General features: G+C 54.3%; 6 protein-coding genes across 9 annotated transcripts; 1 reads left to right on the forward strand and 5 right to left on the reverse strand.

The window, feature by feature from the left end:
• Window positions 1-3,858: 3,858 nt before the first annotated feature.
• Window positions 3,859-23,377, reverse strand: CDC42BPG (CDC42 binding protein kinase gamma). Its single transcript, XM_065881644.1, has 37 exons — window positions 23,218-23,377; window positions 20,583-20,674; window positions 20,417-20,500; window positions 19,654-19,749; window positions 19,204-19,352; window positions 18,590-18,683; window positions 18,136-18,336; window positions 17,762-18,010; window positions 17,221-17,300; window positions 16,281-16,378; window positions 16,105-16,185; window positions 15,740-15,831; window positions 15,459-15,638; window positions 14,961-15,053; window positions 14,702-14,826; window positions 14,552-14,624; window positions 14,254-14,360; window positions 14,053-14,167; window positions 13,690-13,838; window positions 13,521-13,609; window positions 13,156-13,208; window positions 12,973-13,071; window positions 12,822-12,881; window positions 11,123-11,228; window positions 10,693-10,826; window positions 10,472-10,611; window positions 10,296-10,377; window positions 9,411-9,627; window positions 8,386-8,448; window positions 7,664-8,263; window positions 6,569-6,666; window positions 6,403-6,487; window positions 6,178-6,298; window positions 5,923-6,040; window positions 5,645-5,768; window positions 5,438-5,523; window positions 3,859-3,915 (listed from the first exon to the last, which is right to left on the reverse strand). Exons 1-37 carry the CDS (start codon window positions 23,375-23,377, stop codon window positions 3,859-3,861), a joined length of 4,650 nt encoding a protein of 1,549 aa, XP_065737716.1.
• A 7,215-nt stretch (window positions 23,378-30,592) lies between these two features.
• On the reverse strand, window positions 30,593-51,619 carry EHD1 (EH domain containing 1). Of its 2 annotated transcripts, XM_065881511.1 has the most exons (6): window positions 51,601-51,619; window positions 50,032-50,458; window positions 46,418-46,515; window positions 34,255-34,667; window positions 31,781-31,945; window positions 30,593-31,342 (listed from the first exon to the last, which is right to left on the reverse strand). In XM_065881511.1, the coding sequence occupies exons 1-6, from the start codon at window positions 51,617-51,619 to the stop codon at window positions 30,818-30,820; spliced, it is 1,647 nt and encodes a 548-aa protein (XP_065737583.1). In that variant the 3' UTR covers window positions 30,593-30,817. The 2 variants fall into 2 exon arrangements, with proteins under 2 accessions (XP_065737583.1, XP_065737584.1); XM_065881512.1 differs by lacking the exon at window positions 51,601-51,619 and having other exon boundaries at window positions 50,032-50,604.
• A 13,749-nt stretch (window positions 51,620-65,368) lies between these two features.
• Window positions 65,369-85,708, reverse strand: ATG2A (autophagy related 2A). 3 transcript variants are annotated; one of them, XM_065881377.1, is made up of 41 exons: window positions 85,538-85,708; window positions 83,291-83,453; window positions 83,013-83,165; window positions 82,770-82,872; window positions 82,237-82,372; window positions 81,990-82,088; window positions 81,606-81,702; window positions 81,353-81,517; window positions 81,108-81,248; window positions 80,333-80,570; window positions 80,104-80,248; window positions 79,913-80,005; window positions 79,320-79,478; window positions 78,961-79,204; window positions 78,515-78,611; window positions 78,233-78,389; window positions 77,414-77,556; window positions 77,194-77,333; window positions 76,951-77,108; window positions 76,337-76,487; window positions 76,014-76,213; window positions 75,829-75,909; window positions 75,525-75,631; window positions 75,346-75,438; window positions 73,612-73,682; window positions 73,312-73,388; window positions 72,617-72,781; window positions 72,357-72,487; window positions 72,059-72,269; window positions 71,101-71,309; window positions 70,699-70,834; window positions 69,052-69,252; window positions 68,726-68,827; window positions 68,174-68,258; window positions 67,945-68,080; window positions 67,786-67,858; window positions 67,529-67,611; window positions 67,171-67,292; window positions 66,874-67,028; window positions 65,697-65,849; window positions 65,369-65,605 (listed from the first exon to the last, which is right to left on the reverse strand). In XM_065881377.1, exons 1-41 carry the CDS (start codon window positions 85,706-85,708, stop codon window positions 65,369-65,371), a joined length of 5,781 nt encoding a protein of 1,926 aa, XP_065737449.1. The 3 variants fall into 3 exon arrangements, with proteins under 3 accessions (XP_065737449.1, XP_065737448.1, XP_065737447.1); XM_065881376.1 differs by having other exon boundaries at window positions 72,611-72,781; XM_065881375.1 differs by having other exon boundaries at window positions 76,951-77,144.
• Window positions 85,709-96,625: 10,917 nt separating this feature from the next.
• Window positions 96,626-105,061, forward strand: PPP2R5B (protein phosphatase 2 regulatory subunit B'beta). Its single transcript, XM_065882731.1, has 14 exons — window positions 96,626-96,709; window positions 97,172-97,628; window positions 98,406-98,602; window positions 99,219-99,320; window positions 99,481-99,573; window positions 99,699-99,829; window positions 101,249-101,308; window positions 101,409-101,517; window positions 102,067-102,120; window positions 102,194-102,244; window positions 102,369-102,488; window positions 103,359-103,486; window positions 103,753-103,854; window positions 104,263-105,061. The coding sequence occupies exons 2-14, from the start codon at window positions 97,430-97,432 to the stop codon at window positions 104,408-104,410; spliced, it is 1,494 nt and encodes a 497-aa protein (XP_065738803.1). The 5' UTR covers window positions 96,626-96,709; window positions 97,172-97,429; the 3' UTR covers window positions 104,411-105,061.
• A 202-nt stretch (window positions 105,062-105,263) lies between these two features.
• Window positions 105,264-105,904, reverse strand: GPHA2 (glycoprotein hormone subunit alpha 2). Its single transcript, XM_065883187.1, has 3 exons — window positions 105,802-105,904; window positions 105,476-105,660; window positions 105,264-105,365 (listed from the first exon to the last, which is right to left on the reverse strand). Exons 1-3 carry the CDS (start codon window positions 105,902-105,904, stop codon window positions 105,264-105,266), a joined length of 390 nt encoding a protein of 129 aa, XP_065739259.1.
• A 3,253-nt stretch (window positions 105,905-109,157) lies between these two features.
• On the reverse strand, window positions 109,158-122,922 carry MAJIN (membrane anchored junction protein). Its single transcript, XM_065883033.1, has 8 exons — window positions 122,822-122,922; window positions 120,310-120,355; window positions 117,490-117,565; window positions 117,185-117,310; window positions 116,328-116,359; window positions 115,934-116,025; window positions 110,402-110,474; window positions 109,158-109,274 (listed from the first exon to the last, which is right to left on the reverse strand). Exons 1-8 carry the CDS (start codon window positions 122,920-122,922, stop codon window positions 109,158-109,160), a joined length of 663 nt encoding a protein of 220 aa, XP_065739105.1.
• Between the last annotated feature and the right edge of the window lie 14,550 nt (window positions 122,923-137,472).

A 137,472-nucleotide genomic window follows, 5' to 3' on the forward strand; every position in this document is an offset into this window, starting at 1 on the left:
CCACAGCTACTGAGCCTGTGCTCTAGAGCCCGCGAGCCACAACTACTGAGCCCGTGCGCCGCAACTGCTGAAGCCCGCGCACCTAGAGCCCGGCTCCACAACAAGAGAAGCCACCACAGTGAGAAGCACGCGCACTGCAACGGACAGTAGCCCCCACTCACCGCAACTAGAGAAAGCCTGCACGCAGCAACGAAGACCCAACGCAGCCAAAAATAAATAAATAAAATAAATAAATTTTTAAAAATATTAAATCTCTTGAGATACTAATAGTGACTTCTGGTGATTCCTTATTCTTTTTTTTCTTTTTTTTTTTGGCCACGCCACACAGCTTGCAGGATCTTAGTTCCCCGACCAGGATTGAACCTGAGCCCTCGGCAGTGAAAGCACAGAGTCCTAACCACTGGACCTGCCAGGTCAAAAAAAATGACATGGACTGCCAGGGAATTCTTGGTGGTTTCTTATACTTTTTTTTAAAAAAAAAATTATTTATTTATTTATGAAGGTGAGAGGGCCCCGAAATATGGGGTGGTTAGTTTTTGTTTGTTTGTTTTAATTTATTTATTTTATTTATTACTTATTTTTCGCTATGTTGGGTCTTCGTTGCTGCGCACGGGCTTTCTCTAGTTGCGGTGAGCAGGTGCTACTCTTCGTTGCGGTGGCTTCTCTTGTTGAGGATCATGGGCTCTAGGCATGTGGGCTTCAGTAGTTGCAGCACGTGGGCTCAGTAGTTGTGGCTCATGGGCTCTAGAGCGCAGGCTCAGTAGTTACGGTGCACGGGCTTAGTTGCTGTACGGCATGATGGTTCCTTATTCTTAAGAGACGGCTGCAAAGTATTTAGGTGCAAGGTTCAGGTTGTCTTCAACTTACTTTCAAATGTTAGCAACATACATGCTATGTATACACGTTTATAGGGGTACAGGAGTAAAGCAAGAGCGGCAAAATGTTAACAATGGTGAATCTAAGGGAAGAGTGTAGGGAGTTCATATTCTTTTTTTTTTTTTAATATTTATTTATTTGGCTGTGCCAGGTCTTAGTTGCGGCACGCGGGGTCTTTTAGTTGCGGCATGCAGGCTCTTAGTTGCGGCATGTGGGATCTAGTTCTCTGACCAGGAATTGAACCCGGGCCCCCTACATTGGGAGCGCAGAGTCTTAACCACTGGACCACTAGGGGAGTCCCAGGGCGTTCATATTCTTTCAATCTTTCTGTAGGTTTGAAATTTGTCAACATAAAACTTTGGGAGAAAAAAAATATTTTAATGTAAAACTGTGAAAATCTTTTGGCTAAATTATTGAGGGGTGCCAGGGAAACAGCCATTTCTCCACTTTGGTGAGGGTGGCTGGAGACCCTAGCTTGCAAGAGGCCTCGGTGTCCCTGCCCTGGGCCCTCTCTTTGGGCTTCTGCATCTCCATAGGCAAACATTTCCTGAGTGAGCTGAAGGCATTTTACACTCATTGTCTCGCCGAAGTCTCACCAGAACCTCCCATGAGATGGATTTTATGATCCCCACTTACAGATGGGGAAACTGAGGCTTAGAGAGGTCAGGTATCTTGCCCATGACAGCAGAACTAGACTGGAATCAAGGCTGCACTCCTAACCAGGCCCTGGAATTTCCCGGGCACCCTCCAATCCGTATCTCTAACCAGGCCCCTTTCCCTAACTTTAGGGCCCTCCACAAGCCTTAGGGCACAGCCTGCCCTGATCCCAGCACTTATCCTCCTGCCTCACCCAGCCCAGCCTCAAGGCCTGGGTCCTGCCCAGTCATGGACACCCCAGATTAGAACAAGTGAGACCCCTCCCAGACCTCCCCTCCCCCTACTCCTCTCAGTAGTCTCACCTGGGTGGGGCAGCAGGATGTGTTGTTCTTCAGATCCACTTCCTCCCGTCTCCACCCTGCTCTGGACCCCAAAGGCTGCCCTCTAGACCTGCAGAAACTCAGCTCTAGGGGCCTCTGGCTGCTGCTTGGGTTTGGACAAAACGAAGCAGGAGATGGGAGGGAGGGAGTAGAGTGAGGTGGAGGAATTAATTTCCTGGGCTGCCTTCCTGCTTGGCCATGGCCAAGTGCTTCTACTGAGAGCCATAGCTCCCGCAGGGTAACACCTGCCTTTTCCTGCCCGGCTGACCTGGGGGTGATAACAGCTCCTCACTGCGGCCGGGGCTCAGGGCACCGCCACTCCTTGGTGGGTTCCCCTGATGCTGCCCACACTTTTGTAAACCGTCCCTTCGCTTTTTTTTTTAATTAATTAATTAATTATTAGGCTGAGCTGGGTCTTCGTTGCTGCACACGGGCTTTCTCTAGTTGTGGCGAGCGGGGGCTACTCTTCGTTGCGGTGCGCGGGCGTCTCATTGCGGTGGCTTCTCTTGTTGTGGAGCACGGGCTCTAGGTGTCTGGGCTTCAGTAGTTGTGGCTCTAGAGCGCCGGCTCAGTAGCTGTGGCGCAGGGGCTTAGTTGCTCCGCGGCATGTGGTATCTTCCTGGACCAGGGCTCGAGCCCGTGTCCCCTGCATTGGCAGGTGGATTCTTAACCACGGTGCCACCAGGGAAGCCCCATCCCTTCGCTTTTAAACTGTCCTCACTTACCCCCATGTGAACATCATCCGATTTTTGAAAATACATAAAGACAACGTGGTCTTCAGCTGTCTCTGATGCCCCCACTCCTCCCTCCATTTTCTAAACCCCAGGAAGACAGATCCAGGTGGGGAGGCCAGCAGCTTACAAAGTTGTCTTTATTGGTTTCTTACTGCCTCACGGAGTGTCAGGGTCTATCCCTCCCGGGAATATGGCATTTGAGGAGATAAATATTTATTTTGCTCCCTACTCATCAGTAGGGGGAGGTTTAATAAAAATAGTAATATAATAACAATAATAATGACTGTGATCAATAATAAAATGCCCCTATGATCCCCTAATACACAGGTGGTTGAAGCTTCGAGAAAAATGACCCCCCGCCTTTCTGCGAAGGGCCAGAGTGTGCCTGGAAACCCGTAGGGTGCCCATCTCCCACCAAGCAGCCCTTATAAATACCCCCCCATCCCATCCCTGGCTCGGAGTTATCTTCCTCCTGGACAGATTAGATGACAATGTCAGTTGGCTCGCAGAGCCCCTCCCTCTTCCCACCCCCACCGACTCCCCCCAGACAGAAGGCGCCTGTGCCTGTGCTCTCCCAGCTCCCTCTCCCTCCACCCCCTCCTCTGGCCTCTCTCTTCTCCATCGCTCCTCCTTTATCCTTCTGTCCTTCTCCTCTGGATGGCTTTCACCTCCTTCCAATCACTCTCCCCTCCTCTTGCACTTCCTTTCCTCCCCTTGCCTCTCTCACCTCCTTCACCAACATCCTCTCCCTCCTTCTCTACCTCTTCCTCTGGATTAGAGCCTGTCTTTCCTGCCCTGACCCTGAGCAGAGACTGGGATATGCCCCAACTCAACCTCCTTGGGGGCTAGACAGTCCACAGTCACGACCCCAGACTGCTCCCAGGAACCCGGCCCCTCTCTGTCCCTCTTCTGGACTCTTGATCACAAGACTCCTGGGGCTTGGCCCTGGAAGTGACAGCTTTGGCAAAATCACCCCTGGACACTGGCGCAGAGGGGCCCCCAGGGCAGAAGGGGGCCATCCTATTCCCCATGGCTAGCACAGGCTGGGGCTGGGAGCAGAGTGAAGGGCGGGATGAGGGCTGGGAGTCAGATCCACCCCCCCCCCCCCCGGCCCTGTCCTAGCAACCCAGGCCATGGCTGCCCAGGCCAGGCCTGCCCTGAGTCCGAATTTCCACACGTTCCGGACCGGCCGGAATATGGTGTTCCTCAAGCTCTTTGCTCTCTCGCATCTCTCGGTCCTGGGATTGGGGGTTGGGCCCCGCCGGAGGGTGTCAAGGGGAGCTCTCAGATTCAGGGGCCAGGGGGAGGCTCCGGGGCCGTTCTGAGACCTGGAGTGGAAACAGAAGGAAGTCAGGGTAGAAGGAGGAAGTCAGGAGACTTCCCTGGTGGCACAGTGGTTACGACTCCGCCTGCCAATGCAGGGGACACGGGTTCGAGCCCTGGTCCGGGAAGATCCTACATGCCGCGGAGCAACTAAGCCCGTGCACCACAACTACTGAGCCCGCGAGCCACAACTACTGAGCCCGTGCGCCACAACTACTGAAGCCAGCTCGCCTAGAGCCCGTGCTCCGCAACAAGGGAAGCCACCGCAGTGAGAAGCCCGCGCACCACAACGAAGAGTAGCCCCTGCTCGCCACAACTAGAGAAAGCCCGCACACAGCAACGAACACCCAACGCAGCCAAAAATAAATAAATAAATAAATAAATTTATAAAAAAACAAAAAAAGAAAGAAAGAAAGAGGAAGCAGGACTCTTCCCTCACCAGGTCAGTGCCTCCCAGAGGCTTCCCCAGGACACATCCCTTGCTGCAGCAGGGCCATCGGAGGAGGTCAGATGTGAGGTGGGGTAGGGGTACGTGAGAAGAGCCTGAGGAAATCCTACTGAACTCCGGAGCCCAAACCAAAGCCCCTTTGTTCATTCACTCCATTCTACATTCAATCAACAAATAGGCTTTACTCCAAGCAGAAGACAAACTTGACCCCCGCAATCAAGGAAGGAACCCAGACGAAAATCACAGCACAGCAGGATCAACAGTTAGGAGGTGGAGGGAGGAGGGCGGCAGTGACCACGTGACCAGGCAGCCAAGTGGTCTCTGGAGAAGCTGACAGTGGTGCAGAGCCTTGAAGACGGCCTGGCCCTTAATCAGGTGGATGACAGGAAAGGGTATTTCAAGAGAAGCAGGGGAGACAGCAGGGGTGAGGGCTTGGAGGTGTGAAAGAACATGGTGGTCCCAGGGCTCTGAGTGGCTTGGTGCGCCTGCAGTGGGGGCGGCAGTTGGATACGTGGCTGGAGGGGGAGTGGGAGCCTTCCCAAGTCCTTAGATCTTCCTGGTCCCCAGCCAGAGTGGACTGCTCCCTCCTCTGACCTCTCTCCCACAGGAGTTCCTAGAGCGGGAAATCCCTAGCAGTCCAGCGGCTAGGACTCTGCACTCTCACTGCTGAGGGCCTGGGTTCAATCTCTGGCCGGGGAACTAAGATCCCGCAAGCCATGCGGCGTGGCCAAAAAAAAAAATCCAAGAGCTCCCCTGCTGTGGTGCTCTCCCCTTGTGCCAGGTACCTCCTACAGGTCTCATAACAATAACCTCATTTTACAGGCGAGACAAGCTCAGGGAGGCTGGGCACCTCGCCCGGGGCCACACTGCTGGTACAGTCAGAGCCAAGACAGTCAGACCTCGGCTGACCTGCCTCCAGGCCCCTGCTGGGACCCACTAAGGGGCGAGACAGGGGAGAGTCAGCATCTCTTAGCATCCAAGGCAGGGATGGGCTCAGCTTGTTCTCTGGCCTCAGGTCCCAGCACGAAACAGAAATGCCTGCCTTTCAACGGGGAAAGGGAGAGCCCCCACTGGCTCACCTGTATCAGGGAGGCCACGGGGCTCAGAGATCCCTGGGGGCAGGACACCGACTCGCTGGACAGAGACGTCCAAGGCTTCCTCTTCACTGCTCCAGGAGCAGGATGAGCAAGGGGACAAAAATCCAGGGTCAGGTTTGAAGGGTCCAAAGGGGATGGAAACACGGGGGAGGGACGCAGAGGTAGTGGAGGCTGTGAGGCTGTCCTTACTGTGGTCCGCGTCTCCAGCGAGGCCGTCACTGACCATGGAAGCTGGGCGCCGCGGGGCCTCGGAGAAGCTGTGGGGCCGCTGCGGGCCAGAGCTGCGGGCACCTTGGCCCTTCTCTTCCGGAGCCTGTTGGGGACAGGGTGGAAGGCTGGAACCAGGTCAAATGAACTGCGTACGGCCTGGACGCCCAGAGGTCCCGGGTCCCAAGTAAGCAGAGGCCGGTGATTGGCTCAGCTTCACCAGGGAGGCTTGGGATTGGCTCCAGAGGACTCACACTCACCGGGGGCAGGTCCCTGGCGCTGGGCCTTCCGTCTGCAGGGCCCACGTGCACCAGGTGGTTGAAGTTGGTGGGCGTTGAGATGAGCTTGGAGCGCACAAAAGGGTCCTTCAGCATCTCCCTACAGGGGGAAGGGGTGAAGGGAGGGAGGCGGCGAAGGTGGCACCTTCCTGCCCTCTCCGGGACGGCGAGGCTCGTGCTTCGTCCCGCCCCCAAGAGTAGGAGGTCCCGCCCAGCCACCGCACCACGCACGCGCACCTGCGCTGCTGCTGCAGCTGCTCCTCCGACACGCGGAAGAAGAAGCGGCGCTTGCTCTTGGTGCGGAACAGCTGGCGCCGGCTGTTGTCGGTGAGGTTGGGGATGTCGAACTCGTCCTTATCTGCAGGAGAAGCAGAGAGCTGGGCGGTGCTCACAAGATGCCACGGCGCCAGTCAACTGGTGCTCAGGGTCACACCCCTTCCTCCCACCCCCACCCTCCCTCACCTGCCAGCAGGTTCCTGAGGTAGGTCAGGCGGACCTTCTCGGTGCCAAAGAGGAACAGGGAGCCCTCTGGGTTCAGGGGTCGCACCTGAGGCAACAGGCACAGAGGTCACGCCATACTACCCGACCACACCCCAGTCCAGCCCCAGGGATCTGAGCGGGCCCTCACCTTCTTGAGTGGCACCGTCTGGACCCATTCTGCTTTCCTCACATCAAACACATCAATGGCGTTCTCGCTCAGCACTGTCAGGTAGGGGGCTGCGTAACCTGTAGAGTGGGAAACTGTGCTGTGCAGCCCCAGGCAAGTGAGGCACCTCTCTGGGCTTGTTTCCCCCTCCCTATCACAGGGAACACCCTGTGTACTGTCACAGCACCCGTAACTTCCACGCCCCACCAAAGGTCCTTCTTCTCCCGGTTGCCCCACCCAACCTCCATAGCAAGTTAGAGATAACGATCAGGGAGCACTCACTCTAGCCACGCCAGGCCTAGTTCTAACCATGTTGCATACTTTTCCTCCTTTAATTCTCAAACAACTCCGGGCAGGTAGTATTATTGCCCCTAACTTAAGATGAGGGAATGGAAACCCCAGAGCTAAGTCTCACTCCGTGGTGAGTGAGAGCTGGGAATTGGCCCCCAGCAGTCTGGACCCAACCCACAGGCCTCACCCCCAGACGGGCGATTGTTCATGAAAGGAGCGCTGTCCCTCTCTTCCAGGCTGTAGCCCATCTCACCAGCTACCTGTGGACATGTGAGACTCCCCCGCTGCCCTGTCCATTCATTCATTCATTCCTCCAAACATTCATAGCCTCTGGGGTGCGCTTGCCTGGGCTGGGTACTGGATGTGATGAAGAACTGCAGGCCCCCCACACACAGAAGGTGCAGAGAGCCAGGGCAGAGGTGTGAACAGAGGTGGGGCAGCAAGAAGGAGCAAAGGACCGATTGTGGGGGGAGGGAGGGAGTGTGAAAGCTGTAACGATAATGACAGCAATCATGGGGGTCATTTCTGGAGGGCCTACCAGCTCTAGGCCCTGAGCTGCCACTGGGGCTGGACTTGGTTAAGGGTTTGCCGGGTACGAAAAGGAGAGTACTTCGGGCAGGGGAAGATGATCCCGTGCAAGCCACCGAGGGTGTGGTCGGGCAGGAGGACACACGCTGGCCTCCAAATCCAAGCTCAGGAGTTTGGGCAGGGCCCTGTCTTCCTCCAACGTGTGGGCTATACCGCAAGTGTCAGGCCCCACCCAGCCTGGCCCTCCAAAGGCCTCACCCCAACCCGTGGGCACTGCTGGCCACAGCAGCTCTTGGATGCGAGACTTGCGGCCGGCGCTGTCCACATAGACCCCGGCGGTGGTGAAGAGCAGCAGGAACTCACTGAGACTGAGCTCCACGGCGCCCAGGGCCTCACCCAGGCCCCCGCGGGATGGGGGCAGCTCCTCAGGCACCAGACCGGCTCCCAGCGCTAAGGGCGCAGCCTCGTTGAGCAGCGGGTAGAGGGTGAAGGCGCCAGCTGCGCCCACGCACAGCCGGTCACCCAGCAGCCCCAGGCTCTGCACAGGTGCTGGTGCCTGCAGCTCGCGGATGCGGCGCTGCCAGGGCCCCGGGCCTGGACCCAGTTGGTAGCAGAGCACCTGGCGCTTAACTGCGACACAGAGCACGGGGGTGCGGGCCTGCAGGATGCGCCCGGCTGCCAGGGCCTGGCAGCCTCGAGACTCGGGGATCTTGGCACCTGATGCCTCCATGTTCTCCAGCTCGGCCAGGGCAAAGAGGCGCACGCTGGGGCCTCGGCCGCACAGCACGACCAGAAGGCCCGCGGCGGGGCTCACGGCCAGCCGCTGCACCCGCCGGCACTCACCCACCTGGAAGATGTCTGTGGGGTTGGCGAGGGAGAGTGTCACCGGCAGGTCGGTGAGGAGCGGGTCGGTGCCCAGCCTCCTCTGTCCCCTGGGGCTGATGCGCACCCACGCCCGCCCTGGCCCAGCCTGGTAGTACCGTTGCCGTGCAGGTGGATCACGAACAGCCCCTCCTCAGTGCCCAGAGCAAGCCGTTTCTGGTCTGGTGGACGGAGGGAGGGAGAGGGTCAGGGGCCCAAAGGCCCATCCAGAGGCAGGAGACTGGGGAGGCTGCCTGCCCTTGCTAAGCTTAGGTTTCTCCTGAGGACACTGTCCCTGCATCACTGGACCCTTCTGTCCCAGAGTCTGGACTGGCTCTAATAGGGAAGGGCCACGGGGACAGGAGTCAGGCTGAGAGGCCCTCCACCCCGAGCTGTGGGATTTGGGGTAAGTCACGTCACCTCTCGGAGCCTTGGTTTCCCCTTATGTAAAACGGGGATAATAGTGGTTAACCTTCCTCACACAGCTGCTGTGAGGCTGTGAAGAGATGAAGGAGTGCAGGGTGAGCATTAAGCTCACAGCAATCCCTGCCGATAAATGCCCTCGTCCCCCGGCTCCAGACTGACACAGGGCACCTGGAGGACGCGGGCAGTGGCTCCTGTAGCTCCCGTCCTGAGGGACTGCAGGGAGAGGTCCCAGCCCGCCGGGGCAGGGCCGCTTCAGGGCCTGGCTGCTGGGGGAGGCCAGGGAGCCTCCTCTCCTGTTCCCCAGCTGTCCGATACGGAGGCCCCACGGTGCACCAGGCTCCTGGCTGAACACAGCAGCCCCAAAGGAGACAGTGTGAGGCTCCCCCATGGTCACCTGGCTGCTGGTAAGAGTCAGGAGCGGAACCCTCCTTTATCTCTTCCTAAAGCCTCTGCTCTTTTCGCTCACTTGAGATTCTTTTAGAAAAAGCAGAAAGGAGGGCGCAGAGAAATGGAGTGGCAGAAGCCAGGTTCCCAACCCTCAGCCCAGGTCCCTCATCACACAGCTGTGCCCAGAGGAGTGGCGAGGAGGACACGTGCAGGAGAGTCCACAGCTCAGGGCTGCAGGGACTGGGCAGTGACAGCGGCCCTAGTGACCGCGGCAGCCCGGGACTCCTCCCCCGAGCCTGCCTGGGCGGCGCCCCCTCTGCGTGAGGCTCACCGATGATGGCGGCACAGAGCGCGTGGGACAGCAGCGGCAGCCCGTTGTCGTAGGCCTCCTTGAGCGTGTACACCGGCCGGGGCCTGGGCCGTGCGTCCAGCAGCAGCTGCTGCAGCTCGCCCAGCACCTGCAGCCAGCGTTCCCGCTCACCCTCGCTCTCCGCCAACAGCAGCACGGTGCACGTGGCGGGCGGCACCGTCAGCTGGGAGGCCGTCACCTGCGGGCGGGGACCCAGGCTGGGGGGCAGAGGGCCAAGGGCCAGCCGTCCTTCCCCCCGTCCCTCTCTCCATGGGCTGATGCTTATTAGCACCGGCATCGGCTTGCCCGGGGCAGTGCTAGGTGCTGTCTTGCAGCAGGTGATAAGCCAGGTGGGCTGGTCAGACAAGCACGGGGACGACTCCAGAGCCCTGGGACCAGTGCCATCGGAGGGGAAGGATGGGGCATCGTGAGACCACAGGGTGGGGCCCCCTCACCCAGGCTAAGCAGTGAAAGACGACTTCCCAGAGGAAGAGACATTTCTGCCGGAGCCTGGGGGATGAGTGGAGTGACCCGGAGTGCTTGAGGTGGGGGAGGGCAGGGAGCTGGTAGGGTCAGAGATGTGGGGCCTCAACGCTACGGTTAGGAGCACGCTGAGGGCGATGGGAAGCCGCAGAAGCGTCCTAAACGCGGCAGGACACAACCAGCTTCATATATGGAAAACTGCACTGCAGGATGAAGTGTAGCTACACGGACCAGAGCGGAAGCCACTGTAGCCATTCATGTGGAGGCGAGGGGGGCGGGAGGAAGGGGGCAGCCATGGAGATGGAGAAAAGTGGCTGGAGTGGGGACAGCACAGAGGCAGACAGAGGTCTGGTCCATCACCCTCCCCCGCCACCCCGAACTCACCCTAAAGATGCGGGGCAGGTCCCTGGATTGGGCGTGGATAACATCCAAGGCCAGGACAGGGGTGGCCGAGAACTGGGGGTCCCTGGGAGGTTCATGGAGCAGGTCAGCGGTCGCACGGCCCTGGCTGCCCCCTTGACCCACACACCCCCTGCCCCAAACTACCGCCTGGCACCCACCTCAGATCCAGTGCCTGCAGGAGGGCCCCGCTGGCCGGGCTGAGCCTCGGGTCTGGGGCATCAAACAGCAGCAGGCGCGAGTCACTGAGGGCGGCAAACACTCGCTGCCAGCCCCGCCGGACACCCGAGGGCCGTGGCACCTGCGGGAGAGCAGGCGTGGGAGGGCCTGCCAGGGCCCAGCCACCCACGCCCGTCTTCCTCCTCCCCCAGTGCTGGCTCACCGACAAGAAGCCCTCGTAGGCGGTGCCCGTGCCCGTTTCAGGGTGCACTCCCAGGGCCGTGTGGAGGAGGTCAGGGGGCACGGGGCAGGGTGGGGCCTGTGGGGCACAAGTCGAGTGACAGAAGTAGCCGCAAGCTGTGGGGAAAGCGGGAGCCGACGGGTGGTGTGAGGTGGGGTGTGGACAGCCCGGACCCGGGACCCTGGGCACTCCCAGCCCCAGCTCCCCTCGGCCTGGCACGGATTCCCCATAAAGTGAGAAAAGAGAAAGAAAGCGGAGCAGTGGGGAATGCTGACCGGGAGGCGCCAGTGGCCTGGGCTGAAACTGCCCGGGTGTGGCAGGCTTGGGGCCACTTCCGTTCCCTCCACCTAGGGGCTGTGGCTGGCGCGTGGGAGGCTGGTGTGCAGGGGGGTGAAGTGGGTGAGGGTCTCACCGTCACAGCCCAGGCCCTGGCGGCCCAGGCCCAGCATCAGCGAGGTGCAGTGGAGACACTTGGTGGGGGATGGGAAGCTCCGGGGGCGCAGCATGTGTGAGCCAGGCTGGGGAGGGGACACGCACATTACCCATGCCTGATCCCGGCCTCCGAGGGCCTCGCACCGCCCCGCGCCCCCGCCACCGTCACCAACCCGGCCACCCTGAGGTTCGCGCGAGACCAGTGCATTTGAGCCAGGTGGCAGTGTGAACTCTGAGCCCCAGCGAGCCTGTGGTCGTACTCAAAACTCATTGCCCATTTTTGGATTGGGTTGTTTGTTTTTTGTTATTGAGCTGCATGAGCTGCTTATAAATTTTGGAGATTAATCCTTTGTCAGTTGCTTCATTTGCAAATATTTTCTCCCATTCTGAGGGTTGTCTTTTGGTCTTGTTGATGGTTTCCTTTGCTGTGCAAAAGCTTTTAAGTTTCATCAGGTCCCATTTGTTTATTTTTGTTTTTATTTCCGTTTCTCTAGGAGGTGGGTCAGAAAGGATCTTGCTGTGATTTATGTCATAGAGTGTTCTGCCTATGTTTTCCTCTAAGAGTTTGATAGAAGACCTAAATAGACATTTCTCCAAAGAAGATATACAGACTGCCAACAAACACATGAAAGAATGCTCAACATCATTAATCATTAGAGAAATGCAAATCAAAACTACAATGAGGTATCATCTCACACTGGTCAGAATGGCCATCATCAAAAAATCTAGAAACAGTAAATGCTGGAGAGGGTGTGGAGAAAAGGGAACCCTCTTGCACTGTTGGTGGGAATGTAAATTGATACAGCCACTGTGGAGAACAGTATGGAGGTTCCTTAAAAAACTACAAACAGAACTACCATATGACCCAGCAATCCCACTACTGGGCATATACCCTGAGAAAACCATAATTCAAAGAGAGTCATGTACCAAAATGTTCATTGCAGGTCTATTTACAATAGCCCGGAGACGGAAACAACCTAAGTGCCCGTCATCGGATGAATGGATAAAGAAGATGTGGCACATATATACAACGGAATATTAGCCATAAAAAGAAACGAAATTGAGCTATTTGTAATGAGGTGGATAGACCTAGAGTCTGTCATACAGAGTGAAGTAAGTCAGAAAGAAGAAGACAAATACCGTATGCTAACATATATATATGGAATTTAAGAAAAAAAAATGTCACGAAGAACCTAGGGGTAAGACAGGAATAAATACACAGACCTACTAGAGAATGGACTTGAGGATATGGGGAGGGGGAAGGGTAAGCTGTGACAAAGTGAGAGAGTGGCATGGACATTATATATACACAACCAAATGTAAGGTAGGTAGCTAGTGGGAAGCAGCCGCATAGCACAGGGAGATCAGCTCGGAGCTTTGTGACCGCCTGGAGGGGTGGGATAGGGTGGGTGGGAGGGAGGGAGACGCAAGAGGGAAGAGATATGGGAACATAAGTATATGTATAACTGATTCACTTTGTTATAAAGCAGAAACTAACACACCATTGTAAAGCAATTATACTCCAATAAAGACGTAAAAAAAAAAAACAAACTCATTGCCACCACCGCCAGCCCCACTGCAGTCTGCCAGCCAGAACGCACGTGGGGGGAACCCAAGCGGGTCCTTGGAAACCTAGCAGAATGGCTTGGTGCCCCCGCTCCGCCCCGCCGGGCACTGACCTTTGCAGGAGGACCTTCTGCAGGGGGTGTAGTAGCAGCAGGCGTTCTGGGGAACACACCCTGCAGGGGAGGGCGAGCAAACAGGTGAGCCATGCACAGGCAGAGGGTGGGGCCCAGGCCCCCCAACTGTGGGTCTCCTGTCAGTCCTCACCCCCAGGCGCAGGCTGTGGCGGCCCTCTGGCCTCAGCTCGGGCTCCAGCCCAGGCTTCAGGGCCTCTCCTGAGACACCGGGGTCCTTGGTGGAATCCTTCTGGGGAATGGGATGGGGGCAGAGTCAAGGTCCCTGTGTCCTCCCCTGGCACTCTGCCCCAGCCAGCCCCACAACCGTTCTTACCTCTGAGCTCCGGAAGGACAGGAAGGGAATCAGGGAGTTTGAGGGCTTGGTGTCTGCAAACAGAGGGCATGGGTCACTGGGACCAGGGACTCCACCCTAACACTTGTCACTGAGGAAACCAGGGGCCAGGGCGGGGATTTCAGTTTCCACCTCAGTAAAATGGGGAAATGACCACAGGCTGGGAAGTGTTGGGGGGCTGGCATACAGCAGGTGCTCAGTAAGTGCTAGCTAACAGATAGTGGGTTAGGCAGCAGAGTCTGGAACAAACTCTTGTCTCCACAGCCCGGCCAGGCTGTTGTGGGACTCCCTTGGTGACCTGGAGCAGAGGACTTGCTCTAGGACAAGGCACGCAGACGGCCACTCACCCCCCGGCCCATGGGCCCGCAGCTCCTCCCGGAGGGTAGCCAGCTCCTGCTGCAGGCCCTGGTTGTGCCTCTCGACCTCCTGCAGACGGCTGGGGAGAACCAGGCAAGAGCTCGCCACAGGCCTCCGCGTGGGTCCTGGGCCCCTCGCAGTGCCTGCCCGTGGTCTCACCTCTCAGCCCGCAGCTGGGCCTCCTGCACCTGCGTCAGCCGCTCCTGCAGGCCCTGCTTGGCCCGTATCTCGGCCTCCAGTGCTGACTGCAGCTCCAGCCTGGCCGACGCCTCCATCTTCTGCAGCCGCCGTGCCTTCCACTGGTGATCCTGGTGGCCAGGGGGAATCAACGTGAGATGCCCTGAGGGCCTGGCTACCTCAGAGGCCCTCTCCCACCACACCACCTGGCCAGGCTCAAAGCCCCAGCTCTGCCCCTGACCCCGGTGTGAGTTTAGGCAAGTCCCTGATCTTCTGTGAGCTAGCGTCCCTACCCGTGGAGGGCGGCTCCTGGCACCCCTCCCCCTGGGTGTCCCCGGGGCTCACCAGCGGCCGGGCAGGAAGAGTCTGGGTGCCCACGTTCCGCAAGGACTCCAGCTCCTCGGCCATCTTGGTAGCCAGCGCCTGCAGGTAGCCTCTTGACACCTTCTCATCGTTCACCCTGATTGGGAAGGGGGCGCAGGGTCAGGGGCTGTGCCCTCAGCCCAGCCTGGGCCCAGCCCCCGCCCTCAGCCCCGGGGCACCCACCAGCTGAGGATGTCGGCAATCTGGGCCTCCCAGTTGCTCTCTGTCTCCCGCTGCGCGCCCTCCAGTCTCTGCTTGCTCTGCTGCTCCCGTTCCAGCTCCTCCACCAGCTGGGGGCCCGGTAGGAAGGAGGGCTCAGCCCCCAGGGGCCCCAGCGCCCCTGAGGCCCACCTGTGTCCATCCTCGCTCACCCACTATGGCTGGCCCGCAGCCCTGGCAGCTCTGCCCACCCGGCCTGCTGGCTACCCCCCTCTGTCCCACCTCCTGCCCGTCTCTCCGGCCCTCTGCCCGCCCTGCTCACCCGCTGCTGCTCCCGGCTCAGCTGCTGGTTCTCCTCCTGCAGCCGGCACAGAGCCTCCTCCTTCCCACACGGCCTGCGGGCGAGGAGGACGACTCCGTGACTCCCAGCTCGGGCCCTCGCCCTGTCCCCTGCCCCAGCTGCCCAGCTCACCCGTGGCCGCGGGCCTGCTCCAGCTGCACACGCAGGGCAGCTACCTCCTGCCTCAGCTGTGCTTCCTGAGGCCTGCTGCCCTCAGGCAATCCTGTGCTGTTGGTCTCAGAGGCGGTGTGGATGGTCTGCAGGACATGGAGAGGGGTCAGGGCAGGGGCCCGAGAAGCCATGGCCCACCCTACCCCTGGGGCCTGGCCCTGAGGACCCTGAGTGGGGCCAGGCCAAGAGAAGTGCTGCTTGGCAGGGGGGAAGGCACCACCTTGATCTGGGGAGGCTCCTTCTCCAGGCTTCGTTCCTGCCGTCTCTGGAGCTGCAGCACCTCCTGGCTCAGGGCGGCCACCTGGGCCTGCAGCTGGGATGGGGTGCAGAAGCAGCCAGTGCTGACCTTGTCCACCCCAACTCTTTTTTTTTTTTTTGGCCGCTCCTCGCGGCATGTGGGCTCTTAGTTCCCCGACCAGGGATCAAACCCGCGCCCCCTGCAGTGGAAGCACGGAGTCTTAACCACTGGACCGCCAGGGAAGTCCCTGTCCACCCCAACTCTTGGCCTTGCTCCAGACTCTCAGGCTCTGCCGACTGCAGCAGGAGTGGAGGCATTGGACCCTTGCCCACCCTACCTGTTCCCTCGCTCAGGCCTCGGCCAAGTGCAAAGGCACTTGGTGTTCCCGGCACCCCGAACCGAGCTCCCCAGCCTTCTTCCAGCCACACCAGAGGTCCTGGGGGCAGGGCCCTGTTGCTGTCCCCGCCCCCCATCACTCACCTCCCTCTGGGCATCCCAGGCTTCCTCCAGCTGGGAGCTCAGGGCCTGGGTCTCGCTGGCCATGGCCACCTCTCTCTCCTGGGCCTCCTGCAGCTTCCGGAGCAGCTCCTCCTGCCACTCCTGGGCCCTGCACAGCTCCTGCTCCTGCGCCCGCAACCCCGCCCGCACCTCGACCAGCTCCTGGGGTCCAGGTGGCGGTGGGGAGGGCAAGGCCTGGAGTCAGAGCACGGACCTCCTTAGCATCGAACTCCGGGCCACTCAGCCACCTCCCCAAGCCCTACCTGGAGGAGCTGGTCTCTCTCCTGCTGCACGTCACTGTCCTGGCCTGGGCTACCAGCTGGGCGTCCGTCCACCTTGCTGTCCCTCAGCGTCTCTGCCAGGAATTGTCACTGAGACCCGCACATGCTGAGAGCCCAGCCTCAGCCAGGAACTCTATGTGCAGTATCTCACGGAACCCTCACCCCAGCTTGGCCCATTTTCTACATGCAGACTCAAGAGAGTTTAAGATACTTCCCTAAGATCACACAACACGTACGTACAGAGCAGGGGCAGGACTGGAACCCAGGTTGGACTCAGGTGTGCTGGGAAAACAGCTCGGCCCCCAAGGTGAGGGTAGAGGGGAAAGAGACGGGGTGCTGGGGGGTACCTGACAGCCTGTCCTGCAGAGTCTGCACTTCCTTCCGTAGCTGCTCCAGTTCCTGAGGGTCTGAGGGGGTCGGCAGAGCCTCTGTGTTGGGGGGCACCCGCAGGCGAGGAGCTCGTTCCGCAGCGGTAGCCCCCGGGGCAGACCCACCCTGCCCAGCCCAGCCGGCTCCCCCGTACCTTGGAGCTTCCGGCTCAGCTCCACCTTCTCCTGCTCCAAACAGCGGAGCTTCCGCTCCAGGGCAGCCAGCTGCTCAGAAGTGCTCTCAGGGCCCAGACTGGGGAGAGCAGGGCAAGAGTTGACAGAGAACCACCCCCCAGCCTCCTCCATTTTTCTGCATCCAAACATTCATTCACCTAAGAAACACCCACTATGCACTAGCTCTGTACCCAAGTCTGGGCTCTGTGCGGGGAATAAAAACAATCAAGACCAGACCCTGCCCTTAGGAGGATCCAGGCTGTTAGTGTGGGCAGCAGCCCAGAGCAGTGGTTCCAGGGTCCCCGGGCCCTGGTTCAAGCCCCAGCCCTGGCCCTTACAAGCTGTGTGACCTTGAACATATCAGAATCTCAGTTTTCTCACAGGAAAATGCAGGTGATGCTAGGGGCTCTTCCAAGGGCTGTCAAGAGGACTCAGTGATAAGGGCCCAGGGGACCCCACGCCCAGCACATAGCGCTCCACGAGTGAGGGTCAGATGCATCCGCGTCTGCTAACACTTTGCAACTCCCACTCCCCCAGGACCTCGCTGCAGTCTCAGACCAGCCCCACAAATGGAACTGGGCTGAGAGCATCCTGTCCATTTTATAGGGGTACAAAGTGAGGCTCGGGGAGTGGTCCTAGGTCTCTGGTTCCGAGTCCATTACTCGCCCAGCCAGCCGTGGAGGGTCCTGTGAGGGCTAGATGCTGGGGCAGGACCCATAGGAGGCATAGCCCCACCAGGACCTTGAGGGCATGGGGGACTGTCCGGCTGAGGGCTCGAGCACACTTCCCGAGCACCTGTCTCATGCGGGTACCAGGTGGGACACTTGGTTACTTTCCCAGGGTCCTGATGGGCTACGCTCCTGGTGTTCTCCAGGCCAGCAGACCCCAGCTTCCCACAAGGTGTGTGAGGACTAGACTCACCTGCCTGAGGTATAGGTGAAACCCACAAATGGCAGGTGGTGGCCTAAGAAGGTCCCGTGGGAGGGTGGCGGCAGGGTCCCCTGCAGAAGGAGGAGAAGAAAAGGTACAGCTCTGTACCTGTAACAGGTACAGCTCCAGGCTGAGGCTCGAGACCCAGGAGACCCCCTGGGACTGAGTGCCGACCTCCTCCTGCTCAGGTGGGAACCTAGAGGGATAACACAGCCCCCCCCACCCGCAAAAAACTACAACTCCCATAAGTCTTTGAGGTTCCGGCCTCCCAGGTGCTGCTGGGAGTTTTCTTTCTTATATGATTTCTGATTAACAGGATGACACTTGTGGTCAAAGGACCTTCACTTGGCACAACCCACCTTAGTGCAGGTGAACCAGCCCAGGTGAACCATAACTCCCACGAGTCTCTGGGGTCTGAAGGCCTCATCCCCAGCCCACCAACTGCTTTGGGAAACTTCGCGGTGCGGGGGAGGGTCCCACAGCCACTGAGATTCAAGGCAGTTTCCCCACTGCTGTGGGCCCCTCCACTCACTGGATGCTTGAGGGTGTCGTCATCCACGTCGAAGTTGGAGGTGTCCATGGGCCCGCGAAGCTCGGGGATGTAGGGGGCAGTGCTAGTCGCCAGCCGCTCCCAGTCTATGCCTTCGAAGAAGGGGTGGTTCCGGAAGTCGTCCAGCCCTCCGTGGCCCAGACGCTCCTCCTGGCGGCACAGCAGCTGGCGGATCAGGTCTTGGGCACTGGCCGGCACATCGGGCACATCTGGGGGGAACTGCAGGTGGTCCTGCAGGCCCGGGGGAGGGGTGCAGGTGAGTATCCAGAATCCCACCCTTGCCTCCGGGCATCTCCAACCTCGCAGACTCAGGAGTCCCGCTGCCTTCCCAGAACCCCAGGGCCTGGTGGCCAGACCTCATGGTTCATGATCTTGCCGTAGGTTTCCACCAGGGATTCAGCGTAGAAGGGCGTCTCCCCAAAGAGCAGCTCGTAGGCACAGACCCCCAGGGACCACCAGTCACACTGTGGGCCGTAGTGGCCCCTGCCCTCCTCCATGGCCTGCAGGATCTCAGGGGAGATGTAGTCGGGCGTCCCCACTGCCACCGACGAATCCACCTGTGGGTGGTGGTGTTAATGACGCCATGACCATGGCCTCAGGCTCGGCCCCTCACCACGGCCTTGGGTCTGGGCCTAGCACCCCAACTCCCTAGGGCTTGGCTGGCACGGTGCCCACACCTGGGCCCCAGGCCTAGCCCCTCCTTCCCCTGGGAGTCTGATGCCACCTGCACTAGGCCTGGTGACTCCCATTCCCCTGGGAGTTCTCCCAGCCAGGTTCTCCTCTGTCCCCATCTAGGGCAGGGTCCCTTACCATGCCACTGTTGTTGAGCCGTAGGCAGGAGCCAAAGTCGGCCAAGCGGATGTGCCCATTCATGTCCAACAGGACATTGTCTGGCTTGACGTCCCTGGGGGAGGACAGGGAGAGTGAGGGGCTTGATCTGTGCATGTGGATGTGCATTTAGGCGCATGTCTGGGTGTGCGAGTGTGTATATGCTCGCACATGTTCCTGCATCCACATGTGAGCAGAGTGCCCACGTGTGGGAGGGGGGAAGGATGGTGGCCAGGCCTTCTGGCTCCCAAGAAGGAAGTTGGTTAAGTTGGGGAGAGGGACCCATAAGGACGACCCTTGGAGGCAGCTGAGTGTACCATGGGGGACACAGGAGTCAGACTCCCCCAGTGCAACCCACGGCTCGGCCACCCATTGGCTGAGTCACCGTGAGCCAGGTGCTTACCTGTGCTAAGCCCTGACTACCTCATCTGGAAAATGGAATGATAGCAGCTCCCATCACACAAGGTTTTGGGTGTGAGAATTCAAAGGTTCTGTGCATACGAAGCACCCAGCACAGCGCTTGGCATTTATGGGTCAGCTGCCCCCAGAGCTGTCAACAGGGACTGAAAGTGCAGCAGGGGCTTTGGGGACCCCACCTGTGGACGTAGCCCAGCTGATGCAACGAGTGGATGGCCAGCACCATCTCGGCCAGGTAGAACTGGGCCAGCTCAGGTGGGAGACGGTCCTCAAAGCGGCTCAGCAGAGTGAGGAGGTCCCCTCCAGCATAGTAGTCCATCACCAGATACTAGAAGGTGGTGGGCAGGGGGCAAGAATCAGATGGCGGGGGGCCCCTGCCCCAGGGACCCATCTCCCACCTGCCTCACAGGGGTTCCACAGGGCTCTGGGAAGGCAAGGCTTAAGCTCTGGGGCAGCCAGCTCCCAGCCAAACCTCAGGCAGGAGGCTCTAGGCCTGAGCTGGTGGGGAGTGGAAGCCTTTTGGTCCCAGTAGGAGGGTCTCTCTCTTCCTGGATCAGTGCTTCTGGCCCCCAAAAGCCTTCTCCTTTGTCCCTAGGTAACCCCCCTCCAGCTTTGCTGAGCATCCTCACCAGGTACTCCTCATCCTGGAAGGCGTAATGCAGAGCGGTCACCCAGCGGCTGTCCCCCTTCACCAGAACGTCCCGCTCCTCCCGGAAACAGGCCGTCTGCAACAGTTTTGGGGCACAGGGGTTAAGGGAGGAGGGTGGGATCGGAGCCCAGGAACCCCACCTTGCCAGCTCAGGGGATGGAGAAAGATTCAGTAAGTCTAGGGATGTGGATCAAGGTCACCTGTGTGAGCCTGAGCCTGTGCTTTATGGCTCTGGGCCTCAGTGTTATCATAAAGAAAATGGGGGGACTTCCCTGGTGGCGCAGTGGCTAAGAATCCGCGTACCTATGCAGGGCATACGGGTTCGAGCCCGGGTCCGGGAAGATCCCACGTGCCGTGGAGCGACTAAGCTCGCGCGTCACAACTGCTGAGCCCGCGAGCCACAACTACTGAAGCCCGCGTGCCTAGAGCCCGTGCTCCACAACAAGAGAAGTCACCGCAACGAGAAGCCCGCGCACTGCAACGAGGAGTAGCCCCTGTTCGCCGCAACTAGAGAAAGCCCACGCACAGCAATGAAGACCCAACTCAGGCAAATAAAAAAAAAAAGGAAGAAGATGGGAACAATTCTGCTTGCTCTAAGAAAGGCTTATTGTGTGGAAGGGATAGGAAGAATATGCGCTGCTGGGGGTGGATCCTCTTCCTGTTCCGCAGCCATGCCCGGCCGCTTCCCCTGCAGGTCTCGGAGGCCTGTAGCCACCCAAAGTTCCCCCAGACGCAACACTGACCTCGGCCCTCTTCAGCATCTCCCACTTGTGCAGCATTTTCATGGCAAAAATCTGGCCACTGTCCCTCTGCCTCACCACAGCGACCTGAGGCCACAGAGAGCACTGGGGTCAGTCCAGCCTGGGTGCAAACGCCCTCCTACCCACTACCCCAAGGCCCTTTGCTCACCTCCCCGAAGGCCCCTCGGCCGATCACCTTCAAGATCTCAAAGTCATCTCTCTGCAGCTGCAGCTCTTTCACCTTTGCTATGAAGGGACTGACTGAAGGCACACAAAGTGGGGCTCAGAGAGCCTGCAGGGAGGCTCTCTCTCACCTGCAGCTCCCACAAGGCCAGGGCAGGAATGACCTCCCCAGGGATGGCCTGTGGCCAAGGGGTTGACAGGAGCTGCAGCCCATTCAGCCACGATCAGGAAGCGTGGAAGGTGGGGTCCTGGCTTGGCTGACTACCTGGCCCCCCGGAATCCATGGTTCCCTGGACCCCTGTCCCCAGATTCCAGGTGGCCTCTATCCCAGGGGCTGATGGGATTTGTAGTTCTCCCCAGCCTGGGGGCTGAGCATGGCTGGCCAGGTCACCCTGGAATGATGGGGATACCATTCCCACCCCCAGCTCACAGTTCTTGGCCCTTTAGCAGGACCAGGCCAGGGCCTGTCTTGGGAAACTGGACCGGCAACATTCCTTGTCCCCAGAGAGGCTTCTCTGCCACTGAGGAGCTGTGGGTCCCTCTGTAGGCACAGAGGTACCTGGCTGGAGTGAGGCCTGGGGCGGCCCCGGAGGACAGGTAGGGCATGGTTCTACAGGGCTCTGGGCAGGCAGGCTCTGTGCTCCCCGTGTGGGGCCTCCTCAGGCCGGAGGCACAGTGAGGTCTGCCCAGGTTCTCACAAGACTCAAAAACGGGCCAAAACACCTTCCCCTGGCGCCCGACGCTGGCACCTGAGGGTGTGAGTGCTCAGGATCTCCTCCAGGCCTGACCAGCCCTACGACTCCGAGCCCTGCCTCGCTCTCTGGACCTGCACCTGGCCACGAACCTCCTCCTTAGAGTCCCTGACACTCCCAGGAGGGACGTGTCCAGCCACTCCCCGGCCCTTCTAGGCCTGGAGGAGCCCCAGGCCTGTGGGAGGGAACTGGGGCCTGGAAACTTAGGGAGGTGAGGGGGCGCAGCAGCGGTTGGGGGCAGCTACAGTCTGGCTCCTTGCCTCAGTTTCCCCTGCCAGCAGGTAAACTCCCTGCCAGCTGGGCAGGTCTGTGGTTGGGACAGAGAGCTGCTCCACAGGTTTATCAGGAAGAACCCCCCAGCATGGGTGGTGTGGAAACCTCATTACAGAAATTAATTGTCTTTTTCCCGGGTCCATGTGTGCAGCTGGGGAGGAGCAGCTGCAGGTCTGCAAGGGGGAACCCGAGGTGAGGGTGGCTACCCATCTGCCAGACAGGGGCCAAAGCCTAGGGCCTATAGCCAGGAGGACCCAGGCCCCCGGGACAGGCTGCCCAGTCCCCTTGCCTTGCTGCATGGATGGGGGCTCTGGGCAGGAGCAGGGACAAGTTGAGGCAGGAGCAGAGTGAGTCACCGCTCTGTGAGTTACCTGGGGAGATGTCAACAGACAGGCCCCCACGCTGGGGTCCAGGGCAGAGGTGCCAGAGGCAGGCAGGGAGGAGCACACGTGTGTGTGGGCATCACAGGGGGTGATGACAACATAGACACACACACATAAGGTGCAGGAGTACCGGGGAGACAGGTGGGCAGCAGAGGCAGGGGCCCTCTGACTGCCCTCACGCTAGAGCAAAGGGCTGGCACTGGGCCCAACTCACTGGCATGTCTCACAGGCCCCTTACCGTGCCAGGTTGGGCCTCGTGCTGGCCCAGATCTCAGGAGTGCCAGGAATGCTAGTCGCCCACTGGGCAAACACTCGCCTCACCCCGCCCTCCAAGCCAGGCCCCCATGTCCTTCCCCCATGGCCTGGCCGGGCGTGACCAGGGAGCCCTTGGGGTGGCACCAGTGTCCACACTGGATTCAGGGTCATCCCAGGCCAGCCACTCCCAGTGACTCAGATGAGTCAATGCCAGGAAGGGGTGCAGACCCACCTCCATCCAGCCCCCTGCCCCAGCCCTGGGGAGTAGCCCTCAGGAGGCCTGGGCAGCCGCCTGCACACAAAGGGTCTGAGGTTGGTTCCTGTGTCCAGTCTTGGGTGGTCTGGTGTGCAGGGAAATGGAAGTGTGGGGTGGGGTGGGCAGGGGATGCCTGCAAGTGTGCACTACCTATGGATCTGTGAGCGGAAGAAGACAAGTGTGTATCAGATGCAGTGTGGGTGCGGGGGTCGGCAGGGTTCCCTGGGTCTCTCCAGGAGCTGCACGTGAGTGTCTCAGTGTGTCTGTGGAATGTGAGAGCCAGAGAAAGCATGTTTGTCAGTGGGTCACATGCACAGGGGTCTCCGTGTGAGAGGCTGTGTTCTCACAGATCATGAGATGACTCTGTGTGGAGCGTGTACTGTGTATATGTGTCTGGGGTCTACACCTGGGGCCAAGTTTCTGTGTGTCCGAGTGAGATGTGTGTGGTGCACACGTGCCAGGTTCTGGGAGTGGGAACAAGTGTGTGTGTGAATCTGAATAAGAGTAAAGTGTGTAGGTGACTGAGAGGGCCGGGGTCTGGTGGCACGTATCAGGGCCAGTGCGGGTCGTCTGGGAGGGGGGGGAAACCTGTGGGAGTGCGGCTCCCCGCGGGAGGGTCTGTGGGCGTGGAGCACGGAGGGAGAGGCTCCTGGAGCGGTGTCCCTCGGGCAACCCCCCCACGGTCCCTCCCGGGCCACTCACCCCAGCTCAGGAACTGCGCCACGTTGCGCTCCCGCCGCAGGGGGGCGCTGCTGAGCTCTTGGTGCAGCCCCAGAAGCAGATCCAGGAGGCCGTCGAGCCCCGGGCCGCCGCCGGCCTCGCCCCGCGCCAGCCGCTCCAACGCGCGCAACCGCCGCTCCATGGCTGCGGCCGGAGTCTAGAGTCGAGCCGCCCGCATGCCTGCCCGTCGGTCCGTCCGTCTGTCGGTCCGCGCGTCCTCCCCCCACCCTCCCGCCCTCCCCGCTGTCACCTTCCTCCGGAGCCGCCTGCGCGCCCTCACCTGGGCGCCGCGCCCCACCCTCCGCCCCGCCCCCCGACGGACGGGCAGGTGTGCGCCGGCCAATGGGAGACGCGGCTGAAGGTGTAGGTGGGAGGGCGGAGGCGCGCGGGGGCGGGCCCAACTCCCGGCCAGGAAGTGGGGGGGCGGGCCCCGAAGAGTAACTCCTGGGCGGGGCGGAGCAAGGAAGGCGGGGTGGGTTAGGGGTAGGGGGGATGGGGGGGGTGGGGTGGGGATGGGGAGAGGGGGCGGGGTGGGGGAGTGGGAGGAGAGGAGGAAGGGGTGTCCCATCGCGGCCCGGACGGCCGCACTTATCCTCTCGCAGCCCCAGGCCCAGGCCCACCATGGCCCTCGCCGGCCCCTATCCTAGGTGGGGGATGCCCAGGACACTGCAGCTTCCCTCGCCCCCTGGAACAGGGGCAGACTCTCCCTCAGCGCGGGGAGAGGGGCTGGGGACTCCCGCGGCCCCGGAGCCGGATGGGAGTTGTAGTCCGCTCCCTCCCCGGGATGCCGGCCTCTCGGCACCCCCTCCAAAAAACTGGCTAGTTTCTGATTTAATGTTGTTTGCATCGTTACAGCCGACCTGGGAGACCGGTAGGTGAGGCAGGGATGGTTACACCCATTTGGCAGATGGACACACTGAGGCTTGGGAAGGACGAAGGTGAATTGAGGCGCTGAGGGTGAGGAAGCCTCGCAGCTACACCCTGGAGTGGGGCGGGGCTGGTAATGTCACCACAGGCTTTTTAAGCCTGGGAGGCCCTCCTGGAACGTGAGGGCCAAGGAGAGGTCGAGGCTGGGTTGGAGGAGGTGGGAGAGGGGAGGGACTGACTTCTGTCCAGCTGTCTTCAGCTGGGCTAGACCAGACGCCATGGGGCTGTGGGGCTGTCTAAGAGGAGGGACCAAAGGGTGGGGCATTTTAGTGGCTTCAGACAACAAATTCTTCCATTAAAAAATCTCTTTGGAGATTTGCCTCCCCCCTCGGATGGGGACCTTCTTGAGTCCGTACAGGGTTAATTTGCCAGGGTTGAGGGGGGCGGCGCTCTATGAAGTTCTGAGGAGCTGAACTGAGCATCCCTAGCAGTACACTGGGGGCTTCCCCCAGGGTCTCCCATTTGATCTCCTCAGAGACTTGCGCTGTGGCAGCGCCCAAGGTCTGTGCAATGGGCTGTCTCACCCAAGTCAGTCAGGTGGGGGAGGGGAGTCAGGATTGAAACCCAAATCTGAGGATGCTGTCATTGCCTCTGTGTCTCCTGGCATGGGGTGAGGGACAAGGGTCGGGATGGTGTGTTGAGCCCTCCCTGCTCTCACCTGAAGCGTTCTAGGCCCTCCTTAAGGGGGCGGGGCGGGGAAAGGGCCCACAGGAAGGGTTCCCACCCTCTGCAGCCACAGGAGGGCGCCAGAGACCAGAGGAGGGCCAGGTGCTCAGGACAGGACCAACTAGTTCCATTTCCTGGGGAGCAAAAGGTAGGGAGAGGGTCCAGAGTGGAAGGTGGGCCATTCCTCCTCCGCCCCTCTTGGACACCCTGATCCCCCGCCTCCACCCTACCATGTCCCCCAGGATCAGCCGTCAAGGGCCACCTGGTGAGGCCTCTGGGTCCCAGCTCACTCCCTGTGTGACCTTTAGCCTCTCTGAATGCCAAGTTGTCAAACAAGTCCATCATCCCCTGGCCTTTCAGACTCTGTCCCCACATAGTACAGCAGAGGGAAAACGGAGCCCCAGACAGCAAAAACTGTGTCCCGCTGGGGTCTTCACGGGGCGGAGCTGGGACTGGCCCTCGGCACTCCACGCCCACCTGCTACGTGATTCTATTTGGTCTTGTACTCGTTTTTTGTCACATCCTTGTTCCAAGCCTCAGTTTCCTTGTCTATAAAAGGGGGTCCCTACCCATTGCTTTGCAGTTGTAAGGCCAGAATGCCTCTCAAGACTCATTCTGTTCCAGCCTCGACAAGCAGCCAGTCCTCCCCCGCTGTCAGAAACAGCTCCGGCACTTGGGCCTGCTTTGCTAAGCAGATCTGTTCTCTGATCCTGTGTGTGGGGCCCTGGACCAGTGGGTGGGTGGGTGCTCCAGGGATGAGTGAGTCTGAGCAGGAGACCTCCACCATCCCCTTCTTCCCGCCACGTCCTTACTCACACTCCTCTGGTCACTGGTCACTGCTTCCTGGAGGGCCACCTCCTCCATAACCTCTCTCCCCTCTGAGCCCCTTTGGCATTGAGGTGCTGGCATTAGCTCTCACCCAGCCCTGAGGGCAGCAGACTTGCATTCCTATGTGCTTCTTAGCATTTCAAAGTGAATGCAGATCTGTTATCTTCACAAGGGCCCTGCCAGAAGGAGGAAGTTATTATTTCCCTCCCTTATTAACAGATTAAATACCTTGAGGATGGGGAGGTGGGAGGTGGGATGTGGGTGGTGGGTAGTGCCGGCCTCAAGCTCCTTACCCAGGTTCCAGGCCTAGGCCAGTGCCTGGCAGCAGAGGGACAGCGTGTGGCATCCAGACTCTGGGGATGGGACAGGGGAAGGCCAGACTGCTGTGGACTCGATTTATGTAGGCTTCCGAGGAAAGTCTTAGACGGTGAGAGAAGGGAACTGTCAGCTTAATGACCCAGGCCTGGCAGAAGGGAAGGACGGTTCAGATGAGGTGGGGACCCCAAAGAGGAGGAAGGTGAGAGCCCAGGGGAAAGCAGGGAACTCAGGTTTTCTGACCCCCATAGCATAGGCCTCTGGGTCTGGGAGGGGCCCAGACACAAGGCAGGCTCCAGGGTCTGTCACATCTGTACCCACATCTTAGGCCTCCAGACCCTGGTCTGTGGCTCCCCTTTCCCCAAGGTCAAGGTTCAGCGCAGGTGGCTGAGGATGAGCCTCTCCCAGTCCTGCCTCCCGAAGCTGCTCTCAGCATATAGCCCCGCAGGGCTAACTAGAATGGCAGGCCGCCCCTGCCCTAGGCCACGACGGAAGTGCAGCGCCCCACTCCTGGCCCAGGAGCCAGAGAACAAGGAGAAGCGGCTGTGGGATCCTACAGCCCTGCCTACTGTTGAGTGGCTTCTGCCTCTCTGGGTCTCTGTCTCAGTACGCAATAGAGAACTGCCCCAGCTCAGGAGTGGGCGGCAAGTGGTACAGGGAGCGGCCTGCAGTAGTGGCTGGAGCTTGTCTCTCTAGGAGGAGCACGTGGGTGGAGGGTCGGGAGCTCATGTAGAGTTGCGCTGCTGCTCAGGCCTCCAGGTTTGGCTGAAATGTGTGTATTCCCTGGCGGTCCAGTGGTTAGGACTCCGCACTTTCGCTGCCGAGGGCATGAGTTTAATCCCTGGTCAGGGAACGAAGATCCCGCAAGCCGCGAAGAGAAGCAAAAAAAAAAAGTGTGTCTGCTGGGGTGGCTTGCGGGGAGGGGCTGATGCAGACGGTGGGGTTGAGGGTCCCCACTCCCCACGCTAGTCCTTCGCAGCCGCCCACGCCCACTCCCTGCCCACCCCAGCACACCAAGGTTGTGTCCTTTGAAAGGTCCACACTCCAGATGGGTGGACATATGGTGATTTCATCATCCTGGCTTTTCTTCCAAAAACAACCTCTGTGCTGCTCTAACACGCCACAGGGGCTCCCAGGCTCCAGGGCCACAGCAGCTGCAGCCCCATGTGGCTTTATAATTATCAACCCCTCTGGGAGCACAGGAAGCCAGGCCCAAGCCCCCTCGGCCCCCACCCCTCTGGCCCTTGGGCGCCGCCAAGTCTGCAAGTTGCTTTAGGGAAGGGTGGGTCCTGCCTGCTTTGTTCTGGGAGTTGCGTGGGGAGCTGGGCTCCCTGCACCGACCCTCACCCGCACCCTGATCGGCCTCCCCGAGGTGCTCAGGAAAGGTGGCCACTCAAGTCGGGTATCCATGGGCCCTGCCTCTGGGAAGCAGGGGTCACTGTCTGCATCGGACATCTGAGGGGAGAGGAGCCGACGGCTGAGCCCCAGCAAGTGGCAGAGCTGGGATTCGAACTCCTGCCTGTCTGCCCTGAGGTGCTGCTTTGAATGCTGAGGGGCAGGACTGATGGGTGGGCTTCCTAACCTTGCCACAGCCTGGTGGCCTTGAGCAAGTCCTCTGACCAGCCCACGTGAGATATTAAGAGGGCACTGGGTGGGAGTCACGATTAACCCTTGGTTTACCAAAGAGCAGAAGAAATGTTTATTGCTCTCACCCGGAACCTCCAGGTGTAAAACAGAGCTGCTGTGTGGCGCCCGGAGGCAGTGGGTGGGCCCCCGTGTCCCCTGGGCCCTGGGCCCTGAGGTCCCTGGGGCTCGCAGACTTGGTGGCGCCCAAGGGCCAGCGGGGTGGGCAGACTGCCCCAAAGGTCTCTGATGCCAGGTGCGCTGGCAGCCAGGTGGAGCCCTGTCCTGACCCCAGACCAGCCTCTGAAGAGGGGGCCTTTCACCCAGGGCCCTGGCCAGCTAGGGAGCTGGGGAGGAGGCAAGGGATGCGGGCTGGTCCCCGGGAGAGTGGTCACACCTTAGTGCACCCCACTGGCCCTCCTGAACCCCCTTATGGCCGGGAGAGGACTCCCCCACAGCCTGTAAAACCCCAACCAGGCCCCAAGCTCCAGGGTTGCACGGGGGGGCAGATGCCTGCCCTCGGCCCCTCTTCCAGCCTCAGACCAGCAGTCACTTTCTGGGGCAGCCTTAGGGGGTTCACCGCCCCCTGCCACCTCATGCTGGGACATGCGGGGGTGGGGGGACCAGAAGCATGGTCCTGTGTTCTCTGTGTTCTAACAGCTTCAACAAGCATCTCCCTGTCTCGGGTGACCCTGGAAATTGACGGGCTGCCCAAAGCTTTCAGGGGCCCAGGCTGGAGTGACGGCATTTAAGCTTCAAGGTGCGTTTCTCAAACCTGAGTCTACAGCTGCAGACTTTGGGGGATGAAGTCAGCCATCAGCTTTGTTTTTCCTTTGAAAGTGTATTTCCCATTAGAAGCACAGCGGAGTGCCCCATCTGGGGTTGAGCTGACCCAGGTTTGAATCTCCTCCCGTGACACTCGCTCTTCAAGCTCACCTGAGTTCTTGGCTGTGACATGGAGAGAACGCTGACCTCCTGGGTCACGAGGATCAGGGTGAACCATGTGAATGGTGCCGGGAGGGTGGGGAGCCTCTGCGGCCGTCAGACTGGACGCCCGCCACCTGGGCTAGAGCACTCAGCCTGGCCCTCAAAACCCGCAGGCAGCTGTTCACGTCCTGCCTTTTGCCACAAGTGTGCCTGGAGCAGTCTCCCCCCTCCGACTGCGCCTCAAATCTGCACCCTTCCACGGCATCGGCTCCCAATTTGTCACCCTCCCCTCTGTGGGTACGAACAGTCCATCTGCCACATCGGCTGGCCCACCCTTTGTAGTTTTGTTGCTGGTGTTACCTGCTTGGTCCGCCTTCAAAGTACTGGCTTCTCTAAACGACCCTGGGGCCAGCACGGAGCCCACGATATACCCTATCTGCCTGACCCCTCCCAGTGCCCTGAGCCCCATGGGCGCCCACCTGTCCGTCCACAGCTAGGGCGGAGCCCAGGTTGAAGGAGAGGCTGTGAAGATCACAGGGTGGGGGGCGCCTGCTCCCCCAACCCCTGGGGGGCACAGCCTAGTCCTTAGTCATCAGAGGCTCTCCCAACTTCTTCACCCCATCCTTCCCTCAAACTATTCCTGCTCAGCCCCCATCTAGCATAAGGAAAGGGGGTCGTCAGCCCCATTTGCAGGCCTCACCCGCCAGGCTTGCCAATCTGTCTCCGCTGGAATCTTGGCCCCCGGAGTGCTCTGCCAGTGCCCCCGCAGGCACTGCGGGGAGCAGGCCCCGGGAAGAGACATCTCAGCACCAGAGGCCAGCTTCAGCACAGTTAAACTTTTATTAATGCAAGAAAAAAAAGTCCGGTCTTCAGTTTGCTTTTCCTTCCCACAGGCAAGTGTGGTTAAGCCACTGCACCGTAAACAGTGAATTCCCATCGAGGACACGGTGTGGGATGGTGGGCCGAGGCTGCAGGTAACATGGCCAGTTCCTGGAGACTCGGGCCCAGCAGAGGCCTAGCAAGCAGCACTAGGAGGGTGGGCCGGGGTCAGAGGTCAGAGTGGAGGAGTCCCTGAGACCCCCGAGGGCGTGCCTGCTGGGAAGCCTGCTCCCCACCCCCCTCCCCGCCACAGTGGCTCTGTGATGACGGCTCCAGGCCCCGGCGGCTGACCACTGGCCGACAGGTATGTCCAGGCCCCCAACAGCCCAGTGGAGGCAAAGCAGAGTGGCCGCTGGCTGGCTCGGGTTTCCAGCTGTTCAGCCTGGGGGCCACTATACTTAGGACATCCACGTGGAGCACCGCCCTCCTTTGCTCAACGGGAGGAAGTCAGGTGGGAGGGGGAAGGGGCTGGGCTGTCCCTGGTCCCTCTGTCTGGCCACCAGGCCCGGGCTGGAGCACCAAGCCACACCAGGTTCGTGAGGACCCACCGCCCACCAAGGGTGGGACAGAGAGGTGTACCAGAATGTCCTAGGAAAGTGAGAGGGTGAAGCAGGAAACACCGCCTCTGGGGTCTCCGGCAGGGTGTGCTCTGCACGCACCCCACATCTAACGGCTCCTGAGTGGAGCTGTCCCCTGGCTGGAGCGTGGGGAAGGAGACAAAAATCACAGCTTCTGAACAAGTGGTTGGGAACTTACTGGAAAATTCAGTCAAGTATGAAAGGTGTCGCTTTAGAGAACAAAAACTAGCTTATGTATTTCTCTGGAAGATGTTCTCTCACACCCACCCGTCCCCCGGACTCCCCGCAAACAGGCAGCTGGGTCGTGTGACTGTTGAGCCAGGGGACACGAGAGCGAAGGCAGGGCCTGTGGACAGGGGGCCGCTGCGAACGGAAGGAGGAAGGCACAAGAAGAACCAACTGAATCTGGGAGCAGAGGCGGGGGCAGGGCCGGGTGGAGAAGGAAGCCACTGGCCGAGCGACTCAGCCTGAAACAGCCGGGACCCGCGTCCGCGTCCCTGTCTACACGCCGGCCGCAGCTGCAGGACGGGCGAGCCAGGCGACTTCCCCGGCAGGAGGTACAGAGGCTGTGCGTGTGTGGGGCTGCTGGCCGGAGGAGGAGGCAAGAAACAACGCTGCCTCTAACGTTATATATTAAAAATATCCATGGTTCTTATGCACAAAATTCCACCGTTGACCTACGAGTATCACCCCTGCCTCCCCAGGAGCAGCCTTAAGATAAAGGTGGTGGTTTTCCTTTGCGAGCTGAGGAAACATCGCCGTCTTTATGGTCTTGGGAACTGCCGGCCACCCCCTCCCCTGCAGCCTCTGCCTGGCCGGCCGCTGGGAGTAGGGGCCGCTCACTCGTGCCTCCGCTTGGAGGGCGGGATCAGGTGCGGAGGCAGGTCGGCGGGCAGCTCGTGACCCTCTAGCTTGACTTTGATGAGGTGGTTGGCCAGGGCGAACTCCTCGTCGTCCAGCAGCCCGTCCCGATCCACGTCGGCCAGCTTCCAGATCTTCCCCAGCACCGTGTTGGGAAGCTTGGACTTCACCATCTCCTTCTTGGCGTTGGCGCCTGTGATCTTGCCATTGACGGGCGACAGTGTGTAGAAGATCTCGTCGTAGGTGGGCTTGTCCTTGCCCACCACCCACTCGACGTCGTCGATGCCCTCGCCGGCCCCCTCGCCGTAGCCGTGCCCGAAGGGCCCGTTCATGGTGCCGTCGAAAGCACCGCCCTTCACGACCTGGGCAGGCATCAGGGACTCCTCCTGGCGTACAATCACCATCAGCCGGGCGATGTCGTTGGCCAGCATGTCGTCCACCGTGTCCAGCAGCTTGGGCTTCAGGGCCTGGAACTTGCTGAAGTCCTGGGTCTGCAGGAGCTCCTGTGGTGGGAGTGGAGGAAGGACAGGGTTGGGTCGGCCCCTCCCGGGCTCCGGCACGGAGGGTGCAGCAAGAGTTCCCGAGCAGAAAGATCTGGCTCCGCGTCACGGCCCCAACCACTTAACATCTTGGCTCCCCCTTCTCTAAGTCGGAGGTAAAAATAGTCCCCTCCGTGCAGGACTGTGGTGAGGATTAACTGGGAGGAGGCTGGGGTGCCTGGCGCAGCCCCGCCCTCCCCCTCCCCCTCCGGGTGAGTCACCACATTCCCCTGTGAGGTGTCACGGACTGGGTCAACTTCTCCGATGATCGGGGTGGGGCGCCGGTGATTAATCGGGCCGCTTTCACGTTGGGAGGCCCCGCCCCATGGAGCCGGGGTTCCCTCCAGAACCACCGCCCCAGTGCCCCAGCCGTACCCACTCCCATCCGAGGGGCAGCCGTACCTGCATCTTGCGGAGGCTGGGGAAGTCGCCGGGGGAGATCTGATGCTCCCGCTCAACCTTCTGGTAGATCTCGCCCAGGTTGTTCACCAGCTCTTTCTTTTTGCTCTCTTTACCGAAGACATTGGGCATCTCCTTCTTGAGGGAGCTGATGATGTAGGCGTGGACCTGTGAAGACAGAGAAGGGGTGGGTGTCGGGTGCTTCCTGGACACCTTGTTGGGAGCGTGGCCTGCACCTGTGCCGCCCTGCAAAGCTGGACTGTAACCCGGGACAGCTAAGCACAGCCGCAGCCCAAAGCCCGTGTTCTTACCATTTCTCGGCACGCACAGCCCTCCCCGATGGCTCCTCTGCACATCAGAGACACCGAGCGCATTCCTACCAAGCCGGGCAGAGCCGTGCCATCCTGCTTATACAAGTCTGTGGATGCGGGTGCCATGAACTCCAACACGGCCTGAGTTAAGCCCCACTTTATCATCTTGACAGCCTCGGGGATGACTAAGGGTTAGGAAAATCCCACAAGGCTTTCCCCAGATGTTTCAGGCTTTACGCAGTACCTTGGGTAGACATCTGCCAATGAAGGGTGGCACATCCTTCCCTTCCCCACAGCGGGCCAGTAACTCTGGCAACCTGGCAAAGGCACAGCCCTCAAATCCCTCTGCCTTGCCAAGCAACGTCCTGCCGAGGAGGGCTGCAGCCAGCCAGCCTCACACCCCCTTCTCCCAGACTGCCAGCTCCACCCCCCAAAAAACCTCTCCGCTGGCCTGACCTTGTCTGCCGTGGGCTGCGACCTGGCTGAGAACTGCCCCAGGGAAGCAGGCTGGTCACAGAGTCACAGTCACAGCTCTGCCCATCACAGGCCAGCAGAGAGAGCGACTCAGTCCAGGAAAAGGAAACAGTCTCAAAACAGCAGGTGCAGGACAAGATTGGAGAGGCTGGGGCTTTCCAGGCAGGGTGACTCAATGTGCCCAAGGGCCACGCGATTATACACCATCTCTGTAAATGAGCAGGCAGGGCCTGAAATCGGCCCTTTGTTCCGTCCTGGAGGGAGGCTGAGCGATGAGAGCACTGGAAGCCCTGCCGGGAGAGGGGCTGGAGGGGAAGGAGGGGAGCTGTGCTGCCCTGAGGCTGAGCAGAGGCTGGACTGGAAAACAGGAGGCCAGTCTCTCCTCCACTCACCACCTCTTCCCCTTCAGCTCAGGACATCGCTTGGCCCTTCGAGGCCAGGAGCCAGGTATGTGGATTTTCTCATGGGCTCCTTTCTCAGAACCAGTTCCACTCATCAGGAAGCTTCCAGAAGTGAGATATCTACAGAAACGTGCAGCCCTGTGCCCTCCAGAGCAGGGTGCGGGCATCTTTACTTTGCACACAGGTCACCAGGGGACTGTGTCCAAATGCAGATTATGGTCCAGTAGGGCAGAGGTGGGGCCTCAGAACCTATGCTTCTAGTGAGTTCCAACCTGCTGGTCCTGGAGCACTTTGGGTAACCACAGAGGAGACACAGCCGGGGGTGAAGGATGCAGGGTCACTTCTTGTTATTCAGGCCAGGGGGCACCCAAAGCCACCTGACTCCAGCCCTCAAGACAGTGTAGGGTGCCCTGGGCCACTGTGTTTGGCCCATGGCAGAGTGCCAGAGCCTCTGGGCTACACAGAAGGGAGCCTCACAATGCAGTACTATTCAAAATCGTGTCCTAAGGGGACGTGCTCTGCTCCTCAGTGTTTGAAGGGCCCACCGGCGGCATTACCCTTCCTTCCCCAGCCCCAGCCCCCCCGGGGTCCCGCTGAAGTGCTCGGCCAGGCACCGAGACTCCAAACTCCTGAGCAATTCAGATGCTGTCCACAGGTGCCAGCAGGCCCTGTGCTTCCATGGAAGAGTAGGGATGGTTTGCAAGGCCTCTGGGCCAGAGGCCATCAGCGCTCTCCCTGGGCCCGCAGGTTTGCGCCCCATCTCTCCACTAACTACCTCCTGTCTCGGCCTAAGCATCGTCTCCCGCCCGAGGCCCCCCAGGCTAGCCCACCCTCCCAGGACAGCTCATCCCAGGCCGATCCCGAGACAATACAAATAAATCGTACTTTCTTTTTCTTTATGTGTTCTGCTTTCCCCTGTACGGCTGACAAGTGCTAGGAGGGTGGGGACCTGTCAGTCCCCACTGCGTCCCCAGCACCCAGCACATGCTGCGTGCACTCCAGTGCTCGGCAGACCTGGGGGGAAACGGATGAGCCCTCGAGCAGCATCCCCCCCACTCTCCACCCCCCAGGCTGCCCCCGGCACAGGGGTACCTTCTTATCTGACGCTTATATGTGCTAAAAAGAATCTCAGGAAAAGGCTGCTCCCACCGGGGCACAAGAGGACGGGTTCAGACAAGGCGTGGCACGGTGCAGCCATGGGTCTGCAGGGCTGGGTCTTGGGCATCCAATCCCGGGGCCCCGAGTGGCCATCCCAGAGCCCCCTGGGGCTGCGTTCCCAGCCTGGGTTTACCTTGGCCAGCCGCGCCCGCTTGATCAGGTCATTGAGCTTCCTGAGGGCGGCGTTGCGGGGCAGAGACTGGATGTCTTTGAAGAGGTCCTGCTCCTCGGCCTCGAAGAGCTTGCGGTTGTCGGGGATGAGGAGCGGGTGGGACCAGAAGGAGCCGATGTACACCCTGACCACCTCGGGGGTGTTGATGATCTTCCCCAGGGACCACATGAGGGCCCCGTAGACCCGCATCAGCTGCTGGGTCTCGATCTGGTCGGCCTTGTTCAGCACCACGCGGATCTTGTCCTCGTGGTTCTTGAGCGCCTTGATGACTTCCGAGAACTCGTCGGAGATGTCCAGCTTGTGGGCATCAAAGAGCAGGATGATGCGGTCCACCCGCTCAGCGAACCACTCGAGAACGGCCGCAAAGTCGTAACCTGCGGGAAGAGAAGGGCGAGTTGGGGGCGCCAGGGGCCAGGTGGTCCGATGGCTCCCGTGCCTGACTTGGCCTGGTACTTCTCAGCCTGGGGTCATTTAAATTTCCAGAATGTACTTCTGTGGACAGCCCAGTGCCCTGAGGGCAGGTTCATCAGGCCTCCCCTACTTCCGTACCCACCGTGGTGACACCCTCACCCACACAGCACCTGGCACGAAGAGGCACTTAACGAATAAATAATGCAAGGGAAGTCACAAAGTCCACGCTCTAAAGTGGGTCGAACTACGGCAAGAGTGAGGAGGAGACCCCAGCAGCACAGCTCAACACCGGGCGGGAAGAACAGATTTGGGGGCTGTTGGCTGGGTGCCCCTGCACAGCAGCGACAGTTAACAGCAGTAAGACGACCTACAACTGCTGCTTGTCCGGTGCTATGTGCTGGGCTCCCTGTTCTGCAGGACTCTCATTCATTCCCTACAAGTTACAGCTCGGGGGCCAGATCTGGCTCACTACCTGTTTTCAGAAATAAAGCTTTACTGGAACACAGCCGGCTCATCTGTACTCTCTGGCTGCTTCTGAGCTACAAGAGCAGAGCTCAGTTGTGGCAGAGACCATGAGGCCCCCAAAGCCGAAAATTTAACACTCTGACCCTTAGAGAAAACGTTTGCTGACCCCTGCTCTACAGGCCTATTAAGTACTGCAAACCACCTCCCCTTTCTAGGTCTTAAACGCTTCTCTAAAATGAAGCGACTGGACTAAGCTCCAGCTCCCAACTCTATTCTGTGCTGTTTCCTGCCAACAATTAAGGCCGTTGGTGAACTGGCCGTCTGCAGCAGGACTGCTGACAGAACTGTCTAGTTTTAGCTCGATTCACGGCCCCCCAGCTTAAAACTGCATATCCCAGCCTCTCTGCAGCAGAAATGAAGAAGCAAAGAAAAGGTGCACCAGCCCTTTGTCCTCTTCTCCCTTCCCAAGGACTGGAATGCAGGTGTGAGGGCAGGAGCTGGAATAACCACCCTGGGTTCAGGATGGCCTTGGACCATTGTATTTCACACAAACTATCAGATACCTGATTTAAAAGCCCATGGATTTGTGGGTCTCTGCAACAGTGGTTTAATTTGTAGCCTATTTTATAATTATGCCACCCCAAAGTGTTTCCACTTCTTGCACTGTCCCCAGAGGAAGAGAAAATTCTGTTTCTCACCTTTTGAGACTACTAAGGAATAGTAGACCATGTGGAAACAATGGCCCAAGAGTCTTTGGGAAGCTTGGGTCCCAGCCCCCAAGCCGCCATCTCTCTGGGTGACTCCGGGCAAGTCCCCTTTTTCCTCACCGGCAGGCCACAGGACAACCCCAATGCAGGCTGGCCCTCTTAGGAACCACTGCGTCCTTGCCAGAGCACAGTCATGCCCCTGAGAAGGAGCCAGAGAGCCACTCCTATAGAGAAGAGCCTGGGACGCTGCCCAGAAGCAGGCCAAAACCAACCCTCCACCGCCACCAGGCTGGGATTTAGACATGCCTTCTCTAGATGGCAGGAAACAGAAAAGCAGCAGGTAGAGGGCAGACCAAAGAAAAGGACCAAGTGTCAACAAAAGGCCCAGAGTGACCCAAGGAGCCACGGGGAGGGCAGCCCTCACCGCCCCTCTTGTAAGGCGTGGGCTGAGCCATCCCGCCAAGCCTCCGGGGCTGAATGGGAGTCCACAGACAGCCCACGAGGCCACCTCCACTCCGGCCGGAACACCCCCCGTGTGGGGCGTGCCTGGGGTGAAGCTGTGCCTGGTTAGACAAACATTCCAGCCACCCCGTCCCCAGGTCCAAGTGGGCTCCAGAGCTGTCTGTGCGCCTGAAGCCGCAGCCTTGCAGGCCTCTCCCTGCACCCAAGCACTCAGAAACAACACAGGCTTTTAGTAAGAAAGCCCTGGATTTAACTCCCAGCTCCAGCCACTGACTCTGTGACCCCAAATTCTTAACTTCGGAGTTAACACTTTTTCTTCTGTAAAAGTCAAATAATAATTCCTCCTCCTAAGATCGCAGGGAGGATTAAATGAGGTGACACGTTCCCAGCACAGGCCCCAGCACCAGAGCGACACCCGTGGGTCAGGCAGGCCCAGGATGGGGAGAAGAGGCAGGGCCCCCTGGAACGAGGGCTGAGGGGCTGGGGCTGCATCACTGATCAGAAACTAAGGTGACAAATGATCAGCCTGGCTCTGAGGCTGGAGGCCAGTGTTGTCCTCATGGCAAGACACCGAACCTCAAGGAAAACCCCGAATGCATGGCTTCTGTGGATCTAGCTTGTGGCCTCTCCAGGGCAACCTGTTCCCGTCGCAGCACAGGGGGAAACAGCCTGCTTTTTAAAAAATATTTATTTCTTTTTGGCTGCGCTGGGTCTTCGCTGCTGTGTGCGGGCTTTCTCTAGTTGTGGCGAGTGAGGGCTACTCTTCCTTGCTGTGCCTTGTCTTGTTGCAGAGCACAGGCTCTAAGTGCATGGGCTTCAGTAGTTGTGGCACATGGGCCTAGTTGCTCCGCAGCACGTGGGATCTTCCCAGGGCTCGAACCCATGTCCCCTGCATTGACAGGCGGATTCTTAACCACTGCGCCACCAGGGAAGTCCCTAACTTCTTAACAGCATAGCAGTGGAGTTGGTGGCAGCAAAGCCCCTGTGAACCTGAACTTGAGCCTGGGCAGGGGAGCCATCAGTCTTCCAGAGGCCCATGCAGACAAGGGAAATGGCCGGGCTACCAGATTCCCCACACTCAGAGGACGTGGGAAGGCAAGGAGCAGGGGCCAGGTTACTCCTACGCCCGCCACCAGCCACCACCAGGCTGCTGGTTCCAAAGTACAAGGTCCCTACGTCCCTGGACACAAGGAGCAGGCCGAGGGACACGGGCAGGGAGCAGGGCCAGCCCGGCCTCGCCGCCACCGCCTTTTATGGCCGGCTCTGGGAATGGCAGCTCTGGGAACGGCAGGTCAGCGCTGAAAAAACGATGACTCAGGAATGAACCGCTGCTCTCAGCAACAATGAGGCTCAACTTCTCCCCTCGTCAGACTGTTTGTCCTCAGACCACCGCAAGTTCAAACCGCAGATTCACACAGCTGGGGAGGCGGCAATGCTGAAACCGAGGCACTGGGAACAGGGGCGCCCTGATGTGCTGGGCTCGAGGCCAAGTTAGCTTTGGCCAGGGAGTGAGGACTGCATGCAGGGAGCCGAGGTCACCACCCCCCCACCCCGACTCCACCCAGTGTGGCCTCACTCCTCCCATCCCCCAGTGGCGGCGGTGGGGGGTGTGTGTGTGTGTGTGCATATGATGGGGGGAGAGGAGGGGGAGGGGGAGGAGGAGAGAGAGGAGGAGCCTATGAATGAGGTACCGGGTCCACGAGCCCCCAGCCAGAGCGAGCGCCCCGCACGGCCCTGCCTGCAAACCCAGTTACTCACCAACACCTCAAGTTGGAGCCAACAGAGCTAAGCCCATTTTTTTGTAGGTGAATGAAATTTCCTGTTTATATGGAAAGTGCTCACACTTTTGGGGAGAGAGAGCCGGTGGCTGGCCAGGCACGCCCACAGGTCATGCAGAGGGTCGCAAGGCTCAGGCTCGTGCGATGTCATCACAGGTGGAGGACCATGTCCTACCACATGGCCGCAGCCTCCCCAGGCCCACGTGACACCCCTCAGCCCGCCAACCCCTCACTCGGCCCGCGTGTCTCCACAGGCAACAAAGGCTGGACTGACCCACATCTGCAGCACCGAGAGAGCATCGACCGAGTTCCCACACTGGCCAGGCAGCCCAGCGGCCACCATCAGCCTGGGGCTCGGCGGCAGGTGACGAGTGCAGGGACCAGGGACACATCCAGAGAGGAGCATCCCGCCCCCAGCACTGCCCCAGGCACTGGGCCTTCAGGCTCTGGGCCAACCTAGAGGTTGGCCTCGGCGGCAGGACCAGGCATCAGACATCACCTAATGCATGGCAACTCCTCGGCAGAAGCAGGAGGGCACGGGCGCCCGGTGACGAAGACACCACAGCCATGCACCAGGTGCGGACGCCATGCTGCAGCTTCATCCGCCTCGGGAGGGGCAGTTGTGAGGTGCGGACACCCACAAAGGACACAGACAACACAGCCGGAGCAGGTTAACTGGAGAGAAAGGGCTGACCCTGCGACGGGAGTAAAAGCCAGCACTGATAAGAGACAAGCTCTGGCTCGGAAAGTTCTGGGACCTTGAAGACATTATGAAATGATGAAATAAGCCAGTCACAGGGGATGATTCCACTGGTATAGGCTCCTCCTCTCTCTCCTCCTCCCCCTCCCCCTCCTCTCCCCCCATCATATGCACACACACACACCCACCCCCCACCCCCCCTGCCGCCACTGGGAGACAGAAAGTAGAACGGTGGGGGCCAGGGGCTGCAGAGGGGGAGAGAAGTTGTAGCTTGATGGGGACAGAGTTTCAGTTTGAGAAGAGAAAAAAAGTTCTGGAGGTGATGGTGGTGATGTTTGTACAACAATAAGAATGTACTTAATGCCACTGAACCGTGCACTTAAAAATGGTTAAAATGGGGCTTCCCTGGTGGCGCAGTGGTTGAGAGTCCGCCTGCCGATGCAGGGGACGCGGGTTCGTGCCCCAGTCTGGGGGGATCCCGCGTGCCGCGGAGCGGCTGGGCCCGTGAGCCATGGCCGCTGAGCCTGTGTGTCCAGAGCCTGTGCACCGCAACAGGAGAGGCCACAGTAGTGAGAGGCCTGCGTACCGCAAAAAAAGAAAAGGTTAAAATGGTAAATCTTACGTTATGCATATTTTACACGGGCTGTGTAGACGGGACGCCCAAGCCTGCCTCTCACCTTGGCTCTGTTCCCACCAAGCCTCCTGCAGGGCCCAGGTGCTCCAGGGGTCCTGCCTCTGCAGTGCTGGCTGCCCTCCTCACCGGGTCTGCCTTCCCACCCTCCGACACCGAGGTGAAGGGGGAGCAGTTGTGATGTGTCCTCGCCCTAGCCCAGCACCCTCCAAACACAGGTAGTTGCGGTAGTGGGGGAAACGCTGCTTCAGACATTCCAGAAGTTTCTAGAATGCAAACAATAGAGGGTTTGTCTCCAATCGACTTTTGTTTCCTGCCATTCAACCTGCGTGGGCCTCTGCGTTTCTTGCCACGGCTCCCATCACCACGCTTAACCCGTGCCGGGGCCAGGAGGAAGGGGTGCAGGAACGCAAGAGAGATTAAAGAGCTAAGAATCTACACCGTGAGGACTTGTTCTGAGCTTCCTTAAGCTAACGTTCTTAAGGGAAGGACCCTTCTAGAGGCACAGAGGTTGGGAGAAAGGGGCCTCCCACGTCTAGGCAGTTACCCGAGAGAAAGTGAGAAATTGGGACTTTCCTGGCAGTCCAGTGGTTAAGACGCCACACTTTCAGTGCGGGGGGACGGGTTCAAGCCTTGGTCAGGGAACTAAGGTCCCACATTACACGAGGCGCGGCCAAAAAAAAAAAAAAAGAAGAAAGAAAGAAACAGAAATTAAAATTTGTACTCTACACGAATGTTTATAGCAGCTTTATTCAAAACTGCCCCAAACTGGAAACCCAGATGCCCCTCAATAGGAGAATGGATGACAAGTTATGGTACATCCGTATCACAGGGTACAACAGCTACAAAAAGGAATGAACGGCAGACTCTCAAAGAAAAGATGAACCTCAAAAGCACATGCTGGGCTTCCCTGGTGGCGCAGTGATTGAGAGTCCGCCTGCCGATGCAGGGGACACGGGTTCGTGCCCCGGTCCGGGAAGATCCCACATGCCGCGGAGCGGCTGGGCCCGTGAGCCATGGCCGCTGAGCCTGCGCGTCCGGAGCCTGTGCTCCGCAGAGGGAGAGGCCACAACAGTGAGAGGCCCACATACCGCAAAAAAAAAAAAAAAAAAAAAAAGCACATGCTAAGTGCAAGACAGACACAAAAGGCTTCACACTGTCTGATTCCATTTCTGACATTCTGGAAAGGCACAACTTTAGGGGCAAAGATCAGTGGTTGCCTGATGAGGGACTACAAAGGGGTGAAGGGGACTTCCTGGGGTGATGGAAACTCTGTATCTTGGCTGTCGTGGTGGTTACACGACTGGTGCATTGGGTGAATTTTACCGTATATAACACAGATCTCAATAAATCTGGCCTAGAAATCAGCAACAAAGGACGGGGTGGTGGGGGGCAGCGGCAGGGGAGACCAGGGGGAAGGGCAGAAGGACTCTGGAATCAGGCCTGAACCTTCTACTCTCCGAGCCTCTGTTTCTTCAACTGCAACGTGAAGATGGCAGGTTTCCGCTGTGTGAGCGAGTGAGTGCCTGGCCCACTGTAAGTGCTTTGTAAACGTTTGCGGTCCTTTACTCACAGGATTTGTATTTGGGCCCAAGAAGCTCAGATTCCGATGGGTGTGTAGGCAACGACGGCTTCTAACGCGTGAAGAATGCCTCGTACCCCAAATATAAACCGAGCGTTTGCAGGCGCTCAGGCAGCTGCCAGGGAACAGGTGGGGCGCCAGCAGGGGCTGGTCCAACCTCCCGCGGGCAGAGCGGCCAAGAGCTGGACAGGGGCAGTGGGGGGGCTGGTGGGGAGGCGACGAGAGGAAGGCCCTGAGGAGGGTAGCTGTGCGGAGGCTGGGCCCCCACCAGAGGAGGTCCTGGAGTCTGAAGGGAAGCCCCTGCTGAGCCAACGCTTCCCCCTCTTCCAGCTTCCACGAGCTGTTATTCAGAGAAAGGTCTTCCTCATCAAAGTCTGAGAATCGCTGGGTTTTTCAGTGTACTTTAATTCAGCTGACATTTGTTGGACACTGAACTGGGCAGTGGGCACTAGGGTAGGAGCTTATTAACACACGTAAATTCGTGCAATTGTCGACAAGAACCAAGAGGCTGGTACTGCTCTTCCTGTTCTATTGATGCGGCTCCCAGGGGTGCAGCAACTCCCTAGGGCCCCCAGCTCCTAAGTACTGATCTGGGACTCGAACCTCTGTCGTCACCTGTGCTAAGGGTGCTGGGAACCCAGGAGGGACGCAGGGCTCAGCCTTGTGCTCGGCCTTGCACAAGGCTTTTAAGGCAGCCTCATGGAGCCATTCTCTGGGGTGCAGAAAACCCTCGTGAAACGCTGGCATGGAGGGCTTTTAGGGCTGGGGCATCTCAGGAGGTGGTCAGCAGGAAGGGACACCTGTGGGTCAGAGGGCTCCAGGTTTGGGCCAGGGAGCCCCTACCCGACTGTTAAGCCAGATGGCTCCTGAGCTTGGATGGAGCCTGGGATCCAGGGATAGTCAGCAGGGGGGACAACCCAGGGGAACGGCCAGCCATAGCCAGGGCTCCTAAGGTCTGTCCATGGATGGCTGGGGGGGCAGGGGTGGGAATTTCCAGCTGGAGGCAGAGAATAGGGAGGAAAAAAGCAGGTCTCAGCTCTGCTGTTCAAAGCCCTGAATCTCAGGCCCATTTCTGGACTGGGAGTCTGATCTCGGGCGGGGAGAGAAGCAGTGTGGCCTCTGGGCATCCCGGGAGAGCTGAGCCCGGCACAGCACCGGCCTGGCAGGGCTAAGGGCTCTTCCGAGCCAAGCTCTCGGAGCTCCTCAGCCCAGAGCACCGGTCTTCAGCACACTGAGGCGTGAGCACGGACTGTGCTGGGTTCAAATCCCAGCACCAACTTGTGCTAGCCTATGTCCTCTTGGGCTACTTAACTTTGCAAAGCCTCCGTTTCCTCATCTGAAGAGGAGCAGCTTCCTCACAGATGCAGCTGCTGCGATAAGCGAGTGGGGCTGGTTCGCATGGCAGAGGCCAGCAGAGAGCCAGGCATGAGGCTGGCTGGGCTCCGTCTCCTAGTCCCAGCTGAAACAACTCGACCTTGCTGACTCGACTCCCATGGGGGAAAATGAGGCCCAAAAGTTACAGCTCAGCTCACAGCCTCGCAGTGACAATGGCGGGGGTGCCCCGGCCAGGCCCCTGCCCCCGGGCTGAAGCTTCCATCAGAGAGCCTCCGGCCGCTGCCCACAGAGGACCCACATGGGAAGACCTGCTCCCTCCCAGGTCCTGCCACGACTGGGCCGGCGGCCGGCAGCCTGGGAGCCCAAGGCACCAGCTCCGCCGGGCCCCAGCTGCCCTCTGGAATGCCCTTTATCACGGGCAGCATCCAAGAATGAACACTGTCCCCGCAGGTCACCTTTCTCTGCTGACACAAGAGAACTTTATCTTTAAAGGCACTCAGGAGATGAGCACAACGGGGAGGCGCAGCCCAAGACCCCACAGAGGCTCCTACTCTTCCCTGGAGCAATTCTCAGGGGTCTCTTGCAGAGCCTTGGGTGTATCCTGACTGCTTTGTGCCTGCTCAGGCCTTACCTTATCTTTCCACACAGTATTTCCTGCACACATTAGGCACCATGGGGAAAGGGGAAAAAGTCAGGAGGGGCTAGGCAGAGAGGGTGGGAACTGGAAGTAAATGTAATTAGTGACACTAACGTCTACGCAGCCTCCAGAAGGATGCTCTGCTTCCAGGGAATGAGGTCGACAGACCACAGAAATGCATGCCGCTTGCCCAGGACACACATTTTCTGTTGGCCCAATGTTTTTGAGAGGGAAACACCTGCCTTCCATACCGTCAGCAAAGGGAGCAGAGAGGTGGCCGCCAGGGAGCCTGGAACACATTGTCCTACTCTGACTTCCTCTGCCAGGTGACATGGGACCTTTGCAATGACAGATGAATGGGGTCTCCAAGAAGGAGAGACCTACCCCTTCTGTGTCCACCTGGAGAACACCACCCCAGAGGCCACACCCAGCACGTCTAAGAGGTACCGCCCCATGGTCTTTCTTCTCCACTGATAAAACGCTGACTCCAAACACATCCCACGGTAAATCCCAACTTGGTAACTGTTAGTAGAACACTTTACACCAAGACCTCCAGGGCTAAGGAAAGATCTCTACTGCACAAGAGGAAAGCCCTCCTCCAATGAGAGTGATGCACTTGTCTTTAAGCCAACCTCCTTCTTCCTGCCCATGATGGGTGGGGGAAGGTCCCTGGCTGCCAGGGACCCAGAGGGGCCACACTGTAAGGGAGCAGGGTTGCGGGGGAATACAGGCAGTCTCCCGCTGGCTTCCTCCTCCGAGTATCTGCCATCTACATGGGTAACTTGCGGGCCAGGACTGTCTGGTCCCCACCAGTGAGATGCACCCTGCATCTGACTGGAGAGCACGCTGAGGCACTGCTCTGGTGCCTGTCCCACAGAGAGCAAGTTTGGACACCACTGCCTGCCTTTCTACTAATGCGGTAAGGAAGCAGAGGGAAGGGGAGGCAGGGGAGGGAAACACCCCAGCACTCCCAACTCCTCAGTCTGCTGAGACTAAGGCCCCAGGCTGAAGTGTCAAAGACAGCCCAGCAGGGGAACTTCACAGCACTGGTGGAAAACTGCTGTTTCTGAGTTCAACAGGGGCCATAAGGACCCTAAGGCTTTCCCTCAAGTACCTTTATGTATTTATTTATTTTTAAAATTTATTTTTGGCTGCGTTAGGTCTTCGTTGCTGTGCACGGGCTTTCTCCAGTTGTGGCGAGCGGGGGCTACTCTTCGTGGCGTTGTGTGGGCTTCTCACTGCGGCGTCTTCTCTTGTGTGGAGCATGGGCTATAGGCGCACGGGTTTCAGTAGTTGTGGTGCACGGGCTCTGTAGTTGTGGCTCGCGGGCTCTAGAGCACAGGCTCAGTAGTCGTGGTGCACGGGCTTAGATGCTCCGCGGCTTGTGGGATCTTCCCGGGCTAGGGCTCGAACCCGTGTCCCCTGCATTGGCAGGCGGATTCGTTTTAACCACTGCGCCACCAGGGAAGACCTCCCTCAAACACCCTAACTGCCAGCTCTGAAGGATATAAGGAGTGTGGCATTTGGGGGAGGATAAGCCTCTTTTTATGAGCTATTATTGTCCCTTATCCAAAGATGTGTTCACATCAACTGACCTATCTGATCTGATAGCTCCCAGTTGGGAGAACTCCTCCCCAGCGTATTCCCCCAGGTCATTAAAGACATAACTCTACAGAGCCTCAAAGAGAGTCCCTCCAGGATAGCTCAATCCTGGAGGTAGATGGAGAATAAATTCCCTTTTGTGGGTCTTTCTCTTTAAGAGTAACTAATTCAGGGACTTCCCTTGTGGCGCAGTGGGTAAGAATCCGCCTGCCAATGCAGGGGACACGGCTTGAAGCCCTGGTCCGGGAAGATCCCACATGCCGTGGAGCAACTAAGCCCGTGCGCCGCAAATACTGAGCCCACGTGCCACAACTACTGAAGCCCATGCACCTAGAGCCCACGCTCCACAACAAGAGGAGCCACCGCAAAGAGAAGCCCGCGCACCGCAACAAAGAGTAGCTCCCGCTTGCCGCAACTAGAGAAAGCCTGCGCGCAGCAATGAAGACCCAATGCATCCAAAAATAAATAAATAAAATAAACAAATTTATTAAAAGAAAAGAGTAACTTGTTCAGATTTTCTAGCCTTGCTCTGGCAAATGACAAGGCAAAAGCCTTGTTTATCAGGCATTTTCTTAAAACCAGGTTAGAACAATAACAGCAGTAAGAAAGAAAAAACTGGCCCTTGCCTCCCCTAGAAGTGTCATTATCATCAGGGTGGAGAACATAAAAGTTTAAACCAGATTGAGAGACAGAGAGCAGTTTCAGTATGCTCTGATGCAATCCCCTATTGGCAGGGGCCCACAAGCCGGGGGAAAAAAAGAGAAGCAGGGTTTCTCAGCACTGAAAATGGGGCCCCCACCCCCTCACAGCCTCAGCAGAGACACACTGCCTCCCAAATCTCAGGCTGCTGGCTTCAACTGCAAAGCTCACTAATGCTGGGCGGCCCGGAGGGAAAGGGGGTACAGGAGAGATTTGCAAGTTAATGATAAACAAATCTGGCCACTTGTCCTCAACCCCCTGAGTCTGATCTCGTTTCATTTTTACATTTGCAGCTGCAGGCTCCACTCTTAGCCGGCCCCCATGCTCCTCCCAGAGAGCATTCAGGCGCGAGGCTCCCCTCCCTTCTACAAAAAGGGGCAGTGGCAGAAATATAACCCAGTTCAGGTGCATCCTGAACCAGATCTTTAGAAAAGCTTGGCACACTCAAGACAGGAGTTTACGCAACTAGAATGGGCCTGATGCACTAATACTCCGCATGAAAACCTTACGCCACGCGCGGCACCCAGGGAGGCTACTGATGACCAGCATCTAAGCAAATGTAAACACATTTCCAAGGCCCAACATGTTTAACAAATTCCTGCTAGCTTCTCCTTTTGGCTGTGGCTCTTTCAAGTCAAACTGTTCTCTCACAGTCCTGCCGGACCCACTAGGAATTTATACAGCTCTGGGAGGCAAAGCTTTTAAACACAAACTAAGGTGAGTGAGCCCCAGGGGAGCCAGGGGCTCATTCAGAACAGCAATGCTGGCTGAGGTATCTGAAGCCCAGACACGGAGCAATCTCCTGGGACCTCAGGGCCAGCCAGGATCCTGCCTTCCTTTCCAGAAGGCCCCAGGGGCTGGGAAGCTTGAAAACCACATAAAACTGGCTGTTGTCTCACCCTGACGGCTCTTGTAACCTCAGCAAAGGGAACCAAGGAAAAAGTAAGCTCCGGCCCCCACTGGGCTTGGCGTACCACGCAGATACAAGGCTGATGTAAAATGGGTTCTCACTTGGGCTGGGAGAGACTTGGGCAGCATTTGGTCCGTGTCACAGACGTCAGATGGAAGTCGTCTGACTACACCAGGTGCCCTGGGCTGTGTCAGAGCCTGTTTACCTCTGCTGATGCGCTGTTTCTCTCCAGACAGGATCCCGGGAGTGTCGATGATGCTTATGCTGTCCAAGACCGGGTTGGGCAGCTGGGCGCACATGAACCTGCACGAGAGTAAGAGCCCAGAAGAGAGATGTCAAGACTCGGGTATCGCTGCTCGAGATGGGACAGCAGTGACTTCTGTACTCCTTCGTCTCCACCTCTGGCTTCCTTTCCAGAAGAAAGGAACGGAAAGGAGGTTTTCTATTGTCTTAAGTTTCCAGGGGTGGGAATTCCCTGCGGTCCAGTGGTTAGGATTCTGCACTTCCACTGCAGGGGGCACGGGTTCCATCCCCGGTCAGGGAACTAAGATCCCGCAAGCCACAAGGCCAAAAAAAAAAAAAAAAGTTTCCAGGGGTGACCAGCAAATTGCATATATTGTTTTAACTGGGAATCCAACCAGCAGGCTCCAACTGACCCACATCAACACTTCCCTCACTTAGCTTTTCTCCCAGAGCCCGAGAATTCAACTTTCAAGTTGCTGACGTGTTAGTGAAAACTGCACAAGCCTAGGGTCACCATTCAATTGCAGAAGGAATAGAGAAGAGTGACAACTGAGACCTTGGAATTCCATATTAAAATTTTCAACCGCTTGGCTAGATTTCCACGTTGCAAGAGATGGTCCTGTCCTACTGCTGCTGGGACCAGCCCTCCCTTCAACCCAGCTGCTCAGGTGAAGGGACTGCAGTGGGCAGCCGCTGACAGCCAGGGGACCACGCAGGCTGGTACATGGTGGGGCAGGGAAATACAGACACCATTCTCTCAACGTCAAGGCAGAAGGAGGAAAAACAGAGAGGCTGGCAACTCACGGACCACGGCTCAGCTGTGTGTGCCTGAGTTCCCACCGAGTTTAGAACAGCCCAGAACAACAAGGGCTATCCCAACCGATAGCAGAGATTCTTGACTGGACACAGAAAAGGCTCCTTTAAAAACTTCTCTGGAAAAGGTATTGTGAGCAAAGAAAATACTGACCCATTGTCTAGGAATCTGCCATGACTAGCTTCCCCTTTTGGTCCCACACCACAAGTGACCCGCGGCCCAGAGGCGGGGGCAGCTGGCCAGGGTGAGAGGTACTGCCTGCAAGCACAACAGAGCAGAAGCAGCTGACCCGCAGGATGAAGAAACCTTGGACCTCATCCTCACCGTGCCAGCAGCAGAGCACGTGTGCTGTAAAGAACTGCACGACCTGGGGCTCCTGCTGGGGAAGGAGTCAGCGGAGAGAAAACCAAAACAAGACGACTTGGCTCTGAGAAGCAACATACATAAAAATGCCTTGTGAAGGGCCTTGTAAGTTAACATCTCAGCGGATCGGGTGCTCTGCAAAGCCCGGGGAGTGAGGCCGAAAATACGAGAGGGAGCAGGCAGTACAGATGCATCCTATCCTGTTTCCTCACCAACAAGGACGCACAGATTTCATCTTGAGCTACAAGTTACCAGTTACGCGATGAGTTTACGCAGGATACTCTTAGGATACCGTGGTTGCGCCCTGCCTCCTGCTCTCTCTGATTCTAGCCTTAGAGCAGCCACTTAGGGGGAAGAGGCCGGAAAGTCCAGTCCATGATTCAACGAGTCTCTTTAAGAGTGCGAGAGAGGCTGTGTCAGCCACTGAAAAGCCCCCTTTGTGTGCCCCGGCTGGCTGGGCGGCGCTGGTGTACTACACAGGCTGACACAGCTGGGGGCCTCAGCTCCAGTGCAAACCCACACCCCAACCCTTGGCTGATGGGGCCCCTTCCGGCAGGGCCATTCATTACTAGTGTTCTGGGACCCTCTGGAGATGAAGTGGGGCAGAAGGAAATAAAAGTGTGGCTCTCGGGTCCTGTGGCACTGGCATCGTCAGGATGCCTCTCTTCGACCCGGCACCCCTGAAATGCTCTTTTTTTCAGGGGGAAGCAGCAGGAGCTGGTAACTGGCTGCACAAAGGCAGACAGTTGGCACTGCATTCACCGGCTCGCGAACTCGACAAATCAGCTAGGCTCTGGGAGCCGCCGTTTCCTGAATGAGGTAGGGGTTGCCTAGCTGATATCTAAGATCCCTCCCAGCTCTGAAACTTTAGGTCTCTAAATTCAGAAAACAGGTCATACGCCCATTTCTCCTTACAGAAAAGGTCACCTCTCACAATCAAAAGTGGACACCTAAGGACAGCAGGAGATGTAGCTCCTTCCTTCAAGCTTCCCAAATTTCTCCAGGAAAGCAGACCTAATAATGCTTGGAATTCCCAGCACAGCAGCCAGACTTTCCACTGGACCGTATGGCCCCCACCAGCTGACAGCCAGCCAATCGCCTACCTACAGGCACAACAATTCTCAAACCCCAGTATCCCCTGAGGCGGGCTCCTGGCTAGGAGAGCCCTGCCTCTTCAGGAGTCTCACCCAAAGGGCTTTACTCTGGCCCTGACTCACAAACGCCATCAGCCGTGAAACAGGAAGACAGGTTTAAATGCCTGAGAGAGGCAAAAAGACAACAGAAGACTGCCTGTCTTCTCCGTTAAAGGTCAACTCTGCGCACAGAGGCAGGCCTGGTCACTGGCCTGGATCGAGGGCACGCTGGTCTACCCTGTGCGGCTGGACAGTGTCTGGAAAGGAATGTGATCATACAGGGCGGAGACCTTCTGGAAGGCAAGAGTCAAGGATTCTTTCCTAGGCTCTTCCCCAGACGAGACTTTGAAAGGCATGTGGAGTCACTCCTTGAATGGGGTTTGGCAGAAATGACAAATTTGTGAAGTCCTTTGGTATGTCCCCTGGGGGTGGGGGGAGGGATTTTAGAATCCCCATTGAGCAGGACCTTGGAGTTCCATTAGAGAAAAGTGAACTTGGCTGTAGCACTCCTGAGAGAGGAGGCCAATGCATTTCATTCATAGCATCGTGAAGGTTAGAACCTCGGAGAATTACCCTCATCAGGGTTTTACCCATTTAACTGGGGAAACTGAGGCCCAAGTAGGTTAGGGAACATCCTAGTGAGTCTAAGCAGCCGGAATCTCATTCCAGGGCTCCAGGGCCAACCCCCTGGCAGCACAGACCCTTACCCCTGAAACCCCTAAAGCAGCACGGGAACTTCGGAACTGCCCCTGGGAGAAGTGCTGGTCCTCGCCCTGTCTGCTGCTTCTGCAGGCCGCCCCAAACTCAGCAGGCCACAGCAGATCCTCTCCCACCGGTCCCTGGGGAGGCACAGCACAGCACACGAGCAAAGGGAACGGCTAAAAGTTTCACCGTAGTTTTCCGTGACACTTAAGAAACAGACCCGTGAAGGGAGGGGTGAAGGGGTTGGTTTGAATGAATTAGGTGCGTCCAGGGGTAGTGAGTAGTAGTGAGTCTGGGATCTGCCAGGGGGGTTGGGAGTTAAACCGATAACCTGGAAAATTCTGGGGGGGGGGGGTAGGTGACAGAGCCAGGGGAGCCGGCGACGCGCACTCGCAGACCCCCTCGTAAGGGTTTTCTATGGGGAGCGGCAGGGGACCCAGTCTCAGGGAGTGGTCGCTAAGGGTCTCGCGGGGGCCTCGGAGACAAAGAACAGCGGGGGCGGCGGTCACAGGACGGTCGGGACCCCGGCCACTCCCTCTGCCCCCCGGGTCAAAGGGTGGGTACCTGTTGAGGAAGGCGTTGCCGAAGGCGTTGAGCTTGCGGAAAGGGCGCCGCGGGTCGACGACGAGCGCGTTGCCCGGCACCACGCCCTCAGTGGGGCCATGCATGACCGCGATAAAGGAGTCGGTGGTGGGCTCGGGCCCGATGCGCATCCCGGGGAAGTCCTGCTCGATCAGGTGCCGGATGAAGGTAGTCTTGCCTGTGCTGTACTGGCCCACGAGGAGCACCATAGGCTTGTTGTCGAAGTCAGCGTCCTCCAGCGCGGGCGAGTGGAACTCGTGGAAGCGATAGTGCTCCTCCAGGGGCAAGAGCTTCTGCGCGTATAGTTGCCGCAGCCCCTCGGCCACCGTCTGGAAGAGCTCCGGCTCCTTCTTGCGGCGGGCATCCTTGCTGACCCAGCTGAACATGCTGCCGGAGGCCGGGCTGGCTGCTGCAGGGCAGAGCGGCGGCTGAGAGCCGGGCGAGGGCGAGGAGCCGAAACTGGGCCGGGCCTGCCGGCTGAGGAGCGGCGGGGCAGGGGGCGGGGAGCGGCCCGCACTGCGCAGGCGTACGGCACGGCCCACGGAGCACCCTCTGCGCAGTGGAGCGCGCGCCTCGCCGTGCTCCCTTTATAGGGCCGGGCCGCGCGATCGGGCGCGCGCACCGCAGCCACGCGGGGCCGCGGGGAGTTGGGGAGTTGGGAAGGGGTGAAGGAGGAGCCCCGCCCACGCGCTCTGCGCCACGTCTTCCCCTCCCCCACCTCCCCACCTCCCATTTGCCGATTCCAAATCTCGCGAGCGCCGGTTGTTCCGCTTGCCCCGGCCCGGGTGCCGGGGCAACCGCACCTGTTTCGCCCCGCCCCTTGTGGGACGGCTCGTGGGAGTGCTGCGGCTGGGAAGGCTGGAAGTGAGAGTCCGGAGCGAGGAGGTCCCAGTGTCTGCGCGCCTTCCATACCCGGCGAGACCCCCAGTTAGACACCCCAGTACCCTGAATACGCGCCCCACCTGCAGTTCCCCCAAGAACGGTCCTCCTCCTCCCACTCGCTCAGAATCCCCAGCGCCTCCTGTCTGCACCGCCCTTCCTTGCCTCCTCCTCTCGCCCCTGCTTCTCTGACACTCCCTCTCATCCCCTCATCTTTTATCTGCTTTGGGAGAGGGAGAGACAAGAATGAAGTAGTGGAGGAAGCTGAGGGAGTAGAACATCCAAGGCGGGGTGGTGATTGGGGAAAGAAAGATGGGAAGGGAGGAGGCCGATGGGGAAAGACCAACCAGCAGCAAGAGGCCTGAGCTCCCCTCAGGCCAAGAATTGGGAGATGGACACTAGCAGTGGAGGACACATATGACATATAACATGCGGGGGAAAAGAGATGGCCTCCCTAAAGCTGCATCTGGCGGGGGGATGTGAAGAGGAAGCCGAGAGTTTTGAGGAAGTGAAATCGGAAATTCCCTATGTGGGGTGGAGGGGAAACATGGGGCAACAGTGAAATATTGTGGGAACTTAGGGGGAATTAAAAAACCCAAATACTTCCGCTTTCCTCTCTGGGTCACCACCAGTTATCATGCTTTACTCTGACCTGTTCCTCCTGCCCTTAACCAGTTCCTGGCTGTTCCATTAGGCTCATTCCCCCACCATCATCCCCGGGCACATGTAGGCCCCCTTGGCTGTCCAGGCTGGTGAGAATCTTCAGTGGGTGATGTCAAAGCTTTGGAGACTGGGATTGTTATGTAACCAGTATCAGGACACCAAAGTGCCAGGGGTGGGGGTGGTGGATGCTCATGGACAGATCTAAGGTGCACCTGGGAACTTGGAGACCTCATGTCCAACTTTCTGGCTTCTGGGAAATGTGGGAGCCTTGAGGGCTGGGTGCCTGTTATCAGGGAATAAAGCAGGCTGGTAGTCTAAGAGGACAGAGGGAGGAACTCAAAACAGAATAAGCAGAATATTAGGGGAGCTGAGTCAAGAAGGGGCGAGATGAGAGTTTTGTTGCTGTTGTTTTAATATTTTTTTGGCCGCGCCACGCAGCGTGTGGGATCTTAGTTCCTGGACCAGGGATCGAACCCGCGGCCCCTGCAGTGAAAGCATGGAGTCTTAACCGCTGGACCGCCAGGGAAGTCCCAGATGGGAGGTCTGATCGCCCACCCCTTGTAGGATCAGGTCTCAGTGCCTTCTGAGGGAATAAATCACATTAAACCGATTGCCTTCCCTCCCCCTCCCTGACCATTGGAGAGCAGCTGAGTAATTCCAGCCCTGTCTGCAGTCTTAGGTCCCTGACTTCCTGCTTTTATTTGGGATTTCATTAGTATTCTTTTCATCAATCACAGTAAAACACAGAAGCCATGAGACTCTTTCTTTGGCTTTCTCCTTAAACGGGGATATTGAGACCCCTAGGCAGGGCTGTCACCAGAGGCTATGTGCCAGCTGATGACCAGGAGCCTCCGGCAGGCCCAGTCGAGACTTCCAGGGCCAGCCTTAGAAGTCGAGGGACTTACCTCCTACATGGCACTTTGAAGGGTCCACCCCGGAGATGTAATTTCTGGGATGTTCCAGGGAAGGGCCCGAGGCTGAGGATACTGAAAGAGGTGGTTGTCTAGTGGCCTGAATGAGGGTTCCACAAGTTTGTCCCAGCAGCTCTCATGTTGACCTGCCATGGTTTTCACATCTCCCTAGAGCCTTGTGTGCTGGGAAAACCCAGCCCTAAAAAACTGAAAACAACAAAATGTTCTTGGGTTATTTATAAATGAAACCCAGCCCCTGTTGGTTATGTATGGCTGCTTGAGTTTCTCCAAGGACTCAAGGATTGGAAGAAGGGATTTCTCTCCTTCCTGAGACTCCAGTGGGCGGAAATTTGTTTCCCCAATTTCGCAGAGTTGGCACCTAGGTCCTGGGCAGCTTCCATATCTAGTAATGCCCCAGCTTGTGAAAATGTCCTAACTTTCTTTTTTGTTTTTCTGTGTAGGATAGATTCTGTTGGGTGGGAAAGTTTCATAAAACATGAATGAACCATTTCACTTTTGGTGTCTCCTCTTTGTTTTTGGCTGGTTCCCTGGCAAAAGGTTGAAGAAGGGTTCAAATATTTTCCTTTTCCTCAGAAATGATGCCCATTCCCCCACTCCCAGTGTTTTCTTCCTTTAAATTCACACGCATACACTGCCAAACCCTGCCTTGGGTGCCACTAAGTCTCCTTGGAGACTGCTCCCAGCTAGCAGGAGGGGGTCACCTGCTTGACCTCAAAGCAGTCTGTTCAGCCCCATAATGGCCTGGTCTAGAGAAGTGTCTACATGCCCCCTGAAAACAACTTAAAAAGAAAAGAAAAGAAAAACAGAGTTTTCCTCTAAATGTGGCAGAAATATCAGGCTGGGAAAAGCCAATAACACATAGGTTTGTCCCTGGGATGAGGAGTGGTTCATTCTTTCCACTGAGAAAGTTTTCATATAAGCACAGTTTTCGTTCTTACAGTCATGAGTAAGAGATTTGGCCAACAGGTCACTTTTGCCAGAACAAGGTAAAGAACAAGGGAGTTCTGTTCGCTTGCAGCCCAGGGGCTCCAGCACCAGCCGGAGGGCATCCTTCCACCCCATGGGGCCTCTCTCTGGAAGATGCACAGTTGCTGGGCTCCAGAGGCCTCTGCAGGCGTCCAGCTTGGAGGTGACTGACTGTCAGGGCTGCTCAGGATCTCTGCCTTCAGATCCCAATAAGAAAAAGCCCAAGGCCTGGGGATGTTCAGTGGCTTGCTTGAAGTCACCCAGGTTGAATGAGAAGCTGGACCCTTTGGAATCTTAACACTGTGCTGTTTCCACAATCAAACCATTTGAAGTTGCAAGGTTGGGCTGGTAGCAAAGCAAGAGGGTTTGAAGAGCCTCTTTCCTAGGTACTGGCTGGGGTGAACTCTGCCCTGAAGCAGCAGCTCCAACTCTGTAGCGGGGTGGGGGGGGGGGCCCTGCCAGGGAGCTGTGTACACATAACCATATGGTGATTTGCAGAGCTAAGCTACAGAGGCCTCCGGGCACTTTTTTTTTTACCAGGTTTTTTTTTTTTTTTTTTTTGCGGTACGCGGGCCTCTCACTGTTGTGGCCTCTCCCGTTGCGGAGCACAGGCTCCAGACGTGCAGGCTCAGCGGCCATGGCTCATGGGCCCAGCCGCTGCGTGGCATATGGGATCTTCCCAGACCGGGGCACGAACCCGTGTCCCCTGCATTGGCAGGCGGACTCTCAACCACTGAGCCAGCAGGGAAGCCCCGGGAACTTTTGATAGAAACTATGCTGCAGGGCTGGAGGAGGCCGCCCCCTGCTGGGCTTCTAAACGTGTGCGTCTCGGTCCTGGTGGCCTCTGGCCCCATCTTGCAGGAGCTGCTGAGGCAGGAGCTGAACTCAGGGTACAGTCTTTACCTAAACTCCCTGGAGAGCTCAGGCACCATTCCAAACCTGCCCTCCAGGCCTTTGCTGTGGACACATCACATCTGGGGACTTCTGGGGAAATGGTTTATCATTTTCATGTGAGAATTCTGCCTTCTACAGCGATACGATTGGGGTCCCTTGGCAGAGTCTTGGGATCCCCTTACTCTACACGGATGGAAATAGTGGGTGTAACCCCGATGTCCCCGTGGTCTCAGAAGCCTGAGAGTCCACACGAGGTACGTGGATGTTGCTGCCTGAGTGACCACAGTCCTAGACCCCCATGGGGGAGTGCAGCCACTTGCCTTCTCACATATCCTCCAAGCATGTTCTTCTGCTCCAGCTTCCTCTCCCTCCCCATAGCCTCTCTCCCCTGTTCGCCCATGACAGGCGGCTGCCCTGAGCCTCACCATGGGCCTCACAGGCTGGGGGCTGGAAAGTAAGTCTGGGGCTGGAGAGTAAGTCTATCTCCAGGCGTGTGTCACACTCAGCCACCAGGGCACAGAGACCAATTCATCTTTTTTTCTTTTTCTTTTGGTCACGCAGCACGGCGTATGGGATCTAAGTTCCCCACCCAGGGACTGAACCCGGGCCCTCAGCAGTAAGAGCATGGAGACCTAAGCACTGGACTGCCAGGGAATTCCTGAGACCATTTCATCTTTAACAAGCCCAGCCCCTCTGGTCCCTGGACCAGCCCCTCACACCCACACCTCATCGGGGGTCAGACATTGTGTCCAAGGCCACCCTCCAGTCCTTCTGCTGACCTAGCACCTTTCTCCTCCTTCCCCCAAATCAGTCTCCACCCAGGTCGCTCGGAGCTGGGTGGTCTATACAGCTGCCCCAGCCCCCCTACCCTGCCAATAGTCCGTGTCTCACCTCCCTTTTGGCCCAGCTAGAACATTCCCCTGACCTATCCTTCATCCTGACCTTCAGTACGGGTGATGGGGATGGGTCATCTGAAAAGGGACCAGAAGTAGGGGAGATGGGGGGGCCCATGGCTGCCCAAGCTCCACGCTCACTCCCAGAAGTACATGTTGGGGCTTCTCGAAGGGCAGGAATGCAATGGGACCCTTCCCAGAGTTGCTCATCTAGCCTGGCCTGCTACCCTTTACCTCCCAATACCTCCCCCTGAAAGACCCCCAGCTTGCCCTTTGGTAATTGTGGTAGGCAGAATCCTGAGATGTTCCCAAGATTCCCCAGCCTGGTGTACACACCCTGTATAATGCCTGGGACTGTGAGTATGATGAATATGACTCGTGATAAGTCATGTCTGATGGTACAGTTGACTTCAGATAGGAGATTATCCGAGTGGCCTGAGCTCTTTATTTTCATTATTTATTTACTTTTGGCCACGCCACACAGCATGCAGGATCTTAGCTCCCCAACCAGGGACTGAACCTGTGCCCCCTGCAGTGGAAGCCCAGAGTCTTAACCACTGGACCACCAGGGAAGCGCTGCTCGAGCTCTTTAAAAGCAGAGTTTTCTCTGGCTGCTGGCAGAGGAAGTCAGAGATTCAAAGCGCAAGAAGGATTTGATGTGCCATTGTTGGCTTGAAGTTGGAGGGGGACCATGTGGAGAAGAATGTGGGTGACCTCTAGGAGCCTAGAACAGCCCCCAGCTGACAACCAGCAAGGAAACGGGGACCTCACTCCTACAGCTACAAGGACAGAATCCTGCCAATGCCTGCCAACCAATAAGGATGAGCATGGAAGCGGATGGCTCCCAGAGCCCCCAGAAGAGAACTCAGCCTGGCCGACACCTGATTTCAGCATTGGAGACTCTGGACTTCTGACCTACAGACCCGTGAGCTAACAAGTGACTATCGTTTTAAGCCACTTAGTCTGCGGTCATTTGTTGTGCAGCAATAGAAGACGCCTACGGCAATGGATTTGTCTTTTTGTCCATCAACAATTTATTTGATTGGCAACTCCTGGCAACAGGAGATGAGAAGAAAATGAAAGGAAACTAAAGTGATCGTGGACTACCAATAACCGGGAAAGCAGATTTCAGACTGAATACGATGTCACGTGGCTTGATACACACACACACACCCACACACACAAACACACACACACACACACACACACACACACACACACACACGGGATTCTCAACCGGAGGTGACTCTGCTCCCCAGGCGACACTTGGCAATGTCTGGAGACATTCCTGGTTGTCACAGCTTGAGGGATCTGCTGGCATCTAGTGGGTAGAGCCTAGGGATGCTGCTAAGATCCTTCAAGGTACAGGACAGACTCCCAGAGCCAAGAAATATCTGGCCCTGGCCCAAAATGTCAGTAGGGCAGAGGTTCACACACACACACACACGCACACGCACACACACGTACACTACCAGCCACTGTGGAGAGACAGCGTAGCATAAGGGCCAAGTGCACCGTCAGGTTCCAGTCCTACCTGTGTGATCTTTAGCAAGACCCAGGGTCTCTGGGACCAGCTGTGAAACGGGGCTAAGGAAAGCACCTACCTCCTGGAAGTAAATGTTAATGTACGGAGTGCACAGAACAGCAAAGTCGACTAACTTTGAGTGGTTATGAAACAGGAGGGAAGGGGGCAGGGCACCCTTTGAAAGAATGACGTAGCCCAAGGACATGACATAACCTGATTAGAACCAAATGGTTCAAGATGGCGGACAAGTCGACTTCCACTAGACCTTGAGCCTCAGTATACCTCACTGTAACACGTCAGCACGCTAAATGACACACCTACAGGCGCCATGCCAGTTCCAACGCCAACCATAAGGATCAAAAAGTGGGCGGTGGCCCAATTCCTGGAAATCCCCACCCTTTCCTGAAATAGTTGGAATACTCCTCCCACTCATTAGCCTATGAAATTACCCAGCCCTATAAAAACTGACAACCCCATACCCTGGTGCCTTTTCTCACCTTCTGAGGTGGCCCACACTCTGTCCGTGGCGTGTATTTCTCTCTAAGTAAATCCACTTCTTATCTATCACTTCGTCTCTCACTGAATTCTTTCTGCATTGAGACTTCAAGAACCTGAGCTTCATTAAGTCCTGAAACCAGGTGTATGGCCTCAGTTGGAAGACTGTGGGTTTTGGCCGGGTTCCAGTCCCGGCTGTGTGGGTTCAAGTCCCAATCCGGGTTTTGGCTGGGTTTGAGTTCCGGCCTCATGGGTTCAAGTCCCAATCTGAGGTGCACGGTTTCAGTTACAGGAAATGTCTAAAGGGTTATCCTTACGTCAAAGGAGCTGGGGCAACTTTGGTTTACTTCTCTATATTGTCCAAATTTTACATAATGGACATATTTGACTTTCTTAATTTGGGGGGAAAAGGGGAAAAAGGAACTGAGGGACATTCTACAAGCGAGTGGCCTGTACTCTTCAAAAACGTTAAGGTCTTAAAAAACAAAGTAAGGCCGAGGTTGGTTCCAGATTAAAGACTGAAGAGCCCTAACAACCAAATGTGAGGTGTGATCCCAGTTCACTGGGACAATCAGAGACACTGGAAAGGGGACAGCGTATCAGATCCCAGGGTTGCATCAGTGTTGGCATCACTGTTGCCAGGCCTAAATTTTGTAACTCTACCACGGTTGTGTAAGAAATGTCATTTTTCTTAGGAGATACATGTTGAAATACTTAAGAGTGAAGGGTCATGACCTATGTAACTTCCTGTCAAATGGTTCAGAAAAAAATGCATGTGTGTGTATGTGTGTGTGTGTGTGAGAGAGAGAGAGGGAGAGAGAGCAAATGGGGCAAAACGTTAACTACTAGTGAATCTGAGTGAAGGGTATGTGGATTTTTAAAAAATAAATTTATTTATTTTATTTTTATTTTTGGCCGTGTTGGGTCTTCGTTGCTGCATGCGGGCTTTCTGTAGTTGTGGTGAGCGGGGGCTACTCTTCGTTGCGGTGCGTGGGCTTCCCGTTGCAGTGGCTTCTCTTGCTGCGGAGCGCGGGCTCTAGGTGTGCGGCTTCAGTAGTTGCGGCTCGCAGGCTCTAGAGCACAGGCTCAGTAGTTGAGCCTACTAACTACTCAACTACTACTCAACTACTCAACTAAGCACATGAGTTTAGTTGCTCCGTGGCATATGGGATCTTCCCGGGCCAGGGCTCAAACCCGTGTCCCCTGCATCGGCAGGCGGATTCGTAACCACTGCGCCACCAGGGAAGCCCCCTATATGGATGTTCATTGTACTTTTCTTGCAGCTTTTCTGAAGGTTTCCTGATTGTCAAAAACAAAAAGAAGGGAATTGCCTCGCGGACAGCCGCGGGTTCAATCCCTGGTCGTCGGGGAACTAAGATCCCGCAAGCCAGCCGCCTGGTGAGGCCAAAAAAGAAAAAAAAGAAAAAGGCCTCTAACAAGGTACCCCTCCTTCAGGCACCCAGCGGCCTGGTCCAACGTTACATCTGCTGCAAATCAACTGGATTCTATTCATACGAGGGAACATCGTGGGCAGTGAACGAAAGGGAACAAACCGCAGCTCCAGCAACCACCCGGAGGCCTCCGGACGCAGCAGCAAGATTCCACTGATGATTAAACAACAACCACCCCAGGCAAACTGAACGCAAACTGTTTTGGGCTACGTACCTGGGGGGCAAACCGCAGAGAAAGGCAAGGAAGTGGTTACCGTAAAGGTCAGCATTGCGCTTACCTGGGGAGGGGTCACCTGCAAGGACACATTGAGGGGCTCTGCAAGGCGGATTTTCTTACCTTGAGTGGTAGTTACGCGGGGACGCATTTTATACTTATTCAAATACACACATAACAGCTGTAAACGTCCCACCAGGAACCCCACTTCGTGTGAGGTGCGCGTTGAGCGTCTGGGACCTGCCGCTGAGTGGAGGGCGCTTAACGTATTCCGCCGGCCTGGAGGGGCCGGGGCGGGGCGGGGGCGGGGCCGGGGTAGGGGGTGGGGGATGGCTGAGGGAATCAGGGCCGGGCGGGGAGGAGGGTGGGGAGGATCGACCCCGACCAGCTCTGGCGGGATGCGGTCCGGGGCGTCCCCTGCTGGTGGCCACTGGGAGTAAGGCTTGCAGAAGAGCGGGCTCCCCGGCCCACCGAATGCCTGCTTCCCCTTTCTGCACCTTTGTCCCTGTCACTCCTTCCCCCTCCAGACCTCAGGACCTCTTCCTGGGCTTCACTTCGGCAAAAGCTGAACTCAAACTCGCCTTTTCTCAGGGAGCCTTTCCCGATCCAGGCCACCCAACCCCAACCACTCCTTCCCCCATCGTCCTTTCTTTGAGGTTGGAACGCATTTAATTTGCATGTACTTTCAGCGGCCTCGTCAGCATTGCCTTGTTTCACGGACGTTTGGTGATGGTGATGAAGACCACGGCTGGCATTTACTGAGGGCCTCCTACCTGGGGGCACTGTGCTGACAGCTGCAGGCACCTGCTGCCCGCCTCCCCCCAAGCATCTTCATTCATGGATGTGGTCAGTCCTTCGGCGTGCATTTATTAAGCACCTACTCTTGCCACTCTCTGAGGCCACAGGAAACAAAGTCAGTGGCCACTGCTCCCAGGGGTTCACAGTCAGGGTGGGGCGGGGGGAATAGCCAGGTGTTGGTGAGGGGGTGTGATGGGAGATCTAAGTGAGGCCACAGAGCATCATGGGGGCCAGTGAGTGGGGAAGAGGGTGAAGCCGGCTCTGGTGGTGAGCAGGGAGGTGCCCCGGAGGTCTCCAGGCTAGGCAAGATGTGCACAGGCCCAGGGCCTGCCGGGAAAAGGCCACAGGTCAAGGAGCCAGAGAGAGTTGGGTCTGCCTTGCACGAGTTGTTACATGGTCGCTGAGAGCCATCAGTGGCTCTGTAGGGGCAGATGGAGGAGGAAACCCAGAGCAGGAGGCTGCCTGCCACCTGCTTCCACCCTAAGCCAGCACTCTAGGCCTGGGGCCTGACAGCCCCGAAAGGGTGAGAGTTCAGACCACCTCCATTCGGCCAGAGTACGCTGAACACCTACTATGTGGGGCTGCCTGACCAGGGAGGATGAGTGAGTCCTGGACTTTGCCCTCAAGGAGTCTGGGATCAGCACAAGGATAAGATAAGCTTGCAGAGCTCTCAGCCCTGCACTGAATGAGATAAGGAGGCAGTGGGAGAGGCCCAGGGAGCTGGTGCAGGTAGAGGAAGAGGAGCAGATCCTTCAGTCATGGGAGGGTCATCCCAGCTGGGCCTCAGCCGAGGGGATGGGGGCCCAGCTGCACGTGGGAAGGGGCAAGGGAAAGAGCAGGGGGCTGAACGCTTGTCAGCCGCGCAGAGTCCTCGGAGGGAGAAAAGGTCGACTTGCTCTGTGACTTTCGCAAGATGCTCACCCTTTCTGAGCCTGAGTCCTCATCTCCCAAACAAGTTCACAACAGTTACCTCACAAGGTTGCCGAGATGATTCCAGGCGATTGATGTGTGTGAGCGCCCAGCAAGCAGAAAGGGCTCAAGAACCAGCTCCTGTTACTAAGCAATGTGGACTTTATTCCTAGTCTGTGTTTCCAGGGTTTAAATTCTAAATTTTTAGCAGCAGAAACCTTTTTATTCAAATGAAAATGTTCCCAGAACCCCGTGTTATAAAAACCAGGCAGGAGCGAGGCTGTTGTGGGAAGCTGGAGCAGGGGTGGGGACCGCCGTTCTGTCCACGGCTGGGCCAGGGCAGCCTGGGGAGATGAGACTGGGAAGAGAGGAGAACGGGGCGAGCAGAGGGGAAGGCTGGCTCCGGGTCGCTGTCCGGGGTGGCGGAGGGGCTCCAGCGCAGACTGGAACCCAGGGTCCTTGGCTCCCCTTGGCCACACTGCAAGCCTCCATCTTGCACCCTGAGGACGTTCCTCCGGGTACAAGATGGAGGCTCAGGGTCTGTTCAGACATTTATCGAGCACACACCTGCGCTCCGCTTGGGTCGGGGGCTGAGCCTAAGGTGGTAGGGAGAACAGAAACCCTGGGAGCATGCAGGGCTTGGGGCAAGCACAGGGTACTGGGGGTGCCCGGCCAGGCACTTACCATCAAGTGGGCTTTAAGGAGGCTTCCTGGAGGCAGCAGATGCTTGGGCAGAGCTTGGAACGGTTAGTAAGAGTGAGCCTGGCAAGAAAGCTGGGAAGGGTGTTCCAGGCAGAGGGAACCGCATGGACTAAGCACAGAGGCGTGCTGCAGCACTGTCGGTACAGGTGGAGACCTAAAGCAGTTCATGCTCACAAGAGGGAAGATGGAAAGGTGGGAATGGGACAGAAGGGAGCTGGGCCTTGAGTGTTGCCCTGTGACGGCAAGTCTTCAGTGCCCACCAGACACCCCCAGCCCCACCCCTTCCCCCACAGGTCCTGGAGGCTGGCATTGAGGCGAACATACCTGTGACCTATGGAATTGGCAGCCAGAGGGGAGACGAGAGCACTGGCTGTCAATTCATAGGTCAGAGCCCTGTGCACTCGGTCTTGGCAGCCTGCCGACAGCCCACAACCCTTTGCCATCCTGGACCTGGGAGCATGGCCGTGGGGGTCCCTGCCGGTCTGTTGGGCAGCAGCCGCCTCTCCTCTTCTGTGGACACTGGCCCGCACCCCAGATAACAGCAGCCCCACTGGAACTTGTGGGCACTTCCACATGGAGTTGCTGTTACAGGGGGTGGGAACCGACCGGAGGCCTGGGCCCTGCCCGCCTGGCATCTCCCCTTGGGCAGAGGTCTGGGGAGTATAGCGTGACCACCCCCCGGGCCCCTCGGGTCCTCACGGCCCCAGGTCTGTGGTCTTTTTATTGAGGCTCCTTATCATCCAGGCCCACACCCGGAGTCTCATGCCAGCACTGCTTCTCTGGGCGAAGTCCAGTCTCAACCCCAGATCTGCTCATAAAGCCGGGAGTGGCTCCCATTTACAGCTCCTGGGCAGCCTTTGCCCGCTCTGACACCCGCACACCCTCTCTCCCCAAGTTCCTTGTTTCCTCGTTTCTTTCCCAACCAGACCTGGGCCCCAGTTTCAGGTTTGGTCACTGTGGCCTCCATTCTCTGCCCTTTGCCCACCCTTCTTGCTGCAGCTGCAGGGCAGAGGGACAGTGAAGGACGGCTGGGCACCTGTCCATCTCCAGGGACCTCTGAATGCCCAGATTCCTGAGGATGGCCCCAGATACGAAGCGGAGATGAGACAGAAAGGAGAAGGGTGGTGGGAGAAGGTGAGACAGAGAAAGTGGGAGAGTGAGACAGAGAGGCCAAGAGAGAGATGAGAGGGGCAAGCAGAGAACTGGAAAGGGACAGAGGAGATAGATAGTGGTAGGGGGGAAAGGGCGAGAACAGGGAACTGGAAAAGATGCTGATACACAAACCTGCCACAGAATGCTAAGAACAGGGCTATAAGCAACTGCCAATCTGGAAGAGCACTTAGCACCTCAGCGGCCTGAGAGCCAGCAGGGTCCTGGGAGCTGGGTGACCTCGAGCAAGTGGCTTAACCTCTCTGAGCGGCTGCTGGTTCCTCATATGCAAATCAGGGCTTGTGAGGCCATCCTGGCCTGCGCTGTTGGGAAGCCACCTTCCCTTCAACCTTTGAGTCTGTCCCCTCAGTGGGGAGAGGAAGGAGGTGTTGTCTGGGGTCCCTGAGCTGGCCCAGGACCCCTGGGGGAACAGACCTTTCTCCTGCAAAGTGTGTTCTCATCCCCACCAGACAGGCTCCGGCCCAAGAGACTGGCCCAAGTTACAATGCCAGTCCTGCTGAGGCCTAGGGGATACTTTGGAGACCCCAAATTGGGCTATGTTCCCCTTTCCCAGCAGTGGAAACCGGCCCTGACAGGCAAAAGAGGCTGCCCAAGGTCACAGATCAGGGCCTTGGGGGTCCATCCTGCCCGGCAACCTCCCTGACATGGTGTCCTCCCTTTTGGGATGCAGTCAAGGTGAGGTGAGGGCAGGAGTCCTCTGCCTGGGAGGACGTGCCTGTGAACTAAGACACTTTAGTTGGTGGCCCCCAACCCCCACCCCAGAAGCCCAGCAGGCCCTTCTGAAGACCCCCAGGCAGGACTAAGTACCTGGTCTGGCAGAGGCAGTAGCAGCAGCAGAGATGCTGCCACTCAATCAGGAGTCCTGACCCCCTTACCCCACAGGTGGAAACTGAGGCCCAGGGGCTAGAAGGGACTTGCTTGGGTCACTCAGTGGTTGCCTAGGTCCCTTCCTTTCTTGCTCCTCAGAAGGGCTGGGCTCGGGAGCACCCCGGGGCAGAGAGGCTGCAGGGGTCTGACCACCCGTGGGAGGCTCTTACCTGGGTGTCTGGCTGGCCCTCGGGGCCCGAGGAGGAAGTGGGGCCACCCTGAGCCCAGCGCCTTTTGAGCTGTTGGCCCAGCCCCTGGCTACAGTTAATGATTTATCCTGCCGCCTGTCAATATGGATCACAAGTGAGGTTCAAAGGGCATGAAGCCCTGGACTGTGCTCGGGCAGGTGGGGCAGTTCCAGGAAGAAGCAGACCGGGCCCCCGCCTGCCCCTCCTTGTGGCATCAGACCCCAGCCATCAAAACCCCTCTCCCCCGTCACTGCGTGACGGTGGGCAATGAGGACGCTGGGGTCCACCGGGACAAAACTTCTGCCCTGCTCACTTGGTGCCCAGATCTCCCTCACTGAGGAGGGGCCACCAGGCACACAAAGGGGCAGTCAGGGGGCTTTGCTGACACCCCAGCACGGTGAGGGTTCTCTACGTCCATGCCTCTTAACCTGGACCTCAGTTTCTTCACAGGCCCTCCCATCTCAGCCCAGTGCTACTGCGGAGCGGGGCGGGGAGGGCATGATCAGAGCAGCCCTTTCTTCCTTGTTCACAAGAAACAAGGCACGGGGTGTTGGGGGAGGGGGTGGACAAGAGCAATTTCCCCATCCCATGTGAATTTCTGTGCAAACATCACTGTCAGGACCCTTTCCAGCCAAAGTGCTGCCCCCAGCGCCCCTCCCCCTCCAGCAGCCTGGAACTGGGACCCCAGGGCAGAGCTTCCAGTCACCTGAAGAGCTTCTGCTAGGGAAGGCAGCGGCAGCCTTCAGAAGGCCCAGCCTTCCAGGAACGGCATCACTGACCCTCGTGGTCCCTGGGTCAGCTGGGCAGGGATTACCGGGAGGGACCTGAGGCTCAGGGACCAAGGGTGTGGCCTCAGGTCACAAGGTCAGAGTCTGAGCCTCCCTGGGGCACTCCACAGCCCTACCCTTTACTCTGGTCCAGCGTCCTCCCAGCGCACCTCACACATGGCCCCAGGTAGGATAGGATCCTGAGCTCTTTCAGGCATAGGGCCAAGAAACGTGGTCTGGGTGAGGTGGGCTTCAAGGACCATTCCTCCTCCCCCCTCCACCCCGTGCCAGCCACGCCAGAAGTGGGGCCAGGGTGGTGGTCCCCCGGGAGTGTGGCGAGGAGCCCCCGGCGTAGCGGCAGGGCAGCCGAGGGAAGGAGCGCAGAGGTGGGCAGGTGACTGGGTGGGTAGGAGCGGTGGGTAGGGTGGTGGTGGACTGTTTACCTGCTGAGCGGTCGGAGAGGCTGTGGCAACCTCTGGTGGTGACAGGGGAGGTGCTGGGCGCAGAGATGGGGATGGGGCGAGTCAAGGTCAAGGCTGAGGCTGGGGCAGTGCAGGTGCACAGGACGGGGGGCTGGCGGGGGGCAGTTTATTCCACTGCATGCAGACACTGACCCACACACTCAAGGAGCTTAAAAATACATTGAACCACGAGGTGTCCGTTCCCCCATCTCCCCCCGAGACACAGAAAAACGCTTGGCTGATCCGAGAGCCTCCACCCTGGAACAAGGCAGCAGTGTGGGCCCGGGGGTGGGGTAGAGTGGGGGCAGCGTCCTTTCTCTCCAGAGGAAAAGCGCAGAGGCAGGGCCGAGGGCCCAGGCAGGGAGGCTCCACTCTCACGGCGATTGGCAGTGGGTGCGCCAGTCAGGGTCCTTCCCAGTCCCTCCCCTGAAGGCCTGGCCCGTCCAGCTGTGGGCCCCAGCTCTCGGGAGGTGCGGGAGCAAGTGCCACTGGGCGGGCTGGGCGGGGTGGGCAGGCCGCGCCCTGGGGTCGCGGGCGCCTGGGGCTCAGTCCCGGGTCTCGTCCAAACGCCACTTGAGAGCGTGGTCCTTGTGCGCATCAGGGAGGATCTGGTTGCGCATCCCCCCCAGGAGGCTGGACGTGGCCTCTGTGGCTAGGATGAGGGGCTTCACCACCGTTGGGGGCAGCTGGCGGATCACGCCCCCCACAGCACCTGTCAGCCCCTTCTGTTCATGGCCCCGAGACGCCACCTCGCAGATGGTCTGAGCTGTGTCCAGGATGCCCTGTGGAGGTTGGAGGTCAGTGCCGGGGTCTCTGGGGGAGGGCCGGGGGGGAGGATGGGGAAGGAATGGGAGCAGGGCTGGGCCTCGTTACCTCTCGAACTGTGTCGTAGGCCTTGGCCACACCCTCCCGAAGGTCAGCCGGCTGCTGGCCCTTCCGCAGCCTTCGCACAGAGCGCTTGTCCTGCAGGGAGCGCGAGATGGGCGCTGCCGGGGACAGGATGTCGTACACCGTCTCGGCTGTGGCCTGGGGGAGCACGGCGGGCACCAGATGAGGAGAGGGGGACTAAGCACCCACGACCGGGTGGGAGCCCACCCCCACAAACCCTGCGTTCCCCGCATCCATGCTTTACTGTGCTGCTCCTGGGGTCCTGCCAAGCTCCCACCACCCAGGCCAGGGGGCTGCAAGCCTCCTGAGGGGACTCTCCTAATGTCCTCTGGACCCACCCCTCTCCTGTTGACCACCACACCCGGCACCCTGCCCGCCGGTGGGTGCCACAGATGCAGCCCGAGCTCAGCGCACGGCCTTCTGCCTCCTGCTCCTTGCCAGCTCCAGGGGCGGCCCTGGCGGAAGCCTGGGTTCCCCTGACCCATCCCCACAGATCACTAAGCCATCACTGAGTGTGACCCTCTGCCCGCTGGCTCCTCTGTTCTCTCGCCCCCGGTGTCACTCCCTCCCCCCCAACCTCCTCACCTGGCTGTCCTACACCCCAGCTAATGCCCTGGGGGTGGCCCTCAGATGCCTGCCGATCCCTCCAGCCTCCTCTCTAGAGACCCTGCCCCCCACCCCCCAGTGCATCTGCAAGCTCGCTCCTCACCTCTGAGGACTGGCCACAAACGCCTTCACCTCCTAGGACTGACCACAAACACCTGCCTGTCGGCCCCCTCTACTCCAGAACCCAGGGTACTCAGCTGCAACTGCTCACAGGATAACGCCCTGCCTTCCCGTCTGGGCCCGGCAAAGCGTGAGGCCTGAATGAACCAGGGCCAGTCTCTGGGCCTCAGTTTCTTTGTCGGTAAACAGAGCCAGCCCCCTTCCCTCCCCTTCAGGACACAGCCATGACCAGAGACCCAGTGGGCTCTAAAGCCTGGGGGCACTCACCCTCCCACATGGGAGCCACGGTGGGCCCCAAGCCAGTCACTCGGCCTCTTTTCTCCGTGACTGTTCCTCGAAAGATACCACATTCCCAGGTGGCCTACCCTCAGTAGAGCTTTGGGGATGGAATTGGGCGCCCTGCCCTGCATGGCCTGGACGCTGGGGGCCCACTCACCTGGATAGCCTGCACCAGCCGGTTGCTGAGTTCTAAGGCGGCTGAAGCTGTGGATGAGCCGAAGGAGGCAGCCCCCCGCTGCAGCCCCCGCATGAGGCGCCCATCCTTCCTGTATTGCTCGATGGGCAGCCACAGCAGGTCCCGGAACCCTTGGACTGGGGGGACGGGGTGGTCAGAGATGCCCAAGGCTGCCCCCACCTACCCTGCTGTGGGAACTCTTCCACCTATTCCCAGTAGCGGCTTCTAGGCTGCCCAAGAGTATGGCATTTTCAAGAGCCCCCAAAGTCAGATACTCACAGAGCTGGACAACAGAGTGCATGGGGCCCACGCCCCCCAGCAAGCCAGGCAACTGGTTCTTTCGGATGTCCTGCAGCCACTCGTTGAGAGCATAGCCCAGCACCTTGTCCACACCCAGGAGCCTAGGAAGGGGAGAGAAGAGGAGGGTGGGGTGGGGCAGAGCCACACGCTGAGGGGTCACAGGGCCAGGAGGACCCAAGGCACCCCAACACTCCCCACGGCTCCACCCAGCCCCGTACGGAGGGATTGACTGTGGCCATTTCACAGAGCACAGACTGAGGTCCCAGAGGGGTGATGTCTTGGCCAAGGCCACAGTCAGGAACAGAGAAAGGGCCCTGAGAGAGGCCTGGAGGCTCACCCATGCCGGCAACACAGCCGCTTTAGCTTCAGCTCGGAGCAGTTGAGCTGGGCCAGGCCTATGAGGAGGCCTGCGAAAGTGCCCTGGGGAGGGAGGAGGGGTTGGAGTTTACGTGATGGGACCCAGGGACCCGCCCAGCTCACAGGAGCCACTAGAGGCTGACAGTAGCCGACGGTGCCTGGACACAGCCCTGGCCCCCTGGCCTCCAAAGAGCAGGCCACACCTGGGCAGAATGGGGACCTGACAGCCCCGCTTACCACCTGGTCCATGGTGACGTGCTTGCCGTGGTAATCCAGCCAGATGGGCACCTCGGACGTGAAGCGGAACTCCCTGGGTGGGGAGTGGGGAAAGGGGTCCTGTGGTCACTGGCCTGATCCCCTGCAGCCTGGCCCGGGGCCCCCAGCCCAAGGCCCTACCTGAAGTAGATGGGCTGCTGCTCAGCAGGGGAGGCGCCGTGTCTACCGCCTGCAGCCTCCTGGGAGCTGGTGGTCTCCACACCCTCGGGTTGCCCTTCCTGGGGGCCGCTGGGCTGGACTGGGGTCTCAGGGTGAGCTGGAGGAGAGGCGGGGGACAGACCAGGGATGGGCCCAGGCATGGCTGTGAGGCAGGAGGCCCAGACCCTCCCCTCCCTGCCCAGCTGCTCACCTTCAGTGGAGGTCTCCGCCGGGACCACAGGGTTGATGCTGGCCGCCAGGCTGGTGAAGAAATCCCTGAGGAAGAGCAGAGCATCCTGCCGGGGGGAGGAGCAGGTCAGATTCAGAGGCCCGGAGGCAGCGGGCTCACGTCAGGCTCTGCCCCCACGCAGCCCACTCACCTGATCCACGTTGAGCCACAGAGGCCCGGAGGCAGCGGGCTCACGTCAGGCTCTGCCCCCACGCAGCCCACTCACCTGATCACGTCAGGCTCTGCCCCACGCAGCCCACTCACCTGATCCACGTCAGGCTCTGCCCCACGCAGCCCACTCACCTGATCACGTCAGGCTCTGCCCCCACGCAGCCCACTCACCTGATCACGTCAGGCTCTGCCCCCACGCAGCCCACTCACCTGATCACGTCAGGCTCTGCCCCACGCAGCCCACTCACCTGATCACGTCAGGCTCTGCCCCACGCAGCCCACTCACCTGATCACCTCAGGCTCTGCCCCCACGCAGCCCACTCACCTGATCACGTCAGGCTCTGCCCCATGCAGCCCACTCACCTGATCCACGTTGAGCCGCAGGGGTAGCAGTGAGACGCGGAGACAGCACTCGGGCCCACCCAGGTTGGTCACGGGGGCCACGTGCAGCGCTTTGATCTTGAGCTGAAGGCAGAGGGTGAGCTCTGGGCACCCACTGGGCCTCAGGCCCCTGGCCCCCACTGCTCCCCCAGTTGGGCCTGCACGTGCTGCTCCCTCAGCTCAGCCCGCCTGGGCCCCGCCCCCCTCCCGGGCTCACAGACAACCGGGGTCTGTATGTGTACATGCATGTGTGTGCACGCGAGCATGCGTGTGCCCTTCTCAGGGTGGACCGTGCGGAAGGCCTGTACCATGTTGGAGTGGGTGCGCCGTGGCATCCGCTCACTCGTGTGTAAATACAGGAATTTGTTGATCTGGGAGGAGGCCAGCCGGTCTCGGACCTCGAGCTCCTGCACGATGAACACCTGGCGGGACAGCGGCTGCTCCTCGGGCTCCTTGCCGGGGGCTACGGGGCCTGGCTCTGCCGGGTACACCTCATGCTGGAAGCTCACCTGCGGGGCGGACGGAGGCCTGAGCGGCAGGCAGGGCTGCACAGCGAAGGGGGCTCACCCCAGGCCCCTCCTCTCCCAGCCCAATCTCAGTCCCACAGCGGCTGCCACCTGGACGCCTCCACACGGCTGTGTCACAGGCACTTCAGACGCCCCACGGCCATGATGAACCCGACTGCCTCCCGAGAATCAACCTGCCCCCAATCTCCCAGCCTTCCCGTCACCCGAGTGGCACCTGTCCCCCTATCACCCTAAGTGCAAACGTTGGTTCGGTCCTCCCGCTGCAATCTCTCTATCACTACGGCTGTCAGTTTTGCTTCCTGAGAACATCTCTCCAGTCCCGCTGCACTTCTGTCACCGCCACAGCTGCACCTGGTCTCGGAGCTGCCGTCACCCATCCCCTGCCCGGCCCCCCTGCCCGGCCCCCCTGCTCGTCCCCTCCAGCCCCTCTCCACCCACCCAGAGGGATCTTTGTAAAGCGTTTGCCCACCCACCTGGCGCCCTGCAAACTCCTCACTGTGGCCTGGCGAGGCCGTGCTTCCCCCTCCAAAGCCCGCTTTCGGCCCTTGCCCTTGACCTGGAGTACACTGGCCTCTCTCCTGCCCCTGACAGGTCAAAGCCTCCCTCACCGGCGGGTTCTCGCCCCAGCCTTGTCTCCCCCTCAGCCGGCGCTGGCACTGGCTCCCCGGCCCGTCGGGTGTCCGAGGAGCCCCGGCCACCACTCTGAAGCACATCCCCGAGTCCTCTCAGCACAAGCGCCCTTACCAGCTCAGGGAGTGGGTCTGTGTGGGCTCACTCTCAGTAAGCGGCACTTGACCTGCACAATTTCTCAGGTCAGCCCGGCCTGCTCTCTCCCTCACGCACATTCAGTCCAGCAGCCCAGCCCGTGGTTCTTTCCACCGTCCCTCTAGTAAAAACCAAAACCATCCGTGGTCTACAGGGCCTTACGCGGCCTAGTCTGGGTTGGATCTCTGGCCTCGCCTCCTACTGCCCTCCTCCCGGCTCAGCTGCAGTCTCGCTGGCCTCCTTGCTGCTCCCGGGACACGCGAGGGATGCTCCCAGCTTGCGGCCTTCACGCTGTGCCCTCTGCCTGAAAACCTCTCCCTGGCTCACTGTGGCTTCACATCTTTGCAAAACGGCATATTTTCACGAGCGCTTTCCGGCCCTCCCCAGCACTCCCTGTGCCCCCTGTTTACGTTCCCTGCGCGTTTATCACATCTGAGCGTCTGTATATATAGTCTTACTGGGCTCCCTCCACTATGATACAAGGGACAGGAAGGCAGGGTTTCTGTCTGCTTTGCTCATCGCTACATCCAGCATCTGGAACAGCATGGCAGCAGCTGACCTAGTACAGGAGCAGGGGCCCGCAGGAGTTCCCGTGGAGTGAGTGCTAGCTGAGCAGCAGGGACACGAGGGCCTGTCCCGGTGCCCCACCCCGGCTGGCCTCACCTTGCTGAGCTGGATCTCCATGAGGACGTGGTGCTGCCTGCCACTGCCCCCCTGCGCACGCCAGGAGTTCTGGGGCCGGTTGGGGCCGGAGCAGCGAGAAGGGGAGCTCCTGGGGCCTGTGAGGCCTGCTCTTGCCCTGGGAAGAGGAACAAGGGACTCGCTGACTCAGGGGAAGCCCCTTTCCTCATTCCCTCCCATCACAGCAGGACTTTCAGCCTGGGGCAAGAGACCCTCTCCTGGGAGGTAGGCGGGGCAAGGGAAGAGGAAGAGTTAATAAGGCCAGAAGGTGAGGATCTGGCTCAAGGTTACCAGCTGCTGAGGGTCAGAACTGGACCCCAGCCCGGCCCTCATCTCCTGGGGGCCCCACTGCCACAGCTGCCACCTGCGCCCTCTCCTTCTCACCTGTGTCCGGGATGGGGGCCAAAGTCTTGGCCCCCATAGAGGTGCCAGACAAGGGAGACCTCACGCAGCACCACACGACTGCTGGGCACTGGAAAGTGGGCAGGTGCCCGCAGCAGGTCCGTGCTGCCCAGCGGCTGTGAGAAGTGCCCGTCCTGCACTATGATGGGGTCTGGATGCAGCTGTGTCACCACAGGCTCCCCATCTTGGGGCTGCAGGGAGGAGGCCAAGTGAACATATAGGCCACAGAAGCTTTCCCCAGTCCAGGCCACCTGTTTATCCCTCATCCTCGCATCTGTCTCCCTTTTTTCACAAAAGGTGATTCTCACAGGCGATTATCCTAGGAGCCTGAGTGCCCCTTGCTCCTGTCGGCCCTGTCAGGTCTTGCGTGTGACAGTGAGTCTGGACGTCATTCCCGCTGGCACTTGGGGGCCGGGAGGCCAGCACCGTTGCAGCCAGGTGGTTCTCCTCGCTCTCCCACTACCTGCCCTGCTCCTATCCCTCCCTACTCTTATTTATTTATTTATTTATTTTGCGGTACGCGGGCCTCTCACTGTTGTGGCCTCTCCCGTTGCGGAGCACGGGCTCCAGACACGCAGGCTCAGCGGCCATGGCTCACGGGCCCAGCCGCTCCGCGGCATGTGGGATCCTCCCGGACCGGGGCATGAACCCGTGTCCCCTGCATCGGCAGGCGGACTCCCAACCACTGCGCCACCAGGGAAGCCCCCTCCCTACTCTTGAACGTCCCAGTCCCTCTGCCCAGGACTCCATGCCTTGTCACTTCCTCTGGAAGTCCGTCAACTCCTTCAAAGCCCAGAGTGAGGGCTGCCTCCCCAGGGACCCAACCCCACTTCCCCACTGATACTGACCACCTCCTGCCTCTCTCACAGTGGGAGCTCTAGAAGGGCCTAGAACTGAGCCACCCTCTTCCAGGCCCCTGCCCAGCCTGCCCACCACACACCAATATGCCCAGGCCAGGAGCGTCAAGGATGCAAAACTCATCGCTGTCCAGAGTGTCTCCATCCCCCTCCTCTTCCTTCTCCTCTTCTTTGGCCTCTGAGTGGGACCCCAAGCTGCCAGTGGGGGCCCCAACCAGGGGCGAGGGGGGCTGGGCCCCACTCCGTTCACCTGGGAATAGGTAGACCGACACTGGAGAGGCCTGAAAGAAGGGGCTCCCTGTGGGGGAGAAAGAGGCCGGCTTAGGGGGATGCCCGATGTGGGTGTCTGATTGTGTCTGCTGGCCCCAAAGCACCCTGAGCCCACCTGAAGCCTGGGCCAGCTCCCGCAGGCTGCGCTCCGTGTCCAGGAGGGCGTCGGTCAGGTCCCGCTGGTTGATGAGGGCTGTCTCCACTGGGGGGCATGAGGGCAGGGAGGCAGGGCTCTCCGAGAGCTGCGCCAGGCAGGGGAGGACTGGTGAATGCGTGTTGGGAGGGAGGGGGGCCCCAGGGCTCCCCGATCACCAGGTCCCTGGCGGCCATGGCGGGCTCTGGTGGCCTGTGCGGCCAGGCCTCACCTGTACCTTCTGGCCGGCGATCTCCGTGGGGCTGGGGGGCCGGGGAGGGGGGTGCAGGTCGCCCTCACTCGTCACGTACTGGAGCAGGCTGACCAGCAGGGCGCAGGAGTCAGCACAGCTATGCACGTGCATTGCACTGTTGGAGCAGCGCAGCTCGAAGAGTGGCCGGCTCTGTGGGGTTGGGGGCGGGCGTCAGCCAGGGCTCTAGCCCCACCAGACTCAGACAGGACTGGGCCAGGTCTCCCCTGGGGCGGTCAGCCAACTACCCTTTGAACACATGGGCAAACTGAGCCTAGAGAGTAAAAGGGGCTTCGCCCAGGGCCGCCTGAGGAAGCAAGAGTGCACTCCCGCGTGAAGGCCTCTGAGCGCCGTCTCCAGTGATCCCAGCGGGGCCTGGGATCTCCCTTTTACAGATAAGGACACTGGAGACCCAGAAAGGCTGACTTCTGAGGCCCTGCTTTTTCGTGGCTACAGCTGCCCTCTGCTGGCAGGGTTCATAGGGAGGGATGTCCACCAAAGGTCTGGCCCTTCCCAGGAGGGCCAATAACCACAGGGAAGGGCTGTCAGTGACTGGGACCTGAGCCTGGGCCCAGGGAGCAGAAACAAAGAGACGGTGCGTGGGGAAAAGTGATCCCCCGAAGGCTCCCGTGCCCCAGTCCCTGCTCTGGCTCTGGGGGACCCTGGGCGACAGCCACACTCACCAGTTTGTCCTCAGTGCTCCCCTTCCAGGTTTTGATCACGAGCTCCAGAAGGTCAACGTCCAAGACACAGACATAATCTGAGGCAGAGGCAGGAGAGGCTCCCGTTGCCTCCTCCTACCCAGGCCCCGGCCCCGCTGCGAGAATCTAGGGTTTGTCTGGGTGCAGCCCTTGTGTGCGTGCACGTGTGCATGGGCGCTGAGGACCTGGCCAGCAGCTGGGTGAGGACAGCGGGCTGCTCTGGGTATGGCCGGGGGCCACAGCCCCTCAGACGGGAGGGAGCCCAGTCCAGGCCCTGCCCACCTCGCCGCAGATCCAGGGTCTCCATGTCACACTTGTCGGACAGGTACAAGGCGGAGTCGTCGAGGATGAACCTGGGGGGGAACGGGGCTGAGAAGGGCCGGGAGCCACTGCAGGCGGCAGCTCCCAAGGAGCCGGCAGGGGTGGGGCTTGCTCATAGAGACGGGCAGCAGGGGCACCAACAGGGGGTCCCAAGCCCACAAGAGAAGACTAGTGCTGGGTCTTCTCTGGCCTCGGTGTTCTTGTCTGTACAGTGGGGAGACTGGGCCTGGAGTCTTGTACCACAGGCCCAGACAACAGGCACTCGAGGCAACCGGGCAGCATTTCTCTTTCTCCCAAAACTTCCAGCTTCTCCACCTCACCTGGGCTTCATAGCAGCCCTGGGAGGGAAATGTCCTGTTTTCCCCCTACAGCCTGCATTGTTCTTTTAAAATAAGTCCTTATTTTAATGGCAACCTAACAAAAGCTCCTTTCAAATATTTAAAAAGTATAGCTAATCCCGAATTCTGAGAAAAGCACCTTATACGGTCAGCCCTCCATATCTACAGGTTCTGCTTCTGAGGATTCAACCAACCGCGGATCAAAATATTTTTTTAAAAATCCAGAAAGTTCCCAAAAGCAAAACTTGCATTTGTCATGCGCTGGCACCTACTTACATAGCATATACATTGTGTTGGGTATTATTAAGCAACCTAGAGACGATTTGAAGTATATGGGAGGGACTTCGCTGCTGGCGCAGTGGTTAAGAATCCGCCTGCCAATGCAGTGAACACGGGTCCGGGAAGATCCCACATGCTGCGGAGCAACTAAGCCCGTGTGCCACAACTACTGAGCCTGCACTCTAGAGCCCCGTGAGCCACAGCTACTGAGCCCACGTGCCACAACTAATGAAGCCCGTGCGCCTAGAGCCCGTGCTCCGCAACAAGAGAAGCCACTGCAACGAGAAGCGCAGCACAAAGAGTAGCCCCCTGCTCGCCACAACTAGCGAAAGCCCGCGCACAGCAACGAAGACCCAACGCAGCCAAAAATAAATAAATTAAACAAATAAATTAAAAAAAATATATGGGAGGATGTGCATGGGTTATATGCAAATATTGCACCCTTTTATATGTGACTTGAGTGCCCCTGGATTTTGGTATCCACGAGGGGTCCTGGAACCAATCCCCTGTGGGATACCAAGGGACAACTATACATCTCCATCCTGTCTTTTCTATGAAGCCACACAGAGATTCATACAAACACACCCCCAAAAATCTTTAAAAAAAAAAAATATATATATATAGTTTTATATCTCTATATAAATATTGTACTATGGCATTTCCCCATATTTTTCAATGTTATTCTTAAATTTGACTTTAATGGTTGAGTGGGCCACGTTTACTGACTGAGGTCGTAATTTGGGGGCATTTAAGTTGTTTACAAGTTTTGACTATTTTGAATTATACTACAGAGGCATTACATTCTACCTTTCTTATCCTTCTATCCTAAGGACAACTACCAGAAGTGAGGTGATCAGGTCAGAGAGCTCAAACACCTTTAAGGCTCTGATTTGAAGGTCTGACTGACTCTGGGAAGGTGAAACCCAATCTTGTTCCCCAGGGAGGGATCACCTAAATGTCCAGAAAGGCTCAGACGGACCTGAGGATATACAGCAGGTACACAGGACCCTGGGGGAGTGGCAGCTGCAGCCAACTTGGGGTGGGATGGACGGGGAGCTCGGGTGGGGGAGCCGCATACCTGAGCAGGAAGGTAGAGGTGTCCATGACGATGTTGCTGGAGAGGGTGAAGGTCTCAGCAGTGACAAGGACACGTACAGGGAGGTAGAGGGGCCTGGAGGGTGGATCACATTTGGGTTGGGGCAGGCTCCTTACACAGGGGCCCCAGCCCCTGGCCCCCAGCCCCCTGAGCCTGGGTACCTGTAGTCCACGGCACAGGAGAACAGGTGTACATGTAGGATGGTAATGACCGTTGGAGGCAGGTAGCCCAGCACTGGGTCATCCAGGACATCTAAGAACTCCAACAGCTTTGGGGGCCAGAGTGAAAGGGACAGGGGAGGAGGGGGCCTCTTTCTTCCTCAACACCCCCAACCGCAGCACAGCTCTCCAGTTGCTGCCCATCAGCTGTCTGTCACACCCTTGCCCAGGGGCTCCACCCAGAAGTCGGCTCCAGTCCAAGGTCAGCTCTGGCCCAGCCCACGCCCCCCACGCGACCCTCCCTCACCTGGGAGTGCCAGCTCTGTTCTGGCAGGGCCATGTGGTGGCGCAGGGTGGCTCTGTGCAGCCGCAGTGTCACCAGGAACTCCTGGGGGCAGGGCACAGTCAGCATGGCGGCAGCCCAGCCTTCCAGGCACCAGGGAGGCAGTGGCCCTGGCCAAACAGGTGGGCCAGAAGCAGGCGTGGCTGTACCTTGACGTTCCTGTGAGGGTCCAGTTGGATGCGTACCGCGGTGGACAGCATGTGGGGGCCCCGGCCCTGGCCTTTGCGGCCCACGCCTCCTTGCTCAGTCATCCCTTCCTCCGACGGGTAGATGGTTCGGGCCAGCTGGGCCGGAGGAGCAAAGGTGGGCAGCTCCAGGCGACTGGGCAGCAGGTAGTCATCCACAGCCGCTGAGGAGGCATCTGGTGAGCCCCCTGCCAAGCTGGCTGATCACCCACTCCATCCCTCCTGAAGGAGCTCCCCTCCCCATGTACCCTAGAGACCCCACGGTGACTGGCCGCCAGCCCTCACACCTCGGTGGTACAGTGTCGCCTTTTCAGCTTCCAGGCAGAAGTAGCCGAGTCCCGGCTGGCCTCGGTACTGGCAGACGCTGAAGATGGTGCCTTGTTCCACGTCCAGCACCAGCTCCCCGTGCGTGGCCTCCAGCCGCTTCCCGCACTCGTCCTGCAGGCAGCACGTGGCTCAGCCCCACCAGCTACGCTCAGCGGCCTCCACACCCTCAGGGGTGAGGGCGCCTCTTGGAGCCCGGGCCTGACTAACGTCGGCTTCAGCCCCTACCCAGAGCGCTGGAGGTCCGGAGCAGCACGTTCTCTTTTGCCAGAGGGGAAGGGTCATCCCTGCCCTGTCTACCTCCGAGCATCAGATGGTGTTCATTCGGACCCCTGGCATAGTACCGTACGTAGAGCAGGTGCTAGTTAGTGGCTGACGGGGTGTGATGGGATGGGTGGGGGGGCATGGGTGGGTCAGTGGGTGGCGGGTGGGTGCTACTGGCTGGACAGGCCGCACTCGGCCCCTGGTGGGGCCTCTGTCTCCCACATTCCCCACTTGGAGCTGCTCACACAGGCCTTGTTCTCCTGCCAGTGGGGGCTCTGGAGTCAGGGGCTCACCTCCCTTGGGCTGTGCTCACCTTGGTCTCACAGTGGGCCGTGATCCGACCCTTTAGCACCGTCACCAGTGTAGAGAAGGTACTCTGGGAGTGAGGGCTCTGGGACTCAGGGGCAAGGCGCTGGGGAGTGCCTGATGCCCCCGCTGAGAAGTGGGTGTCCTCGTCGTCCGAGTCCGAGTCTGGGGGGAGATCAAGGAGCCGAGTGGGAAGGAGACCTGGGAGGGCGGCCCCGGCCCCAGGGCCCCACCAGGGTGCCCCTCCTACCCAGCTTGAAGGCAGACTTGCACATCTTGAAGCTGTCGTGCCAGAAGCCCGAGGCATCTGGGAAGCCAGAGGGGCGAGTGGCAGGGGCGGGGGTGGGAAGCAGGTCCGCGGGCTCCCACATGAGCAGGTCGTTGTTGATCCTGAGAGGGCAGTTGGACCACGGCGGTGAGGGAGGCCCGGCCCAGCCCCTTGCCACCCCCTGCCCTGCCCACGTCGCCACCTGTTGTAGAGGCTCTCGTAGACCTCCTTGCTGGGCAGGAAGACGTGGGCGCCGGGCAGGACCACTTCCAGGCTGCAGCGGGACAGCGCCAGGGCCCGGCTCTGAAAGGTCCTCATTTCCTCAGGGTCTCCAGGAATCACCATCTAGGTGTGGGAGCAGGGAAGGGGATGCGAGAGATGTCAGGGCCTGCTGCCGGCCTTAGAATCTGACCCAGGTCTGCTTCCTGAACTCCTGTCATTCATTCATTCATCCACATGAGCCCTTCTCTGCTGGGATGTATGACAGCCATCTTGTCTGAGGCGCTGACTGCATGCAAACCCTGCTCCAAGGGCCTCGTTTATGTTAACCCCTTTATCCTCACGACAGGCCCATGAGACAGGTCATTATACCCACTTTCCAGATGAGGAGACTCATCTGTAGGTAACTCTCCAAGAGGTTAGACAACTTCCCCAGATGACACAGCCACTGAGTGGCAGAGGCTGGATTCGAACCCAGGTCGTTTGGCCCAGAGGCCAGGCCCCTAACTACCTCTCACTCAACCCTCATCACCTTCAGAGAAGAGGATCCTGAGGCCCAAATGTACCCTGCTGGGAAATGGCTGATGGGACAGGACATGATCTTCCACATCGAGGGCCTGTGTCCCCTAGGTGCTGCCCTCACTCTTGGGCCCCCTGAGACTCCCCACTGACCAGAGACAGTGGAAGAAATGAAATTCTCACTGTTGCTGGTTCACATTTTCTGGTGCCCCATGTGGTCTTGTCCCCCTGACCCAGAGCCACCAAGTGGCTCCCGTGAGACCCAAAAGGCCTTGGACCTCACCTCTTCCGTCTCGTACATGGTCCTTTTGGAGGAGAAGGGTGAGGGCTCAGGCTCCCGAAGCTCGCACAGATTCTCGGCCGACAACTCCAGCTCCTCTCCTTTCTCCGGGGTCACTTCCCACTGTGCGCCGAGCTGGGGGTTCAGGGTCACCACTACCCTGCCAGGGCACAGGCCTGTCACTGGCCTGCAGGGCCCCCCAGCCCCTGGTCCCAAGTGGCCTCCCACTGCCCTCAGTAGCAAAGCCCTCCCCTCCTGTCTGCTCCTCCCAGAGCCCCAACTTACTGGGGCAGGAAGTACTTGTGCCCAGGGCTCTTGGGATCCAGGGCTTTGGAGACCCGCAGGCAGGGGACAGGTGGCTTCTCTCCGTCTTCGTAGGTGACTGGATGGGATGGGGAGGGACGGGGGGTTGTCACTGCCACCTTTCCCCATTTCTTCTTCAAGACCAGGTGGGTCAGTGGGAGCACCCCCATGACAGCTGTGTTTTATTGTGTACAGACCCGTGCCCTCCCTCGCGCCCACAGTCTGCAGCGGCCCAGGGATAAGCGGCCCACTCTGCCCGCTGCCCAGAGGAGCCCTGGGATACCCAATGCTGGTGCCTCACGAAGCAGATGAGGTCTGGACCAGGGTCTGCCCCCATCGTGACCCAGCCCCTTCCATGGCCCCAAGCCCACCTCTCCTAGAGGCCTGAGCCCCCTGCCCAAGGGGTTGTCTCCTGGGGGGGCTCTTACCATGGAGGTCGGAGCAGGAGAGTTCCAGGCGGGTGGGGGCTGGGGGGCCAGGCCCACTGCTCAGCTCTGACCGGAACTGGGGCTCAGTCAGCTCCAGGCGCAGCTGCTCGGCCCGCACGGCCCCGCCCACCCAGGGGTCCCGCTCAGGCCGCAGGTCAGCAATGGGGAAGCGCAGCTGCAGTGTGGCCCGGGGTGCCGAGAGCCGCACCACTGCATGCTGCTCAGCTGCTGGCGGGGGCTCTGTCTGGGGGAGGGGAGGGGGGGAGTCAGAGCTGCTGCTAGCCCCCCCGCCCCCACCCAACTGTGGCCGAGAGCCAGAGGGCCCACGGCCTGCTCTCCACCCTGGCTGCGCCTCTTACCAGCAGGCCAGCCGGCTGCTCGGGAGGGGGTGTGGTGGCCTGGTACAGCAGGGCAGCGAGCCGGTCCAGGGCCCCCAGCTCCACATCTGCCTGGAAGTCGGCCAGGTCCAGGGCCAGTTCTGAGTGACAATGGCAGGCAGTTGGGCGCCGGGGCCGGCTCTGAGGGTGAGGGTGCTCAGGTCAGCGAGGGCTGTGGGGTGGGTGAGGGCAGGATGGGCAGGGTTCCCCTTGAGCAAAAACAGAAAGGACACGGAGCCCTCCCAAGATGTGAGGAGAAGAGCTTGGGTGAGGAACCCAGGAGATCTTCACCGCCTGCTCGGGGCAGACAACCATGCTCGTTTAACGAAAACCACCCAATACTTACCACCTCCAGCCCTGGAGGCTGGCAGGGGTTTGCCAAGATGAGCCAGGAGAGGGGCTAAGAGAATGGCATGTATATGGCCCGGAAGTACTCAAGGGCTCCGGGATGGGGAGGTGTGCTCTGGTTTGAGCACAGGTAAGGCGGGTGGAGGGTGGGAGCAGGGAGGCACCAGGGGAGGCTGGTGGGGGGCAATACACCATGGGGCCCCTGGGCCTGGAGCAGGGTGGGTTACCTTGGGCAGCCGGCGCAGGGTCTGCGTGTGGCGCAGGTGAGCGCAAGGCTGAACCGAGGCCTGGGACCGCAGGCCGCTGGGGAAGCTCAGGACCTGGGACAGGACATGGAAGACGACAGGGTCAGGCCGAGCCCCCAGGCCCACCCTCACCTCTAGGCCCTGCCGTGCACACACTGGCTCTCAGCCCTCACCTCTGTGTACTCAGGCTCCGGAGTACCCCTGGGCCACAGACACTCCAGCACCTCGAGCTGCCCGAAGTGCACTTCCGTGCTGGTAATCCGCCGGCCCCTGCTTGTCCTCAGCTCCCAGGAAAGCTGCACAGCGGCACCCGTTAGCCTACGGGAAGAAGCTGGGCATCAGAAGGTGGGCTTCAGGGGCTCAGGGAGTCCCCTCTAGTTCAGGCCCGCCTCGGGCTTGTACCGGACATGGCTACAGGGACAGGCCCTCTGGAAGCGCGGTCGGAGATGGTAGAAGTCATGGGAGCCGAAGGACCCATCCTTGGTGGCATCGAACTCCGCAAAAAAGTGGGTGGTGAGGTCAGGTGGTCCGGAAGACGGGGCAGATGTCTGAAGCAAGGTCAGGGTCACACCCCCCAAGGTCATCTTCAGCAGCGAGTCAGGGCGCAGGGTGTTCGAGGGGGGTGCAGGGGCTGTCTTGCCTGAGAGGACAAAGGCTTCACCAGAGGCTCCCCAGAGCTCATAGGCATCCCAGGTAAAGTGACAGTCAGACAGTGGTCTAGGGGCCAGGAGAAGCCCTGGCCTAGTTGGATCGTGACTCTGGCCAGGGGCTTGGCCAGGCAGGGGTGACGTGAAGCCTTATTATGCCAGACACTGAGTCCAAGCTCAATTCAACCCGCTCAAGGAAGCTGGAAGAACTGGAGGTGACGAAGCACTTACTCAGTACCTGACACACGCGATCTCTCAATAAACATCAGCTCAAACGTGCGGCCTGGCAGGGTCAGATCTCACCCCTTTTTTATGGAAGGGGAAACTGAGTTTAAGTGCTCGGCCCAAGGTCTCTAACTCCGAAACCCAGGTTCTGTCCATCGCACCGCCACCTCCCCTGAGCGTTCCCACGGAACCAAGTCACCAACGGTGGACCTCCAGGCAGCGCTGGAGGCCTCCCACATGCACGTAGCAAAGATGACACCGGCACCAAGCCTTCTTCCAGCTCTTCCTGCCCCTGGAGGACTCACCGGTTGGGGGGCCCTGAGCAGAGAGCTGGCGGGAGGCCATGTTGCTGTGCACAGAGGTGCCCAGGTCTACATCGGAGAGGGAGAGCTCAGACAGGGCTGAGGCCACACTGCTTGTGAGGCCCGCCATGGAGAAGAAGAGGTCTGTGGGCCAGAGAAAGGGGGTCAGAGGCACCCGGGCTCAGCCCCCTGACTCCTGAGGCCACAGCAGACACCCTGCCAGTTGCTGGCTCTGGCTCCATACCCACCAGTGCTCTCCAAGTTGACAAGGGGGTTCGAAAGGGGGTCTGAGCCGAGGGGCTCAGCTACGGTCCCCGCCTGCAGCTGCTGGTTCAGATCCTGTTCAATCAGCCACAGATCGTCAGCACCTAGTGGGCGGCTCTTGTTCAGCTTGTCGACCAGGCCCTCGGGGTCTACGGGGGAGGACAACTCCTTGTGTCAGTCCAGTCTTGCCGGTGCCTTCCCAGCCATCCCACTCCCTGGACCGCCCAGAGGCCTCACCTGCAAGGCTCAGTGCGCCAAGCAGTTCCTGAAGCTGCTGGAGCTGCCGTGGGGTCAGGAGCAGGTGCAGGGAGCCCAGCTGCCCACACACCTCCAGCTGGGGGTGGAGGAAGCAACCATGGAGCCTACACCAGCCACTGCCGCCACCCACGTGCCCTCACCCTGAGGAGGTAGGACGCCGGTCGTCAGGCTAAGCTCTGCCACCAACTAGCTGTGTGACCCTGGCTCCAACTTGACCACTCTGAGCCTCAGTTTCTCCACTTGCCTAGAAGGCAGTGATTTCCCCACCTGATGACCCCGCTGCGTCCCAGGGAAGATCAGCATTGCTAAGGAGGATTCTGAGATGGGGCATAATCCCTCCTCCCCAGGGGCCTGGAGACCCACCTTGGGGCCTGGGAAGGCCTCATTTTGCTTCAATTTCACTGTCAGCTCCAGGCACCCTGAGCAGCTGCCAATCTGCAAGGGAGGCTCTGGGGGTCCTTCCTGGGAGACAAGAAGACATGGGAGGGGAGGGATTGAAAAGATGCAGCCAAAGATGGTCAGAAGGGATGGAGAGGGGAAGATGGGTCAAGGGCCAGAGAGGACAGGGATTAGACGGAGAAAGAGATGGTCCGGACCGGAGTCGGCCCACCTGTGGGCGGAGCTCCTCGAAGTGCAGGCGGACCCCCGCCAGCTGCAGCAGCTTGTGGAGGAAGGCAGGGGGCTGGTGCACATCCACGGGCGGTGCCTGGCTTGGGTCTCGCACGGCCTCGTCGCAGTACTCTAGTCTGGGGAGTGTAGGATCAGCTCCTGCCCAGGCCGCCCTCTCCCCACACAGCATTCTGTTCTAGGAGTCTGGGGTTAGCGAAGTCTGGCCTGCGGAGCCGTCCCATCATAGCCAGGCCATCCTGGACCTCCGCGGCCATTGCTCCCCAGACCCTCAGCGTGTCACCTGACCCCGGGGGCCCCGCTACCCTAGGCCTCTACCACTTGGCCCCGGGACACCACTCCAGGCTCACAACACAGTTCGCCGCCCGCTGCCCTGGCCACAGCCCAGGCCCACCCAGACTTGCCCTGACACTTCCCAGGAGCCCAGGCTGGGGGTGCAGGTGGGGCCAGGGCCACTCAGCAGCCCCTCACTCCCCCTCTCCCTCACGCCAGCGCCCCCACTCAGCCTGCCCCTACCTTTGCACGTGGGCTTCCACTGCCACGCCACGCTCCCCAGCACCGGGCGGGTGCTCTACCCTCACGACAGTATCCAGGAAGGTCACCTTGATCCTTCGCAGTACTGAGAGGTGGGGAGGGGTCTCAGGTCAGGCAGAGCCGCAAGGGCCAGACAGAGTTTCCCTGTCAGGCAGCAGGGTGCTGTCTGAGGCCTTTGCCCTGCGGGCCACGAGGGGCGACAGTGGCCGGGCGGGGCCTGCTCACCAGTCTCAATGGTCTGGGCAAACATCTCCAGTCCTTCCAGGGGCTGTGGTGGCTCAGAGGGCTCGGGCAGCCCATCCCGCAGGCACTCCTGGGCCAGCTGCATGCTCGTGGTCATGCACGAGGCCCAGCTCTGTGAGTCGGCAGCCCCCGGCCCTGCAGGTAGGAAGAGGGTCTCAGGGCCGGCAGGCCCAGTCAGCTCCTGGGTGCCCAGGCCCACTCGCACCGCCTTCTCCCACACCCCCACCCCCACCCCCGCCCCAGCTTTGCTCTGTCCTCACCCGGGCCCTGGCGGGGCTGTAAGGTGAGCTGGAGGCCTGACACGTGCACGGTGCAGTGGTCGGTGAGCAGCGCGGCCCAGGGCACGGCCACCTCGATAGAGCCCACGAAGCCTTCCACCAGCTCCAGTGGCGACTCCATGGACTCCAGCACCTCATTCACAGACTGGGAGCAGGCAGGAGACAAAGCCAGCTCAGGGAAGCCCCAAACCCAGCCGTCTCCCTGGCTGCTGCACTCCTTGCCTGGCTGTTCCACCTCGGAGAGCACCCTCACTCCCCCTGTCCGTCCACATGCTACCTACAAGATCCTACCTTTGCTCAACTGATCCCTGCTCCTGGCTCCACTGATCCCTACTCTTGGCCCGCCCTATTATCGCACAGTCCAAAGTGCCCAGTCTTTCAAACCAGAGGAGGGCAGAGCTGAAGGACAAAGAGGAGGGAGCCAGGCAGAGGGGATGGAAGGCAGGGTTTCAGGCATGGGCACAGCACATGCAAAGGCCTGGCAGAGAGAGCAGCAGCCCACATTTACCTGGGCGAGTGTGGATTAAGGGGAGTGTCCAGGAGAGGCAGGCAGGGGGCTGACCTGAGCTGGAGGGGGCCCCCCAACTCCAAACACTTGGGGTAGCTGTACTCTCTCTGAGGCACAAGGCTAGAGCCCCTGGTGACAAATAGAGGAGCAGCCCCCCCACCAGTCTGGAAGCTCCCTGAGGGCAGGAGCCCACCTGCCTTCTCTGTGTGACTCCAGGTGCTCTGTGTGGTGCCACCCAGAGAGGGCCTCAGTAAGCACCTGTTGGATCCATGAATGAAATACACGGCAGAGCTAGAAGGCCCACAGACATCACGTGCAAATTCCTCACCTACAGATCCACAGATGGGGAAACTTGAGGCCTAAAGAGAAGGGACTAGCCTAGTCACCCAGTGTACTATGGGAACTGAGACTGAGACCCAGGCACTTGGCTTCTTTGGGGGTCTGCAAGGGAGGGGCTGCAGGCGTGGCAGCCTGGAGAAGGGCGGGCATATTGGGAAAGCACTTGCATTCCACCAGGGCCCAACTCCTCCCTGGAGGCCGGGCAGGAAAGCAGCCTAGCTAGGAGCCAATTCAAATCCCCAACCAGAGGGCAGGGCGGGTGGAAGTATAGAAAGGCAGCCTAGAGGTCTGGGCTAGCCTAAGAGGCTGAAGTCAGAGGTCAGAAAAGGTCTCCCGCACTCGGATTCACAGGCAAGAGGTGCCACCAAGTCTGGGCTCAGGGGTCTCCGCCTACCCCACGTTTGCTCAGGAAGACCTGGTCTACCCTAAAGCCCAGTTTCTCCTGCCCAGACTGTATTGAGGCCAGGCACCCTGTCTGCTCCCCCAGGAAACTGCGAAGCCCCTGTCCCCATGCCCACCCCTGTTGCTCTGGACTGGAGGGTTGACCCAGTGCCAGCCCTGGTCTGGCGCCTCTAACTGGTGGCTCCTTTGCAAATTCCCAGGTCAGCTGAACCGTGAGACACAGCTCCTCACTGCCCACAGCCGCAGGCCTCTGACCCAGAGCTTATTCCTCTCGGCTTCCCCAGCATCTCTCTCCTCTCTGCCTAAGGCCAGATCTCTCCACCTTTCCTCAAGGGCTTTCCTCCAGGTGGGGATGCTGATGCCCAAGCTCCTCCCCAAACACCCATTCAGTCCATCCCACTCTCCTAAAAGCAGGAAGTAGGCAGCGGTGGCAGTCACACAACGTGTTGATCAACAGGGGTGCTGACGCGGTTGTGGACATCCATATCCGGAGACGAACGCCACCCACCGAGCCAGGGTCGTGGGGTCAGGAGGTCAGGGCACCTTTCCCACAGGTGCCCAGAGCAGGGCCCTGGACCCCTGCCAGACTTCCCTAATCAGCTGTGTGCCCCAACTCTGTCACTTCCCTGGCCTGGTCCCACCAGAGCCCCCTAGTTTCCGAGGTTCCTCCTCACCCTCTCCTTAGCCCCTTGGCACCACGCTCAACTCAGGCCCCCAATTTGATACACTAATTCTGGCGTTCTCCAGACAAGTGACATCCTGCTCCCCAGCTTCAGTTTCTCCTCCTGTGAAGTAGAGGCAGGGGCCCCTTCTGTCCAGCTTCTGGCTCTGGAGGCGATCAGCTGACCCCTGGAAAGGGCCGGACGCCCAAGGCCTCTCCACTCCGGTGCCTGGTCCCCTAGTCCGACCCTTTCGCAGGGAGACTCAGGATGCTGCACCCCCCAGTCCGACCCTTCCAGGGCTCGGGCCTGGATCCTCACCCAGATCTCCAGGTGTATATCCCGCAGGACAACGCTGCCCTTGTACAGATCGAGGCTGAGCTGGTCCAGGCTGAGGTGCTCCTGGAAGAAGTGACCCAAGTAGTGGTGCAGCAAGTAGCGGCAGACCCGCTCTTTCACACAGTTCGACCACGGCCATAGCCATCGTGACATCTCGGAGACCGCCGGGCCCGGGCCGCCTCCACTCGCCGGCCGCCGGCGTTCCCCGTCCGGTTGCGCTGTTCACTAGAGCCCCCGGCTCACCCCGCCGCTTCTCTTAGCGCCAGGCCGCACCCCCGGACGCCTGACCACGCCCCCACGCTCACTGCCATTGGTCACTGCAAAGGGCAAGGCCTACTGATTGGCCGCGGGGGCGGAGCCTTCAGGCGCGAAAAAGGGACTGGGCTCTCGGTAAGATATAGGGCTCCCAATATTAATTTACGCTTGCGTATAAATTCTGTGTGGGAGGACCTTTAACCTCTCTCCTACGGGCTCCGGGAAGGCTGTTGCTTGAGGTGCCAGCCCCTCAAAAGAATGCGCATGTGCTGACTCGTCCGACTAGTACTTGAGGTAGTTGGCGAGGATTTAAAGGGACAGTGTCCAATTAAACTTCGTAAAAAGCTTTTCAGAGGCATACTTAGTGTGAGCCCAGTACGCATCTCTAGAAACGATTAAGTGAAAACATTTGCATTTTACAAAACGCTTAACCTTCCGCTATCTCATTCAACCCCCACAGCAACCTCTAAGGTGGAGATTATTGTCACCATTTTACAGATAAGGAAACAGATTTATAAAGGTTGCTGTGAGTCCACCGTGAAGGAGGTCTCACCTGGAATGCTTGACCGGAGATTAACTGATCTTCCCTTCTCTCTGTACTTGGTCAGGGCTCCAGCCCCTCCCTGGAATAATAATAATAATGGTTTTTAATATCTCTAATCCTAGAATTCAATAAAGAATGGATTCTAACCCCCTTGAGCAGAGGTTTATTGTTTTGCACAGCCCTTGAGCTAAGAATGTTATTTTTAAAAAAATATTTATTTATTTTGGCTGCCCCGGGTCTTGGTAGTGGCACATGGGATCTTCACTGCGGCATGAGGACTTCTTAGTTGCAGCACGTGGACTCTTTAGTTGCGGCATGCGAACTCTTAGTAGTGGCATGCATGCAGGATCTAGTTCCCCAACCAGGGATCGAACCCGGACCCCCTGCATTGGGAGTGTGGAGTCTTATCCACTGGACCACCAGGGAAGAATGGTTTTTACATATTCGAATAGTTGGGGAAAAACTCAAAAGAAGAATATGATTTCATGACGTGAAAATCATATGAAATTCACAGTGTGTCCACAAATAAAGTTTTAGTAGAAGACAGCCATGCTCATTTGATTAAGTACTCTCTAGGGCTGCTTTCTTGCTATAGCAGAGTTAAGTACTTGAGACAGAGGCCTGCAAAGCCTAAAATATTTATTTTCTGCCCCTTTACAGGAAAGGTTTGCCCACCCCTGCTCTACAGGGTTAGTCACACAAGCTTCCTTACATCATGATGACTTAGGAGATACCCACAGGTAATTATAATTCCATTTTAGCCTTACTAGGGAGATGGACTCTCTTGCAATCTAAAGCCAAAAGTTGGCCGGAAGCAAGGGCAACCACCCTGGCCTGAGGGGTCAGGGATCTGGATTCCAGTCCCAGCTCTGTGTGGCCTCGCTCCTTTTGGTGAGACTGTTTTATTCCCCTTAGCCCGGGGTTGGGTTAGTAGGCCGGAAGGCTCATTACCTGGAAGGGATTGAAGAACAGCCTCTGAGAGAATTGTGGGGAACACTAGGAAGGCCCCACTCTAGGAGACTGGCTAATAAGATGGCTGCTCAGAAAATGCTTGTGGAATCAATCAAGAGGTCTGCCTGACCCCCATGACAGGCCAGGGGCAGAGCTGTGTTCATCGAGTGTTCATTAAATTAATAATAAAAATAATAGACACCATGAATCGAGCCATGTGATGTCCTGGACCCTGGGCTTGTCACTTTACATGCGTGACTTCATCTGCTCTTTACCACACAGGCTCATGAGGGAGGCACTGTTGCAGCACAAATAGAAATGAAGTTTTCCCTCTCCTGAGAACAAGGTAAATAAAGGGAACAGTGAACAGGCTAGAGAAGAAACATAACCTGGCCTGAAAGAGTGAGTCAATCCTAGTCTTATTTTAACTGTTACTAAACTGTAATGTCTGTAGTTAGATTTGCCCTTCACAAAGCTAACCTGTCACCACTAATCCTGTGTAATTTACATTCTGCACCTGGTATTTGCTCTCCCTATAGTCTCTAGTAGCAAATCACCCCTTGTAGCTGTTTGCATTTCAGAAAGGAGGTCCCAGACCAATAACCCAGAGACTAACGGACCCAATTACCGGGCTGCTGGACCCAATTACCAGCTTGCCTGACTCCAGCAGTGACTGTTTTGAAATTATGCAAGAAGAATGCAAGACATTCACCATTTTGATCCTTATCACTTACTTCGGACTGCGAACTCCCCTATAAGGATCCCTATAATTCCCCAGGAAGGGGGGCACAGTTCTTGAGGTGCTAGCCTACTGTGTCTTCCCTTTGCCTGGCAAAGAAAATTTTAAAAGCCTCTCTATTTCTTACCTTCCAAATCTCTGTCTCCGTATTTTTATTCGGCATTGGTGTACAGGGAGCCAAGATTTTGGCAACAGCACTATTAATACCCCCATTTTATGGAGAGGAAAACTGAGGCTGTGTGCCTAAGTGCCTGTGGAGCAAGTGAATGAACAAGCATCGCTTCTCCTCCCAAAGGCAGTGGGAATAGAAGGGCAGATTCTCGAGTCTAGGAAAAGTTGTCCTTATGTTCCATCTAGGAGGGAGCTACCATTCCCCTGCAGTGGGAATGGAGAGTACCACCTGCAAAGGGTGGGGACACCGGGCCATTCCCTATATCCAGACAGACCTCCAATCTGGGGTGGCTGCTTCCTAGGTTGGCTTCCTGCCACTGAGGCTGCACTCAAATCTTGTCTTTCATTGTAACTTTACTAGGAGCCACATCTGTCTCTCAGAAGTGGGTGCTTGTGAGTCCACTCCTAAGCCTGATTCCCTCTGTGACCAGGGCACAGTGCAGTGTCTGTGCCACAACAGAGAAGTAGATAGGACTCAGAGGGATAGAAAGTTCCTTCCTGCCACCTCCCCCTAGACAATACACAGTGAACTCCACAGAAATCCAACAAATACAGTGGCCCTGGGCACTGGACAACGGGATCTCAGAGAACTCAAGGGGTCTGGAAAAGCATGGGACCAGGGTTCCTCCCCACAGAAAGAAAAGGAGAGGGCCAGGCTTTGTGGGGCTTCTTGGGGGCCTCCCCACATCAGATAGGTGGGAACTTATAAGGCAAACCAGGTTCTATAGGCCTCAGGGGCCCTAGGGGGAGGCTCTCCCTTCCCTAGGAATGGCCCACCCAGAAGAAGCCCCTCTGGCAATGTCCTCAGTGGGATCATGATAGGTGTAAAATTGATCACGGAAGGTAGCCTGGGGGCTGTGGCTTTTGACTTGGCCATGGTGGAGGGCCTGGATTTTGCATTTTGTCTGAATTGTGGTAAAATATACATGATAAATTTTACCATTTCTAGAAGTACAATTCAGTAGTGCTAAGTGTATTCACATTGCTGTGGAACTAACCTCCCGGACTTTTTCATTTGCAAAACTGAAATTCTATACTCATTAAACAACAACACCAAACTGGGTGAATTTTGTGGTATGTGAATGATACCCCAAGAAAGATGATTTAAAAAATAATTTTCAACTCCCCCCCCACGTGACATTGTATCTATTCTGAGACACAGTTCAAAGGCTATTTCTTGCAGGAAGTCTTATGTGTGCCCTCCACACTTCAGTGCCCCAGTCCTCAAACTGAGCACCACCTTTGTACAAAGCATCAACCCTCCATGGCCAACCTGGCCTGGAGACCCTCAGAGTTCAGGGCACTAGCCCCCAGGGGACCTGGGATGGGGGGCTGGCGCTGGCGTGCACCTGACTTAGGCTGGGAGGTGGGGGCCTGGACCGTGGTCCCAGCTTTGGTGGTAGGCTATGTAACCCTGGGCAAAGCACTTCTCCTCTCTGGGCCTCGGGGTCCTCACCTGGCTGTAGAAGGCTTGGTGGGCCTGCCCTCCCCCAGCTTCTTCTGCAGGGGCGTGGGAGAGGCTTCATCTCCTGAGCCTGGGAGATGGGCAAGGAGGAGATTATGAGTTTCCAGTTGACAGACGAGGTCACCAAGAGCCAAATGGACAAGACCTGTTGAGCAAGGGGTTTCATCCTGGATCTCAGCCTGGCTAAACTGTGGCCTTTGCTCTTTATTGCTCCAGTAGGTGAGTACCTCTTGGGTACCCAGGCTCCCTCTGCAGCAGGGAAGGCAGCTGGGTGGTTCCACTGGGGTACTGAGTGGTCAACAAGGCCTAAGGCAGAGTAAGGAAGACTCTAAAAAGGGCCCCATCCCACTCCCTGACTTCATCCGAGGTTTCACTGCCCACTCCTGATGCTCGCATGGACCAGTTGTTTATTTAGGCAAAACTGCTGGGTGGAAGCAGAAGCAGGAAGAACTACAATTCTGCAGCCTGTGGAAGGAAAAACACATTCACAGAAAGACAGACAAAATGAAAAAGCAGAGGACTTTGTACCAGATGAAAGAACAAGATAAAACCCCAGAAAAACAACTAAATGAAGTGGAGATAGGTACCTTCCAGAAAAACAATTTGGAATAACGATAATGAAGATGATCCAGGACCTCAGAAAAAGAATGGAGGCAAAGATGGAGAAGATGCAAGAAATGTTTAACAAAAACCGAGAAGAATTAAAGAACAAACACCTAGAAGAATTAAAGAACAAATACCTAGAAGAATTAAAGAACAAACAAACAGAGATGAACAATACAATAACTGAAATGAAAAACACACTAGAAGGAATCGATAGCAGAATAACTGAGGCAGAAAAACGGATAAGAGACCTGGCAGAAAGAATGGTGGAATTCACTGCCATGGAACAGAATAAAGAAAAAAGAATGAAAAGAAATAAAGACAGCCTAAGAGACGTCTGGGACAACATTAAACGCAACAACATTCACATTATAGGGGTCCCAGAAGGAGAAGAGAGAGAGAAAGGACCAGAGAAAATATTTGAAGAGATTATAGTCGAAAACTTCCCTAACATGGGAAAGGAAATAGGCACCCAAGTCCAGGAAGTACAGAGAGTCCCAGGCAGGATAAACCCAAGGAGAAACATGCCAAGACACATAGTAATCAAATTGACAAAAATTAAAGACAAAGAAAAATTACTGAAAGCAGAAAGGGAAAAATGACAAAAAACATACAAGGGAACTCCCATAAAGTTAACAGCTGATTTCTCAGCGGAAACTCTACAAGCCAGAAGGGAGTGGCATGATATATTTAAAGTGATGAAAGGGAAGAACCTACAACCAAGACTAATCTACCCGGCAAGGATCTCATTCACATTTGACAGAGAAATCAAAAGATTTACAGACAAGCAAAAGCTAAGAGAATTCAGCACCACCAAACCATCTCTACAACAAAGTTCCTTTAGGAACTTTTCTAAGTGGGAAACACTAGAGAAGAAAAGGACCTACAAAAACAAACCCATAACGATTAAGAAAATGGTAATAGGAACATACATATCGATAATTACCTTAAACGTGAGTGGGTTAAATGCTCCAACCAAAAGACACAGGCTTGCTGAATGGATACAAAAACAAGACCCATCTATATGCTGTCTACAAGAGACCCACTTCAGACCTAGGGACACATACAGACTGAAAGTGAGAGGATGGAAAAAGATATTCCGTGCAAATGGAAATCAAAACAAAGCTGGAGTAGCAATACTCATATCAGATAAAATAGACTTTAAAATAAAGAATGTTACAGGAGACAAGGAAGGACACTACATAATGATCAAGGGATCAATCCAAGAAGATATAACAATTATAAATATATATGCACCCAACATAGGAGCACCTCAATACATAAGGCAACTGCTAACAGCTATAAAAGAGGAAATCAACAATAACACAATAATAGTGGGGGGCTTTAACACCTCACTTACAACAATGGACAGATCATCCAGAGGGAAAATTAATAAGGAAACACAAGCTTTAAATGAAATAATAGACCAGATAGATTTAATTGATATTTATAGGACATTCCATCCAAAAACAGCAGATTACACTTTCTTCTCAAATGCACACGGGACATTCTCCAGGATGGATCACATCCTGGGTCAGAAATCAAGCCTCAGTAAATTTAAGAAAGTTGAAACCATATCAAGCATCTTTTCCGACTACAACACTATGAGATGAGAAATAAATTACAGGGAAAAGAACGTAAAAAACACAAACACATGGAGGCTAAACAATATGTTACTAAATAACCAAGAGATCACTGAAGAAATCAGAGAGGAAATCAAAAAATACCTAGAGACAAATGACAACGAAAACACGATGATCCAAAACCTATGGGATGCAGCAAAAGCAGTTCTAAGAGGAAAGTTTATAGCAATACAAGCCTACCTCAAGAAACAAGAAAAATCTCAAATAAAAAATCTAACCTTACAGCTAAAGGAACTAGAGAAAGAAGACAAACGAAACCCAAAGTTAGTAGAAGGAAATAAATCATAAGATGAGAGCAGAAATAAATGAAATAGAAACAAAGAAAACAGTAGCAAAGATCAATAAAACTAAATGCTGGTTCTTTGAGAAGATAAACAAAATTGATAAACCTTTAGCCAGACTCATTAAGAAATAGAGGGAGAGGACTCAAATCAATAAAATTAGAAATGAAAAAGGAGAAGTTACAACAGACACCGCAGAAATACAAAGCATCATAAGAGACTCCTACAAGCAACTCTATGCCAATAAAATGGACAACCTGGAAGAAATGGACAAATTCTTAGAAAGGTACAATCTTCCAAGACTGAACCAGGAAGAAACAGAAAATATGAACAGACTAATCACAAGTAACGAAATTGAAACTGTGATTAAAAATCTTCCAACAAACGAAAGTCCAGGACCGGATGGCCTCACAGGTGAATACCATCAAACATTTAGAGAAGAGCTAACACCCATCCTTCTCAAACTCTTCCAAAAATTTGCAGAGGAAGGAACACTCCCAAACTCATTCTATGAGGCCACCATCACCCTGATACCAAAACCAGACAAAGATACTACAAAAAAAGAAAATTACAGATCAGTATCACTGATGAATATAGATGCAAAAATCCTCAACAAAATACTTGCAAATGGAATCCAACAACACATTAAAAGGATCATACACCACAATCAAGTGGGATTTATCCCAGGGATGCAAGGATTCTTCAATATACGCAAATCAATCAATGTGATACACCATATTAACAAATTGAGGAATAAAAACCATATGATCGGGCTTCCCTGGTGGCGCAGTGGTTGAGAGTCTGCCTGCCGATGCAGGGGACACGGGTTCGTGCCCCGGTCCGGGAAGATCCCACATGCCGTGGAGCGGCTAGGCCCGTGAGCCATGGCCGCTGAGCCTGCTCGTCCGGAGCCTGTGCTCCGCAATGGGAGAGGCCACAAAAGTGAGAGGCCCACGTACCACAAACAAAAAAACCATATGATCATCTCAATAGATGCAGAAAAACCTTTTGACAAAATTCAACACCCATTTATGATAAAAACTCGCCAGAAAGTGGGCATAGAGGGAACCTACCTCAACATAATAAAGGCCCTATACAACAGACCCACAGCAAACATCATTCTCAATGGTGAAAAACTGAAAGCATTTCCTCTAAGATCAGGAACAAGACAAGGATGTCCACTCTCACCACTATTATTCAACATAGCTTTGGAAGTCCTAGCCATGGCAGTCAGAGAAGAAAAATAAATAAAAGGAATACAAATTGGAAAAGAAGGAATAAAACTGTCACTGTTTGCAGATAACAAGATACTATACATAGAGAATCCTAAAGATGCCACCAGAAAACTACTAGAGCTAATCAATGAATTTGGTAAAGTTGCAGGATACAAAATTAATGGACAGAAATCTCTTGCATTGGTATACACTAACAATGAAAGATCAGAAAGAGAAATTAAGGAAACAATCCCATTCACCTTTGCAACAAAAAGAATAAGATACCTAGGAATAAACCTAGTAAGGAGGTAAAAGACCTGTATGCGGAAAACTATAAGACACTGATGAAAGAAATCAAAGATGACACAAACAGATGGAGAGATATACCATGTTCTTGGACTGGAAGAATCAATATTGTGAAAATGACTATACTACCCAAAGCAATCTACAGCTTCAGTGCAATCCCTATCAAATTACCAGTGGCATCTTTTATAGAACTAGAACAAAAACATCTTAAAATTTGTATGGAAACACAAAAGACCCCGAATAGCCAAAGCAGTCTTGAGGGAAGAAAATGGAGCTGGAAGAATCAGACTCCCTGACTTCAGACTATACTACAAAGCTACAGTAATCAAGACAATATGGTACTGGCACAAAAACAGAAACATAGGTCAATGGAACAGGATAGAAAGCCCAGAGATAAACTCATGCACCTATGGTCAACTAATTTACGACAAAGGAGGCAAGGATATACAATGGAGAAAAGAGTCTCTTCAATAAGTGGTGCTGGGAAAACTGGACTGCTACATGTAAAAGAATGAAATTAGCACACTCCCTAACACCATACACCAAAATAAACTCAAAATGGATTAGAGACCTAAATGTAAGACCAGACACTACAAAACTCTTAGAGGAAAACATAGCAAGAACACTCTTTGACATAAATCATAGCAAGATCTTTTTTGATCCACCTCCTAGAGTAATGGAAATAAAAACAAAAGTAAACAAATGGGATCTAATGAAACTTAAAAGGTTTTGCAAAGCAAACTACAAACAAGACGAAAAGGCAGCCCTCAGAATGGGAGAAAATATTTGCAAATGAATCAACCGACAAAGGATTAATCTCCAAAATGTACAAACAACTCACGCAGCTCAATATTAAAAGAACAAACAACCCAATCCAAAAATGGGCAGAAGACCTAAATAGACATTTCTCCAAAGAAGACTTACAGATGGCCAAGAAGCACATGAAAAGCTGCTCAACATCACTAATTATTAGAGAAATGCAAATCAAAACTACAATGGTAGTTGTAGTTGTAGTCACACCGGTTAGAATGGGCATCATCAGAAAATCTGCAAACAACAAGTGCTGGAGAGGGTGTGGAGAAAAGGGAAGCCTCTTGCACTGTTGGTGGGAATGGAAATTCATACAGCCACTATGGAGAACAGTATGGAAGTTCCTTAAGAAACTAAAAATAGAATTACCATATGACCCAGCAATCCCAGTACTGGGCATATACCCAGAGAAAACCATAATTCAAAAATACACATGCAAAAAAAAAAATACACATGCACCCCAATGTTCATTGCAGCACTATTTACAATATCTAGGTCCTGGAAGCAACCTAAATGCCCATGGACAGACTAATAGTTAAAGAAGTTGTGGTACGTATATACAATGGAATATTACTCGGCCATAAAAAGGAACAAAATTGGGTCATTTGTAGAGACGTGGATGGATCCAGAGGCTGTCATACAGAGTGAAGTAAGTCAGAAAGAGAAAAACAAATATTGTATATTAACACATATATGTGGAACCTAGAAAAATGGTACAGAGGAACTGGTTTGCAGGGCAGAAATAGAGACACAGATATAGAGAACAAACATATGGACACCAAGGGGGTAAAATGGCAGGGTGGGGTTGTGTGGGGTGGGATGAACTGGGAGATTGGGATTGACATGTATACACTAATATGTATAAAATAGATAACTAATGATGTGCTGTATAAAAAATAAATAAAATAAAATTCAAAAAACAAAACAAAACAAAATTGCTGGGTGGAGATTTCACAGCATAGTGTAGGGGATGGAGTCCAGGGGAATGAAAGGTGTTGGGGTCCAGAGTGCTAGGAAGGGGGTCCCGGACTACAAGCTGGAAAATTTTGGCAGGAATGCCAAACTCCTGGAAGTCCACCTGTGCCTTGGATACCCTGCAGCAGGATTTTGAACAGGAGACCGCAGTAGCACATCTTAGGTCCCAAAGGGGCTGGGAGTCCCATCCAGGGAGGCTAGCTTGCCTGGGGTGGGGTGGCAGCACCAGGGAGCACCCCCTGCTCTGATGCTTTGCCACTCCTAGGCTGGCCCTTTAAACCCAGATCATGATGTCACCTTAGACAGCAAGGGACGGGAGGGGGACTGCAGGCCTGAGGAAGGACTGCATTTCCCAGCAGCCTTGGGTACACCACACCCCTCCCAGAAGGCACTGGCTCACTGCAGACTATTAACCAGTCCAGTGCCAGTTTCTGCTGGGGTTTTGAAGCGTCCAGCCATTCTGGAGTGAGGGTGGGGTTCCCTTGGGGGTGGAATGCCTGGGGCACAGGTGGAGCAGGCCAAAGCTTTGGGCCTGGCATAGGATTGGGTCTCTTTCCTGCCGGAGTCCTGGTATCGCCCCCAGCTTCCTGGTGCAGACTCCTGAGTCTTCCTCTCTCCCTACGCAGTCTCCCTTGCAGAAAGCAGGAACCCAGCGCCAGTTGGACCCCTTCCCGCTCAGCTTCAGTCTTGTCCCTGGGTGCCCGCAGGGATTACCCCTTTGGTCAGGCAGCCGCTTTTATTGGTGAGGGAACTACAACTCCCAGCTGCCCCGGGCGGGAACTTCCTGACGCAGCACCCCACCCACCCACCCCGCCCCCGGCCCCCAAACCCGCGGGGATGTGCGGGCCGACTGGGGGAGGTGACTTGATGTCATCGTGAGCAGCTGGGCGGCGGGTGCCGGTGCGCGCAGAGCCGGGGCTCCTGTGGTGCTGCGCGGGTCGGGTGCCACGACTTGAGGAGAGGTCTGCGCGCTGCCCCGGCCAGCCCAGAGCCCGTCGGGCGCCCGCGCCCCGACGCGGGGCTGAGTTGGGTGCACGCTCCGGCCCCCCCCCCCCGGAGCCAGAGAGAGAACCCAGGAGCGCCGCCGCCCAGCGCCAGCGCCCTGAACCGGACCGCGGCTCGGGAGCCCTGAACAGCTGCTCCCTCCCCACCGGCAGCCCCTGGAGGGTCGGCGACCAAAGTCTGGGCATCTGAGAAGTGAGTGGCCCCCCCCTCGAGAGGCAGATGAGATCTGGGAGCGAGGAAGGAGAAACTGAGGCGGGGGGAGGCTGCGGGTCGTGGGGGGTGGGCAGGGGGATGGGACCCTCATTCTTGGGGAAGTCCCTGGTGACTGGATTAGTGGAGCAGAAACGGGGGCCCCATTCTGTTAGGGGCCAGGGCTGAGGAACGAGATCCCCGTTCCAGGTAGGGTCTGGCTGGCGGGAGAGGCCCTATTTCGAGATGGGTTGTTTTGGAGTCTGGGGCCTTTCAGTCAGGGAGAAGGGAGGGCCCTGTCTCCTGTGGGAGAGGGCTGCACCTCTCTTTAGGGTCTGGGCCAGGGTAGGAGGGAAAGAAGACTTGGGCGCTCCGCCGCAGCCCCACAGGCTGTCCTGAAAGAACTGATAGGCTCTCTCTGTCTCTTTCTTGCTGACCTCTCTGCCCTGACTTCTTTTTTAAAAGAGCCAGGGTGGGAACCCTAACTGGACTCTTCCGACCCTCAGGAAGGACCTGAGACCTGAGCCATCCTCCTCTCTACCGTGCTTGCCCCCCAGGACTGGGCAGTTGCCAGAGGCCCTGGGGGGGGGGGCCAGGACTGTGCTGTGCTCCTCCCCACCGCACAGGATGGGCCCAAGTTAGTCAGCCCAGCCTCACGCAGCATCCTGCAGGCCCAGAGGGAAGCTCAGGGGCTCTGAAGGCTTGGCCCACCGCCTGACCGCCATGGAGACGAAGCTGCCCCCCGCGAGCACCCCCGGCAGCCCCTCGTCCCCAGGGCTGTCCCCGGTGCCCCCACCCGACAAGGTGGACGGCTTCTCCCGCCGTTCCCTCCGCAGGGCCCGGCCCCGGCGGTCCCACAGCTCCTCTCAATTCCGCTATCAGAGCAACCAGCAGGAACTCATCCCACTGCCCCTGCTCAAAGGTGAGCCTGGTCTTGGCTCCGGGGCTACCTGAGTCCTGGAGTGGGCAAGTGAGGTTTGGGGGTGGGGTGGTGGGAAGCAGCTGGCAGCTGCGATCAGAGGGAGTCTGGACGGCCCCTTCCAGGCCAGGGACTCCACCACCTGACTGCCACCTCCCAGCCCTCTACCCTCTCTGCTGACGCATGGCCTGACTGGCCTGTCATCCTTGGAGGTGGGGCATCTGGAGGTGGCGCCACCCTGGGGGGCAGACCAGGGCCAAGGGTGGGGCCTACAGCTTGGGTTCCAGGAGGCCACTACCAGCCCAGCTGCTGCCGGGGTCCCGGGACAGGTGCCTAGCACGCTTCCCTGCAGTCACCGTGAGGTCCCCCCAACTCTGGGCTACAGGGCCCAACTGGCTGAGGCAGAGGGCACCTGAGAGGTCCTCGGTGCTGGCTCTTCTCCCCACTTCTGGCTCTTAGAACAGAGTGCCGCCTATGAGAGGGAGGCATTGGCTGTTTGGGCACCTGTGGAAAGGCCAGGCAGCCAGGGTCTGTTCCCATGCTTTAAAGTCAGGCTATCGTGTTCTCTCAGCCTAGGTTAGGATGAAGAGATGAAGCTCCTTTACTTCACAAGAATGGAGGATGGGACAGAAGTTGTTTGCTTTCTGCAAGGAGTGGGAGATGGCGCAAAAGCATGGGGTCTGGGGGGCGGAGGAGCCAGCCTTAGGGATTAGGAGGGCCCGCCCCTGCCCAGAGCTGTGGCAGCTGGGGCCCAGGCTCAGCCCCCCCCTTCCTCCCCAGATGTGCCAGCCTCTGAGCTGCATGAGCTGCTGAGCCGGAAGCTGGCCCAGTGTGGGGTGATGTTTGACTTCTTGGACTGTGTGGCCGACCTGAAGGGGAAGGAGGTGAAGCGGGCGGCGCTCAATGAGCTGGTGGAGTGTGTGGGGAGCACTCGGGGGGTCCTCATTGAGCCTGTCTACCCAGACATCATCCGCATGGTGAGCACCTGGCACCTGGCCTCTGGGGGAGGGCTTGGTGCCCATGGGAACCCTAAGCCTGCCTGCGGAGCCCCCGTGCGGAGAATAAACCCACAGTCTTTGGCTTGGCCTCAAGGCCCACATCTTCCTCCCCCGCAACCCCTGTCCCAGCCCCACTGCTGCCCAGCACCCAGCCAGTGTAGGTAACTCAGTGCCTCCTGGGCTTGTCCCACCCTGCGCTTTTGCTTATGCTTTCCTGAGGCCTGGTGTGCCCTCCCACCACGTTCCTTATCGCCATGGCCTGGCTCAGGTGCTGCCTCTTCCATGAAGCCTCTCTCAATGCCCAAGCTAGAAATCTCCCTTTTGCTGCTTAGAATGTCCTTAGACCTTACCACTTTCCACCTCGTCTTCCCTGCTGGACTGCACCTGATAGAGGGCAGGGATGTATCTCATCCACCCCTGGGTCCCCAACCCTGGGCCCGGGTCTATCCATGAACTAGATGTTCAGGTAATGATTGCCAAAGAGTGAATTGGTTGCTTGGGTAGGTGCTGAGGCCCATTAAACTTTGGATGAGGGATGTCCTGGTTTCCACCTTCAAGGGTTCTTCCGTAGAGAACCCTGACTCTGTCCCCTCAGATCTCAGTGAATATCTTCCGGACGCTGCCGCCCAGTGAGAACCCTGAATTTGACCCTGAAGAGGATGAGCCCAACCTTGAGCCTTCATGGCCACATCTTCAGGTGTGAGGGCTGGGGAAGACAGGGGTCTGAGTTTCAGAAGAGATCCGAGGAGAGGGTGGAGGGTCTCCTTAGGCCCCGGACTGCTGGATGAGGGCCACAGGGCAGGATGAGGGGGGAGGCTGCTCCTGAACTCACCTTTCTGTCTGTTCCCCTCCTCCAGCTGGTATACGAGTTTTTCCTGCGTTTCTTGGAGAGCCCAGACTTCCAGCCCTCCGTGGCCAAGAGATATGTGGATCAAAAGTTTGTCCTGATGGTGAAGTGGGGAGCCCAGGCCGGGTGGTGTCATGGGGCAGGGGCAGGCTCTCTGAGTGGCGTGGGGATAGGATGGAAGCAACCTGGCTTGGCCTCTTTCCTAACCCCTGATCCTGTGTCCCACAGCTCCTGGAGCTATTTGATAGCGAGGACCCTCGGGAGCGTGAGTACCTCAAGACCATCTTGCACAGGGTCTATGGAAAGTTCCTGGGGCTCCGGGCCTACATCCGCAAACAGTGCAGCCATATCTTCCTCCGGTGGGTGCCTGCGGCCTACCCCGCTGGGACCTGGGGAGGGAGGGAGAGAGCTATGGGGAGAAGACAGAGCAAAAGCTTCTGGGCTGGGGGGCCCAGTTTTTTCTTGGCAACATATTATATAATTTTTGCTTATACAAATCCTGTGAGATCAGTAGAGAAAGGGTATTTATTTCCATTTTACAGATGAGGAAATTGAGGCTGAGAGATGAAGTGGTTTGCAGGGTCTAGGTCAGTTCAGGGGGCCTAGGATCTAATGTCACACCAGGCCTTAAGGACCCAAAGAATGAGATTCTTTCTGCAAATATGTATTGAGCGCCAGTGCCCACTGAGCATCAGGGACCCACATTGCCTTGTAGTTGAGACTGGCTCTTGAGCTAGATGGTCTGTGTTTGAGTTTGGTTCAAATATTTGGGTGAACTTGGGCAAATTATTTAAGCTCTCCCCTAGTCTCCTCGTCTCTAGAATGGGAATGATAACTATAATCAAGATGAAATGAGGCAGTGCCTTCAAAGCACTCAGTGTAGCTCCTGGACCAAGGCCGGAACTCTGAAACATTAGCTTTTATCGTTGTTAGCTAAAAAATAGGTGAGGCACGATCCCTCTCCTCCAGGAGCTCAGTGTGTTAGATCCCTTGCGTATTAACTTTGCGGCAAGTTTCATTGAACTGCTGAGCCTTGATTTCTTCATCTATACAATGGATCTAATAAGGTCTACCTCCTGGGATAATTTTGAGAAGTACATAGCACAGAATAGACACTGTAAGTGTTTGTCATTCTTTTGGTTGATTGGCACGAAGAGCGGAGGACTCAGGCTAGGTGCCTGTGGACTCGATGGGGACCAGGTAATGAGGGTTAGGGTCTCGGGGAGGAAGAGACGAGTTGGAATGCTTCATAGAAGAGAGGTTTGAATACCAGAGGGGAAAGGGTGGGTGGGATGAATTGGGAGATTGGGGTTGACATATATACGCTATTGGTACTATGTATAAAATGGATAGCTAATGAGAACCTACTGTATAGCACAGGGAACTCTACTCAACGCTCTGTGGTAACCTAAATGGGACGGAGGGGATATATGTATGTGTATAGCTGATTCACTTTGCTGTACAGTAGAAACTAACACAACATTGTAAAGCAACCATACTCTAATAAAAATTAAAAAAAAAAAAAAAAGAAGAAGAAGAAAGGTTTGAGCTGGGACCCAGAGTGGCACTGGTGGCTGGGCTGAGAAGGGTAATAAAGAGGTGGGTGTGGATCTCAGTGGGGCCTCGTTTGGGGTTTGGGGAAGGGAGCACAGCCTCTGGGTGGGGAGAGAGTTGGATTGATGTGCAGGCTGGGGGTGGGCAGGCAGGGTGACAGAGAGGAGGGCTGGGCCTGCTCCAACTGCCTTGAGCCCTTCTGCATCCTTCTCTTCCTCTCAAAGGTTCATCTATGAACTCGAGCACTTCAATGGCGTGGCTGAGCTGCTGGAGATCTTAGGAAGGTGATTCTCTCTGGGCATCAGCTGGAGCCTCAGGATTCTGGGAGGAGGGACTGAGGCCCAGTCATGCCAACCCTCCTCATCTCTTCTGCCCCCTCCTCAGCATCATCAACGGCTTTGCGCTGCCCCTGAAGACCGAGCACAAGCAGTTTCTGGTTCGAGTCCTGATTCCCCTGCACTCTGTCAAGTCGCTGTCTGTCTTTCACGCCCAGGTAAGGCCCAGGCCTGGTCCTGCCACAGCAGAGAGGTCCTGACAGAGTCAGGGCAGCCACCCGGGCCTGCAGAGCCAGCCTGACACTCTGATTTCAGCCACACTAAAAGCGTGGACTCACGGGATCCTCTCTCACCTTTTTCTTGACTAATTCTGTTCCGTCTACCGTAGAGAATCCCCATGACCGTGTAAGGCCGATCTCAGACATTGGCCTCTGAAGACTTCCCAGCCCCCTCCCGCTCGACCTGCCTGTGCAGGCTTGAGCTCTCCTCCTTCTGTATTCCCATAGATCATGATACAGATTCCGGTTAAGGAACCTTTTGTAAAATTTGTAAGGACTAGTTTGCTGAATGTTTCCCCTATGAGGTCATTATTGTGTCCCTGCACACCAAGCATGGTGCCTGGTGTATCCTAGGTGGTCAGTAAATGATTGGTGACTAAGAGAATAGACATAGGAAATGAGCCAATGTCTAGCGTCCTGTCCTGGTCCCCTCCTGACCCCTGTCCTCTTTCTCTGTGCCTCCTCCTCCCCCACCACGCCCCGCTGCAGCTGGCATACTGTGTGGTACAGTTCCTGGAGAAGGATGCCACTTTGACAGAGCATGTGAGTACCCCTGGAGGGAAGGGCAAGCCCCCACCCCTGCAGGTCTGACTCTTTTCTGCCTCAACTCCCACAGGTGATCCGGGGGCTGCTCAAATACTGGCCAAAAACCTGTACCCAGAAGGAGGTATGAAGAAGGGCTTCGATGTCCACCACTAGGAGGTTGGGAGGGCTCAGCTTCCAGAGGGCAGGCAGGTGTGTGTCAGGGGAGGTGGGAACTGCTGCTCCGTGTGTCCCTACCCCCACCCCAGGTGATGTTTCTGGGGGAGATGGAAGAGATTCTGGATGTCATTGAGCCCTCCCAGTTCGTGAAGATCCAGGAGCCCCTCTTCAAGCAGGTGGCTCGTTGTGTGTCCAGCCCCCATTTCCAGGTATGGGGCTGGAATGGGTGGGGGTGAGAGCCAGGGTATGGACTGGTAAGGTTGGCAAGTTGACCTAACACAGCTTCCTCTGCCCTCAGTTTCTCCTCTGGACCTTCCTGGGTCTAATAATGGGGAGATGCTGGACTTAGGGTCAGGAGACCTGGGGTCAAGCCTCAGATCCACCTCCCACTGGCTGAGGAGCCTTGAGCAAATCACTTCACCACTCTGAGTCAGATTAGGCTTCCTTATCTGTAGAATGGGCCAACAGGTGGTGATGAGAGCCGAAGAGATGGTAGCATAAACACATTTCGTAAACTGAAATGGATGTTTAGCAAACGTCCATGAATGGGATGGATGGTTGTCCGCTTCCTTAGTGGCCTTAGATTTCATTAGCCCCACTTCAGAGCCCAGCAAGGCTTCTCCACACCATCCAGGCTGGCTGTAACCAGTGTTCTCCTACACGTGTGTGCAGACTTTCATTTTTATGAGCCATACCTGGTGGTTGTCAGTTTTTCCTCACAGTGACTCTGGCACTTCAGTTTACTGAATACCTCATTTGATTCTTACAACAGCCGTATGGAGGTAGCTATTATTAGCCCCACTTTACAGATTTGAAAACAGAGGCTGAGGGGTTAAATACCCTGTCCAAAGTCACGTGGCCAGTGTGAGTGGAGCCAGGCTTCTCCTCTGAGCGTTGGACTCCTAATCCAGTGTTCTTTTCACCTCACCATGCTCTTCCTCCCGTGGGTCAGATGAGCCCTGAAGACGGGGTGTGTGGAGGGCAGGGCGCCCTGGGTTTTGGGTTGGGGATGGATACCAGGCCTTGCGTGTGCAGGGAAGCCACTGCCAGGCGCCTACTCTGCCATCTCGCTGCCTCAGGTTGCAGAGCGGGCTCTGTATTTCTGGAACAATGAGTATATCCTGAGCCTCATTGAGGACAACTGCCATACCGTGCTGCCTGCTGTGTTTGGGACCCTCTACCAAGTCTCCAAGGAGCACTGGAATCAGTGAGTGCCCAGGCCTTGACCTAACCCACAGAACCTGGGGCAGGGCCAGCCAGTCCAGAACTGGGGTTACTGCTAGCTGGAGAGGATCAGGGAAGGCATCCGAAGATGGAGAGGGGTGGTGAAAGGGGCAGGCAGAGGGCGGTGCTTGTGGTGTTCAGGGCTGCATGCTGTATTTGGGACACAGGGACAGGCAGAATGCCAGAGAGGGAGGTGGGACCCAACTGAAATTGCTCTCATCTCTCACCCCCTCCCTTGACCCTGCCAAGAACCATTGTGTCTCTGATCTACAATGTGCTCAAGACCTTCATGGAGATGAATGGGAAGCTGTTTGACGAGCTCACAGCCTCCTACAAGCTGGAAAAGCAGCAGTGAGTGCTGGGAGGCTGGACATGGAGGGAGAGGGGAAAAAAGCAGAAAAGAGCCAGTTCCTAATGGTTGGAGGGAACCGAAGAGGACAACCCACATCCCACCTGATCAGATGTTTAAAGTCTTTCCCTATGTTTTTGCCAAGTGCTGGGGCATCCAAGCCCAGTTATCCCCTGCATCCTCCAATTATCCTCCCAAGTACTTCTTCCAGGTATGGAGCATCCTATACTTCAGCTGGGGCCTCTCAGGGCCAGGCTGATCCATTTACTCCATGACCACAGGCTGGGACCAGTCTCTCCTTAGTGCCTTCTCCCCTAAGTGGAGTCTCTTTGCAGGTGGGGTGGTGGTGAGGGAGGCTGAATTGCAGGTGGGGCCCCAGGTAAGGGAACTGCCCCACCCTCTCTCCCCAGGGAACAGCAGAAGGCCCAGGAACGTCAGGAGCTGTGGCAGGGCCTGGAGGAGCTACGGCTACGCCGGTTACAGGGGACCCAGGGGGCCAAAGAGGCCCCGCTCCAGCGGCTTACACCCCAGGTGGCCACCGGTGGAGGTCAGAGCTAAAGATCCCCAGAAGGGGAGGAGCTAAACCCAGAGCTGTCAGTCCCTCCATCCTCCCTCCTGCCCAGGGGTCCAAAGAGATACACACCTACTCCTGGCCTTGCCAGAGGGGGCTCGGAGGGCTTCCTGCCTGGCCCAGCCTGGGCAGTTTCCACTGGGGGGAGAGGAGGAGAGATGGGGGTCCGGGCAACAGAACTCTCAGGCCGTCCTGGCAGGACTTGACCAGGGCAAGCTTGACCAGGAAGCTGCCATCAGGGATCTGCCTCTGCCCCACAAAGCTGGGCTACAGACTGCAGGCGGGTTCCCACCCCCTGCTCCCAGCCTAGGGCAAGGGGACTCGGCCCCTCACCTGCCCCACCTTGTGCCAGCGGGAGGTCCTTCCTCACCCCACCATGGGATCCATGGTCTATTTATTCTCCCCCAGCTCACCTGCAACACAGACATTATCCTGGGCCTGGGGCACCCTCCTTCCTTCCCTCCCCTCCCTTGCCCTGTACATCCTTGTCCCCTTTTTATTTATTGGGCAGGGGGAGGGGTGAGGGCACAGGCAGAAGATTCCCTGTGTCCTGGGGCAAGGGTGGGTGGTCACAGTAACCATGGTCTGTTCCCCTTTCCTTGGCTGGGGGTAGATTTAATAAAGAGAGAAACTCACGATCTGCTTGCTTTATTTAGGACAGAGGGAGATGAAATGATGAAGGACTGGTTAGGAAGCCAGGCAGAGGTGGGGAAGAGGCAGAAACGCCCCTCTTCTCACAGGGTTGGAGCTGTTGTCCTTGCTGAGGTTCGGGATATGTAGGATATACTCCAACATGAAACCCTCTGACCAAGGGGAGGGTGGCGGGGGGAGAAGGATGGGCTAGTAGCGCGAGAGGCGACACATGTCACACTGGCAGGCCCTGGCCGTGAAGATCTCCAGCTCCTCCCTCCGGTCCCCCCGACAATGCAGCTGCACCTTCACCTGTGGGAGAGGTGGGTGTCTGTTCCAGTCCCCTTCCTCAGGCCATCTTAGATCCCCGTCTCCTCTGTCTCCCCTACCCGCAGCGAGCACCACCGAGCTGGGCCCCTCACCTTCCTCAGGCTGCTGACGGTGCAGCACTGAGAGACGGAGGTGATGTTATGTCGATAGCCACTGGCCACCAGCACCGAGTACCGGGAAGGGAAGGCGCTGGACTCGCAGTGGCCCACACAGGCCTGTGCCACATGGGAGCCCTGGCAGGTGCCTTGCCGGTCACTTCGCACCGTCACATTGAAGGCTAGAAGAAGACAGAAGAGCGGTAGATGGGGCCTTGGAGAAGGCTCGCCCAGCTCCTGTTGCCCGAGCCTCACTGGGTCCCTCGAGGTGCTGCCTGCCCCTCCGCCCAGTCCGCCAGCTCTCTGCTCCCAGGGTTACTTACAGTGCAGGTAGCAGCCTGGGATGGCTGCCTGTTGACCCTGGTCTCCAGTGACCACCAGGACCAGCAGGCAGAGGAGCAGGGTCTGGGGGGACGCCATGGGCATCTGAAACACAGAGAGGTAGACAGATGTCTCTAGATGGGTGTGCAGGTGGGAGGGGGAGTTCTTTCAACGCTGCAAGCCTCCAGGTGAATGAGGCAGGGCGGGGCTGTCTTTTCCTGGTGCCTGCCTTTGGGTGCGTGTGCATGTGGATGTGCATGTCTGTCTCTCTGGACGCGTGTGAGTGTGCACAGCTGTCCCAGTGTGACTTGCGTGTCAGCCCACTGCCGTGATTCTCCGCCCGAACTTCCTCCACCATCTGGACCACAAACCTCTGCGTCCCTCCATCTGCCCTATCTGTCTGCCCGCAGGACCCTGATCTGCAGTCCCCAGCCCCTCCCGGGGCTCCTCCTGCCTCAGGGAGCTCACCACTTCCAAGGCCCAGGAGCTGAGTGGCTTGTTGAGTGGCTCCTCTGGCCTCCCGCTGGTCTCCAGGCGGTGCTGGCTCTCCGGGTTTTTATTTGCCATCATTCTGGAGCCACGCCTTCTTGGAGATCGGCTTTCAGGCCTGCCTTCTCTGCCTGAAGCCTCACAGCAAAACCACCTGGGAGATCTTGCTGTTCTCTGACGTGTGGTCCTCTAGGGCGGTTTCTGCTTCCCCTATGTCCAAAAGCTGCTGGTGGCCCAGGGCTGGGAAGTGAGGTGTAGAGAAAAGCCCAGGAGCTGGTGGAGTAGGCAGCGTGTGTGCAGTTGGAGAGGGAGGGCTCTCACTGGGCTGAGTTGTGGCCACCTGGGTTCTCTTCTTTGCTATGTGACCTCGGGCAGGACACTTCTGTTTAGGGCCTTGCCAGCCCATCCTTAAAACTATTAAACTCAGCCCTGCCTGTCTCTTTTACCCACTGCAAAGGAAAGGGTGGAGAGGAGATTCTTATGGACAACGGAAATGCTATCAGTGGGGGGTCTCCTGAGAGATGCTTGGTGGCAGAGCCAGGGGGAGTCAGGGGGCTGGTTCTAAGTCCGTTTCAGAGCTTCACTTTCACTGTCAAGTGGATGACTTCTCATTCTGAGGGTCAGCTACAGAGTGGGGCTTCCCCTAGTTTCTGGACTAACAGGGACCTGACTCCTGGAAGTGCCTGAAGCTATCAACCCCAGCAAATCGATCATTTAGTCCAGCCCTGGCTCTGGTTTTACAGGTGAGGCAACTGAGGCTCAAGAGAAGGAAAGTTACTAAAGGTCACACAGCTAGTTCATGTCAGGGCTGTTTTGGAACCCAGATCTCCTGCTATTCATGCCTGGTGCTAAATTACACTTGGGGCAAGAATGTGGCAAGTTAGAAAAAGACCCCTGGTCAGCAGGAGCCACAGGGGCCGGGGCAGGGTAGCGATCAGAAGGAAGCCTGTGGTGGTTCTGTCCCCACACACCCCAGGGCTACTGGCTCAATGACCTGCTCTGAGAGGCAGAGCCAGCCACAGACTGCCAGAGCTGGAAGGCACTGAGAGCTCATCAGATCCTACCCTTTCATTTTCCAGATGAGAAAAATAAGAACCAGAAAGGAAAGTGACTTTGCCAAGCCTTCATTATAAGCTCGTAAGTCAGAATGGCGCTCAGATCTCCAGATTCTGGAGCTGTGCCTTTGAACAGCTTTGGAAAGTGGGCTGTGTTTGGGACAGCAGGGCAAAGGCTGTAAACACAACTTGTCCCTAGTCCTCCAGTCCTCACACACGGCGACTTCCCCTTTGGCCCTCCTCCCCTCAGGTCCCAGGCCCTTCAGCAGCCCACCTCTTCTCTCCTCCCCAGCCAAGGGAAAGGCGTCAGAACAAGGGGTCTCTGAGGGACTTTAGCAGTCCAGCCCCAGCGTTCCCAGCCACCGAGAGTAACTTCCAGCATCTGACAGACAATCAGCTCTGTTTAAAGACTAGGATTGACAAAGGCTTGTTACCTTACAAGGTGGCCCATTCTAACACTGGACATCTCTACAGTCACAAAATGATTCCTTTGGCCCTAACCTACACTGACTTCCAGTTGATCCAATAAACTAATCTGCATTACTGTCAAAAGCCAAAGGGGCAGCTAGGTGAGAAGCATTTACCTACTAAGAGACTGTACTTTGGGGCCAAACTGGGTGAACCGAGGAGACATGATTTCTTGAGGGTCAGCAGGGCTCAGGACATTGAGTCTTGCAAATCCCCATTCTCTAACCTGGCCAGGGGAGTTTAAGGTTTGAAGTCAGGTACAGACCCCACCTACCCAAACTGTTCTGTCAACAACAACCAGGGAGACCCAGGGGAGGTTTCAGGCATTGTTTCCCTGTATCTTGAGGAAAGAGTTTGCTCTCTCGTGCTCTCTCTCTCTACTCCACTAAAATTCAGTCAATAACTCTTCATAAATAATTTATTTTCATTAGAAATCTAAGTGCTGCAGATGGAAGACCTAACTGGCTCATAGGGCAGTAAAATTCTCAGACTAGAGCATTTTAGAAAGTTACATTCTTAGTGTTTTAAATTGGGGAAGGACAATCCATTGTAAAGGACAAACCCACAAGAGGACTCAGGGAGTTTGGGGCTCTCATTCCCCAAGACTGGAATGTCATAAGCAGGGAGTGGAGCGGGAAGAGTCGCTGCAAGAGAAACGCTCTTCCCACCGCTGCATTTAGGAGGCTCACTGGCTGCTCCTTCTGAAGAAATACCGAAACGGGAAGAGAGAGCTGCAGGAAGAAGAGCAGAGCAGGTTGAGACTCGAGAGGTCCACTTCCCTTCTCCCAGGTCCCATTAGGGCTCCATTATTAGCTAGGGCATTTTTGCTCTGAGACCACTGAATGGAAATTCAAGTCTGAAACAGCGTTTGAAAAGGTACCCAAGTTAGAGTATACTCGGGAGCTGGAAATAAAGAAGAACAATTGCAATGGTATGGCTGAGCTCTAGATAGAGAAAGCGATTTGCTAACTGTACTCTGCAAAAAGGACTCTGAAGACAGCCTAGATTCAGAGGGGAGAATGGAAACATTTTGGTAACGAAATCATCTGAATAACCCAAGCACGATCAGAATAGTTTCTGTCCAAGCAGCATTTGTGGAATCAGGTCCAATGCTGGACACATCGGGGTGGGGTAGATTGTGTAAAAATGAACAAGACACAGTCTCTGTTAAATTCAGTTAGGGCCCTAATGCTCACTTCATTTCCATCATTTATCCCGTACAAAATAGAGATTATGCAGGTCACCTTTCTTTTGTATTCTAATTTCCCTGAGAGACTCAGTGGGGCAGGCTCTGGAGCTAGACTGCCCTGGGTCTCAGTTCGATGGCAGGAGAGGTCTATCCTACCTTAGAAACCCAAAGAAGCCACTGGTTCCCAGCTCCGTGCGTCCTTCAGGAGGAGGTGGATCGTTTTGCTGCAATGGTGGGATAATCTTCCCTGCTCGGCCGTCTCCCCACTTAGAATCTGCAAGGAAAACGCTCAGGCAGGGAGAAGGTGTCAGTCCTCAGGCTACTTTTATGTGAGCAGAAGGCAGGACACAGAGCCTGAGCCCAGGGCAGCCTCAAACCAGGATTATTCAAAGCCAGGTGAATTGCTTGTTCTGACCTTCCCAATTTCACCTCAGCTCAGTAAGGTGCTATTCTGACCTTGGAGTATTTTCAAAGACCCTGAGATTTTTTTAAAAAATAAATTTATTTATTTAATTTATTTTTGGCTGCGTTGGGTCTTCATTGCTGCGTGGGCTTTTCTCCAGTTGCGGTGTGCAGGCTTCTCTTGTTGTGGAGCACGGGCTCTAGGTGCGTGGGCTTCAGTAGTTGTGGCTCGCGGGCCCTAGAGCACAGGCTTAGTAGTTGTGGTGCACGGGCTTAGGTGCTCCGTGGCATGTGGGATCTTCCTGGACCAGGGCTTGAACCCGTGTCCCCTGCATTGGCAGGCGGATTCTTAACCGCTGCACCACCAGGGAAGCCCTGCCCCTGAGATTTTTACACTGCTCAAATCCTAGACACCTACCATGGCTGGTGTGTCTGCACATGGAATGACAACTTACTGAAGAACTCACTTGCTCACAGGACTGCATCTGTGATAACTGTATCCATATCGAATCCTCATGCTGAGTGAAAGATCAGCAAGTTGAAAGGGCAATACCTCAACATGCATTCCCAGCCCTTGCCAAGCATCCACCTGCACCTTCAATATTAACACTAGTGCGCCAAAGGGAAGAGGAGGAGAGACAGCTTCCCAGAGATTGTTCTCCAGGATAGAAGAGTGAAACATATCCCTCCCAACTTTTCTGTAAAACTTATCACACAATATGGAAATGTTCTGAAACTGGGAGCATCAGTTTCGCTATCAGAAGCACAAGAAGGACATACGTTGGCTCCTTCACTCCTTCTGGGAACTGCGGGGGCTTTTATGACTCAAGAGCCTGCCCGCAGACTGGAGGATAGCCAACAAGCACCTCCACGGGAGTGACGTACATCACCCACTGAGCGTGTCCAGACTCAGAGCTCTGTGCTGCTCTGCTCATCAGATGACTGAAGAGGACAGAATGATTATTAGAGGAGGATACACAGGAATTTCCCAGAACCTACCCTGGTCCTGAACATCAGTGATATCAAGTGCTGGGGTCTCCTGCCATTCCTGCTGGGTTTTTCTTTCTCTGTTCTGATAAAAAGACCAAGAAAAGTCTTAAACATTACTCCTTTACAACTTGGTGGTCTGAATGCTATTTGGTAAGGTGATATCACATCAGTGCTGGGGCCTGCCTTCTGACTGCCCAGACAGGTTCTATTTTTCCTTCTATAGAGCTGTCCTTTTCTCATATCAGCTTCCCAAACACTGTCTCTCTAAAATCATAGTATTTAAGAGCCAAGAACAAACCAAGCTGGGTATACCTTATCATTCCATGTTTCTGAGTGCCAACTATTACCAAGGACAGAATATTGAGGTTTCAGAAATCAGGAGGACCTTTACTTTACCTTGGAGAAAAGTATAATCTATGTGGTAAAACTGACGTATAAACTAAATATTATAAGTCAGTGTGATAAGACTACTCCATCAGTCTATATAGAGTGCCGTGGTTACTGAGGAGGACATGAACAGAGTGGGTAGTGGTTAGTCAAGGAAGACTTCACAGGGAAAGTGTTATTTAAATGGGGCCTTGGTGGATGGCATCAAGGGGTCAGAGAGAGCAGGGCATTCCAGAAAGGGACATGATGTACAAGGGCACACTGCCATTGACATGTAAATATGATCAACATGGCTAGAGCCAGGGCAGCAGAAACGTGACTATGGCGTAAGCAATCTTATTATTTCTGTCTACTGCTCTATAGACCTTCCTTTGTACTTTGAAGGGGACATCCTACAACCTGGTTCCAAGCCTATAATATTCTAGGAGATACCCTGGTAGCCAGAAACATGGTTGATATATTTCCTTTGAGAATCTCTGCCAGCTGGCCACTTCCCTCATCCAGGCACAACCTGAGGGCTTGACTGCCCAGCAGGGCTGGGGAGTTCCTTGAGCCATTTTGCTGGTGAAGAATTCTCTCTCTCTCTTTTTGCTTTTGCCACGCCACGCGGCATGCGGGATCTTAGTTCCCCAACAAGGGATTGAACCCATGCCCGCTGAAGTGGAAGCACAGGTTCTCAACCACTAGACGGCCAGGGAAGTCCCGCTGGTGAAGAATTCTATAGCAAGGGTGTATCTAGGAGGCAGAGGCACAGCAATCCCAGGAAAGTTAGGACAGATCCCCCATCCTAAGCATAAGCTGACATTTCTGTTAAGCTATTCCACAAACCCCTCAAATCCCAGACCACATAGGCAGCCACCTAAATCATACCTCCTATAAAAGTGAAAGGTAACTCTGGGGAGGAAGGAGACTATCTATTATCTCTTCCAGACAGGGCGGAGATGAAATTTAGAGGGCCCAGATCTGATTTCTAGCTTGAGGGAATGATTCTCACAAACTTACTATGGTGAGGTATGGAAACTATGGTTTGGGGTTTATATACCGCTGCATTGGCCCTAATGGAAGCATCATCTACTAAGGTTGGTAGTGGGGACCAGAAGGGTGAAGGCCCTGGGCAGAGGTATAGCCTCTACCTCTGAACCAGGGCAAGTTTCCCTCATAAGGCAGCCTTTGTGCTCTCCTGAAATCTTGATCGAGGTTTCCTCAGGCAAATGTTGTTAAGAGAGGAAAACCATTATAGCCTGAATTAAGACTGAGGGTACCATCTAGGACATCCAACAACACATAATACCCTGAAAACCTGATGCAAGGTTGTCCGCTGTATGTTCAGGGTCAGATCTGCTTAGAAGTGCAGTTCAAGCAGAGGCTTGAAGAAAAAGCTACGTGCATGGCAGTCTGTTTCACTTCTGGTCCATTCATCTGCTCTCTCCCATTTTTTATCTTTTTAAAGTCTGGATATCTAGATCTGGGAGCTAAAGTAACAAAGGGAATGAGTCTGTCCTTCCGTCCCATTCTCCTCAAAACACCTCTTATGAAACAGAGACCTTATTCAGGTATATGTTGTATTCTTCTAAGCTTTCCCTGCACAGGCTCCCTATGTGTACAGATGTGCACAATCCACACTGACTGTGTTTCTACACCTTAACTTCCCCCAAAGGGAAGAGAAGATATTAGGCATTGGACCATAGGAGTAAATTCAATTCTTCCAGCTCAAGTGACTTACACTAAGAGTCCCTGTGATCACTTTAATTTAGGAGAAGTCTGCTCTCTGGGAACAGGGTCTACAATGGAGACTGCTTGGGCTGTGAGTCAAAATCAATAAACATGCTCCTTTTTTTTTTTTTCTCAGAGTTTTTTCTAAACCCAGTATCAGGTTGAAAAGGTAATTATGTTGAGTAAGAAACTGTGGGTTCTTAAGGGAGATGATGCGTCAAACTAAGAATAGGATGGTACAAAGGGTAGAGAGTGAGGGAAATGTTCCTTTAATAGTAATTATCTTGGTTGTATAAAGTGTCTTTGTTCTCTAGAGCTTCATGTACTCTTCTTGTACTTTCTAATTTCTTCTTCTTCCCTCTCTAAAGGATGAGGGTATAGAAGAGGGAAACCATCTGCTTTAAATCACTCCATGGGCCAGCTGGCCATGGGCACAACAGGGCTCTGTACCCTGCCCCCGCCCACAGAGGCAGAGGTCTTCATCTTTAAGGGTTCACTCTACTCCAACTAAATGCTAAGCTCCTGGAAAAAAACTAGGTTTTATATGTTTGGGTGCATCCCAGCACCTAACACAATGCCTTGCTAACAGGAGACAGAATTGTTTAGAAATGAAAATCACTTCACTTTTCTACTTTAAAATGTTTTAGGGAATTCCTGTGATCTTGAAGGTGGCTTTAAAGCCTTTTAGGATCCACCCCATGCTGACCTCTCCAGTGACAATTCTCAGCACCGTACTCTAAGCGCCAGGTACACTGGCTTCCAGTCACCAAAAGCACTGCACTCTTTCCTCTTAGCCTTAGTTCTCTGAGCTACTCTGAGCTACGCTGGGAACTCTCTTTCACACCACTTGGTCTGAATGAGGTTCTCCTTTGTGGTCCCTTTGTACCCTGTGCTTCCTTTATTCCTGTACGTAGCACATTTATCAGTAATGTCTACCCAGCTTTACACTTTTGGTATTTTTCGGGGAGACTGTGTGTGATAGCTTTAGTACTTGGCACATAGGAGCCACTCAATAAATGTTTGTGGAATGGATGCATATGTAAACGTTTGTTCGATAACTGATCATGTTATAGATCCTGGGAAGGTGAGGGAGGTGAGTTGGGAATGTTTGGATACCTAAGGTCAGAGCTGCTTTGGAGCGATGGCAGAGAAGTAAGAAAAGTCACAAATAACAGCTATTTCAAGAAAAAGGGCACTATTTTAGAGACTACTATGGAAAAGGAGTCCTGAAATGGAGGAGTAGCAGATGTATGAATATCTAAATGGAGAGCAGACCTCACAAAATGAAATGAAATATTATTAGGGCCGGACCATCACTGCTCTAAATGAAGTTTTCTCTTACCAGTATCCTGTGCTGATATATACCTATTTTATCTGTAAAAACTAGATGTTCCCATACAGATGAACTGGTTTGCTGGGCAGAAATAGAGACACAGATGTAGAGAACAAAGGTATGGACACCAAGGGGGGAAAGTGGTGGTGGGGGGTTGGTGGGATGAACTGGGAGATTGGGATTGGCATATATACACTAATATGTATAAAACAGATAACTAATAAGAACCTGCTGTATAAAAAATAAATAAAATAAAATTGAAAATTTCAAAAAAGAAAACAAAATAAAAAAACTAGATGCACCCAGACTCAGAGTCTAGTGCAGATGAGAGCAAAAAGTTTTCTAAAAAAAATTCTAAACTGGATCCTACCTCAATTCAACAGATCTATTTTCTTTTTCAACTGCAGAGTATAAGAAAGCAGCTTTTTAAGCTAAGAGAAGACCTTTTAGCAAAAGCATTCATCACTGTGTGTATTATGCAGCTACATTTAGGACAGACTGTGGTGAGGGTGGAATGGCTGAAAGTTGTTCTGCAGATGGTGAAAGGTGAGAACGAGTCCAGCGAATTCAGCCTGTACTAAGGATCAAGATGCGCTGGTAACAGGAATCCTGACTTGTAATTGAGCAGAAATAGCTACGAGTCTCGAAGTCTCCATTTTGGTGCTTACCCTCCTGGTTTCCATAGGGGCCTTCTTTTTGCTGAGCCCTTGGCTGGAAGTCCTCTTCTTGGGCCTGAGGTGGGAGAAAAAAGCCCAGGAAGTGTTACTGGCAGCAGCAACATCACCACATTCAAGCAAATGTGGCCCAAATGAATATTTCAGCAGGTTGGCTATTTTTATGCCACTCCTGGCCTGCAGAATAAATAGTGTGGCCAAACCCTCTTTGGGTGCTGCTTTAATTCACAGTAGAATCACAGTTTGAGACATTTTGGGATCCAGGGGTTGAGAAAGGGAAAATGTGATTGACAGCAGGTATCAGATGCACAACACTTGGTTGTGCATCAAAACACAGAGAAAGGGAAGATGTGAGGCCTCATCTCCATGGATAATTCAGTCAAATGGAACTGACCAAAGCTTCATACCTCCAAGTATCCTCACATCCCACCTGGCTGGGAAAGGAATTTCCTAACTCTTCACCGATGTGTGCATTTGAAGGGTGTAGGGGTCAGCTCCTTCATGGTCTACCCTCACTGCTCCTGTATATCTTGGGGCCCACACAGTACCAGGAAAAGAACAGCTGCTTTCTGTGAACCTGGGCTGAAAGCACTTTGGGCTGGGAGCAAACCACACCTTGGATTATTCCAGCATCTCTCTCTGGGTGCTAACATGAACAACTGAATTGTCTTACTGACTCATTCTGTCCCTGACAGAGAATCAAAAGAAGAAAATAAGCCTCTACAACAGCAACTTCAACATGTTAAGGGTTGTGCTCAACACTCCCCCTAATTCGCAGCACCTCACCCAGTCATTGATGCATATCCTGTTGCAGACATTTATGTTGCAGCCTGTACTACCTCTTAAGGTAGAGTTCCAAAAGCTTACTGCTAACTGGGTAAAATAAGATTATATTTTATTCACTCTCACTCTTTTGAGAAACCCTCTAAAGAGGGTTTCTCTATGTTCTTGGATAATATTTTGGGACTTCATATCTTGTGCCTTCTGTGTTTTCCTATAGTACGACCATAGTAAGTACTCACTGAATATTTGTTGGATTCAATTGTACAGATATGTTTACATTTCCTCTCAGTCTTCATCTTTTTTTTTCTGGCCGTGCCATGAGGCTTGTGGGATCTTAGTTCCCCAACCAGGGATCGAACCCATGCCCCCTGCAGTGGAAGTGCAGTCTTAATCACTGGACTGCTAGGAAATTCCCTCAGTCTTCATCTTGATGAACAAAAGAATTCCATTTTGCTGAGGAAGGGACCGTGTTCTAATTACACTGCAAACATCAACTTGCTTCCTTCTCTTAGTCCACCCACTAGAATAGGCAGGTATGAATGAAGCCCTGAGACAGAGAGTGACACGCCCAAGGACAAGATCAACCAGCAGCAACAGCTGGCAAAGCCTAACTAGGATGCGGGATTTAGCCCCTCTGTCAAAACCACTGACCTGTCCAGCCCTGGCCTGGCTGGGGAGCTGGGCACTTCTGCGTGTTTTCGTTTCCTCATCATGGCTCCTGCTGCTTTCCTCTCTGCCGGGACCTATAGAGAGGAACCACATTTCCTGTGACTCTTCCTTTTCCAGAGTTGCTCACATGAGGGCACAGTGAAGAGAACTCCCCATCTTTAAATTGCCAAAGGCAACTTTTAGCACCAGCTTTGCAAGTAAGGATAGACATAGTCTCAGAAATCTAGCCAAGGGGAAAAAGAATGTCTCACGTATACAATTCTGACTGGACTTGGGCAACAACCAAGGGGCATAAAAGACGAGACAAGAGCAGGACTTTTGGGACAACAGAAGGCAATAAGGCCATTTTCATTTCTTACAGAAAAGGCAAACTTACCAACCCAAGAGGACTGCTGTTTATTGGTTTTCCTGCAACAGAAAATTTGAATGTCATAATGGATCAAGACTTTCTGACTATCATTGACATTTTAGAACTTTGGTGCGTACCCTTTTCCCTACCGCCCGGTATCACTTTTCCTACAAATACTGTGTCCTCAAACTTTCTTCCTCCCTTATTTTAGAACTACTGCCATCTACAAGCTAAAAATAGTTTGATTCGTACTATATTCTAACTATATGTCACTTAAAAGGGGATGATCCCTATTATGAAAGAGAAAAAGTGGAACTTTCAGCAGCAGTGACAAATGAATTGAGGAGATCTTTTGAGGTAAGGCCTTTGTACCTTTTTTCAAATCAAAGTGGCAGGTGTCTCCTTATCTCTCTATTTGTAAAAATAGCGGTGGCCCCCAGAGATTAAAAATTGGGAGATATCTTTAAGATACTACTAAGGTGAAAGTCATTAAATACTCTAAAATGGAGGAATTATTTATATAATAAGTATCTTTCATTGAGTGATTATTCTAAGTCACACTGTGCTTTCCATCTTCCAGTATTTATACATTTAATCTTTTTAACAACTCAGTGAGATAGGTACTATTATTATTTTTCACTATTTCATAAAGGTGGCATAGAATGAGTAATTTATCTAAGGTCACAGAGCTATTAAGTGGCAAAGCCACCAAGATTTGAAGCAGGCAGTCTAGTTTGGACACATGCTCCTGACTTCTGCACTGTCAGTGCTGGCGCCCAATCTGGCTGACTGTTTCACCATATTCAGCTTGCACCGCTAACCCATGGATGTTCAACCTTCCCTTTTTTCTTCACCACCACCTACACTTCTATCATTCTACTTACCAGTTGACAGGTTTTCATGAAACCATTTCATCTCCACGTACAGAGTGAAAACAAATGGATAAGGGACCAAGACAATCTCTCCTTGTTTGAATTTCAGGTGGGACACTCTCTCCCATTTGCTTTTATCTGGGAAATGTGCTCAGGAGTAAGGAAAGAAGCCAGTACGAATCCCTGAGTACTATTTTAGGGAAAAGACTCCCTCTGGTTTCCCTGACCTACCCTCCAAACTGCCTATGGGTTTGCTGCTTCCATTTGAATATACAGTGTGAATTGTAGTTCATTTCCACCCAGTAAAGAAAGGATACAGGGAAATACAATGAAGTGTTCTGTAGCAAACGGCTGCAGATTATCCAGGTTTCCCAAGACCACACGAATAGAATCCTGAAAAAAAAAAATTTGAAATGACTTTAATCTAATCTCAGCCAATCTATCAATTTATCCTTATCACTGCTCTTCACATACTCTATACGCTTTTAAAGTTGAACTACTCGCTGTTCCCTGAATATGCCTTCTGCTTCTCTATTCCTATGCTCTTGCCTGAAATACCCTTTCAACCCATCAGTATATGACCAAATTCGACCTATCCTTTTATGATACAGTTCAAAAGCCACCTCCTCCAGAAAGTTTTCCCTGATTTCCCGAGTTTTATTAACTATTAGTCTCAAATTTCACAGTAGTTAGCCTTGGGCTTTTACTATATTCCATGTACTTTTTTTTTTTTTTTTTCTGTCATGCCCCATGGCTTGCAGGACCTTAGTTCCCTGATTAGGGAGTGAACCCTGGCCCCGGCAGTGAAAGGGCTGAGTCCTAGCCACTGGACTGCCAGGGAATTCCCTCCATGTACATATTTTTATTTTCCTTACTGAGAAATCTTCTTGAAGTAGAATATACACCTGATTTATCTTAGCATCCCTTCTATGGTGTCTACCATTAGTGGATGAAGCATAACAGGTCCTCAACAAACATATACTGGATTAGTGAATAAAACTGGTATTTATTTACATATACTTATTTTGCTTTTGCTTAAGTCAAATCTTTTCTTCTACTCTCTTTAAATCTGAATTGATTAGTCTCTAATTAACCTATGCTTATTAGTATACACTAGTTAAACAATTGGTATCATGAAAAGACTACTAAATTTCTATGGGAAAAAAAATCTGAATTTCAGTCTCAGTTTGTTTTTTTTTTTGTGCGGTACGCGGGCCTCTCACTGTTGTGGCCTCTCCCGTTGCGGAGCACAGGCTCCGGACGCGCAGGCTCAGCGGCCACGGTTCACGGGCCCAGCTGCTCCGCGGCATGTGGGATCCTCCCGGACCGGGGCACGAACATGTGTCCCCTGCATTGGCAGGCGGACTCTCAACCACTGCGCCCCCAGGGAAGCCCTCAGTCTCAGTTTCGTCATTTCATCTCTCTAAGCCTCATTTTCCTCATATTTGGGCTCACAGAAAACGGAAACTGCGTCATGTTCATCTTTGTATGATCTCTATTAGCACAGTATCTAGCTTATGATTTTAATAGCTAGCATTTATTGAGTAATCATTATGGCAAATATTTTTGTTTTTATACACATTAATGAATTTAACAGTCATAAAACCCTATAAGATAAACACTTCTATTATCCCCATTTTACCCATGAGGAAACTAAGACAAAGAGGTAAAATGACTCATGGAAGGCTACACAGGTAGTAATGATGGAGTTAAGATATGAACCCAGGCAGTGGGGCTCCAGAGCTTACACTCCTAACCATTAGACTAAACTGCCTATCAATAGATGTTTTCGAAATGAGTGAAAAAGGATGATAACATCTGCCTCAGAACTAATGAGAGCAAGAAAAAGAACATATAAAAAGCATTTCAAAAACTTTAAATATGATTATAAATGGATATAAGTGCTCTCTAGCTACTCTTAGTTGAACTACTGTGTGGCAGGCATTGCATACATCTATTTCTAATCCTCACCACAACCTTGAAAACTGATATTATTTATCAATATCACTGACAGGTAAGGAAACAGACTCAGAGAAGGCAGACAGATTTCCCAGAGTCACACTGTGAAGGCAGAACTAGAGTCCAAATCCAGGTTTCACTGGCCCTAAAGTCTAAGCTCTCTCCACTCTACTATGCTGCCTTGAGCTTTTCTCTGCCCATATTAAGTGAAGCAAAATGAAGTAAATTCTGCTCTACTCATAATTAAAATAAGCAGAAAACTGTCATGGTCCTATATTAAAATAATTGTTATTTATACTGATGCCTCTGAAGTCCTCAAAGATCCTAATGTATCTTAAAACACACAGCTGAAGAGCCACAGGTACCTTTAAGACTTTGGTTTCACAGAGTTTTCACATTCAAATTCCTTGAAATGTGGCAACATATGTCTTCATAAATCACAACAGTCATAGATCACTCAGTTGTGAAGTTAGAAGAGAATACGCTAGTTTAAAACTCTCATTTTATGAATGAGGCGATTAAGACCCAGAGAGAGAAATGATTTGCCAAGGCTCACACAGCTAATTAGTGGTTCAGCCAGGACTGGAATCCAGGGCTATCCCCCAGAACTCTAATTTCTTTTCCAATGCTTTCACCAATCTGCGAATTTGCCCACCTTCTCTGTCTTCTTGTGGGAGAATCTAAAGCTAGAGGAGCTGGGTAGCAAAGGAATGAAAATGAAGTGGGAATAAAGCAATTGCAAATGTTTCCAATTAAAATGAAGACACAGCAGCCTTGTCTGTGTATTTACAGTTGAGTTTCCTGAACGTCAAGTACCGGGCAGTGGTTGGGATGGTGAGGTTTCCCAGAGCCCTGGAAGGCTGCAGTCCTCCGGAAGCTTTCCCTGTGCCAGCTGCCACAAAAGAGAGCTCCCCATGGCTGGAAACTCTAATGGAAACAAAATAACTCTTAGCCTCAAAGGTGCTGACATTTCAACTAGGAGAATTGAGAAAGAGTATAGGCTTTAATTCCCCTGAGAAAACAGTAAAGTTTCTTTGCAGAGGAAATGTGGCAGGGAGAAGCCAAGTAATCAAGTGGACGTTGTGACTCAGTTTGCAGGAAATAGCTAAAATCTGAATATGGACTCATCCTCAGTTCAAAGAATAACATTCCCAGAAGTTGTCTGCTTCTTTCCCTACCTCTAGCTCCTGGACGATGACTTCCTTGTTTTCTACCTCTTCCCCTCTAGAAGGTAAACAGACAAGAGATAAGTAAGCCAAGAAGGAAAGCTCTGGAGACAACAGACTCTAGTAGAGCAAAAATGAAACTTCCATTGAGCTAAGGAAACATAACTAAATAACAATTGTGTGTGCTGACCCAGTGCTCAAGGGAAGAAGTGATCACCTAGGTGGTGTGGTCTGAGAATTGGTACAAGGCTGTACCAAAATATCTTCTCCATTAACCCGCCAAGACCTGAAATTTCCACTGTGAAAGTTAATAATTTGTTAGACCCGTTGTACAAGTGCAGTCTGTGGACCTCTAGGGGTTTTCAAGACCCTTTCAAGGAGTCTCCAAGGGCAAAACTAGCTTCATAATAATATTAAGATGTTATTTGCCTTTTTCACTATGTTAACATTTATAATCTGTAGTGCACAATCAATGGTGGGCAAAACTGCTGGTGCCTTGGCACAAATCTAGCCAGTTGCACTGAACTGTACTAGCAGTTGTAGTCATCTTTACCACCACACAGGAAAAAAAATCCAGTTTCATTTAATATCCTAGAGGAAGCAGTGAAAAATTAATAACTTTATAAATCTCAACCCTTGAATGCATGTCTTTGTAATATTAGGTGATAAAACAGAAAGTAGCAGAAAGCATTTCTGCCGCGTACCAGAAGATGATGGCTGTCTTGAGGAAAAGCACCTGTACAACGGTTTAAGTTGCAAACTGAACCACTTGCTTTTTCATATTTTACTTGAATGATCAGCTGACAGATAAACTATGATTGTTATTCAGACTTGGGAATGTGACAGACATTTTCTCAAAAATGAACAGTGAGCTTATCAATTTAAGGAAAACAACTGACAGTATTTGTTGTCAAGGATAAATTTTGGGATTTCAAGCAAAATTTTGAATTTTGGAAAACTTCTATCCACCACTGTGGGGTTGACAGCTTCCAAATACTTAGACATTTTTCTGACAAGTTTGGTAGTGATATTAGCAAATATGATTTTTTGATATTATATAATGAAATGTGTTGACATTTGAACAATCTGCATAAGCCAGTGAACCAATATTTTCCAAATGACCAACGAAACACTTCAGGTTACAAAATCAAGTGGCCTCGCTGCGCAGCTTGTGGGATCTTAGTTCCCTGACCAGGGATTAGACCCGGCCCTGGCAGGAAAGTGCTGAGTCCTATCCACTCAGGGAATTCCCACAGATACATTTCTATTTAGGTCTCCTTTAATTTCACTCAGAAATATATATATTTTTTGTAGTTTTCAGTGTGCAAGTCTTGCACCTCATTGGTTAAATTTATTGCTAAGTATTTTTTCTTTTTGATATTGTTGTAAACAAAATTGTTTTCGTAATTTTCTTTGCAGAGTGTTCATTGCTAGTATATATAAGTCAACTGATGTTGATTTAGTATCCTGTAACTTTGCTGAATTCATTGATAAGGTCTAACAACTTTCTGTTAGTTTGTGTGGATTCTTTAGGTTTTTCCACATATAAGATCATGTCGGGAATTCCCTGGCGGTCCAGTGGTTAGGACTCTGCTTTCACTGCTGAGGGCGTGGGTTCAATCTCTAGTCAGGGAACTAAGATCCCGCAAAGCCACGTAGCACAGCCAAAAAAGAAAAAAAAAAAAAAAAAAAAAAAGACCATGCCATCTGCAAACAGAGAAGTTTCACTTCTTCCTTTCCAATTTGTATGCATTTTATTTCTTTTTCTTGACTAATTGCTCTGGGTAGAACTCCAGTACTATGTTGAGTAGAAGTGATGAAAGTGAGCGCCCTTACCTTGTTCCCGATCTTAAGGGAAAAGTTTAAGTTTTTCACCACTGAGCATGATGTTAGCTGTGGGTTTTTCATATATGGCCTTTATGTTGGGGAAGTTCCCGTCTATTCCTAGTTTGAGTATTTTTATCACGAAAGGGTGCTGGATTTGGTCGAATGCCTTTTCTGCGTCAATTGAGATGATCATGTGTTTTTTTTTCTCTTTTTTTCTAATAATGTGGTGTATTATGTTGATTGATTTTTGTATGTTGAACTATCCTTGCATTCCTGGGGTAAGTTCTGGGAATATAAACAATGTCAATCTTCTCATTAATTTTTCAAAAATATAGTTATTTTAATAAAATGTTATATTATTTTTAAATTAATAAGTAATGATTTTAGTTTTTCTGTTTCAATTTTATATGACAGGTATAACCCTCTTAATCAAAAACTCTTTGGGATCCTCAATTTTAAGAGTGCAAAGGGGTCCTGAGACAAAAAAATTTGAGAACCACCGCCCCAAAGGTATGCCATTGCTAATTTTAAAACTTATATGAATAATAAATATATAGAACACAAAATACCTGGGAAAGAGTCCTACAAGGTGCTGCTTCAGCCAGTCTCCTGGACTGGGTGAAGGCAGAGAAGGAATGACCTGTGGGAAGGTATTAACCTGTGTTTGCAAAGACTACCCTCCTGGTTTTAAAATTACCTGATGTTGTTGCCATATCTAATTTTGAATTTATACACATTAGATCCTGCATGAAAAAACCTCGTCTCCGGAAATGGGTAGGTGAAAGGTTTTAAACTCATTGCTTCCAAACAATAACCTAAAGAAAATAGAAATATTAGAAAATTATTAAAAAGCTAAATATGGTTCCTTATGTACAGGAAAGAGAGTCTGCCTAATCTGTAGCATCTCTTCATCAGTATAATGTCCAATTCTCAGTGACACTGCCTATGTCCCAGGCTCAGTTCTGATATTAATTACCTGGACCATTTCCCCACCTGCACGGGGAGGATACATGATATTCTGGGACAATCTCTATACTTGAAGTCAAAAGACCTGAGTTGAAGTTGTGCTGTTTACCTTATGACCTTGTGCAAATTACTTCTCTTCCATGAGACTAATGATACTAACATCTGATGAGTAACAAGGTTTTTGTTAGGATTAAATCTATCTCCCAAATATCTCTTGAATCTGTTCTTGTCCCTTGCCCCCACTTTTCCTGGAACCTATGTCAAGGTGAAGAGGGCTCAAATCAAATAATGAAACAGGATGCACCAATAAGAGGCACAATTGGGAACACCTCTGCTATTAATTTTAGATGAAGTTTAGGAATTAGCACACCTCCCTGCTACAGCCAATGCAGTAAATAAGGATGTACACTAATGTTTTCCAGTGTTGCCAAGGAATGCCTTATCTTCCCTACCTCTCAACTACTCTTCTTCCTCACCACTTATGAGAGTGCCCTGTGCCATAAGAGTGCCCACTCTTCTCCTAGCACTTACTAGTTCTACTTTTCCTATTCCAGAATCTCTGCTCACTTAAAGTCCTCTCTGCTGGAAACTCAGGAGAGGAAGAAATGGAAAAAGAAGTACAGCATGTCTCTTCTACTCCAAGAGAGCATTTGATACGCACTCAGAAGTAAGAATCAAGCACACTGTGATTTTCTAAGTCACTAGGACTTTTCTAAGCCTCTTTTTATTTGTATAGATAATAAACCCTGTACTTTCTGTCTCTTCATATGGAAGTTTAAATAATAAACAATGAGAGTAAAGTGTCCAGAGTTCCTAGGATCAAATCTACCTATATACAATGCAAGGTATTGATTTCAGAGGCAGCTGAGATGGGGTAGATAGAACAGGCATAAAGTAAGAATAATTTGTGCTTTAATTTCAGCTCCATTGTCCCTACCTAGTTTCTCTGGGCCTTGGTTTTCTTGTTGATATTTATACAATAATAACAACTTATTTATACAACAACAACAACTAACAACAACAACAACTTTTTGTAATACCCTATTCTAAGTGCCTTATAAATATATCTCACTTAATCCTCACAAAAAGCCTATGAAATAAGTAGTCTAAATTTGATAGATTAGGAAATTGAGGCACCGAGAGATCAAGTTTCCCATGGCTATGAATGTTGGAATTGGGATTCAAACTGAGGCAGTGTAAATCCAGACTCGATGGTCTTAAATCACTTTTCCTGGGGTTATTAGGAAGAAAAAAATGAGATAATGAATATAAAATCATTTTGTAAGTACTACAATATTATACACACATAAAGGACTATTTTCATTATTCTTTCCTTCATATTACCTTGATTTCATGTGTACTCAGAAGGGAGAACTCTAGTATAGTAGAATCAGAAGACCTATGTGCCCAAAGAAGAACTTTCCCACAATTTCCAAAGCTTAAGTCTGGGGCTGCCAGTAAAGAGATATCCCAGTGTCTGATCTTGGCTGCTTGGGATTAGAATCACAGGAGGCTGGAGCCAGAGCCCGAGACTATTTAGACTAGAACTACAGTCAAAAGTGAAAAGAAATAGTTGGTGCCAACTGCAAAGTTACCAGAGAGGAAATACCGTTCATATCCTGAGAAAAACTTGCAGATTCCCCATGTACTAGGCATGGCAGGAACCTACGCCAGATTTGATGGTGTTTTTGGTCCTAGATGACTTTACTAAGTAAGCGGGGAGTCCATTTGGTAAAACTTAGGGTGCTGTCACAAAAATTGAGCCCTTAATTATTCAGAGGGTTCTTCAAAAATGCAGTCACCTTTCCCCACAGACTGAGGACTGGGGGCATCAGAGCAAAGGAAATGAAGAACATTTGCTGGAAATGACGAGCCAGAGAGGAAACTTCATGTGCTGTGCCACAGCTGGATGGCTGAAAGAAGTAAAAACAACCCTCTTCTAGCTGGGGCCTGTTCCTGTTAATTGCTGGCTGCCTGCTTCAGAAACAAACACTACACACTAATTACCCTATTTGAAAATAAAGATTAGACAGCACAATCCCAAACAACCACATAGTAGTAGTGGTTCAAAGATTTCACAAGGTTATTTTCCAACACAGTACTGCAGTCATGGTGACACTGTCCCAGGGACTATCATTAAGTTGATGAGCTCTTGCAGATGAAGGGTTAGACTCTCAACCAATTTTAGGTGATCATAAAACATGATGCCTTTAAGACAAAAGAAGAGAAGTTATAGGCAATATGGTATAGTGGGAAAGACACAGGATTTGGAATTGGAGGACCAAGGCTTGAGTCTTAGCTCTGTGTCTTATCAGTCATTAGACCCTGATCAAGTCACTTAGCCTTTTCATTTCTCAGTTTCTACATCTATAAATAGGGATTACACCTACCCCTGGAATTGTCGTGAGGATTAAACGAGATAAAGCTGTAAAAAGCACTTCGTAAACTCTGGATTATTATATTAACATTAGCCATTTTGATAGATTTGAAGTGTTTCTTAATGCTTTACTAGAAAAGCAAATTCAAGAGAAGAAAACTGATTAGCTTTAATAGCAGTACAAAATCTGACAAATCTCAATTAAGAATCTTTCCTTGAAAATCCCCAGTAATAGATTTAAATGACATATAGGCACTGATGTTAGAAAGGGAAAGATTTTTCAAGGTTTTAGTAATTTGTCTCATGGAAAGAAACATCTGGGTCAATGCACAGAACCTGAAGCAAGGCTGAATGTGGTATGAGGATAATGATATTGACTACTGAAGCTGAAGGAGAAGATCATACAGAAGTACTGTCACTAAATATATCTGGTGATATTTGATGGGAAAACCCTCCACAGTGTTAAAGAATAAAAGAGCTTTCATAAGCATTTAATAAAAATACATTTACTGAGCAAATCTAACATGTCAGGCTCTCTGACCACTAATGAGTGTGGGCAAAAAAACAGGGAAATCCCACTGATGCTATGAATCCAACACCCAAGTTTTAGAACTGAGTTTGAGGACAGACGCTCAGCTCCTCCTTCTGCCTTCAAAAGTCCCTGGCTAGTTTCAGAGGTCTGTCGGTCTGTCTGCCTTTGCTGAAGTAGATCCAGACTCTCTGAAAATCTATATTCCTAATGAGATTCACGCTTGCCTATGGCTGGAAATGCCTTTCATTTTAGAGGGGACGAAAAGGAAGTGAATTCATCAAAGAAGGAAATGACTCCTATAGGTCACATAACTCAGTATGGAACCAGGATTAGCACCCCTGAGATTGTTGACTCCTTTGGCCCATACATTTTCTATTATAACACATCGACTGGTCATTTTATTAAACTGTAACCCTGGTCACTCTCATAACTCTGGATGACTCAAGGCAAACTCAATTTGGGTACAAAGCCATCAAGCCAAAATGGAAGATTTCCTGATTAAAGCTTCTTAGGGTTATAACTTGGGGTGCAGGGGTTACAGTCACATGTTTGTCTTCAAGCTCTATTTTCAAAAGGAACTCTTCTCAGTTTCCTCACTTGCAGGGTGACTAGGATGATTAACGAAATAATGCATGTATAATTGCATAGGTTACTCAATAAAGAATAGCCTTTTTAGACTTCCCTGGTGGCGCGGTGGTTAAGAATCCGCCTGCCAATGCAGGGGACACGGTTTCAAGCCCTGCTCCTGGAAGATCCCACATGCCGTGGAGCAACTAAGCCCACGCACCACAACTACTGAGCCTGCGCTCTAGAGCCCGCAAGCCCCAACTACTGAGCCCATGTGCCATGACTACTGAAGCCCGCGGGCCTAGAGCCCAGGCTCCGCAACAAGAGAAGCCACTGCAATGAGAAACCCACGCACAACAAAAAGTAGCCCCCGCTCGCCACAACTAGAGAAAGCCCACACGCAGCAACGAAGACCCAATGCAACCAAAAATAAATAAATAAAAATTAAATTAAAATTTAAAAAAATAGCCTTTTTTTTAAACATCTTTATTGGAGTATAATTGCTTTACAGTGTTGTGTTAGCTTCTGCTGTATAACAAAGTGAATCAGCTATATGCATACGTATATCCCCATATCCTTTCCCTCTTGCGTCTCCCTCCCACCCTCCTTATCCCACAAGAATAGCACTTTTTTTAATGTGTCAATATTTTCTCACACTGATAAGCAGCTACTATTCTCTATTACTTTTGTTTTTAATTTATTTTTGGCTGCATTGCATCTTCGTTGCTGCGTGCAGGCTTTCTCTAGTTGTGGCAAGCGGGGGCTACTCTTTGTTGCAGTGCGCGGGCTTCTCATGCAGTCGGACTCTACGCGTGCAGGCTTCAGTAGTTATGGTGCGTGGTTTCAGTTGTTGTGGCTCGCGGGCTCTAGAGCATAGGCTCGGTAGTTGTGGTGCACTGGCTTAGTTGTTCCACAGCATGTGGGATCTTCGCAGACCAGGGCTTGAACCCGTATCCCCTGCATTGGCAGGCAGATTCTTAACCACTGCACCACCAGGGAAGTCCCAAGAATAGCATTTTTAAAAGCAAAACAAATCCAAATGTTAAGACACAGGACAAGAAAAGGCTGATCTAAGACTACCCAAGATACTCCCATGCTTATTGATATCATTCTCTTTCTCATTAGATTTCTATCTACTCTTTCTGGTAAGACACAGTCTTTAAAACACCACTGGTATTTATTCAGAAATATATTTGCAATTGGAACTGTGTCAGATTTTGTTTTGTTTTGTTTGGGAGGGGAGGAATAACTAAATCTTCTAACAGAAGGGTAGGAAGATGCCCTGAAATGAAATCAAAAGGCCTTAGTGAACAACTCAATAGGCCAGAAAGGAGACTAAGTCAACCTCTTAAGTTACTCTTTACACCTAAATGGCTCTTCCACTTCCATTTTAACCATCCTAAAAGTTAATAGCAAAGCTCTCTTTGGTCAATAGGTCCAGGACTGTACTCCTTATTCTAGAAAAGCAACAGAATGGTATCTCATCTCACCACCTGCCCATTAGCTGTGGCTTGTTACATGATGATCAACCTATTAGCATTCACATCACACTGAATTCACTGCAGCACTCTAAAAATCCTACTAATCCCAGGAACCCTGAAAGCATTTGGATGTAAAATTGCAGGCAATGAAGGACATTTTATTTTTTGGTTACACCACTGGGTGATTGCCCTGAAGCAGTAAATGTTAAGAAAGAAGATTAAAAATGATGAAAAAGCATCAGTAGTTTCAGAAGGGCAAATGGTGGAGAGAATATCCTTAGCTAGAGAGAAAGGAACATCTTTTACAATTTTGAGCTATAAACTCTGAGTCCTTGATGTACATATCTCAAGGGTCTTAGTGACAGAAGACAGATATAGGAAAGTGTGAAAAGAAAGCTTCTAAAATATAGCTTTGTTCTTGGCATGAAACAATGTCAGATTCTGAAGAAATTGAGTTAATAAAAAACGATATTACTTTTTATATAAAGAGAGCAAATTTCACACAGGAAACCTGCAACATTTTACTGACTTTAATCTAACTCTGATGAGATACTGGGGAGATAAGAATTGTATTCACTAGGTTTACAAAAAGATTAAACGTGACTTGAGGATATCATCTAATTTGACCAAGGTCACACATCAAGGGCAAGACTAAAACTCAGACATATTGCTAAAGGAAGACAGTCCGGCTGAATTAAGGGTGTCAAGAATATAGTTACCTTATGAGTTAGCCTAGACTCAATATTGGCCTCAATTCTTTATATTTTACCACCTAAGCATAGCTCTAAAGTAACAGAATCAGGCATTATTGTTAAGAAACATAAAGCTTTGTACTTTGAAAGACCATCAGACCATAGGGATCTGATGAAAAAAAATCTTATATTTATAAAAGCACTCTCAGTTTATACAATGCTTTCCTATCCCTATCTCACAAGATTCAAAAACATCTATTGAAGTAGGCAGGGCAGATTCAGCTAACTTACACTCCATGCTAACTGCTCTCCTAATTTTTACCTGATTTGATCCTCTCAATCTTATGTTCTCTCAATATTCATTCATTCAGTTCACAAATATCTGCATGCCTCCTATGTTCCAGAAACTTAAGTGCTGGAGATAAAGTGCAGAAGAATAAGAACTTGGTCACTGCCTACAAAGAGCTTACAAATAACTTTAAGTGTGATGACTGCTACAAAAAAGGATAGGATGGGGCTTCCCTGGTGGCGCAGTGGTTGAGAGTCCGCCTGCCGACGCAGGGGACGTGGGTTCTTGCCCCGGTCCGGGAAGATCCCACATGCCGCGGAGTGGATGGGCCCGTGAGCCATGGCCGCTGAGCCTGCGTGTCCGGAGCTTGTGCTCTGCAACGGGAGAGGCCGCAACAGTGAGAGGCCCGCGTACGGCAAAAAAAAAAAAAAAAAAAAAAGGATAGGATGATATAGGAACATGACAGAGAATCCTAACTTAGAATGGAGGTCAGGGAACTGTAAGTAAGTGACTCATATCTGAAGGATGAGTATGAGTTGGGGAGACACAAATGGAGAGTGGGTGTGGGGTCTGATGTGGGTACAGGAAATAGCAGATACAAGAGTCCTCAGTTGAAAGAGAGTGTGGTAATTTCAAGAGAGAGAAGTACAGTACTTCAGAACACAGTCGGCAAGGACAGTGCTACGAACTAAGACTACAGAGATAAGCAGTGAGTCAGCACACATTTGAGAGCCTACTATGTATCGGGCATTGTTCTGAGTACTGAGAAGAGTGGGTAACAAGAAAGACATGTTTCCTTGTCTTTAAGAGCTTAGATTTCAGGAGGTTTGGGGAGCAATAATAAACATATAAATAAATAAATGTAATTTGAAGTACTGTAAATATTATGAAGAAAATAAAACAGGGTTTTGTAGTAGAGAGTGACTGGGAGGCTGCTTTAGCTAGTGTGGCCAGCGAAAGCCTTTCAGAAGAGATCACAACTGAATTAAGGCCTCAGTGGAAAGTGAAACAACAAAGTCAAGGGGAAAAGCATTCCAAGCAGGAAAAAACAGCAAGCACAGACGTCCTGTGATGATGGTAGTTTAACGCAGCGGTCTCAAACCTTTTTGGCACCAGGGACCGGTTTCGTGGAAGACAATTTTTCCACGGACGGGGGTGGGGGAGAATGGTTTCAGGGTGATTCAAGCACATGACATTTATTGTGCACTTTATTTCTATTATTATTACATTGTAATATGTAATGAAATAATTCTATAACTCACCATAATGCTGACAGGAGGCGGAGCTCAGGCGGTAACATGAGCGATCCGGAGCGGCTGTAAATACAGATGAAGCTTCGCTCACAGGCCTGCTGCTCACCTCCTACTGTGCGGCCCGGTTCCTAACAGGCCACAGACCACTACCGGTCCGTGGCCTGGGGGTTGGGGACCCCCGGTTTAATGGACAGAAAGGTCAGTGTGACTGGATCACAGAGAATGAAGACAGAGTAGAAAGAAATGAAGTCTGAGAGACAGGCAGGAGCTAGATCATATAAGGCCTGTAGGCCATTGTAAAGAGTTCAGATTTTATGCTAAGGGTTTTATAAAAAGAAGTGAAATTATTTGATTTATGCTTTAGAAATAGCACTCTGACTGCCAAGAAGAAGATGAACTGTAGTTAAGAGTACAAGAGTAGAAGCAGGGAGACTAGTTAGGACGATTCGTAGTAGTCCAGCAGAAAGATGCTTCTGATTTGGACTTTGAGGTCTTAGTAGTTAGTGACTAGTTAGATTTGGGGTATATTTTAGACTGATGGACTAGATGTGGGGATCAAGGATGGCTCTTGATTTTGGCCTCTGCTATTAGAAGGTAATGGTACACACACTTTACTGAGATGGAGAAGGATTCTGGAGAAAAAGATTTGCCATTCTCTTTCTGTTCTGTTTTGGTTAAGTGTGAGAGGCCTGTTAGACATCCTAATGGATGTTTCCAGGGGGTGGTCTCCTACTACGCAAGGAATGGAAATCAGGATAGAAATATAAATGAGTCATCAGTGTTTAGATAGTATTTGAAGTTATTGGAATGGATGAGATCATCCAGGGAGACAATACAGATAAGAGAAGGGATGAGGGCCTTCCTTATATAAGGCCAGGTTATGGACTGCGAAGTCTATCCTAAGAGAAACAGGACTGCGTAATAAAGAGATGACATGACCACATGTCTGTGAGTTTTAAAAAACAAATAAAACAAAAAACCAAAACAATCTCTCTGACTGTAATGTGGGAAATAACCCAGAACCAGAACAAATGCAAGAGGATCAGCCAGGAGACTCCTGCGGTTCCAGGCGGAGGCTGATAACAGCATGGTCTATAGTGATGAGTGGAGATGAAGAGAAGTGGACTGGTTTGGAAGATGTCTAGTCATGATTTGGTGACTTCATGGCGTAAGGCAGAAGGACAGATAAGGATAATTGTGAGTTGCTTGAACAAACTGAAAAAGTAAAAGTGCCACTTCCCAAAAACAGGAGCCTTAGAAAGTAAGTTTTTGAGGGGAAGATGTTGAGTCCATTTTTGGACATGCTCAATTTTAAGGTGCCCACGAGATATCCAAAGAGAGATTCTAGGTAGACTGCTGGCTATTGTGGTAGATTTACTACCTGCAGATGAAGAAACTAAAGTTCAGAGAAGTCCAGGATGTACGGCCGAGTGTACCCTTCCCAGATGCCAACGTTCAAGGACCTGAGTAGCTGAACAGAGAGAGTTGAGTGCCCTGACGCAGATTCAGTCAGGCATCTGAAAGCCAGAAACTCATTCAAATCATTAAGACATGATGTGACAAGACACGTTGCGATGGAAGACTTGTTTTCAGGGCAACTGCTAAGCCTGGGTTAGAGGATGGCTATGGACAGAATGATCACTTTTGTGGGTGGTTTTTTTTTTTCTCTTTTTTCAAAGGGGTGCGGTGAGCGGAGCTGGGGGCCTAAGAAGACTGGATCTCTGCCAGAGGCAGCATTCGTGCTGGGTGTGGTGTGGCGGCAAGAACAGCCCCCGGACAGGGATCTTCGCCTCGGCGCTGCTCACTCGCCCGTGGAAGGGGATGCGGACACAGCTCGCGGCGCCCGCCCGGCTTCCCTCCCTGCCCGCCCGGCTCCCCCTCGCACCTCCACCGCCTGCGACCTGTGCGCCAGGCCTGCCGCCCCGACCACGAGGCCCTGCGCTGGGCACAGCCCAGGCGTCGTGTGCACTGGGCTTCCAGAAGGGCCCGGAGCTGCGAAGGCTGCCTCAGGGGGCAGCTGTGGAGTGGGGCTGGGGTCTGAAATCTCCCTCAGAGTAGGGCGCCAACCCCACCAGAGCACCAGGCCAGTGCCGACCGTTACCTCAGACCCGAGGACCTCCCAGGCTCGGCCGGGCTCTTTCTCATAAGGGCTCTTCGTGCCTCATCAAAGTGGCCTCGGCCGGGGTACCCACTAATAACTGCTCTCTGAAAAAGGCAGGCGCCGACCTCTCACGAAGCCTGGCTGGCTGACTCGACGACAGGCCCGGCCGCTCGCCCTCGCCTCCGTTAGAGCCGCGTTCCGGCCAGGCCCTTGGCGCACGCGCAGCTGCGCTCCAGGGTCACCTGGTGGACGCACGCTCCGAGGCCTGGCCGCGGTCTGCGCGTGCGCGCCGCTCCGACAGCGTCCAGGGGTCGCGCGAGGCCAAGAGCCGGGGCGGCCCCGGGCCCCACGCGCCCCACCCGCTGGAGCACAGAAGTTCAGCGCCATTCTGTGGTTCCCGGGCTTGTCCGCCCATTGGTCTTTTCGCGCCTACTGCGCGCCTGGCAGGGGAAGGTCCGGTGCTGTAGACTGCGGAGCCCCTACTGTGTGTGGAGCGTCGTGGTAGCACTTTTCGTACACGCTCTCCTTTAGTCCTCACCCCGGTGCTGTACAGCAGTATTACTATCTCAGTTCTAAAGAGGCTCCAAAACGGGAGCGACTTGTGGACATTCAAGAACTACAACACTGGGCTTCCCTGGTGGCGCAGTGGTTAAGAATCTGCCTGTTAATGCAGGGGACACGGGTTCCAGCCCTAGTCCGGGAAGATCCCACATGCTGCGGAGCAACTAAGCCCACAAGCCACAACTACTGAGCCTGCGCTCTAGAGCCCTCTGAGCCACAACTACTGAAGCCCGCGCGCCTAGAGCCTGTGCTCTGCAACAAGAGAAGCCACCGCAATGAGAAGCCCACACACTGCAACAAAGAGCACCACCGCTTGCCACAGCTAGAGAAAGCCCGCGCGCAGCAACTAAGACCCAATGCAGCCAAAAATAAATAAATAAATAAATATATAAAAGAACTGGAACACTCAGATGGGTATGGGTCTTTGTGATTCCAAAGCCCAGCACATTCCCATCCACTTCCTGCTGATCAAATTCTGACGGTGTTGTGAATTATTAAGCCATTTCGTTGCAGGAAGGTGGACCCCTTCCAGGGCCTGAGAGTGGGCTCTTGTCTAACACTCAGAAATGAGTTTTCCGAGGAGACACACGTGCTGACAAAGCAAGAGACTTTATTAGGAAGGGGTGCCTCGGTGGAGAACAGGAGGGTAAGAGAACCCAAGAGGACTGCTCTGTGCCACGTGGCTCGCAGTCTGGGGTGTTATGGTGATGGGATTAGTTTTGCCACCACTAATCTGTTCTCCATAATTTTGTCATTTTGAGAGTGTTACGTAGTGGAATCTTACAGTAGGTGGCCTTTTGAAATTGTCTTTTTCCACTCAACATAATGCCCTTGAGATCCATCCAAGTTGGTATGTGTCTCTGTAATTCACTCCTTTTTATTGCTGGGTAGTATTAAATGGTATAGATAATTTCCCCCTGGCTTTTCAAATTTCCTACTGAGCATGAAATATTTTAAGTCTTAGGGAAAAGGAAACATGCTTGTGAGAGGAGCAGTGCAGAGAGAAGCAGTTCATGCATTCAAGGAAATTTTGTGTTGAATTAAATAATAGAATTTTAGTCTTGGCGTGCCCTCAGCATTCACCTGGGTAAGTTCTTCATGTTGTAGGAGTCCTCCTTGCAGTATCCTGGCAGGTTTTTGTGAAGCCTCTGTGTGGATGCTCCCAGTAACAGGGAAATCACTACCAGATGAAGCAGCTCATTAAATTGATATAAAATATGCCTTCCTTCCTGGAGCCTGCGCATGACTGAGAAATCTTCCATCATAGGTTATTTTTACCCTGCCTGGAGTCCTTCCCTCTCCCCACTAACTAGATAAACACAAGCCCAAGATTGTGAGTAAAGCCTGCAAGAACCTGAGCAAGACGGGGATGTCCTGGATCCAGGACTGGCCTCTCTAGGGAGATTTCAGCATTCACTGGCTTAGAAAAACAAGGGGCTGCAGACTTTTTAAAATGGAATGAAATTCTGCATGAACACACACACGGATACCCATGGTCCCCTAGGAATATTCTCCTTTCTGTATGATAGGAGTGCCCTTCAGAAGGAACTGAACTGCTAATCTCAGAGGAAATGTCTTAGATTCTCTCCTGCCTCGAGTCCCCTGTATCAGACCAGAGATCTCTTCCTTCTCCTCCAGCCATCCTTGAATGCAGATTCTGACCTGTCCATGGTTCTGATTGTTAATGGCTTCACTTGGGGCCAAGGCATGGGTTCTTTCATTCATTCCTTTGCGGTAGCTTATATTTATTGCTCACTTGCTATATGCCAGGGACTGTGATGTGCTCCTTACATCCACCCTTTTCTATTGAAGTATATAAGACATAACAGGAAACAGCACATTTCATAAACATACAGCTCAGTGAATTTTCGTACAGTGAATACATTCATGTAACCACCACAAAGCTCAAGAAACAGAATATTATCAGCATCCCAGAGGGCCCTCCTGTCCCCTTCGAGGTTCTATCCTCCAACTGTAACCATAACCCTGACTTTTAACAGCATAGATTAGCTATTTTCTACTTTTAAACTTTTTATTTATTTTTATTTTTGGCTGAGTTGGGTCTTCGTTGCTGTGCACGGGCTTTCTCTAGTTGCGGCGAGTGGGGACTACTCTTCATTGCGGTGTGCGGGCTTCTCATTGTGGCTTCCCTCATTGTGGAGCATGGGCTCTAGGCGCACGGGCTTCAGTAGTTGTGGCACGTGGGCTCAGTAGTTGTGGCTCGCGGGCTCTAGAGCACAGGCTCAGTAGTTGTGGCACAGGGGCTTAGTTGCTCCACAGCATGTGGGATCTTCCTGGACCAGGGCTCGAACTCATGTCCCCTGCACTGGCAGGCGGATTCTTAACCACTGTGCCACCGGGGAAGTCCCTATTTGTTGTACTCTTGATGGGGCATTTGGGTTGTTTCCAGTTTTCTACCCTTATCCATATTCCTGATATAAAAATTCTGTTCATGTCTTTTGGTGAACATATGCTTTTCTATTACATATATAATATATTTTATATTTACATGTATATATGGATATGTATACACATACACACATATACATAGGGTAGATTGTGGGTGGGTACATTTTTCAGTTCCCAGTTTTCAGATAAGAAATCTGAGGCTTGAAGAAGTTGAGCCAGGAAGTAGTGGAGCTGGGACATGAACCCAATCCTATCTGACCCTGGAGCTCAAGCTCTCTCACCATCATGCTTTACTGCCTCCCAGTGAATGAGCTGTTTAAAAGTACTCATGGAGGGCTTGACTAGTTGCTGCCATTGAGAGAGATGGAAAGATAAAAAGCCACAGTCACACAAGAAGGAAAATGATAGATGCTGGTGAAAGGCACATGGGTGTGATTAGGAGCCTGAGGGGGTCGTTTTTATCTTGGAGGGTCATAGGAGGCTTCCTGGAGGAAGAAGCATTTGACGAGAAAGGATGGGGGCAGATTCTGGGCGTGCAGGAGGGAAGGAGTGCCAGGCTGAGAGAGCTCTGGGGCACAAGAAGAGGAGGCCCACATAGAGACACAGCTGCAAGGGCCTTCACAGATCATTTTATCTGGTCCTCAGTGTCCACCCACCCATCTGTACACTGCTGGATTCCAAATTTATATACCCAGTCTTGACCATTCCCCTAATTGCCAAACTCTTTTTCTATTCAGTTACATGGCAAATAGGCATCTCAAACTTGACATGGCCAAAACAGGCCTCCTGATCTCCCCTCCCTGCCACACACACCCACTCCAAGCTGCTCCTCTCCGAATCTTTCTTGGTCTTTGGCACTGCCAACCACCAGTTGCTCAGGCCCCAAGTTGCAGCCTCATCCTTCCTTCCTCCCTTTCCCCACATCCAATCCATGAGCACATCCCATCAGCTCTATCTATAAAGCACACCCTGAATCAGGCCTTATCTTACCACCTCCCTGCTACCCCCTGGTCATGGCCACCGCTATTACTCACCTGGATGAGTACAACAGCTTCCTCACGGCTCTCCCTACTCCTTCTGAAGTTCCATAGGGGAGAAGCCTTCTTTGCCTCTTCCAGCTTCTGGTGGTTCCAGACATTCTTTGGTTTGAGGCTGCCTATCTCTGCTTCTGTCTTCACATGACCTTCTTCTTTGTGTCTTCTCTTCCCATTACTAGCGACCTCCTCTTATTGGTCATTGGACTTAGGGCCCACCTGGACAATCCAGGATGATTTAATCTTGAGATTCTTAACCTAATTACATCGGCAAGACCCTTTTTCCAAATAAGGACACATTCACAGACTATGGGTGGACTTATCTTTTAGGGAGCTACCATTCAACCCACTATAGAGGTGAATACCAGAAAAAAAAAATAACAGCTCAAAGAGTTTAAATTGAATTTAAACTTTAGTCCTCCAGTGAGTGATTACTTTTCAAAGCACAGAAGACTCTTGGCCCACACCTACCTGCTGTTTCAGCACTGACCGTTCATGCATCACTTCAAAAGTCATTCTGAGGAGTGAGCGTCTGCATTGTACTTGCTGCAAGGCTGCCTTGAGGCTGTGGATCTCCAGCCTTGCTGCAGCCTCAAACCTACCAGATCCTCTCTGCCCACTGTAGGGGCATTGCCACTGCCGCAAAAGGTTCAAAATTGTTTCCTTCTAAAGAAATGGTCTCCCCAGAGAAAGCCAGCTGCTAGTGCTGATAAAAGGAGAAAGAAGGGATCCAAGAAAGTGCCGGTTGTCACCCAGTGTGATGGGCAGCCTCTAAGATAGATGTCCCCCAACGATCCTGCCTTCTGGGTTTTATGCCCTTGTGGAATCTTTTCTTCTTCAGCATGGGCTGGATCTAGTGAGTTGTCTCTACTCAATAGAATATAGTAAAAGTGACAGGATGTCATGTCTGAAATTAGGTTACAAAAAGACTGTGGCTTCTGTATTGCTCACCTTTTTTCACTCTCTAGCTTACTTGCTCTGAGGGAAGCAGCTGCCATGTTGAGCGGCCCTGTGGAGAGGCCCAAGTGGCAAGGAAATAATATCTCCAACCCACAGCCTATAAGAACCTGAGGGGGACTTCCCTGG

Source organism: Phocoena phocoena, chromosome 8 (assembly GCF_963924675.1).
Source record: "Phocoena phocoena chromosome 8, mPhoPho1.1, whole genome shotgun sequence".
NCBI classification, from domain to species: domain Eukaryota; kingdom Metazoa; phylum Chordata; class Mammalia; order Artiodactyla; family Phocoenidae; genus Phocoena; species Phocoena phocoena.

Excerpts from the sequence above, each read along its gene's own strand:
- CDC42BPG (XM_065881644.1), bottom strand. The coding sequence starts at position 23,377 with ATGGAGCGGCGGTTGCGCGCGTTGGAGCGGCTGGCGCGGGGCGAGGCC. Across the intron at positions 6,667-7,663 it reads AGCAGTGCCCACGGGTTGGG|GTTACGCAGCCCCCTACCTG; the intron begins GTGAGGCCTTTG and ends CCCACTCTACAG. Across the intron at positions 3,916-5,437 it reads CCGTGGCCTCCCTGATACAG|GTCTCAGAACGGCCCCGGAG; the intron begins GTGAGCCAGTGG and ends TTTCCACTCCAG.
- EHD1 (XM_065881511.1), bottom strand. Across the intron at positions 31,946-34,254 it reads AGCGGGCGCGGCTGGCCAAG|GTCCACGCCTACATCATCAG; the intron begins GTAAACCCAGGC and ends CTGTCTTCACAG. Across the intron at positions 31,343-31,780 it reads CCAGCCTCCGCAAGATGCAG|GAGCTCCTGCAGACCCAGGA; the intron begins GTACGGCTGCCC and ends CTCCCACCACAG.
- ATG2A (XM_065881375.1), bottom strand. The coding sequence starts at position 85,708 with ATGTCACGATGGCTATGGCCGTGGTCGAACTGTGTGAAAGAGCGGGTC. Across the intron at positions 75,439-75,524 it reads TCCTGTGCCGTGGACTACAG|GCCCCTCTACCTCCCTGTAC; the intron begins GTACCCAGGCTC and ends TCCACCCTCCAG. Across the intron at positions 70,835-71,100 it reads GGCCCCCATCCCGGACACAG|GGCAAGAGCAGGCCTCACAG; the intron begins GTGAGAAGGAGA and ends TCCTCTTCCCAG.
- PPP2R5B (XM_065882731.1), top strand. The coding sequence starts at position 97,430 with ATGGAGACGAAGCTGCCCCCCGCGAGCACCCCCGGCAGCCCCTCGTCC. Across the intron at positions 99,574-99,698 it reads ATCAAAAGTTTGTCCTGATG|CTCCTGGAGCTATTTGATAG; the intron begins GTGAAGTGGGGA and ends TGTGTCCCACAG. Across the intron at positions 103,487-103,752 it reads TCCAAGGAGCACTGGAATCA|AACCATTGTGTCTCTGATCT; the intron begins GTGAGTGCCCAG and ends GACCCTGCCAAG.
- GPHA2 (XM_065883187.1), bottom strand. The coding sequence starts at position 105,904 with ATGCCCATGGCGTCCCCCCAGACCCTGCTCCTCTGCCTGCTGGTCCTG. Across the intron at positions 105,661-105,801 it reads CCCAGGCTGCTACCTGCACT|CCTTCAATGTGACGGTGCGA; the intron begins GTAAGTAACCCT and ends GTCTTCTTCTAG. Across the intron at positions 105,366-105,475 it reads CCGTCAGCAGCCTGAGGAAG|GTGAAGGTGCAGCTGCATTG; the intron begins GTGAGGGGCCCA and ends CCTCTCCCACAG.
- MAJIN (XM_065883033.1), bottom strand. The coding sequence starts at position 122,922 with ATGAGTTTAAAACCTTTCACCTACCCATTTCCGGAGACGAGGTTTTTT. Across the intron at positions 120,356-122,821 it reads AGATATGGCAACAACATCAG|AGGGGAAGAGGTAGAAAACA; the intron begins GTAATTTTAAAA and ends TTTACCTTCTAG. Across the intron at positions 110,475-115,933 it reads GCCAGGCCAGGGCTGGACAG|AACAGAGAAAGAAAAACCCA; the intron begins GTCAGTGGTTTT and ends TCTTTTTATCAG.